General features: G+C 39.1%; 3 protein-coding genes and 3 long non-coding RNA genes across 11 annotated transcripts; 4 read left to right on the top strand and 2 right to left on the bottom strand.

Annotated features, from left to right (window-relative positions):
* The first annotated feature begins 20734 nt into the window (after window positions 1-20734).
* On the top strand, window positions 20735-23890 carry LOC307001396. 2 transcript variants are annotated; one of them, XR_013798219.1, is made up of 5 exons: window positions 20735-20826; window positions 21537-21638; window positions 22397-22518; window positions 22661-22776; window positions 23754-23890. It is a non-coding gene; the product is annotated as an uncharacterized lncRNA (long non-coding RNA). The 2 variants fall into 2 exon arrangements; XR_013798220.1 differs by lacking the exon at window positions 20735-20826 and having other exon boundaries at window positions 21512-21638.
* Window positions 23891-26906: 3016 nt separating this feature from the next.
* LOC307001397 lies at window positions 26907-28613 on the bottom strand. Its single transcript, XR_013798221.1, has 3 exons — window positions 28537-28613; window positions 27725-27826; window positions 26907-27040 (listed from the first exon to the last, which is right to left on the bottom strand). It is a non-coding gene; the product is annotated as an uncharacterized lncRNA (long non-coding RNA).
* Window positions 28614-41154: 12541 nt separating this feature from the next.
* LOC307002012 lies at window positions 41155-44905 on the top strand. Of its 3 annotated transcripts, none has more exons than XR_013798390.1 (5): window positions 41155-41169; window positions 42803-43009; window positions 43660-43781; window positions 43909-43987; window positions 44209-44905. It is a non-coding gene; the product is annotated as an uncharacterized lncRNA (long non-coding RNA). The 3 variants fall into 3 exon arrangements; XR_013798391.1 differs by having other exon boundaries at window positions 44198-44905; XR_013798392.1 differs by lacking the exon at window positions 41155-41169 and adding an exon at window positions 42192-42206 and having other exon boundaries at window positions 44198-44905.
* Window positions 44906-46520: 1615 nt separating this feature from the next.
* gtf2f2b (general transcription factor IIF, polypeptide 2b) lies at window positions 46521-63468 on the bottom strand. The gene is made up of 8 exons (XM_079617826.1): window positions 63287-63468; window positions 62242-62315; window positions 62135-62153; window positions 61819-61960; window positions 50541-50622; window positions 50361-50460; window positions 49587-49730; window positions 46521-47220 (listed from the first exon to the last, which is right to left on the bottom strand). Exons 1-8 carry the CDS (start codon window positions 63353-63355, stop codon window positions 47083-47085), a joined length of 768 nt encoding a protein of 255 aa, XP_079473952.1. The 5' UTR covers window positions 63356-63468; the 3' UTR covers window positions 46521-47082.
* kctd4 (potassium channel tetramerization domain containing 4) lies at window positions 54643-56232 on the top strand. Its single transcript, XM_079617825.1, has one exon. The coding sequence runs from the start codon at window positions 54770-54772 to the stop codon at window positions 55544-55546; it is 777 nt and encodes a 258-aa protein (XP_079473951.1). The 5' UTR covers window positions 54643-54769; the 3' UTR covers window positions 55547-56232.
* Window positions 63469-68185: 4717 nt separating the features above from the next.
* On the top strand, window positions 68186-111656 carry tsc22d1 (TSC22 domain family, member 1). Of its 3 annotated transcripts, none has more exons than XM_079617762.1 (3): window positions 68186-71434; window positions 109288-109339; window positions 110312-111656. In XM_079617762.1, exons 1-3 carry the CDS (start codon window positions 68922-68924, stop codon window positions 110573-110575), a joined length of 2829 nt encoding a protein of 942 aa, XP_079473888.1. In that variant the 5' UTR covers window positions 68186-68921; the 3' UTR covers window positions 110576-111656. The 3 variants fall into 3 exon arrangements, with proteins under 3 accessions (XP_079473888.1, XP_079473890.1, XP_079473889.1); XM_079617764.1 differs by lacking the exon at window positions 68186-71434 and adding an exon at window positions 104196-104759; XM_079617763.1 differs by lacking the exon at window positions 68186-71434 and adding an exon at window positions 108478-108808.
* Window positions 111657-111941: the final 285 nt, after the last annotated feature.

The following is a 111941-nucleotide window of genomic DNA, read 5'->3' as shown; positions in this document are numbered from 1 at the left end:
CACACACACATCACATGCACTGAACAATTCAAAAACGTTTAGCCTTTTATTTTCAAACTGGAGTCAGACAATGATGGAGAGACTCAAGAAGAAGTGACAACATGTAGAAAGCAACAGGACTTTTCTGAATGGTTAGTTGATGAATTTATGTAGCTATAATTATCTTCTAGTCATTTATTAGCATATTCTGTCATGATAATCTATAAATCGCGTTCCCGGGGGAGCGGTTTATGTAAATTTTAGGGTTGGTGATTGTAATGTATTGACTGACTATTGCAATAGTGAGGTTCCTTTAAGAGCCTGGGAAGGGCGTGGCTGTTCTGGGGAGATATGTGTTTTGGCCACAGTTTTGACGGGGTTTTGCCAAACGAGATGTATGTTCTATGTTGCCGTGTTCAGTAAAGGTTCACAAGGTTACGAACGTCTCCTCATGTTATTGAAGTATACTACACTGGCGACGAGCGGATTCGAACCGACTGTGTGCAGATAAGTCCATATGGTGCGACTGTTAAAGTGAGTAAAATAATCTGCCATCTGGAAGCGAACATGACTACACTCGGCCGTATCGAAGAGTTTGACGAATGTTCAAGTAACTCTTTTGAAGAATACACAGAAAGACTGGAATGTTTTTTTCATGCAAATGATATTGAGGATGATGCAAAAAAGCGCTCCGTGCTGCTCAGTGTGTGTGGTGCGAAAACGTATTCCACGTTACGTTCAGTGCTTGCCCCAACGCAACCATCTACTGTGTCTTATGCAAACATTGTCGCTGCCTTAAAACGCCATTACAGCCCAGCGCCATCAGAGATTGTTCAACGTTTTCATTCTCACAATTGTAAGCAGAAACCTAATCAAAGCATTTCAAACTACATTGCTGAGCTTCGACGTTTGTCTGTGCACTGTGCTTTTGGGGATCAGTTAGAAGCAATGCTGCGTGATAGAATCGTGTGCGGGGTTATGGATGAAGCGCTACAGCGACGCCTGCTGGCTGAACCTACACTAACATTTAAAGAGGCAGAAGAAAAGGCACTAGCTGCTGAAACAGCTTTGTTAAACGCTCGCCTACTTCGTCAGCATCAAAACGAATCACGGCTGGAGGACGATGTTCATTATGCAGCCCATGCGCATGCATCAGTACATAAGACAGCAGCTTCAAATGAAAATCCTAAACGTGACAAGCCATGCTTCAGATGTGGTGGTCAGCACACCCCACAAGCCTGTAGGTTTTCCACTGCTGTATGCCATTACTGTAAAAAAAGAGGACACATTGCTCGTGTGTGTTTAACAAAAACGAAACATGGTACTGACAAGGATGCAGCCAGCTCAGAAGAACGTTACACAAACATTATAACTCGCAAAGAAAATAATGATTACTCTGTTTACAGCACCACTACCAAATCAGAAAGAGGGGGGCAGAGGCCATATCTGGCCACTGTTATACTGAACAAACAAGCACACACAATGGAGGTGGATTCAGGAGCGGCCTGTTCCTTGATTAGTGAGCATACTTATCACTCATTGTGGCCCTCCCAACCCCCTGAAATACATGCAAACAATGGAATACTTAAGCAGTGGTCACAGGCAACCTTGGAAGTGAAAGGAAAAATATTTGTGGAGGTAAGGTACAAAGGAACACAAAACACACTGCCCTTGTTCGTCATCCAGGGCCAGGGCACTAGTCTGTTGGGACGGGACTGGTTTGATGCCCTGGGAATATCAGTGGAAGGAGTACATAGGGTACAGCTGCAGTCCATAGAGAAAATACTGACTGAATACTCAGAGGTTTTTCAGGACATTGGCGTTTGCCGGACCCCCCCCATCTCTATTGACATTGATTCCACAGTTACCCCACGTTTCTTTAAGGCCCGCCCAGTTCCTTTTGCTTTACGTCCCCAGCTGGACGAGGAGTTGGACAAATTGGTGGCTCAAGGAATTTTTGAACCTGTTCGCCATGCAAAGTGGGCCACACCTATAGTGGCTATAGCAAAAAAAGATGGGGGTCTGAGGATTTGCGGTGATTACCGCTGTACTGTGAATACAGCTGTTAAGCCTGACGTGTACCCTATACCTACAGCATCTGAACTGTTCTCGACGCTAGCTGGAGGAGTAGTTTTCACTAAACTTGATTTGAAACAAGCTTATCAGCAGCTTCCAGTGGATGACGACGCAGCCGACTTACTGACTATTAACACTCACCGTGGGCTTTTCCGGGCTCGACGGTTGCAATTTGGGGTGTCAACGGCCGTTTCAATATTTCAAAGATTTATGGACAATTTGCTCGCAGGAATTCCAGGAGTCCAACCATATCTGGATGACATCCTGATTTCGGGCAAAACCATGGAAGAACACAACGCACGGCTACAGGCCGTACTGAAGTGCTTCGCTGAAGCTGGGCTGCGACTAAAAAAAGAGAAAAGCATTTTTGCTGCTACTCAAGTGGAGTTTTTGGGGTTTAGAGTGGATAAAGATGGCATCAAGCCAACCCGTGAAAAAGTGGAAGCTATCCAAAAAGCTCCGCCCCCACAGAACAAAACAGAACTTCAGGCATTCTTGGGGCTGCTTAACTTTTACAGCTGCTTTCTTCCCAATAAGGCCACCGTCCTGGAACCTCTGCATCGCCTTCTAGACCAGTCTGCTACTTGGCAGTGGGGATCGAAGCACAAGATGGCATATGCTCAGGCAAAAGAATTGCTGCAAACGGATAAAGTGCTGGTGCACTATGATGAAAAGAAACCCCTGGCAGTGGTTTGCGATGCCTCACCCTATGGGCTTGGGGCTTTATTGTTCCACATGGAATGTGATGGCCAGGAGAGGCCCATTTGCTTTGCTTCCAGAACAATGACCACCACTGAGCGGAATTATGCCCAAATTGATAAGGAAGCATTGGCGGTTGTTTTTGCAGTCAGAAAGTTTCACCAGTATCTCGCAGGCCGCCATTTCGTGATTTTTACAGACCACAAACCCCTGCTGGGACTCCTGCACCATTCCAAGCCAATGCCTGCCATCCTTTCACCACGGATGCTACGTTGGAGTTTGATCATCGGAGCTTACGACTATGAGCTGTGCTACAGACCGGGCAAACAAATGGGCAATGCTGACGCCCTGAGTCGCTTACCCTTGCCGGCATCTGATGCTGTGACACCACCACCATTGGAAGTGTTGCTACTTGAAATGGTGCCAGAAGCACCCATGCATGCTGAGCGAATCGCTAACCTTACACTCAAGGACTCTGTCATAGCACGAGTACTGCGCTGGGTGCTGCATGGGTGGCCGGCTGATGTAATGGATAGCCAGTTCAAACCATTCCTTTTGCGCCGCCATGAACTCTCCGTACATAAGAACTGTTTGCTATGGGGAAGCCGTGTGGTTGTTCCTTGCTTGGCGAGGAGAGAAATACTGGCTATGTTGCATGACGCGCACCCGGGCATTGTACGCATGAAGGGACTCGCAAGGAGTTATGTGTGGTGGCCGGGCATGGACCGAGACATTGAGGAGACTGTCAAAGCATGTGAAACCTGTCAGATGTCACGTCATGCACCTCCTAAGGCGAAAGTGCACCCTTGGGAGTGGACGACAAAAAGATGGTCCCGGCTGCATATTGACTTTGCAGGCCCTTTTCAGGGCAAAATATTCCTCATAGTGGTTGATGCACATAGCAAGTGGCTGGAGGTGTCTCTGATGAGTTCCATGTCTTCATCAGCCGTCATCAACACACTGAGACTACTTTTTGCAACACATGGTTTGCCCGACGTCATAGTGTCAGACAATGGTGCTTCTTTCACCTCTACAGAATTCCAAGCGTTTGCCGAGCGCAACGGCATTCGACATGTCACTACAGCACCATATCACCCAAGCTCAAATGGTCAAGCTGAACGCATGGTGCAGACAACCAAGGAGGCCCTGTCTCGCATCACCAAGGGCGAGTGGCAAACCAGGCTCGCTCGCTTCTTGTTGTCACAGCACGTCACACCCAATTCATCAACTGGGAAAAGTCCTGCTGAGTTGCTCATGAATAGGCGACTCACCACTGCCCTGGATCGTCTGCATCCTGACCATGATGGTGATATGCTTCGCAGACAGGAGCTGAATGCTGAAAAATGCCCTGGCACAGTCAGAGAGTTTAGACCTAAGGACTTGGTGTACATGAGAAGCTACACCAGAGATTCTAAGTGGATGCCTGGGATCATTGTAGACGTTACAGGTCCCCTGTCATACAAGGTCAGAGCTGGTGATGGGCAAATGCACAGACGACATGTTGATCAGCTGCTAGACAGGACGGCACCCTTGTCCGACCAATCAAGGCCTGAGCCAGATGGCTACACTGTCCATCCGCCTGAGTCCCCAGGGGCTGAAACGCTTGAGTTACAGCCGCCTGCATTAGATGTGGGGAACCCTGATGTTGACCTGACTGGAGCTGGAGTTGAGGGCATGTCTGAGTCCCCTCATTCTCGGAGGTACCCTGAAAGAGAGCATCGCCCTCCAAGAAGATTTTCAGATTTTGTGGACTGGGGAAAAGGGGTGTAATGTATTGACTGACTATTGCAATAGTGAGGTTCCTTTAAGAGCCTGGGAAGGGCGTGGCTGTTCTGGGGAGATATGTGTTTTGGCCACAGTTTTGACGGGGTTTTGCCAAACGAGATGTATGTTCTATGTTGCCGTGTTCAGTAAAGGTTCACAAGGTTACGAACGTCTCCTCATGTTATTGAAGTATACTACAGTGATGATGTCACTAACCCGGGAAGAATATCGTGTAGTCCCTACCAGCCGATTGTTGTAGTCCTTAAAAAGCGATTTCTTTTAAAGGGCACCTATTATGACATTTAAAATGTTCCTAATGTTGTTGTGGGAGTCCCCAACAACAGTTTTACATGCATGCAATGACAAAAAACACTTTTGTTTTCGTATAATATGCATTTATTTTTACCTGATTTGCTCACCGACTCCCAAATGATTCGTTCAACGACTCGTTTTTCAAACCCCTCCTTTGCGCGACGCTAATCTGCGTTGATTGGTCAGATGATCCAGCAGTGTTTACAGAGATAATACTTATTTTTAACACGGAGTGCAATGATGCTTTTATCAATTAAATCGTGTTATAATAATGATTAGTCCACTGCTTTATAGTTTGTAGTAAAAAACGAAAAATAAGATAAAGAATTTAATGTTATGTTAGCGAGCATAGCCCAGAGTTCATATTGTAAAAGCACAATCAGTCTTTGTTTGCATTAGCCCGATGCATAAACATAACGTTTTTACAAAAAAAAATGCAGTTACGTTACTACGAGGTATTACTCTATTCTTTAGACAACTCCGAAAACAACGACAAACACTTCACATATCTCAATACAATTGCCATTGAAGACCTAGAAGCTAAACGGTGCTTACACAACAAACAAAATAATTATTAAGCATGCTACATAAAATATAAAAGCAAAAATTATTAATAACACTTACAGGTTGTGATACGGAGGAGGAAGCTGATGCAAATACACTTAAGTTAGAACTGAACCTTCCTTCAATATCAGCGGCTCGCGAATCCAAGTTTGATTGCATTTAAAAAGCAATCGTCTTCAAAATGACGCGAACAAAGCACAAGGCTCGGACTACACTTCTGTGGTATAGTGAATTGTAGCCACTTAGTCTTCAAATGCTCCTCCTTGGGCAGATGAAAAAAGTTTGCTTTTGAGCCGCACTTCAGAACACAGCGTCTCGTCGCCATGATGTTTTCCCTGCTGGCCTTGGAGCGCAATAAGTGGGCGTATCGTATTCAAATAACTTGACAAGTTGACGTCATCTAGTCAGAAAAAAAGCTTCGGTCTTCTAACGATTCATAAAAATGACTCAGAGTCGACTCTCACTTTTGAAAGACAATAACTTTATATACGGTGCACTTTCATATTTCAAACTTTGCAGGATGTTTTTGTTCACTTAGATCTATGTTACACACTACATGAAAGGTAAATTTCAAAATTCCATAATAGGTGCCCTTTAAAGAAAATATCTCCCTTTGCTTTGAACTTTGAGCGTTATAACTTTGCAGATGTTGTTTATGCTCAAACAGCAACATTAAACACTTTAGAAAAGTGAAATCATAATCAACCACCCCTTAAATAAAATCTGAGAGATTTCTGTAACTCCATTGACAGCAACTACCACTTTGGCGTTTCAAAAAAGTTCATAGAGAGATCAAACTAATCCATATGAATTGAGCGGCTGAGTCCAAATTTTCTGAAGAGACTCGATCGCTTTATATGATGAACAGATTAAATTTAGGCTTTTTTTCAAATATAAACATTCATCAATACACAGCAGTTGTGGTAAACAGAAGCTCAGGCATGTTCACTGGACATGCACGAGCCAATGAGGTTCATTCTCGTGTTACACAACATGTTTGAGCTTCTGCAAGAACCAATGAGGTTTGTTCTCGCCTGTCAAGCAGGTTCAGTTGAGATTCGGTTTATGTTCGCTGATCAATGTGTATGCGTGAATCAAAGCCTAAATTCAATCTGTTCATCATATAATTGAGTCTCTTAAGAAAATTGGGAGTAAACCACTCAATTCATAAAGATCAGTTTTATGATCTCTTTGTGAACTTTTTGAACTGTCAATGTGGTAGTTGCGTATCTGTCAATGAAGAGTACAGAAAGCTCTCATATTGCATAAAAAAAATGTATTTCGTGTTTTGTAAGATGAACGAAAGCCTTAGGGTTTGGAGTAATTGATGACAATTTCATTTTTGAGAATGGAATGGAATGATGTCAACCCTTAGTTCACCCAATTAAAGTTAATATATTTTAAATGTACTAAACTGCAACTTCATCATTACACATGTGTAATTTCAAATATATTTAAATACAAGTTTCAAAAGAAAATACATTCAAGGTTTTTTGTTGTTTCCCATAAATGCTTCTCAGAACAGAAATTAATTTATAAAATTACATATTAAGATGTACACAAGTATGTCAAAAACCACTCATAAGTTCAACTAATTACATTTAAAATAAATTAAACTATAAAACATTTTCATTTAATTGCAATTAAAGTGTCCGAAAACATTACTTGCAGTTTACAGTTAATATTCCTAGTATATGATTTCAGTAATAAAAACTATTTTAAAAGTATGCTTAAAATAAGTGTTCATTTTCACAAGGGTATGTAAACAATAGGAATTGGAGTTTTGTGATGCCCAAAAGTTTTAAATTAAAAGGATGAATGAAGGTGATGTTATCCTTCACAGCAAGAGCCTATTCTGCAGTTCTGTGTCTAACAGCCATTGTGCTGTACCCTGTTTCATCCATGTCCCTCAATGTTTTTGTCCATGTTGACCATTAAAACACAATTATGGGACTTGAATAATTGCTGTTTCCTTGCTCTAGTGGATGAATAAGCCTGTCCATATCAGACGGGTACACCATCCTTGTGCTTTGCTAATTGCTATACTTGATTATATAAGTTCTGAGATGGCCCTGTGATCACAAGCTGTAGGAGAGCTCCTCAAGTGCTCATAACAGACCCAAAAGCAGCAGATAAATGAGGGGTAAAGAGACCTGCCAGCTGCATTCAGCCGCTCTCCACAACATGGCCGCTCGCTCTTATGAACAGGGAGATTGGCAAACAGCCGGTGGCACTGCATGATATATGGGAGTGTTTACTGCATAACAAATACAGAAAGATCATGTGATTGATGTTCAAAATATGGAAAGACAACAGGGCAATACTAACTGTAAAGTGACAGGTGGTGTTTATGATCTATAAAGTCTATTTACCTTTGTATGTTGATCTTAACTCCCCCTTTTTAATTAAAGTTTTTTATTTAAAAAAAAATCAAGACCCAGGAATCATTTAAAGGGATAGTTCACCCAAAAAATGAAAATCAGCCCATGATTCACTCGCCCTGAAGCCAGCCTAGGTTCATGACTTTCTTCTTTCAGACGAATACAATCGGAGTTAGCTATATAGCTACAAAGTCAACTTGCGTACAGCCGTCTGCCGGAAGCTAGTTATTTTAGTCGATAAAGTTTTAAAGATGGATATTTTTCTTACACGGACGCATCGCTTCACTTATTAACCCACGCAGAGCTGTGTATACTAATCACGGATGGATGCGATTTGATGGACCAAAAAAATATACCCACTGACTCTCACTATAAAGCTTGGAGGAGAAAGGACATTTTGATTGTAGACACTCTGATTGTATTCGTCTGAAAGAGAAATGTCATATACACCATTTTTTGCTGAACTATCCCTTTAATTTTATCAGGACTTACCAAAAAAAAATTCTGCTACTACCTTACTTTTACTTACCTGCCAACATTTTCACTGGGCCACCATAAAAACGAATGAATTGGTCAAATAAATACAGCAAAATATAAATTAATAAAATAAATAATAGCAACATATATATATATTTATATTAATATGCTATTTATTCATTTATGTCTTTATTTATTTATGATAAGGATCTATATCCTCAGCAGTCCCTTTATCAAACAATAAACCAAAAAAAAAAGAAGAGAATACTGGAAAGCAGGAAAATCCCAACCAACTAAATGTGGACAAGAACAAAGAACAACTCAAGCTAATAATAATAATAGGCTAATAATGCATTTTATTTCATGGCGCCTTTCAGAACACCCAAGGTCACCTCACAAGAAATATACAGGTCACTACACAAATCAAAACACACAACAATCAAACAGCGTATACATATAACGTGCAGTTAAGTCTCAATAAAACATGTTATAAAAAAGCCTGTATAAAAAGATATGTCTTTAAGACGCGTTTTAAAAGTCAGCAAGCACTCGCTATGCGAATATCAAGAGAAAGAGAGTTCCATAGGTGGGGGGCAGCATAACTAAAAGATCTGGCACCCATGGTGGTAAGTCGAATCCGAGGTACCACAACTCAAGCTGAAGGTTATAAATACACAGAGTTACTAAAGAGCTAAACAAGGAACAGGTGAATCAAATCAATCAAACAATGAGTAACCACAGCAACAAACAAATGTGTTACAACAACATACTAAGACACTATGGAGACAGAATGGAAACACTGAGTTACAAACTAAGAGTCCAGGAAAATGAAACAGAAACCAAACATCGTTTACAATGAAACCTCGGTAGTGGCAACACAGCAATGTCACAGTTCTCTCAATTTATCTCCTCATTCCCAGACAGAAACATAATGTCGGCCCAGATCCGGCCCACATCTTGCACGCGTTGAATCCACATGTGGCCGACACTATGTTGCTGTCTGGGTTCTTATTAAGCCATTTTAACATATTTTGAGCTCTCTGTTTAGTTGGTCAATGTCTACTTTTCAATTATACTAATAATGTGTTTGTTATGGTTTAAAGACACATACAAACAATTTACATTTATTCTGAAATTAAACACTTTTGAATTTGAAAAGTATTTATTCATTCATTCATATACACATTCATATTTGTTTGATTATTTATTTGAAATCTGTGTTTCATAAGTGACCTACAACATAATAATCTATGAAAATAGGAAAGTCATCAGCACTTTCTCAAAAGGGTCGGTGCCAAGAGGTGAAGATGACTCCCAGCAGTGGACAAGGAAGCTGGGTTTCTTCATGGGCCGCTCCACAGGCTCTGCCCCTCCTTCAGGAAACCGGCCATTGGAGACACGGAGCCCCTGCCAATCCAAGACTGAGACCGCAGCCTTCACATTAGCATGGGATGCACTTCTATGCTAATTCCTGTCAGCTCTCCATGGCACCCCTTGGAGATCACAGATCACAGGCTCTTCCAAACCACTTTTAGAAAGTCTACTTTAATCAAAACAAACACAAAAATACATATACTCTTCAATATGGAGTAGTACAATACACATATTGTAACACTTTGTGTTTGTCAAATGGATGAACTTCAAGGACACCTGTGTGAACTTGAGGAGAACTGACTTCACACATCCAATAAAAATCATTAGAATCACTGATTAAAATGAATTAATTTATCTCTCGGGAAATGCTATTTGTTTACAGGTGACATATTTTTGGGGTCACTTTATGTAATTGCACATCCATAACATTTGTAGCTGTTAAACAGTAAAATATTTAAAGACCCTTTTCCTTTCATACTTGTAAGTTCTGCATAAGTGCCTCGGAAAGTCTATGAATACGTTCTTTTCATTACAGTTCAGAATCTGCCAATCAGCTCAAATAGTTCCTTTAAAGTCAGTGAAATCAAATGAATGGCCTGACTGTGAGTCCAACAAAAGCCCTGTGCATAAAAGCTGGATGTCCACGCCAATACACACCAGGAGTCAGAAAAAGGCCAGATAAAGCTCTTGAGTCCCACTTTATTATGATTCTTTTCGGGCATTAATTGATCAAACTGTATTGTATTTTCCTACAGTTAACATTTCCAGTTGTGTTAATTATCAATTTAACCATTAAAAAAAAAAAAAAAAAAAAAGCGAGTTCATTGAAAGGCTCGATCAAAACATTAAAGATTTTTTATAAAAACAAAATACAAAATGTTAACATGTTCAGGTATTCACCAATGTTACATTTAAATATTTATATAGAAATATATTTATATATACAAATCATTTACTTCTGTTTCAGGTGGTGACTTATCATGGTTGTGACAGAAAATATTTATTATAATAAATAAAAATAAAAAATGTAATTGTGTAATTTAATGGTGTCAAAGTATAGGGACTGTAATTTTTTATTTGTTTTGACATAGTAGTAAAATTTATTTAAAAGGTATATTATATTTTTGTTTTTAATGTATGCATTAATCTACATGAAGTTTTAAGGAATGGTCTGAAGACAGGTGGTTTTACAGGTTGTGAGTGATAATGTACCGTAATAACTTGAAGAAAATTAAAAAGAGAATAAAATGAAATGGTACATTTGTGTTAAGAACAGATCCTCTGATGCATTTCAAAGTATAAAATGTTGCTATTTTTAAAATTATTGGCAGATGAAGTGTGCACACGTGTGATGTTGCGGCTGCATGATTTCTTAGACAGTCTCTTACGCAGAAGTCCATAATAATTTGAGGAATATTTCGAGGAAATATACAGATTAAATATTCAAAGTGTCAAATCCGGAATTTTTTTTATCTTTTTTGTGCTTAATGCTAGATAAATACATAAAAAGCGTGATGTCAAATTCTCAAGTCTTAGTACAAGAGGGTCGGCCTGACTTCTCGCCCCTGGAGTGCTGAGCTGTCAAAACAGAGCTTTCTTCCTCGTCTCTCAGGCGCATTCCTGCGTAATTGAGCTGATGATTAGTCTAACAATCACCAACACAATGCCAGCTGCCAGGATGTGAAACGGCCTAAATACAGGCATCCCTGTTTCACTGGACCCGTTCGCCACTGCTCTGTTTGTTCAGGGAGGTAGAGGAGCATATGGCAATCATAAAGACCGCTTTGACCAAATATGATCTGATCTCTCACATTCACATGCCAAAAACTCTTTCAGTTTGACGGATTTTGAATAATTTACTTTCCTCGTGCAAGCCAGCGGAGATAAAATGCTTCCCTCTGGCTCTGTTTGGGTGTTAAGGGCAGGGTCCATTTTCTCCAGCCATTACATGTCAACACCCTCCTAAGTTGAATTAAATGGAGCGTGGTGCTTGAATTAAACTGCTTATGTCTTCAGATTGGCGCTCTTGCTTGTTTTTAGTGCCAGCTGACCGTTCAGTAGTTAATTGAGAATAAGCAGGCCGCAGAAACATTGCTGGGGGTAACTTATTACAAGTGAGGTATGTAATCAGATTACTTTTTTTCAGGTAACTAGTAAAGTACATTACTTTTAAATTTACAACAAAATATCTGAGTTTACTTTTTCAATTAAGTAACACAAGTTGCTTTGTTTTCCCATTTATTGACTGACAGCTCTCCTGTCCCCATGTTGAGAGAAAAAAAGATGATAATAATTTGTATTTCCTTCAGCCTGAGGCTTATTCATTTCACTTTTCACTTTTCATTTCTTTTTTTGCTTTTAAAACAAACAAACAAACAGCCCAGCCCAGATGAAAAATAGTAACTTAAAAGTAATGTAATGCATTACTTTCCATAAAAAGTACAGAAATTAGACTTTTCAGGGAGTAACGCAATATTGTAATGGATTACTTTTAAAAGTAACTTTTCCCAACACTGCGCAGAGCAAACTATATGATTGATACAGCTCTGGTTATTTATAACATTTGCCGTTTTACAAGAATTTGTAAAAGATATTCATCAAAATGTTGCGGTATTAAATTCATCACAGATTTCTAATTCTGAATTGATCAAAACATGTTTTGTACACACATGTGACCAGATACACTACTGGTCAAAAGTTTGGAATACATTTATTTATTTATTTTTAGTCCATCATGATAAAAAATACAGTAAAACAGTTAATCTGTGAAATAATACAATCTAAAATATCTGTTTTTCATTTGAAAATGTAATTTATACCTGTGATACAAAGCTGTATTTTGAGCATCATTACGCCAGTCTTCAGTGTCACATGATCTTACAGAAATGATGATTGCTACATTTATTGCTATTATCAATGTTGAAGGTTTTCACTGCTTAATATATTTGTGGAAACTGTTATTTTAAATTGTAATAATATTTATAATTTCAATCTCATTATCAGAATCATTATTAATATTAATGTAATTTTTAAGTAAAAAAAAATGCAGTCTTGGTTCTTTCAAGTGCACCATATATACTTCTGGACTCTCTTGTAGGTCACTTACAATAATACACATGTACAGAGGGGTCAGAAAGCGACCTGTTTAGGGTTGGGATCCTCCTATTCAAATGCATTAGGATTGTATACATGTGGCATGTGCAAGCAGAAAATGCATATTTGCACAGCACTGTTAAATTAGTGGTGTGAACGTGTGGTCTGCGGAAACGTTGGCAGCTGTCGTGGCAGTAAATCAAAGTGAAACACAGATGTAATACATGGGCTTAAGTCGACACTGATGAGTGTTTAAAATCAGCCTTATATCCCATCAGCATTTCTGTTCAGTCCACCTGCAGAGCACATGCCCACCCACAGTGTAATGAGAGTGCATACCTCGCACTTAATGACACTTTAGTTTCCTCCCTATTCACACTGCGCAATAAAAACATAATTATGCTATCAAATATTTAACACCAGATAGTAGCTGTACTATATTTAATATGCAAAAACTAAATGAACATGGTACATCTATACTGCATTTAAAATGTCAACAATAAAATCTGTGTTGGAATGCATGACTTATATACTAAAATATAAAGACGGGTCAAAGAGTCTTGGATGCATATCTAATAATAGTGGTTTGGATATTCATGAGATAAAAGCGCTTTAATTGCTACTTGATTTTAGCCAAAGTGATTTTGCAGAACTTGTATTACTGGGACAGTCCTCATGGAGCAACCTTAGTGTCTTACTCAAGGGTGCAATGGTCAAGAACTTTGAACCTACAGCCTGCCAGTTACCTGCCATAATTTATATGGTGCATTAGGATTCCAATAATAAATACATATTATAAAACAATTCTTGCAAAAGGCGGTTACACAGACTCTTAGATGTGGCATGAATGCAGTCCAGTAATTAACATATCTCAACATTAAACGACTAAACTAAACAAAAGAGTAGTAGTCATTGGTTCGGAAATCAGACCAGCTGATTGCACTGTACGTTTTTGATTAATTAAAAGAACTGACTTAATAAGAGTAATTTGCTTGGGAATCGGGCAACAATGGATGCACTGTCTGTTTCACACTGAAAATGGCTGACGTTTTCCCCTAAACAGTTCAGCACAAATCCCACCCGGTAGCCAATTCCATCGGTTTAAGTGTGTGGAGTACAGTCAGGGGTTAGTTGTTGTTGTATCAATGTGTAGGCACTGTGATTGCCATGACCAATGGAGTCTTTAGCGGGAAATATCACGCGCTGTAGATTCACAGAAATGCTGTCAGAGTAGTTTATGGTTTTTTGCTCGCATCTGCCGATTAATACATGTGCAAGGACAGTTAACGAAACCAAACGTCAATCATTTCCAATATTTTTTCTTGGATCCCAACCATGATGGTACGGTACATGATCACTCAGGCAGTAGGACATTTTAATGAAATAGCCCGCATTTATAACTTTTATACTTAGCTACATTGAATAATATTAGTCTACGTCGCTTTATGTCTCAAAATGACTGTTATCAGGTGGCTTACTTGCATGTTACTAGTCTTACTCTTCTATCCAGGTCGATTATTTAAAGTTGGCATGAAACGGAAGTTGCGATCATCTTCTCTATTGTGACATATATCCGATTGAACAATGATGGCTGAGAGCTCAATGCGCTGCAACTGAAAAAAAACACCAGCATATTAAGAAAACATCATCAGATTGACAACAATGTGCTGCAAATACTCACAATGCATCCAGAAAAGCACTGCAAATACTCACAATGCAACCAAATACAGAAACACACTGCAAATAGCACAGAAAGATAAATGTTTCAAGGGGACCCCAAGAAGTGACGAACCTAGCTGGGACCGCTTATTGTTCAATGTCTACTTGTCAGTGGTGTTGTCGATGACCTGTAAGGTCATTTATTTAGTTTATTTTAACATTCTGATCGTGTGTGCTTTGTGAGTATTTACACTGTGTTTCTGTATTTGGTTGCGTTGTAAGTCAGGGATAATGTAGAGCGAGGCGGTTGTTATAGCGAATATATAGCGAATATTCAGGCTGATTCAAGACCCCTCCGCTTCGCATCGGGCTCCCAATCAGCCTGTCGGGGTTGAATTCGCTATAACAACCGCCTCACTCTACATTATCCCGCTTATTTACATGGCTACCTACCAAATAAATCAAAAGGAATTAAAAATTAAAAAAGGAATTTATTGATTTAAAAACTATTTATATGGCTTCCGCTAAAGAAAATAGTCCGTTCCGTCTCTACGGTTAGAATCCTGCGTCCATGGCAACGCTCTGTTTTTCATGGCAACGGTCTGTTATCCTTAGCAGCCGTTTGTTATCAAGAAATAACAGACCGCATTTTACATTACCAAGCCATGTAATAAGTGTTTGCAGCACATGTGTTGTCAAACTGATGAAGATGTTTTCTTAATTTGCTTGTGTTTTTTTCTATTTTTCTGTTTTCTTCAGTTGCAGCACGTTGAGCTCTCTTGACCACCATATGAACCGGCTCCTCAAGAGCAAATGTAGGGTGGGGCTTGATTTTGTCCATCAGGAATTGATTGGATCGTTGGATGGTTGTGGTTTGCTATTGCTGTGATGTTGTCCCGACCTCGCGGCAGTAACCATCCTGACCCCAGTCTAAATAAGATCTCATTTAGGACTACAAATCTTATAATCTCTTGGACGTTCAAAGACAGATGAGAAGATTGATATTTATCATGTACAATGATTAGTTTTATCTCAAGTGTATTAAGACCAATAAGAGTACATTTGGAAAACACACTGGCTACATTTAGTGAAATAATTAACTCTCAGACCTGGCAGCTGTGACCCAAATTGAACACAAGAGGAACATAATGAAAAGAGGAGTATGAGGGAGTCTGAAGGAGGTATCAGGCTGCAGACAGGTTCCCCACCCCTCACATTCGGCATTCTCACCAGGACACAGAAAACACTGTTCTCATTCCCTTCCTTCGGGCCACTGCCTAACTTGCGTGTTGTGGTGGCAAATGCTATTGTCCAGAATGAACAACACTTTAAATGGTCCGAATCAATTCAGCGTAAACACAAGAAGCGACACATTTTATAGGTTCATATCATATTATTTCACCTTAAAGTACACTAATAATGTTAGTACAGTCTCTTAGTGCTACAAAAAGTTATACTTTCGTTTTTTTATAACCACACGGCCCAGATGTGGGCCGGATCTGGGCCGACACTACAGTATGTTGCTGTCTGGGAAAGTTGTATAACCCCTATCCGTCAATAACAGCTTGAACTATACATGGTGACATATTCACAAAACAACCTGTGCTGAAATGTGTTTATGTTGCTTAAACAGTAGAGCACGGTGCTATAGCAATGCCAAGGTCAAGGGTCCATGGTGCTATAGCAATGCCAAGGTCATGGGTCTGATTTTGAGGGAATGCACTGATAAAATCCAATGTAAGTTTTTCTGGATAAATGTCAAATGAGTAAATGTGCAGCTCAAACTGTTAAGACCAGCGGTTTAATTGCTTATTTTTAATGTCAGGATCCTTCCAACGAAGATTCAGAGCAGTAGATGCTGCACAGGGCCAGAAACGGCACACATTTCTACATACATTTTCATTCGTTTATGAATTATAGCGTCTATACTGCGCAACTGGCATTACTGAAATTTACATTTGTCATAAGTTCAAATCTATTCATCTGACGTCAGAAAGTTACAATTAGTTCAAATAAATGCTTGTTTTTACTGTAGAGATTTGACTTCTGAAAGTCACAGTATATTTTCATTGTATGTCAAGCTCTTTTACCTCAATAAATCAAGAAATATTTACACTCCTCGTGATCTATGATATCCCTTTAAACAAAAATAAACAAATAATGCATTTCAAATCATGCTTTGGAAATGCATAATCAGTCTTTCACCCAAAAACATTTATTTCTTGCTCATTCTAAGTCTATTTTAAATGCCTGCCCAGTCCCAAACATGTTATTCCAAATCACATCCATCTTATCCTTGTCACAAGTGTGAATGCTATGTTGGAAATCTGAGTAGGGCTCTCGAGTCCAATACAAAGTCTCCTCGTGCAAAACTCAGTTATAAACATTCCAGTTCCCTCCACGAAGAGCCAGTCTGCAAGGCTGTGGTGTCTAATTTGGATACAGACGCACAGCCAGAGTTATTCAAATATCTGAGCTCTGGCCTCCAGCCAGTTAGAGAATTTGGTCTGGGCATGGTCAGTGCTTATAAGCTTTAAGAGAGGGATTCCTCTTTCCTCCCCAGAGCTGAAGACCAAACATTTTCATTAGCGGCGCTAATCACTGAGACTCACGGTCATCTGACGAGAGGAAGACATTCATTAGGAGGCCTTCTCCCGCTCATAGAGGCACCTCTGTTTCCTTTGCTCATGTCTACACTTTCTGTGCTCTGCTGATGGATGAAGTGAGCAGGTGGAAGTCTGATTCTTCAACAGGTTTATCATCTCAATCTCTCTATCTTCACCCCACTGCTGGGTCAGGTCTAAAATCTCTGTTTTTAAATGTGTGTCATTTCTGTGCTACTAGTGGCAACAATGCAAATTGCAATCTGTTTGTTTGAGCAGCCGGACTGGGCTGAATGCAGGACTTCTACTAACATGGAGAAAGCTATCTGTTAACATTCCCCTTAATGCAGTTATTTACAGAATCTGAAATCGGCATCTTTGCTTCATACGTGCTCCAAGGGCTCAAGGTTTGTCTAGTAACAATAACCCTGTTAACCACAGACTTTCTTCAGTGGAACACATTTAAAGATTTTTAGGAGAACTACCCCTTTAGAGGGGTGTGAACTGAGAAATCAAATTTTCCTTGAGCTTTTGACATATAAGATGTCATCATACTATAAGAATATCCTGTAAGTTTCAGAACTGAAAACTTTGTTGTTAGTCCAATAAAAGCTTTTATTGACACCAGGCACAGCGAACGACAGGTTTTTCAAAGTGGGAATCTATGATGTCAAAGGGTATCAAACACCGCCTCCGCAGAAGAAGCTCGACGGCTACTTCAACAATCCCTGTTCAGACCCGCCCACCGATTCACGCATTACATGAAACTCATTATAATATGCAAAACTGATATCCAATCATAGCAGTGGGCGTTTACTTCCAACTCTTCAATGCGGCACGCCAATAAAAACCAAGCGTTTCAGGAGCTAGGCTCAAAACCAGGGTAGAAAATAGACTATTACTTATTCATTTGGATGTTTTTGAATGTAAAAACCAACTTAAGCGAATGTCATAAGTTGACCTCAGACAACATTATAAAAAAATTTAAAAAGCCAGTTCATGACCCCTTTATATATATCTTTAAAGACTACTGTGGTTGTTAATCATTAATGGTCTATGATTTTACTGAAGCCTTCTGCCTGCATTATTTTCACTTATTTATTTTTTTACTTAGTTTTTACAGTGAAAGAAAAACTACATTAACCATGATTCTGTAGAGTAATCTCCAGAAATGTGACAAGCACCAAAAGCTACATGCAAACTATTTAAATATTTGTAAATATATGCATATATTGCAATAAACATAACATTGTTTCTATATATGATCAACATCTTTAAATCAATAGTTTTATATTTCTCCATCAATATCGTTCGCAATGCCTAATGGGATTGTAGTTTTACAATATAGTTGTCTTATACACACATTTTCAAATCCTTTTTTGCTTCACATCAAAGTGTGTAATGTTGTGTTTTACCTTGTTGATGGTTAATTTAGTTCATTCAGACCCTTTAAAAAATCCCTATGGGAAAAACGACTGGGGGAAAATATTTCCAGAACCGAGGCGGCTGAAAAAGTGGACGGACACTGTTGCGTTCTGCAGGCATTGAGATAAATGCTCCTTTACACAACATGGCTAATACCATAGGGTTTGCTTTTCTCTGAATGACATGTCATCGATATGTGAGCTGTGCTGGGCAAAATTTGCTTCCTTTTTCAAATGACCAATTTTCCATGGGAGCGTGATTTACCATGGGAGAAGCACTGCATGACTTTTCTCTGCTCTGTTTTCCCTCTTAGCCAGAGGCACTTAACTGAGCCTGTGAGCCCTGGCTGTTAGGTAATGAAAGGCAGTGCTCAGCCAAAGGCTAGAATAACAGAGCGGAGCATATGCATAGCTAAAATATTTCTCCTCTTTAATAAGAGATTAGTAGGCACCCTCCACCTGTTTCTAGGGTTCAGGCGCTTGGCAACGGGCAGAGTGGGCTCAGCAAGAGTGCGGCCCCTACATCTGTTTGGCATGTTGCGCTTTTCAATCACAGTGCCGGGCCACGGGCTTCTCATGCTCACAATGAGATCACTGTGTTCTCCGAGGCCTAAACCGGCCCTCAACAACCACCGCAGCAAAGTAAACAAACTCAGGGGAATGTAAATTCACAACACCACCATGTATTTAAAATCTACTTACAAGCGGCAATTACATTGTTGGCTGAAAAGGAAAAACAACTGTCGTGCTGGTGAGATATAAATGATACTGTAGAGTAGACCGTGTCCAAAATTAACTGAGGGAGAATTTAGAACATTTGAATATCAAAAACATTTTTATTGTTTTATTTATGACAATGGGGTTATTTTTCCTTGTACAGCGCAGGTCACTCACAGCATCTTTTATACGGGGCTGTTGAATGCTTGAATCTGATTGGTTTACAAACGTTCTGAGGTGCGCAATTATTTTCAGGGAAACGCACGGCTAAAGTTTGGAATTGGCTTTGCGATGAGATGTGTAAGAAATTAGTCCTACACACAAGAGTGTTTTAATGACAAAAACTTGACAAATGTCTTACATACATAATCTGAACAATGTTTTGAGGTGTGGTAACCGTAGTATAAGCAGAATAATTTACTCTGGCCAATTTAATTATTGAAAAACCTCGGGTGTGCCCGTCATCAATTATTAAGGTATAATTGTAAAATTGTTAAATCCAACTGTAATTTTGTTACGTAGCATCTTAAAGGGTTAGTTCACCCAAAAATGAAAAAAATGGTCATCAATTACTCACCCTAATGTTGTTCCAAACGCGAAAGACTTTCGTTCATCTTCAGAACACAAATGAAGATATTTTTGATGAAATCTGAGAGCTTTCTGTCCCTTCATTGACAGCTATACAACTACTACTAACTACTACAAGTACTACTGCCACTTTTGGTGCTTCAGAAAGTTCATAAAGAGATAAAACTAACTAATCCAAATGAATTGGTTTATAGTCCAAATTTTCGGAAGAGACTCAATTGCTTTATATGATGAACAGAGTTTAAATTATCCTTTTATTCACATATAAACATTCATCAACACACATCAGTTGCATTAAACGACATGAGGGTGAGTAATTAATTGAACGCATTTACATTTTTGGGTGAACTAACCCTTTAATCAAAGCCGTTATTGGGTCACTGAGGTGGTCCACTCATTGGGGATGGAGGGCCCTCCAATAAAAATTTAGTTTAGAGGCCAATAATTTTAAGCAATGGCACTTGTCCAATGTAATGAGTATTTAACATTTATGGAGAAAAAAATGTTGATGTTGACGGCTGTTTCGTTATTAGACAGTTTGTATGTCTATGATTTGAATCATGTACACCACTTAATTCAACTCAATTAAAATGTATTTGTATAGCGCTTTTCACAATACATATTGTTTCAAAGCAGCTTTACAGAAAATGCATTTTCAGAAATGTACATACAAAAATACAGTTAGTTAATCATGTATAAATTTAGGGCATAACATATTGCAACCCAGTCTCACGGCAGTTCGTGATATGGTCACGTAATTTAATCTATTGATTCGTGGCACGGGCACGTTTATTTCGTTATTTTCGTAATTCCAGCACGTTTTTTAAAACTAATGTATTTCAATGGGAAGCATCTTTCGTGATCAAAGCACGATTCTATCTGCCTATCTGGCTGCAGTAGAGAAGCTGTTTAATCAACATTTATTCACGAGATCTTATCATGGTTTATGTATTTATTTTAATTATATTATTTCGTTCTTATTGCCAGGGAAGCTGGATTGCTTTGCTGTTTATTGATATTTAAAAAAAAAAATTTATTAGTAGGAAATCGCGCTGAAGAAGTCTCACTCCGAACACCTCGCGATATTTGGCATCAGTTCACGTGTGCCAGATGTTGGTAAGTAGTCGTAAATACGCTGTCCTAATAATGTTTGATATAATGTATTTTCTGTGTGTCGAAATTAATCAGATTAGCTCAAGTTCAGTCACTGCATTATATCTGTCATCTCAACGGAGGCTTTGCGTTTCATTGCTTTCTATGAAAATGGTTTCTATGGTGATTAAACACTGTCTGTCACGTGATGTGCTATACAGTAGGCCTAGAGTAGACCTTCAATCAGTTAATCATATTCATATCAGGTTTTTAAGTTGTACAATTAGTTCCAAAGTAGTATATGTAGTAGAAGCACAGTAAAAACAACACCATGCTTTTACCACAGTAACATTAGTTTTACTGTGATAAGTGTAGTAAAAAGACAGTAATCACACAACTTACCATGCTTTTACCACACTATTGGTAGTTTTAATGTGGTACTTATTGTAAATGCACAGTAACCACAACACTAACCATGCTTTTACCTCAGTAACCTTAGTTTTACTGTGATGGGTAGTAAAGGACAGCAATCACAAAACTTACCATGCTTTTAACTCAGTATTGGTAGTTTTAAAGTGATAATTGTTGTAAATTATGCATATTAACCACAACACCTACCATGCTTTTAATGCTTAATAATGTAACATCCAATATTTGTAAGGAAAATCAGTACTTTTTCCTTTAAATAATCCTAAATATTATACATAATGATATTTTATTTTCTCTGTTTTCAGCTGAAAAGACCAAAAGGGCCTTTCGAACTCAGTCAGCCCATTATTGTTTGAGGACAAGTAAACGGAGGAGACGGACCGCTGCAAAGACAAATATTCGCAATGGTACGTATGTGTTGGTTTTAACCCTAAATCAAACATTTTATCAAGCATTTGTTGTTTCTTAAACCTGTTCTTACAAAACCCATAGCCCAATCAGTATGAACAGTCTCAAAGTCTTAATAATTCACAAGATTTAACAAGTTGTCAAATTCGTACGATACTAGTACATATTTGTATACTCGTACATAATCCTGCAGCTTTTACTCCTAGTGCTCATTGGCTACTGCCTCAATTCCTGTACATATTTATCGCGATATTTGTAAATCAGTTGCGCCCCTTCTTGGATAGTAGTCTGATGTCCCACACACTGTCAGAAAGTTTATATTAATTGCATTGTGTATTCATTAAAATTATTACAAATTAGTCCCTGTCTGTTGTGTTCATGTTCCAATGTCCAATGATACATGATGTCTCTCCACACCTCATAACCTACCTCTGTTTGCAAGAGTGGAAAAGCTAATCTGACTTGTCACATGACATCAGATACGCGATTATTTTGTCGTAATCAGATCAGTTACACTGCTGATAACTGTCCCGTTTGCATATAAATCATGTTATTTTTAAACGAGTTCATATGATTATTGCTTGCTATTAAAGACATACTTTTATTCATAGAAATGCCCACATATCAGTGAACGTATAACATAAAAATGCTTTTAACATTTAATTATGCAACACTCTTTACAGAAATATATCCTACAGTTGTATAACTGACTGCTTGCATGTAATGTAATAAAATTACCTTCCTTTCTGTATTGCAGGATTACTTTGTCCTTTTTTTTAGATCTCTACAACATCAAACTCAACAGCTCTTTTAAGAGCCAACCCTCACAAGAGCTACTAGTGAGTCGCAGCGGATCTTGCCGTGATCAGCCCTTCCCAGGTAAAGTTTCTAGAACATTTCAATCAGTATTTACTCATCAAATGCTCTCTCCTGAATCGTAAGGTAAATTATAACTGTCTTAATTTATGTTTCAAGAACAATAGTAATTGCACGAGTAAGTAGATACTTTCTTGTTTTACAGCAGAGAAGGAAGACCAGTCCTTATATCAACACAAGCTAATCGAATAAGTCCTTTGTTTCGGGTGAGGAAGGAACATCTGGTGCCCAAAGAAGACAGAAAGGTGCGCAAATCCATTGGTATGTCTTGTATTGAAACAATGCTGTAATATGTAGTACATAATTTGATGTTGACAATTTTACATTGTACAGGTTACAGGAAGCTCTTGAAACAAGTGACAGAAGAGTATGTTGTCTTGAAAAAAATCAAGCATCACTTACAAAGGCAAAAGAGACCATGCCTTTCTTAAAGATATTTTAAAATAGGTTGCTGTTGATATGGGTAAAACATTTTTTGTTCAGTACTTAGCTTATATAATGTGCTGAAATATTATATATATATATATATGTATAAAATAAATCAATGGGTATATTATATAATGTACTGACTGCTGCTTTGTAAATTTAAATCAGGAACGGGCAACTCTGGCCCTTTTGCGTTCTCCTTTTTGAGGTTGAGAGTTTACCTCCAACCCTAATTGAGCACATATGAAAGTCTTCAGCTTTACTTATAGACAATAGGCAGGAGGGTTTGAGGTTGGAGCTAAATCTGCAGGACAGTGGATGCTAAGGGCCAGAGTAGCCCATCACTGCTTAATATATCGCAGAACGTAGGCCCCGTTTACACGAAGTGAAGACACTGATATTTCCCTGCGGTTTGGCCTCTCATTTACACGAAAACCGAGTTTTTATCACAGAAAACGATTATTTCTAAAAACTCCGGCCAAAGTGGAGATTTTGGAAAACTTTGTTTGCACGTTTGCATGTAAACTGAGAAAAACTGAGTTTTAGGCAGCGACGTCACAATATGAGATTTTCGGGATTCTGATTGGCTAACGTGTGCTTGAGCTTCTCGTTACACTGCCACCTACAGGTTTGGCATGCTCTGGACGGCATATACACGGGTTCGTGTGCACAATGTTATTTTTGAAAACGAAGAGGGGTGAAATGTCCGTTTATGAAAATAGCCATCCACGTGTAAACGTAGCCATAAGCTGACCTGACTGTCCATTAAACAACTTAATTTGTATTGTTTGTGTTTTTTGCTTTACTTTCAGACCAGGACTGGATAACGCCTGACAATGGGATGTTGAGACTTCTTCCTCTGGTTGAGAAAAAGCTACACCACATCAGTGATCACATCTTCTGTTCATATGTTGTACTACAGGGTACACCTGAACAAACTGTTTAGACGAGGAAGAAGAACATGAACATGATCGAGACATGTACAGGGAAGAGCAAGAAACCAGTTTAGTGATAATGAATCATTATTTTCCAACACAATATCAAATCTGTTTTCTGTATCATAGGTGACTGAATATGATTCTCTGGCACTCATTTTTTGGCTTCAGCAGCTGTGAATGGATTAATATGATGTTAATGTATTTTTGAAGACACATTTTTATTTATCTTGAATCTCATTGTCTTTATGCTACTTTATCAACTTTATGCTGTGTCCTCCAATAAAGTGTTGTGTAATAAAGTATGGTGAATATTGTTTATTGAAAGTGGTGTTTGGTACAGTAAATAAAAACAATATTTGAGAAATTTTAATTTATTTCTTTAGTTTAGTTCATAATTTAAAAACAACTACATATAATTAATTACCATGATTCTTTTTCTTAGGACATACACATTTAGATCTGGTTAATGATATTTGGGACAAAAGTTGCAACAAAACAATGCAACAAAAGTTGCACATACTTGCATGTATAAGCTGCAACTGCAATGTTTGCAGTGAAATAAAGGGAAGCTATGTGAATAACAAGAGGCTGCAGTGGCTATCTTGCTATAAACACTTCAAGCATAATTGAAGATTATCCATGTTGATCATTCTAGTACATCTACTAGCCTACTGCATTTAAAATGAAAGCATAGACGTTACTGATGTCAGGCATATAAGCAGCAACCAGAGGGGGTGAAAAGGAAATGTAGGCACTGTTTTGTTTTGTTTGTTTTACTGAATGGTGCATTATCCCTGTGTAATAGTGTGTGTAGATCTGTGTAGATTGTACTGCACTTCCACCCCCAAGGGCCCCCCAGAAGAGCAAAAAACTGCACATTTCAAATGGCTGTAACTCACAGTCCGGTTAGTGTATCAAAGAGAAAATCGGCAGGACAACTGCTTATGCTATGTTTACTAAATAATGTTGGGCCCAGTTTTCTGACATATACGGAAAGCTGGCATAAAGGTTATTTTTAAAGTGCTCACAGTAAATTATCAAATTTCAGCCTGTCCCTCATATACGTCATAAAGGTTTGCACAATGAACAAATTTAGATATCCAGTTGTCCATTAAAGATATTATGTATTTAACATTTATTGTTTCATTACTAAGCGTTTTAAACTACATTACCCACATATCTCTGTCATGCTATCAATGGAACAGGAAACATTGTCCTGTAGTTCATTGAAATGTGCAGCCATGCTTAGGGTTAGGGTGGGGATCTCAGTAAAGGAGCAATTTCTCACAAAACAGAGACACTTTATCATTAACTTTATGTATAACTAACGCAATAATAACACCAAAACATACTTTGTAACATGAAGCGCCGTTTTATATGGGTTAAACGATAGTCCAATCACAGCGAGTTCTGTGATAAAGTCACAGCCAATAACAATCCAGCTGTACAGATGCGTCACACTTACTTGCCCATTTATGGAAAATGATGACAGATCTCTTCTGGTTCCGGCTACAGGCATAGATACCTTAAATATTTCATATTTAAACCCAAACAATATTTGGGCTGTAATGTATTAATTCTAATTAAATTATAAAACTCACATTTAAAAACAAAAGACTCCTTTGTGTGGTTACCATCCAAAAACGAGATCACATGATCAATGACACAAATGTTTTTATTTGATTAGACTAATTCATAAATACATTTGAAAGATAAACTTTTTTCTAAGCAATGGCCTACAGCAGGGGTAGTTCTGCAGTATTTTAATTAAAGATAATTACATATACTAAAGTGCTTCTAACATTTACAGTGTATGTATAGTATATCAAAGGTATATCAATTATATTCAAATAAATGTAACAAAATCACAATGAATGCACACAATTTTGAAAGCATATTCCAATATTTAATGTCAAACTGTTTAAAGACAAATGTAGTGCCAAACCTACTGCACAACAGTATAAAAATAAGTTAATTATATTAAAAAACCAGGTATAAGATACAGGGGCAATCTATTATAGGGACATATACAGTAACGTTAAAACAAATCGCTATGATGAAGTTATATTTTTACAAACCAAGAGATGAGATTCAACTTTGTTATGTGAAAATATATTTGTTTCTTCGCTTTAAAGAACAAATAGGCAAAAACGTAAGCACAACGTTTTACATTATCACCTTTAATTCTATATCCTTGTGATCATTAATCACTTTTATTGTCACTAAATGAAAGGCAACTTAAAATAGTTAATGATTATAAACGTCAGTAAGAAAATGCTTCAATAAAATACATTCACGGGTATATTACATTTACATTAACCAGGTGTAACCATAGATGTAGTTATGGTGGACATTTACTATAGTGACCACTGTAATAAAAGGTTTAATGAAGCTAAATGTAAGACATTAAGTCCATCTAAATGTAAAGGTAACAAACTCAGAATAATGTCCATTATGTCAAGTGTCTCATTTCTGTAATATTCTTTCAGCACCAATAAGATTTCCATAAATATGGATTGTTTTCTAAAGGTTTTCCTGAACACTCTCACTATCTTCAATTGTTCGGACAAACACCTGCTATACACTTGCAGAAATATACATGTGTCTATTGCATCATGAAGTCACTGCATGACTAGAACTAATGGATGGCAATGAATATGTCCTTTAGCAAAACACCTGATGCGCACTGACGCTTCTTTGACGAAGGCATTAGGCAGACATCAAGCACAGTTTATGAAGCTGAAAAGAGAAAACAAAATGCTTTAACAATATGGAAAAAAGAGAAATCACTATTTTCAATATTGGTTCTGCATATATCAAAGAGATCCTGAGGAGGAGTGGGACTTCACATGAAGACTTTCAGAAACTGTGACAGAGCAAAGGGTGCACCTCGCTGGACACATCCGACGCATGCCCAAACAACACCACCCAAAGACAGTGATGAAGTGGACACCACCAGGAGGATGCAGGAGACCGGGAAGACCAAGGAAGACATGGAGACAGATGTTTCACGAAGACCTGAACAATGTCAGTGTCCCAGGGGAAGATGCGGAGAACTTGGCCACGGATCGAATACGTTGGAGGACACTTGTTGCCCAATGTGCCCAGCACAGGACTTGATGATGATGTTGGGAGTTTATCCATAACTGTGCGATATATTTCTGTAAAGAGTGTTGCATAATTAAATGTTAAAAGCATTTTTATGTTATACGTTCACTGATATGTGGGCATTTCTATGAATAAAAGTATGTCTTTAATAGCAAGCAATAATCATATGAACTCGTTTAAAAATAACATGATTTATATGCAAACAGATCAGTTACACTGCTGATAACTGTCCCGATTACGACAAAATAATCGCGTATCTGATGTCATGTGACAAGTCAGATTAGCTTTTCCACTCTTGCAAACAGAGGTAGGTTATGAGGTGTGGAGAGACATCATGTATCATTGGACATTGGAACATGAACACAACAGACAGGGACTAATTTGTAATAATTTTAATGAATACACAATGCAATTAATATAAACTTTCTGACAGTGTGTGGGACATCAGACTACTATCCAAGAAGGGGCGCAACTGATTTACAAATATCGCGATAAATATGTACAGGAATTGAGGCAGTAGCTAATGAGCACTAGGAGTAAAAGCTGCAGGATTATGTACGAGTATACAAATATGTACTAGTATCGTACGAATTTGACAACTTGTTAAATCTTGTGAATTATTAAGACTTTGAGACTGTTCATACTGATTGGGCTATGGGTTTTGTAAGAACAGGTTTAAGAAACAACAAATGCTTGATAAAATGTTTGATTTAGGGTTAAAACCAACACATACGTACCATTGCGAATATTTGTCTTTGCAGCGGTCCGTCTCCTCCGTTTACTTGTCCTCAAACAATAATGGGCTGACTGAGTTCGAAAGGCCCTTTTGGTCTTTTCAGCTGAAAACAGAGAAAATAAAATATCATTATGTATAATATATAGGATTATTTAAAGGAAAAAGTACTGATTTTCCTTACAAATATTGGATGTTACATTATTAAGCATTAAAAGCATGGTAGGTGTTGTGGTTAATATGCATAATTTACAACAATTATCACTTTAAAACTACCAATACTGAGTTAAAAGCATGGTAAGTTTTGTGATTGCTGTCCTTTACTACCCATCACAGTAAAACTAAGGTTACTGAGGTAAAAGCATGGTTAGTGTTGTGGTTACTGTGCATTTACAATAAGTACCACATTAAAACTACCAATAGTGTGGTAAAAGCATGGTAAGTTGTGTGATTACTGTCTTTTTACTACACTTATCACAGTAAAACTAATGTTACTGTGGTAAAAGCATGGTGTTGTTTTTACTGTGCTTCTACTACATATGCTACTTTGGAACTAATTGTACAACTTAAAAACCTGATATGAATATGATTAACTGATTGAAGGTCTACTCTAGGCCTACTGTATAGCACATCACGTGACAGACAGTGTTTAATCACCATAGAAACCATTTTCATAGAAAGCAATGAAACGCAAAGCCTCCTTTGAGATGACAGATATAATGCAGTGACTGAACTTGAGCTAATCTGATTAATTTCGACACACAGAAAATACATTATATCAAACATTATTAGGACAGCGTATTTACGACTACTTACCAACATCTGGCACACGTGAACTGATGCCAAATATCGCGAGGTGTTCGGAGTGAGACTTCTTCAGCGCGATTTCCTACTAATAAAATATTTTTTTTAAATATCAATAAACAGCAAAGCAATCCAGCTTCCCTGGCAATAAGAACGAAATAATATAATTAAAATAAATACATAAACCATGATAAGATCTCGTGAATAAATGTTGATTAAACAGCTTCTCTACTGCAGCCAGATAGGCAGATAGAATCGTGCTTTGATCACGAAAGATGCTTCCCATTGAAATACATTAGTTTTAAAAAACGTGCTGGAATTACGAAAATAACGAAATAAACGTGCCCGTGCCACGAATCAATAGATTAAATTACGTGACCATATCACGAACTGCCGTGAGACTGGGTTGCATATTGCCGGCGTTGGGTCGTCTCTTCACAGGCGTCGAGTCGTCTCTACACAGGCGTTGGGGCATCTGAAGTCTCCATGAGAGGCTGGATACATAACTGGAGCTGACGAACTCTATTTGAGTTATCTCGGGACAGGCAGATGGGAAATAATTAGCGTAGCTGCTGTTCATAATATGAATGCATTTGATCTGATTTAACTGTAGTATAAAAGGTATGAGATGCATTAAGTGAATGCTTGGCTAAAGAGATGCGTCTTTAATCTAGTTTTAAGATTAAACTAGATTAAATCAGTAATCTAGATTACTTACATCAGCAAGTGTCTGATTTTTGTTCTTACTTAAACCAGGTTAACTGGTTAAACCAAACTAACTGTCAACTGCAGGCAAGTCAATCCATTTTATCTACTCACCAAAGCAATTTTACTCACATTTGGACTGATAATTGATGGTCTAAATAGAAGACGTTGTCCACAACAGGAAAATGCCTTAAAATAAAAGCCATGTAAAACTTAAGATGGTACTTGCCATGGGAGTTTAGGACAGACAGGAGTACCAGACAGGCATCTGAGATCACTTAGAGGCCGTGGCTGAGCAGCACTGAGGTATGTAGCAGACAGAGGAATGCTGCATTGACTCTGACATTGCAGTCTCTCACATAAACCAAACAAACGCATGCAATGACTCAACGCAGGTAATAAGGAAGAGTTCGCCAGCCAGAGCTCCACTGTAATGTGCAGGCCAGTCATTCATCATTGGCCTGTAATATGTAGCCCAGTCATTCATCACTAGCTTCCTTAAGACCTCCGAGGGAAAGAGGCTGAGACCGTTGGCCAGGCCATACTGGATTAGAGGAGCTTTAAGGTACTAGCAGCATGACAAATACATTTAGTCCGGCATTGCATATTCATATAGCAATGACATGAACCATCATAAATTGCTTCACCTGTTGATGGATGGTTTTACTGGAATAAGTAGACACTGCTCACATTTTGTTGAATATAAAACAAAAGCATGATAAACCCTTACAATGGCCACTTTTTAAATGATATTGTGTCACATTTTTCATAAAAACACCATAAAAAGTAGAATACAATATTACTTGTGCTGGAAAAAGACAGTCATAGAGGATTGGAATAACATTAGGGTAAGCAAATGAAGTCAGATTTTTCATTTTTGGGTGAACTATTCCTTTAATAATGATGGAAAGATACAGTGTCTGTGTCAGTGTTGTGTTGGGTGGGGGGTGCTCTTTTCCTCCCCTTGTCATTGGCCTGCTGGTTTCTGACGGCCCCCTGTAGATCCGAATCAGCCTAAGTCTACAAACTGCCAATGCACTCCCACAGTGGTCCCACACTCCACCCTATCCCTACAAACACGGCCATTGTCAACTAACTGAGTTAGAACAGACGCTAAGGTTCATGCAGGAAGCGATCCGTCAAAATCTTGTCTTGTCCCCAATTAGGCTCATCAACTGGACCGGCCCTTAGCCATTCAACTTTGCAATTTAATAATGCACAGCATCCACTGCCTGTGCTGTTCATCCGTTCTGATATACTCCGGACCAAGACTCTGGCTGACGCTCCAGGATCCCCGCGACCCCATAGAGTGTTGCAGGGATGACTTATTTTTGTAGGCCAAACCCCGGAAACGAGTCAGCATTTTAGCACTGAAATCAATCGTTTTTTAAATGGGTTTTTGGCTAAATGCATGAAATAAGGTATGTGATTAACACAAGCTTAAGATAGTATTTTGTTTTATTCAATGACATTAAATACATCAGTAATATACCTCCTCATGATTTTTTTTTAAAGCCTTAACTTGTCTTTATAATGTGCTAACAAGTGGCTAAATGGGACTACAGAGGCTTTTAGGGACATAAAACAGACAACAAACAGGAAAACTCATCTACTCACTGGTCTGCTTTTTACAACCTCATTGTGTTTATGATTGTGCTCTTGCAAACTATTCTAACTCAAACTTTCAGGGAAAATGCAACCATGTTGTAGTTTGTTTACAGCCTACATTTAGCTTTTTACTTCTGCCGACAGTTGTGTTCATTTGTGAAGATAATCACAATGAACTAAACATGGATAACTTTTGTTGGTCACAGAGCTTATTTCCTGCAATAATCCAAAAACCAATGGAAAGATCCTATTTGTGGGCACCAGGGTAATGCTATCCTCCAAATTGGCCTACAGAAATCACTGCAGCACTCTAAGTGGTTTTGAAGAATGGATGGATCTTGTTAAGTAATCCTTCCTCTATTCCTGATTCAGGATTAAACGCCTACTTTTTTCAGAGTCTTCCAAAAGAGGAGTTGTGCGTTCCTGTTGCTTAAACAGTAGAGCATTACGCTTGTAATGCCAAGATAATGGGTTTGACTCCCAGGGTCAGGGAATGCTTTGACTAACACCTTCAATGTGATCCAAATCACTTTAGATAACAGTGTCAGCCAAATGCATAAGTGGAAATTAATACATTCCTGGGCTATGTTGTGCACTGAAAGCCATAAGAAGATCATAGAAACCATTGGCACCAGTGGTCTGTATGATCTACTTATATGATTTTGGGAAACGCAGCCCTGATGCGGTCACCCTTGTCCGCCACCTCGTTCATTCTGCACTGATATTTACTCACTTCATAACCCATGCTGCCACCTGCACCCATTAACACAGTCAGGAGAGCCAGGGGAGGGAAGACATGACAGGAAGGAGGCATCTCACATATGTCAAATGTCTTCGTGAAGCCAGGCCCCTTTAAACAAGTGTCAATCAGTTGCTCTAGGAGCCCAGAGGAAGTTGAGTTGAGGAGGTGGGTGTGTGTAGAGCTGGGCCGGGGCTCCTGTCGCTCACTCTAAGACAAGCCCGGCAGGGAATCTGATCCAGACCCTACCCCAACCCAGCAGGCTGGGCAAGCAAGGAACAAGCTCTCAGTGGGTAGGCCAAGCCCTAAACAAGCAAACCTGCCAGGACCCTCAGAGAGCAACCCTGTTGCTGTCGAGGACTGAAGCTGGATGGCAAGACAATGCCTGGGTGAATACAGGACAATGGAATTAGCTCCCAATTTGTATCACTTCCCCGAAGGATTGAGATGTCTTATCCTGTTAGGAGCTCCTCTCTGCTGAGCGACACATCCTTGCTTTGAAGCATGAGAGGGATAAGCAGGCTAAAGCCCTTGTTATCCCACTTTTTCCTCAAAGAGATTACAATCTTAGCTGCGGTGCGGCTTTTGGGTGGCGTGCGCGCGCCGACTGGTGCTTCCCACGCTTGACTGACACCGTGCCCCGGGAGGCGTCATCCCTTCAGGACACATCAGCTGTCATGGGACTCTGAGAGAGCGCAACTCTGTTCAGGTGCTGAGCGCTCTTTGCGACACCCGGGACCCGCCGCTTTCCGGCAGCGTCCGTCCCGTTTCTTGCACGACAGCTGGAGACAGGTGTCATAAAGAAGGGCCGAGAGAGATCGGCCCCACTCGAGGAGAGGGTGAATGGAGGGGAATGCACTCTCTTGTGCATCAGGGGGCAGCATGAGTGGAATGTGCTGGTGATAAAGACTCTTGGCGGGTTGGTTCTGTTCGGCTCATGCCACAATGGCGTCTTTGACAGCTGAGAGAACAGCGCTTTTGTGGGGCCCTTCCAGTGACACTACACATTGTTGTGAATGCTCCGCATAGCCGGCATTCTCCATCATGCCTTCCTCTGTGCTCAAGGCTTATCAAGAATTCCTTCTTCTTTCTCTCTCGCACTTCTTTTTGTGAGTCTGTACATTGTGTTGCCAGCTACTGTGGAGGCCGAAGGACCAGCACAGAATGCCAGCTCCTGCTGATGACCTCATTCACACATGGACAGTACAGTAAAAGACTGGCTAATGTGCTGCCATTACAGATCTCAGATACTCTGTCTTAACGAACTAAAGACAAGTTTAGCAAGTTAAATTTAATCTCAATCAGCTCTAAAAGAGGGTGTCCTCAAGTACTTGACAACAGAAGTGTTTCTTTTAACAGAAATTACTCTTGATGTCACTTAGCATGTGCACTGATGTTATTAAAACGGTCATTAATTGGTTCATTTGTTTAATTAAACAGTCTTGGACTCACTTTTCAAATAAAAATAAATAAATAGCTACTAAATGAATACATACACACATACATAAGTAAGTAAATAAATAAATAAATTCCCTGTGTGTGTGTGTGTGTGTGTGTGTGTGTGTGTGTGTGTGTGTGTGTGTGTGTGTGTGTGTGTGTGTGTGTGTGTGTGTGTGTGTGTGTGTGTGTGTGTGTGTGTGTATTCTGCTACAACTGTCAGCCATGGACAAAACACAAATTATTTTTTTCATCGTCATCATCATCACCACCACCATCATCATTATGTCTTATTTATATATTTAAACCATTGTGTTGTTAATAATAAAATAAAATAAACACAATCTATTAGTTTTATGTGTATTAATCTCTTAACCACCCACATATTTTAATAGCATATTCATATTTTAGGGGTAACAAAGCAAAAACAGCAATCTTTCAAATTTCCCTTTTGCACCCTTGGTTAATAATCATTGCTTGGAAACATCTCTGGAAGAAATGTTTATTTATTTCAGAGAAACTTAGCTCAGCTACAGATGTGTCCATTCTGCATCCATCTGTGACCCACAGCTGCTGAACGGGAAAAACAGGATGATTAATAAAATATGTTTATGCCAGTCTACCATGAAGCACAACACTGGGAAGTAGCGGAAAACACTTAAGTGTTCTTCTTTTATAACATTGCTGGATGTTTCTGATTAGAAGTAGATCCTCAGTGCAACCACAAGGGGCAAAGCTAATTGAGTTTCCATTTGATGTCTTTTGAGTGGATTTGATCACACACACACACACACACACACACGCACGCACGAACGCACACACACATTCGCGGGCGCGCGTTTTATGGAGACTATCCATAGACATAATGAACTATAGCCTACAAACTGTATATTATATTCCCTAACCCTAAACCATTGAAATAAATGGTGTCTAAAGTAATGCTCTGTAGGCTACATGTAGCCCAAGTAGGCTACTGTGTGTCCACGAGTGTGGTGTTGGAAAGAACATGTTACTAGTATAAATAATAGCACTTGCAACAATTTCATACTGGATAAGGAGCAGTTGAATGAATAAACAAGTGTAACATTGTTTTGTATTACAAGTTTTCTGAAATGCCATGTTGAAATTTGCAAATTATATACAAATATACTAATTTGCATACATTTCCAGATCAAAAATCTAAACAATGGCCATGCAGGTTCAAAATTCTTGTTTGTTACAGAGGGGATTTTGGATATTTCATTATATTACTCAATAAAAACAAAAAGAGAAAATACCATCAACACAACAGCCAGAAAAAAAAATTGCCATATTTTTTTAGAAATAAAATGGTGAATGATTCAAGAAAAAACTGTAAAAATCTTCTGAATGGATCAGAATAAAACTTTAAAGTTTGGTGTGTGTAAGTGCTACGGTGATTTGGCTCAGTGCATGAGAAAAAAAAACTCCTCTTGACAAAATAAGAGATGTATTGTAACGGAAATCTACAGACGCAAATAGATAATCCCCCGGTTGAAAAGGCTTAAGCTTGGTTCAGACTAAAATGCATGTTTGAGCTGTTTTAACAGTAAAGGAAAGTAACTTGCACGGACATATCTTAAAATATGTCACTGCCATTGTTTTGTCTCAAGATGTTTTTTTTTTTAAATGGCAGGTTTATAAAAGCTACTTAAATGTTGAACTAAGGCTTAATCCTGGCTTAATTTAAACCCTTTTTGTGAGACCGGGCCAAATTGTAATAAAATAAACACTTAAATGTTTTTGATGCTTCTTTTTCCTCTAGTCTGAAAGAAGACAAAAAGCTAAAAATTTAAAATTTGACCAGTGCCTGAAAAAACAGCTCTTTTGACTGCCTTGTAGTGTTTTGCCTTAAAAGCAATTAATAAACAGATTCAAACAAATGTATTAATCTAAGGTCACAATGGTCACAGCTCCTCTGATTCTTCTTTGACGAAAGCCTCTGAATACAGTCTGAATGCAAGTTGTTAGTGAACAGTTTGGCCTTGCTCTTGTGAGGAGTTACACTGTGCAAATTGAAGCTTTGCCAACAGAGCTGACATTATAGGATCTGAACCCTATCCAAAAGGGCATGGCAATGAGGCTGGAATTGGGGTCGGCTTCGTGTCCTTTCACCATGCGACAGAAAACAAGGGATTTTATGAAGAGAAAACATCATTCTTTGCCATGTTCCAGCACTCCTCTCTTTCTCATGTTGCATAGCTCAGTGTGAGCCAGACTCCAGCCTGTGTATGACACCCACATGTGTGCTTTCTCTCTCTCTCTCTCTCTCTCTGGTGTACGAGGATGCTGAAGTTTCTGATGTCATGTTCACAGCACTTCTGTTAATGCGCTTGGAACAAACGCACCATATTCGCTAAATTAGAAACTAATGAGATTCTGCACATTAGGGAATAAAATACATAAAATGGTGACAATATCAATGGATAATTGACATGATGCTCAGTACACGCATAAAGCGCTAACAAGTGTTTCCAAACACATGCAATCACGTTCAAGCCTGGCAAACATACACCTCCAGCTGCTGGAGTGTGACCCCTTTGCCAACTTGCTGATGGGCGCATTGTTTGATCTTTTCGATTGTGCAGCTGTAAACTGAATCTGCTCTTATTTAGTGTGTTTATGTCTCATTCAGACGTGTTCCCTGACATATAGCGCAGATGTGACAGATAAAGGACATCAAAGACTCTGCGCAATGCCAGTAATAATGCTGCACTGAAAGAGACACACAATGCAATGCTCTTCCTTTTAAACTTGGTTCTCCAAACCAGATCACTTCTGGGGGAATCTAATTAAAACTTTCATATTTTGTATACTTTCAAAAACATTATTAAACATGTTGTTAACCTTTGTTCTACTGACGTGATGTTATAATTGTTAACGGAAATTCACTAATAAAGCCGTAAGCTATAGAAGTAGTAGTGTAGTATTCATATCATTCTCAATGTTAGTGGCTCGGCTGGCACCGGCTATTTGATTTCTACCATCTTTGCTCATGTGCACTCAGTTTTTATGACAGCCAATCACTGAGCTGCAGTAAAATTACGACCATGCGGACTGGCTAATGGCACCGCAATTCATGAATTTGACATGACGTCACATCCTTATAGAAATGCCCACATGGATGGCAAAACAAGGCTTCCTCCGCTGCCCACCAGTTATTTTTACCAAGTATAGTCCTAATGTACTAAAACAGTGATATCAAATGACCAAACTCAGTATACACCTAATAGACCATACATATAATATACAGGCATTGCACCCAGAATATGAACACAATATGCACTAAATTATACGTTAACCTTTTTTTCCATAGAAAACCATTATATAGAAAATTATTAATGTGGCTTAATGCATAAGAGAGTGATATTGGAGGACTAAATTCAGTATACACCTTATAAATAAACAGGCAAGCAAATGAACCCAGAATATAAACTCAATGTGCAAAAAGCTTCCTCGTGCCATAAATAATAGTCCAACGGTGGAATGAGGGTGGGGGTTTTGGAGGTGGACGAGGAAGAGCTGAAGGATGACAAGACCCTGGGAAAGCCGGCAGAGGAAGAACCGACGGCAGATCTGATAGAGGGAGGAGCCAAGGTGGTGCCTTGGCGGATGGTCTGGGTGGAAACCTCGGGACCGACTGACTGAGGTGCAGCAGGACGAGGTGGACACCCAGGTGGAGCAGAAGGCCTAGGGTGACGCCACTGTGGAAGACCAGGTCAACACCGGAGGGAGTGAGGACCAAGGTGGAGCAAGAGGGAAGAAGGAGCACAGTGGAGCCGAAGGGGTGGAGGGCTGAGGCACTGCCGGAGGCACAGAAGTGCACGCTAGAACCAAGACGATGATTGATCAAGGCAGAGCTGGGGGATCGAGGGAGGGAGGACGGACCACGGTAGAGCCGAGTGTGCGCAGAGCCAAGGCAGAGCCATGGGCCTGGAGGCCCGAGGTGAAGCCAGGAGATCCATCTCACAGGGCCGAGCTGCTGGTGGAGAAGCCCAAGGCGGAGCTGGAGAGCTGGAGGGGATCAGCAGCAAGGCCAGAGGAGCCAGCAGAGAGGACGGGGACAGTGGAGGAAGAAGAAGTCTGGGCGAAACCAGGGAATCGAGGGTGGGGGAACCAGAGAATTCGAGGGTGGGGACAAAGGTAGGACCTGGGTCCGCAGACCACAAATCTAAGGTAGTAGCCTGCTCCTGGCTTGGGGATGGACTGGGCCGCAAGCACCGCCTCCTGGACGGACCTCGCGTAGGCTCTGGCCTCGGGCCGGTAATGGTGGCGGGATGGACACTGTGGCTGGCTGTAGCGCAGGGTCCGTGGCGGGCACGGGATCGGGCTCTGGTTCTGTGGTGGGCATGGACTTCATCTCAGCATCCGTGGAGGTGCGGGGCTGATGAGCTTTTCCTCCTCTGCCCTTGCAGGTACCACAATGATAGATGGTCAAAAGGTGCCTCGAGGACCTACTCTGGGCTGGCGTGGTAGGCTGGTTTGGTAGAACACACAGACGGAGCGGTGTGCCAAGGTAGTGGTGTGTGTGTAAGGCATGCCAGTTCTAAAAACACTCTTTATTTTAATCCAACCAGGATCAAATAGGAGATCACAGGATTAATAATAGTCAACATCACAAAAAGCAAAGATGATAACCAACAAACTAGGACTGCAAACTGAGGGCTAAAAATACACATAACAAACAAGGGAACTAAACTAGACACAGGAGACAGCAATACACAAGTATAGAAACAAACGAGGACATAATCAGTAACCAAGGAAACTGAAACTAAAAGTGGGGAAACAGAAACTAAAGGAAATGGAACAGAATGTAAAAATAAAAGCAAACCAATTGGAACATAACAATGACACCCCTGTTTTTATTGATTTAAATACTGCAGGTGCTTTATATCCATTCGTGGCTTGAAACAGAAGTCCTCTTGATGTTTTACCCTCCAGGACTCCACGGCAGTCATGTGACTGACAATGAATTACGCACACAGTCACAAGTCCTTCGTTATAAACTATCCTGGGCTGTGACGTCAAAGACAGTAGACAGGCAAAATAAGTATTTTTCATGATTTTAAGATCCCTCTGAAAAATTGGGCACTGGAAAACATCTAATATGATATAATTGCTTGGGAAATTTGCTCTACTTTTGAATGACTGATGTAGAAGGCTGCTTTTAGCAGGGGATAACTGGACCTTAAGCCATGTTTTACTATACCGTATAGGTAAGAGGTTTCTCAAGCACAATGTGAAGCGCAAACAATATGACAAAAGACACCATTTTTCAATAAATAGACACATTTAGTAACATTTAGTATAAACTATGCATTTCATAATGTTTGACAGGTAAAATCATGAAATATTCTCCAATTTGCCACAACCCGCCCTGAGAAAAAGTGATATGTGCTTAACTGTACTGTGTTATTTAGTATTGCATTTCAAGTGAATATATTTTAAATGTATTGAATCGCAACTGCATTACAAATTTGTAATTAGAAATGACAAATTATGTGTATTTCAATACATGCATGACTTCAAGTTTTTAACCGCATTTCAAAGGCAAAATAAGTAATTATGAAATATCAAGATTAAGTCCTAAGTCCTTAAGTATATTCTTTAAAAGTATATTATTTTCATAATAAGTAGCCTACTCTTTTAAAATAAGCTTTCATACTTTGTCACTCTGAAAACAAAGCGTCTGTTAGCATACCATTAGACATCCGCACGTTTATTTCTCCTTTACATAAGATACAGTGCTGGAATTTATTTCAATGATTGCAGTGCAGTTTTTTAATGCCCACCAAACACAGATTCACTGTGGTGAAGATAATGGGCTAATGTCCCACTCCTTTCTCATCCGCCGATAACTGAATGGCCCTTCCCAAAGATAAGATCGTGCACGTTCCATTAAACCTTAGGGCTGCCCTGGGAGATTCTGAAATACTTTCTGGACGACTTTGTTAAATTTATAACCCCCTGCAATGGGAATAAAATAATGAAAGGAATTAACTGTTATTGTCCTTCTGGGATTTGGCTTGTAAGGCAGAGTGTCTGTTTCTGCATGGGTGACTTTTTATTTGCTGTAAGACATGTTAGGCAGTTTACAGAGCAAGGGGAAATGGTCTTTAAAGACATGTTTTGAAGAAGGAGATAAAGGGAGGTGCTTTGTAGCTACAATGGATAGTTCACTTTAATGTAGTTACTATAGTATTCATTTCCTCCTCTGTGGAACACAAAAGGAGATATCTAGAAAAATGTCCAAGCTGCTGGTTTCCATAATAATGAATGGCGACCATGGCTGTCAAACAAGATCATAAGTGTCTTACATTTGTTTTCTTCCTCTCATAAAGCTTTGCAGAAGACTTGGAATAATGGTCTACTTTAATCGTACTTGTATGGTCCCCATTGAATTTCATTGGAAAAAAGCCAATATCTCTTTTTTGTTTAAAAATCATTCTGGTTATTGAAATAAATAAAACAAATTATATGAGACCTAGTGTTTATATAGTGTATATATACTGAATATATATATATATATATAACATATAATTTCTTATTTCTTGTTGTGTTTCATAAAATATTTTCATGTTTTGAGTAACATGAAGAGGAGTAAATGATGACAGAAGTTTCATTTATGAGTGAATTATCCGTTTCAGATTCCTGCAGTGGGAGAGGCTGAAGACTGTTTCTCCATTAGTGTGGACACTTTGCCAAAGGGCATCAGCGCACTGGTCCTGCAACATGAACATCAGCAGCAATGTCCTCCCTTCAGCAGAAAATAACAGCTGTCATCAAATGATGGACCTACGCGTTTCGATTCACAGTATTGCTCAACTGTGGTAAAAGCTATTCTTAGAAGTGTTTTTCCGTATTGCATGTGGTGGTGGTGGGAGGAGAAGGATGAAGATCGGCGGTACCTGTCTGGGTGTCCCTGAGAACCCTCTGCTATTCGGCCCGGCTGACTCCAAACACAGCGCTGGCCCTGAGCCGGCTGCACATTCCACAACTTCCAGACAGCTCCAGCTTTATTTTCAGGCAAAACGGCATCAGCGCTCTCACATGACATTCCCAAAAAAGGCACTGCGGCCCCAGACTACCCTGATTCTCTATATGACTTAACCATTGAGGAATTAAAACAACATGAGTTATGTCAAAACCAGTAGAGGAGAGTGGCCAAAGTCTCCAGTGTACTAATGATACGTTGATGACGCTAATAGATACAATGGGGTCCAAAAGTCTGGGGCCACTATTTTGCATATATATATATATATATACACACACACACACACACACGTTAATGCATTAACAAATAATACCTTGTCAAATAAAACACAAGCATGATTTCCATACTGAATCTGTTAAATATTCAATCTAAAAGTTGTTTTTTGTTCAACCAATGCCTAACAGTTGTTTTTTGTCCACTCAGTTCCCAACAGATTTATGAATCTTTATAAGTTCATTGTCCAACTATGCCAAAATGAACCTCACAAAATCCTATTATTCTAACATTTTCTGCGGGCACTTTATAATTCTGTGATTAAAATCACATTTTCTGACAGTCTCTCACAGCTTAAGGGTGAACTACACAGTAAAATATTCATATTCCAATTAAACACACTAAAATTACTGCCATAAATATAACTTGACAGCATGCACGAACAGCCAATAAATGGTCAAAGTAAATCTTTGAAACCTTTAATATTTAAAAACTTTCATTTCCCAAAATCTGCATGAGTGTGCCCATTGCTTTCCCCAAAGAGTCGAGATTTTAAGCCGTCTACAGATTACACATTTGAGTTTTAAGCAGGATATTGACTGGTTTGCATCATAGACGACTTTATGAAAGGTCTCACGCATTGACTTTTCCCTACGCCGCAGATAAAAACTGGAAAGAGGCTCATTTTGATAAATCACTCGGAGTCTCATCCCCAGTTTGAAGACTTTAATTGCACTGGGCATTTATGACCCAATGCATCTCTTTAAGCAGCTCATCTGCATATGCAGCATATCTCTAAGGACACACACTGATTGAAGGACAGCCATTTTCAGCCCAGAGTGTGTAAGCATTTTAATGTAATTGCGTCACTGGCTGTTGTATCAAGGGCCGGCAGATAATTGGACAGTCAGCTGAACATGGGAAGTTGTTGGTAATTTGAGAATTTGATTGCTTTTTCTTGTTATCTCTCAAGTGGATGTACAGTGAGGTGCCTTGAAACAACTGGCACTATTGTTAGCTGTTAGCATCACTGCTGCAGGACATTGCAAATCAGTGAAAAGAACCTATCGGTCCTGAAACATTATAATAGCCCACTTGAAATGATTACGCTAGTCTTCCTTTGAGAAGATCTCATTTAAATGGCCTTTCTATATATCTTAAGGAAATGTGTCTGTTTTAAATGCATTAGTTCCAGAAGTAAAATCTTTCAAAAGGTGTAAAATGTGGCTTTGCTCTGTCTCTGTAAGTTCATAACGCACTACTGCCCTCATCTGGATATTAGTGTATAGCTATACTGTACAAGTGCTTTATTATCTGTTACCAGGCAATCAACAACACAGTCACGTGGCAATACCTAGCATAAAAACAGAAAAGCGGGGGTTTTAATACAAAATAAGGTCCGTTTACTTTATCTATATCCCGAGGGGGAATGAAATCGGTTGCAAATGGCTTCATTTTGCTCAGACACTAATTAGACAAAAAGAGGCAGCATTAATCATCTGTCGGTGCTCAAAAAGCCCCCTAAGCACAGTTTTTCAGGATTAGATTAGATTGTGTTTACCCTAGTTCGTGAATTGTTTCAGTATTAGGGTTGATGATCAACATTAATTAGTTGGAGGCTGAGTGTCTTATCTTATCTTATCATTGAGTTATAGACCTTATTCACAGCAGCGTCACATTTTTTAGCGGGAATGAAAGCGAGGCTGTGAGCATCTCCATTGTTGTTGTAGGCTACTGATATTATTTAAAGTGTTTTTGGATTGTTCCGATGACGAAAATACCTTTCTAAGCAATTTCAGTAGACAATTTTTTTTAAATAAGTGATCTAGGTGCTTTATACAGCTTTTTTATACAGTCCATATACCTCACAGCCTCGCATTTATCATACCTGTCATGGCTGCTCTGAATAAGGTTTGTCCATATATGATTGCTTGTTGAATAGCACCCCCTGCTGACACTGAGAGCACAGTGAGTAGGCTAAACGTGTCTTTATATATAGCATCATGTGGCTACATTTATAAAAACTAAGATCGTGCGATTAAAACATAGCTGCATGTGTAGCCTATTACTATTGAGAATTGTTTGGTATTACTGCTTTGAGATTTACAAAGCGATTTGACCAACAGTGGCCATGGTTTTTGAAAATAGCTAGAAAAATTAAATGTCTAGTCTAAAAAATATAATGTAAAATTGTAGGGCTTTCCACTAAATGTGTCTAAAATAGATCAATATATATATGAAATAAATTATTAGTTTAGGAATTTTCTGATTATTCCTCATCCCAAAGCTTTCAAGCACTGCTGAAAATGTTTTAATACTTAGATCTTATTTTTAAAATAAATAAATAATTCTACAGCGACTTTAACTGATGGAAATATATCTATGCAGTTATTATTAATTATTTTAGTTTGAGTTTTTTTAATACATAAATTAAACATTTTGGAAAGTCACTGAACTAAAATAAGCTACTTTTTTTTTTAGATCAAATTTATCAGCGACAATGGCAAATCAAATTTCAAGTCTCAAATATTTTGGTATGAGTGTATAATGATAATCTCCTGTAGAGGGCGCGCATGTGCAGTCGATGGGCGGAGAGAGGCGAGTGATGATGCATTTCCTGCCGCTTTTAAACCCCGGTGTCTTGAGGTTTTTCTCCCTTTCCGAAGAAATACCAGAAGAAGCAGAGGTGGTTGAAGCAGTGGATCTTGAAGCCTTATATCAGTGACCGAAATCACTGTCCGCTACAATGACTCCCCAAGACGGCATAGCAGGTAATCTGAACTTTACCCACAATCTTAAATGCGCACGGATCTGGACTGAAGGTCATTTACACGACGGTTTTGGTTTTCCCTACTGTTCAGTTCAGGCTCTGGCCTACGAAACACGTGTTCACCATCATGAACTACTTGATGATGTGTATTGTTTGTAATAAATTATAATATTCTAAGTTACATACACATATAACTTTGTGCATTTTTACTTTTAAATGTATAAGCTGAAATATCTTATTTCAGAAAAATATTAGGATAGATGCAGTTCAGCTTAATCTGGAGTTAAATGAAAATATACATCGTTGCAAAATGTATAAACCATTTTCTATACCGTTAAAATGCAATCCTTTCCACTTTTATCTATTTTATTAACTTAGTAAATTATATTTATATATATATTTTAGTTTAGTCTTGTCACCTGAAAAAACAACTTCATAGAACAGGTTTGTTGAAGTTATGTTAGCATGAATTGCATACAGTATGTATTGTATTTTTAAATTATTTATTGATATGACAAAAAAAATAACTTCCCTGACGGTCAAGCATTTCTTTGTTAGTGATTATTCATTTGAGAGTAGATTGTGGGGAATTACTGATTGAATGTCTGGAGTTATGAAATGACTAATTTACTCCTCTCCTCTTCTCACTAGATGTGTTGCAGGACATGGACCGATATGGGCCGCTCTCTCACACTGGGGTCCGAGCATCAGTCGAGAGCAGAGGGAAGGTGCCCATTAAATGAAAATGCGTTTAACATGTAGGAGGCCGTCAGGTACTGCATTAGCATACGAGTGCTCACTAAGTCAAGAGCCCTTCTGCCTCATGAATATGCATTAACACTGATATTATATATCATGGTGAATGAGCTTAATATTGTTTTTTTTTCCCCCCCCTCTTAGGTTTTCATCATTAAAGCCAAGATGAAGTCAAGCTGAATGGCACACAAAGAAAATATTAAATGATGCAAAGGATTGTAAGGTAAAGCTAACTTGAATGCACTTTTATTGCAAATAGTTTAATAGCAATGGACTAAAATGCGATAAAGATGTGCAATGATGACTACAAAATTACTGAGGTCACGACCTGTGAAACTACATAATAGCATGTATTAGCTGAGCACATGTTTTCTCTGCAGGCTTGTGTGCCTGAAGGTCTGAGGACTTTATTTGACTCCTCCTCTTTTCCCAGTTTTTCCGCAGGCAGAACTATAAATCCAGATGGCATGCTGGGTCCACCCAAGCTGAGGAGAAATAACAGTGGAGGGCCGAAAGGCTGAGAGAAACAAATGTATGAAGGTGGTGATGGAATAAGAATCTCACACCTACAGCACCTACCACACTTGGCTCTCACACATCAGATGGGGAGAACGCACAGATGAACGCGTGTAAATGTAGTATACAAGACATTACCTAATGTTATGGTCTATAGATTTCCTCCTGTTTCATAAAAAACATCCAGTGAGGAATCCAAACAAAGCGTGCTGCGGTTGTTTGATGCTCATTGTAATGATAAAATGAGTGACTTTGTCTTCATCTTAAAAATTGTAGCTCATTATTGCATGTTTGAAAGAAAACTAGCTTCAATCAGTTTATACACTACTGTTAAATGCACAACTAAAACATCCAAAAACCACTAGAACAGTTGCATATTGTTGACTTTTGTGCTTGAATTGTCTTAAATGTTTCTTAAAATGTTTAAATGCAGAGAAATCAGCCTTTTTAACCTGTGTAACATCTGTCAATGACATGTCCGCCTTACCATTGATTTCCGGTTTTACTTCTGTAGAAACCATGGAAACACCAAAGACTCTTTAATGTGTGTTATATTAGGTGAACAACAGTTTGGATACCTTTATCCAGACTAAATGAAATGTTTATTTTCATGGTATATCCAAATCCCAAATAAAAAGTATACATGTAATAAACATATGTTGTGTTGCCTTCATGCTAATTTAAATGGAAAAAGATTTGAGGTAACACTGTTGACAACAATGGTGATTGCAGAAGGTCTAAAATGTGTTACGGTGATGGATTTTGGGGCAATGTGTTTATAAATAATAAAGATTAGGTAACTGTCTGAAGGTCTTTAGTTCCTAAATGTTTCAACTTGCCATGCAAACCCCACTTTTTCTGTCAGTTGTGAAGTGTGACCTGGATCCTGATGTATAAACCTTTTGGACGCATAAAAAGGCATAATTTCTCTACGCAATTTTCCATTTGTAGAGATTTATATAAAAAAAAAAAACTTCATGAATTATCGCATACTCTACTACACCTTGTGAATGCACTTTTAATGGAGTGAGTGAAGAAATTAAGTAAACGGTGATTTTAAACCATTCTCATTTTGATAGACATTTAGATGAAATATTCCACTCTCAATAGTTAAGCACTCAGATACAATAAACCATTATCCAAAAAGTCAGCAAAAAAATATGACTTTAGATGGAAATATTTGTAGTGGATGTGCTGCTTTTGAACATTTCCTGTGGTTGTAAAGTTTGACAGTGAAAAGTGCTCTATGCATGATCATTTCTCTTTAAACTAAATCACATGTTCTGAGAATATAGTTTTTTGTGAGAACAATGATCAATGATGCACACTTTCGTTCAGCAGTGGACCAGTCCATTGGCTGGTTTGAAAAGGTCAGATGACAATACTAAACCCTGTTTATCTTTTAGGCAAAATTGCATAAATTTGATGTAATTAAAAATTAAAAAACTGGTCTCATTTTAGATTAGGGTCCAATTCTCGCTATGAACTATGACTTTTGCCTCAAACTCCTAATTACTTCTCATTTAATAGTTAGTAAGGTAGTTAAGTTTAGGTATTGGATAGGATTAGGGGATGTAGAATATGGTCATGGGCATTAATATGTGCTTTATAAGTACTAATAATCAGCCAATATCCTAGTAATATGCATTCTAATAAGAAACTAGTAAATAGTGAGAATTGGACCCTAAACTAAAGTGTAAACAAAATATTATTTGGCCAGTGAAAAAGAATACTAAATCTCTGAAAAATATTTTATACAATTTAGCTTTTATAGATACTTTGATAGCCTATATTTATTCTAAAACAAGACAATGATACAAAATGATTTTTAGAAATGCGATGTAACCGCACAAATAGCATGTATAGTCCGTATCTCATATTTACCTAATGTTTGTACCATTAAACATGGTATCACTTGAAAATGATATGCAGATAAGGATATGCATACTACTAGTGTTGGGGAAGCTACTCAAACTAGCTTGACAAGCTACTCCTAAAGTAAAGTATAGTTAAGATTATAGTTAAGAGTCAAGCAACCCTTCTGAAAAAGTTACTGTCAAGCTACATTGAAACTACTTCTCTTTTTTTTTGCAATGATTATATTCCATGATTAATGATTATATTACATATAATTGAATAATTGTTAATGAAGAATGTTACAAGTAAAAGATTTGGGGTTTAAAACAACACCAAAGAGTACGGTAGCCTATTGTTTTATTTTGTAAACTATCCAAAGATAGCCTACACACAATAATCGGTGTAACCTCTATATGGTTGTTTCGGGGAGGAGACGGGGTGGAGTTGCATGTGTGCACAATCTTCCACTGACTGGGTTTTATAAAGGGAATTTTGCACATGGTTTATAAGTCTGAAAACTTTTGTGCACTTTTTAGGATGAAATCTATGTAAAGTTGAATACACGAGTCCCATGGGCTTGGGCTTGAGCAGTTTACTTGCATGTGATTATTCCTGCCCAGTAGAACACATCTGTTCAGTCCAAAAGGTCTCTGCGTTTTCATTAATACTATTAATATGCTCCCGTAACCATAACACACAAGTGCTCTTAACTCAGAAGAATGCAAGAGTCATATGCAAATTAAAGTATTCATTTCATAATGCTCTTAGAGAAACACTTTATGTAACCCAAGAAAAAAAGTATATCTTCATTTCTTTTCTACTGACATCCATTCCACCGGAGAGTTAACAAGGTCTATGAACAAGAGACCAAAAAAAAAATTCTGGCACAGAAAGAAACAACAGTTACATGAAACAAAACAGACCCCCAAGCTTATGCAAACTGAATTACTCCATTTTTTCCTCCTCCTCCTCCTCCTGTCCTTCCTTATAGTGGCGATACTCTGATTTCAGCTCCCAGGTGCTCTTGTGAGGCCCTCTGGGATTGTACACGCAGATCTCCCTGAGAATCTCCTTCAGGTAAATCTAGAGGAAGAGTAGATAGACAGGGTGAACACATGCTGCCAAAAAACAATCATACATGCAACCATGCTACAATTTTGAGCAATGCAATCTTGTGAGATCGTGGACGACGCTCAGGACAATTGCTGCATCGTCATGTAGGTTTAAGTCTTGCCAATTGAAATATTCAAGCGCAAGAGTACCTGCCTAATATCCCTGCAGCCGTCTGTGTCCTTAATGTTATTCAAACAACAACAGAATCACTCACTGCCCTTGACTGAATAACTTCTGTAACTTTATTAAGGATTGAACTATTTTTAATTTAAACAGTGAAGACTATGCAGTGATATTTTTCATTTGATTACTTCATAAAATTTCTGTAAATATTCTGTAAATCTTTTTATGTCATAACTACCTGTTTTTGCAAATAGTTTCGTGGCTGGTAAAAAAAATATTTATGGCTGGTAAATCTTCTTAAAGGGGTCCTATTACCCCTTTTTCTTGATTGTGTTTTTAGGGTGTACTAGAATTTTTTTCAAGCTTGATTGTTCAAAAAACGCATAATTTTTTTTACATTATTTCAGCTTCTCTCTCTCCAGTCTCACTTGAACACGCTGGTTTCGATGAAGCCCCTCCTTCCGAATACAAAATGTGCTGTGATTGGTTAGCTGGCCCAGTGTTGTGATTGGCAGCACTTCGGGTGTGCGTTCGGGAAATGTCCCGCCCCTCCATAACTGCAAGTTCTTCTCTAGTGTAAATATTAATGATGGCGTCAATCTCAAACCAATTCGAGCCCGATTCAGACCCTGACAATGTTAATGAACAAGAGGATCGTGCAGAACGCATTTCATGCACAGATTTTTGCAAGCACGGATTTCACAGGACATTTCAGAGTGGTGTGTTTTTTGTAATTTTGTCTTACAAAAGCAGAAGAACAAGCTGTTCTCCATAAAATGTGCAGCGCACAGATAAACATTGGGGTTATAATGTTCAGGAACAGTGTTTAAAATAAGTTTCGCTAAGTTCGTCAGCCTCAGGAAGGTCAAACAAATTAGTTTTTGGAAATGTGGAAAAAACAGTGTCTCTTTGATGTAGCGACAACATTGTCTTCTCTAATGCAGCCTCGTCCCCTTTTTTGCTTATTCTGTGGGCAGAGATTATTTAAATGAGTAACATTGCGACTTCATAAGATCCGGAAAAATAAGTGTTAGAAAAAAAGAAAAAAGAAATTCGATTCTGTTAAATAAAATCTCCCTTTACAGTCAACTTTACTGTAGTAAACGCTGCACAATGGCAAGTGTTTAATTTAACCATACATGTTTGAACCAGTTAAATGTACTCTATTTTTCATTTCAACAGAAAAATATACTGGGATAATCTGGCTTCTCTTGAGAATCCCCTGCTTCGCAGTATAGTTAATGATATGCTAAAGTTGACGTGATTTGTTACAACATATTTGTTACATTTGACTTTCCTGTCTCAAACAGTAGAGCGTTTGGCGCTTGCAACGCCAAAGTCATGGGTTCGATTCCCAGGGAAAGCAAGAACTGATAAGAATGTAAATGTGAAACTTGAAATGCAAAGTAAGTCACTTTAGATAAATGCGTCTGCCAAATGCATAAATGTAAATAAACGTAAATTCAACTTATGAATTTGCACATGGTTTGTCTTAAACAGGTGAAACACTAAAAACACCCCATAGACATATAAACAACCTTAAAAACTTGATTTTCACCATAGGGGGTCTTTAATCAAGTCTCTCAGATACTTTGTGAAAAGTAATAAATTCTTTATTTAGCCTCACTAGTGTAATCCACTAAATGGCAAAACCACTGTGGGAAGTATTTTTCTTACTCAGTTTAGTTTCTTTTTAGTTATGACTCATCTAACTTCAATCACATTTATATTTCTCCAATCCTTCAGGGAGACAGAGGCAGCAGTCAAGTGGCATTTATTCATAGGAGCTCACTTATCTATGATAATATAATCAAGACCACGTCCATGTTAAATATTTGTGATTTCTTGTTACTTGGTTTAATCTCTCTCGTGTATGCTTTCTGATAAGACAGAGAAACAAATGAGATTTACCATTGCTATAATGTTGTCAGAAAAAAACCCTTGTGAAAAAGAAGTGAGGTGAATTCTATTGAATGCACACTTATAGTGTGTACAGTACCTCAAAGTATATTTTTTAAAAAGCACACTTTCATTACTTTTTCTCAACACACTTAGGTACACTTAAAAAGTGCACTTTGCAATAATGTCAACTTAATATTGACAGCTAGCAGTTAAAAGGGGTACTGCAGTCCAGGTTAAAAATATTGGAGAGAGCCGTTTCTGTTCCTATAACAGTATTTGCACGTTTACTCATCTTGAGCTGCACAGCTCACCACCGGTTGCTTTGTGATGTCCACCAGGTCTCTGATGTTGTAGTATTGGTGCTTCTCAAAGGCAGAGAAGAGCATTTCCAGAACCTTCTGTTTGTCGGCTCTTGCACGCTTTCCTTCCTCTTTCTTTTTCTTCTCATATTCCAACTGAACAGAAGCATAAGCAAAACAGAGCATTCATTAATTCGCTACAGTTATGATATCTGTCACACACACACATATATATACACACACACACACACACACACACACACACACACACACACACACACACACACACACACACACACACACACACACACCTTTGTGAGGACATTCATTGACACAATGCAATCTCTAGCTCCTTACCCCAACCCTACTCATCACAACTAGGTGCCTAACCTGAACCCTTACCCCCTTAACTATAACCTTATCCCTAAAACAAAGTATTGACCCTCAAACAGGCCTTTAAAGGGCTCTCAGAAAGTGAGGACCAGCCAAAATGTCCTCACTTTACTCTATTTGTTCTCACTCCAATGGTCTAAAACTCAAACCGGTCCTCATGAAGATGGTTGTACACACGTTGGGTTTCCATGTTTTATGGGGACTTTCCATTGACATCATATTTTTTACACTTTAAAAACTGTATTCAATCTCCTAACCCAAACCTACCAATCACAGCAAACTTTCTGCCTTTTTATATTTTCAAAAAACATAATTTAGTATAATTTATGCCATCCCTGTAGGGATATTTTGTCCCCTTAACATAGGAAATACCTGATCCACACACTCACTTACATTATAGCTGTGGTTGGACACAGGTTTGTAATTAGTTGTGATGGCTTTCTCAAGCTTCTGAGAAAAACGAAGAGGTTTGGTGGATTCTTCAATCTGCAGCCTGTGAATAAAACACATCTCCAGATGATCAGATCAAATACATGTGACAGGATCATATTATTCTGAACAGCTTTGACTTACTTCTTTAATTTCATGTAGCTCTCACTGACTGCAGGTCTGCATTCAGCTCGCTGAACAACCATGCCTTCAAGAGCCAGCTTGTCTTAAAAACAACAACATTCGACTTGGTTCACCAAAAAAATTACTTGTTTTATGTTATGCATTACACACTCATACAAAGGATAAGCAAAACCAATTAAAAATGTCTGAATTTTGCGAGGACAACTAATGGCCTTTTCTTTGTACTAAAACATTAACATACTTCAACAGCAAGCACTCTCTAATAAAGCGTCGGCACAAAACCCCTCTTTTTAGGTGACAATTGAAATACTGTGATTCAACCAGGTGGTTTTTATGGCACTATTCTGAAGTGTTTGACTCTTGTATGAAAAACGATGGGGTCAACCAGCCATGAGTGATGATTTTAATCAGACCCAAATGAGCCTCCCTCCAGCAGAACATCGTTGCGTTGCACCGCTGCCATTTGTTGGCGCACGGTGAAGCCAGTCTAATGGTTCAGCTTGCTTCTATTGATTGTATTAAATGTACAGCGGTGCCTGTAATACCTTGCGGTTGTTGTCCCACAGGCCCTTTTAAAGGGCAGAAATATTTCACTCACAAAATCCATCAGAGCAGCACTAATGCGCACAATTATTGGCAATTATTGCCAGATGAGTGTTAGAGCACTTGTTGGAGTAACTCCATAAAAACGCCCACTTGTGTTTCACAACTTCAACAAAGCATCCATTTTCCTCGCAATTACCCGGAGGCTATGAAGAGGGGTCAGGGCAAACCGAGACCTCAAGGTTCGCATCTCCTCTGCGCGGTCTCTCCCCAAACATCACATGACTCGTGCATCTTACTTGGCCAGTAACGTTACATAAGCATTTCCATGGAGGAATCCATCTAAATCAGCCAGAGATGCATTAACGCTGGCTCTGAATGGAGTAGGACTGTGTTTGGGGGTGGCGTGAGTTGCTCAACCCGTTGGTGGGCAGCAGATCCGATGCCGAGATGATAGCGAGGTTACGGGGGTCGGTCTTCCACCTCCTCACAAGATCCCACCAGTTTGACTTCCTCAGAGACACCGAACAAGAGCAATAACATCCCGAGCCCTCAGCAGGACACAGCCTCTATACCTCCACTCGCTCACACACACACACACACTCACACACACACCCACCTGCAGGCAGATCTTCAATCTCTTCACGTCTCTTCATCAGCATACAGCAGCAGAGAAAGAAGCCTTTCAAATGCCTCAAGGTCTCTTAAACTCACTCACTCGGCGCCTGTTTGTTTTGAAATGTGTCTAGCACTGCGCGCCATCCAAATACTGCATTGTAGCATTTAATTTATGCGTTTCAATTAAGATTTTTCATAAGTGATCACTTACTGATGGACTATCAGCCTCGTTCTTTTCAACACTGAAATCTGTGAAGGGCCATAGCACTGAGAAGATTTGCCAAAGCATAATAACAGTTGTAATCATTTTAAAGGACTCTGAGGGAGTAGAGGGAGATATTTTGGGACAAGATATGACAGTAAAATAATAATAAGTCTCTTAATCATATGCCTCGGGAGATTTTAAAATCATGTTTCTCCCGCTCTCTCTCTACTGGCTCCATTTCCACATCGGTTTTGAAATACTGTGCACTTAATACTTTAGTGTCTGCAAGAACTGTGCAAATATAGCAAACATCAAGCAATTGTACTTTTTTTTTCACTTGGCTGTCAATTTCACAAACTGCATACAATGGCATGTAGCCTATGGCAGCCCCAAATGTATTTAGACACTTAAGTCACAATTAAAAATGCATGAATTTCATTGCATTCGTTTTAAAAGCTTCCCTTTCACAATTGGTCTCAAGGCGATTCTGATATCCGAAGGGCAGATCATTTGAAGTGAGTGCAGGGCATTACTGTCTCATATGTGGCCATTTGAAACAGCCATACGTCACTGCCACTTTATTTTGAATCGGAATGTTTCCATGACAACAACATAAAAGCAAAATTCATACTTAAAGGGATAGCTCACCCAAAAATGACATTTCTGTCATTAATTATTCACCCTCATGGCGTTCCAAACCAATAAGACTTTGTTCATCTTGGGAACGATGAAATCCGAGAGGTTTTTATAACCGAGAAGTTATATTTTGTGAAATATTTGCTTTCAAAAGTGTGCTTGAGCTATCTTTAAAAAAACAAACAAATGCCATTCACTATTTTGTTTTGTAATGTATGACTTAATTATTCAAATAGTTTCGGCTACTGTAGTTTCATGAATATGCATAACCAATTATGTATCTGGCCGACAAGCACAGTATTTGCTCCAATTTGCCGTCATTCATTGTTTCTGTGTTTGTCAAGACTTCATATTCTTCTGCATAGTTTAACTAGCATATTTCCTATCCAAGAGCTCTGATCTACATTTGCCAGTCTGCCCCTGCTGGACTGAAATCAATTTGTGCTTCTTCAAGTTGAACAAACAAGTGCACAAATTAAAACAAAAAGATAGATGAGTAAAAAAAAAAACAGGTCAGCCACCCACTATTTTCTCTGGCACAGTTAAATCCTGTTTGCAATTCAAATGCAGATGAATAAACCCAGTAATCAAATGATGATTAATCCATGACCGAGCCATCGTCTATAACAACTATAATCAGTCATATATGACCATAATGAACTGTCACTGCATCTATAATCAGATGGCTATGTGCATGGGCGGCACGATTTAAAAGAGTGATGAGGACATCACAACATGGTGAAGGCTTAGCTTCTGAATATTAATTAGGTGTTTTTAAAGAATCTGATATAATCTTATACAGTTTAAACAAATGTGACATTTGACATCAATAGGGCTAGTTAACAATAATGATTTGACACGACCCTTTTGATCGTGCCGTTCTACAAAACTCATCCAGGAATCACTGCCATAGCAGTGATTCATTAAGTGATTTAATAAACCAAAATACCAGCTGTCAATGGTCAAATTTGTCTATCAAATAATTTGTTTGGCAAAATGTAAATTAGGCTAGATTAAAAAAAAAGTCCTTCAGTAAAAAAAAACCGAGTGTGTGAAAACAACAATTGAAACCATCATGAATATGTAAAGCCAAATTGACCCCAGCACTTAGACAGTGAATTAGCCTCCACCCCGTCTCAGCTGCTAATGACGTACATAGCACAAAATGTGGCTCAGAAGGGTCCATCTCCCATCCTGGGGCAACAGTAGAAGTGCCGTCATTCAGGAATGATTGACAGGCTGTCATTGTTAGGGACATCACTGAGAAAGATGTTGCTGCTGTTTAAGGGCACGTCCTCTTTGCGACAGACAAAGGTTTGAGCTCTTTGTTACTGGCAGCCCACGTTTATAAGGAATTGTATTAGAAATATCGATTTCGGGTTCTCTTCTCTAGGTGCTTTATATGGTGACACAGCACGGTACATCTTTGTAGCATGTACAACACCCTTAAAGACGGCTTGGGGCCAATTACGAGCTCAGACCCCATGACTTCAAGTGAAGGCATAGGCTTCCTTATCAAAGGCTCACTTCTTGGCTTCGCCGATAACTGGGTCACGGACGAGCGCCTCAAAGCGAACCCAGCCTCTCGGAAAGAGCGAGAAGGCTTCAATGCATTCATCCCTTTTGATATGAGGACTAACAAATAATTTACATAACTACACCTACACTGTACTCGATATGGCTCGTTTGGCGATAAAGCTGCCAGTTGTCGGCACATCACACAGACGGCTTTTCAAAGCAACGACTTAACACGATAGACGTGAAAGCATTAACATCTCGCTCTTCTCACACTTTTGTTGGAGGGAGTTCATTATGTGGGATCCCTGTGATTTGGCCCTCTCGGTGAGTTCACGTGCCGCCACCCAACCGAGGACTCCTTTCATCAGAGGGCAGTGACGCTAATTGCAGAGCCAGAGAAGCGCTGAAGTGGAAAGGTGATTAAATGCAGCCTTTAGAGCGGAGAGCAGCGAGCAAAGCACTCGCTCTTTCCGAGCCCACACCGCTGACGCAGTAGAGCCCACCCTTAACACCCCTCCTCCCACTGCGAGTGTACACGCGCACACATATATGTGTTTGCGTGGCTGTGAAAGGCTCAGACACTGTTGGCAGCGCACACTGCTCCTGCGCTTCATGCCAGCGCTGCTCAGCTGCGCTCCTATTTGTCCGCCCGCCCGCTCACGCGCGCGCTCCCCACACACACTCCGCCAGGCTGGGTGTGAGGAACGGCATGGAATGGAATCTCAGAAGGATGGAGAGCGAACTGAGACAGATCAATCCCGACTTGCTGCAGCCCAGCAAGAGCTTTAAGAAACCTTCATCCGGAACCATCACCATCAACGTGGGGGGCTACCTGTACGCCGCACAGCGCCAGACTCTGGCCAAGCACCCCGGATCCCTGCTGGAGGAGATGGTCACCGGGAAGAAGCCCGTGCTGCACGTGGACTCCATGGGTAACACCTTCATCGACCGTGATGGGCCCATCTTCCGGCACGTGTTGAATTTCCTGCGCCTGGGCGAGCTGGTGCTGCCCGAGGACTTCAAGGAAGGCGAGCTGCTCCGCCGCGAGGCCGACTTCTACCGGTTGAGCGAGCTGGCCCAAGCCCTGCAGAACTGGGAGCACCAGCAGGCCACGCAGCGCGAGCCCGCCTTCCTGGAGGTGACGGACAGCCACGAGCGCTCGCAGGGTCTGAAGGTCTACAGCAGCGACAACAGCTTCATCGAGAAGGTGAAAAGCCGCCTAGTGCAGATCTCAAAAAGTCGCTTGGATGGCTTTCCGGAGGAGTTCGAGGTGTCGTCAAACGTCATCCAGTTCCGGCATTTCATCAAGTCGGAGCAGGGCTCTCGGCTTGTGCTGAAGCAGGACAGCACGTTTTTGTGTACACTGGAGTGTCTGAAGCTGGAGACGGTGATGCTGGCGCTCAAAGGAGGTTTCCGCCTGCTCACCAGCCTAGACAGCAGTCGCGGATCAGTGGTTCAGTGCGAGGCTCTGCATTTTGTCAAGTGACCTGAGCAGAACTGTCACCACTAACCACATGACCTGCCGAAAACCATCTTGCATTAACAAACACCAGCGTCCTCAACCGAAAACCTGTTCTGGAATACTCCGCTAGTCTGCTTCTACATGACACACTCAACGGACAGCCTTGAGAAACAAGAGAGATGATATGTAGTGTATTGTGGGGTTTTGTTTTATTTGTGTATGTAGTTGTCTTCTGTTTGCAGTTGTTTTTACAAGAAGAGCAACAGTTTGTGATAGTGATAATGATAATGGATATGAATTGCAGAGTGTTGTGGAATCAAAAGGCTGAGTGTGATGATCATTACATTTGTGAGCAAGTTTTGTGATTTCTGGTCATGTGAACACATGTAGTAAACAACAGGTTGTAATTTTGAGTCTGTGAATGTTTTGCACAATAAAGCCGCATTATAATTTATTCAAAGCACTGTTGAAAAGTGTATGAACGAGACTGTGGTTCATCTTCTAGGTGAAAATATACACTGCATATGGTTTTGTCTGTGAACTGTGGAATGTACGCTGACAAATTACTGTGGGCTGTATAAATAGAGCTTTATTTTTTCTTATTTGCAGTGAAGTATGCTTGTAAGAAAGATACTCTGCCCTAAATTGAAAGTTTGTTATAATATGCAGCAAAATGTGACCTAAAATTAAATTTCCTCCAGCATTGATCCAAATTCAAATGGGTGTGATCATTTTTAGAGCACATGGCATACATACACATAACATATATTCCAGTATGTGTGCACTGATTCATAAACAACATCTGATGTTCCCAGAAAACTAGGCAAACTCATTTAGCACAGTAAAAAAAAAAAACGTGTCAACTTAAGAAAATATGTTTTAAGTGTTCAAATGTTGCAGATACATTAGTCAGAGCCAAGAACATTACCGTGGGAAAATATCAAGTTCAAAATAGATCAATCACCCTGTGAATTTGCAATAAAAAACATTCAGAGCGCAGTCAATAGCGCTGAGTAATTCTGAAAAACAGCTCTGCTCGACACAGCTAAATTCAGTTACAGTCTAAGTCGGCCGTTTCAAAGAAAGGCAAAGGCAGACATATGGTTACACTCACTTTGGATTAGCCGACATCTCCACACACTAGTATCCATCTGTTTTCCATCAAATCTGTCATGCACTCTCATGCAATCTCCCACTAAAATGAGTCAGAAGCACATTTCTGACACGGGAGAAGAAAAAAAAAAAAAGAAACAACTTCAAATCTCCACAGTCTGTCATGTGGACATCAAAACAGGGTTCTTTTTAATTGCAGATATCAGTCATTCATATTTGATGAGCCACAGCAGGGCTTATTAGCCACCGTCACTGTCTGATGTGTTTCTAAACCGCTGCCAGCAGGGGACTGGAAACCTGCGGGAGGGTGCTGGTAAGCGGGAGCATTTATTTCAAATGGAAGGAATCCATTAACAGCTGAAATATTCATGGATTAGTCTCACATCCAATTGTTGCCAGGCAAATACGACTCCTACATAACAAAAAAGAAGCCAAAAGATTCTCATCGTGTGCTCCCAAGGAGGCATGACTAATCGCTCCCTCTCAATTTGAACAAAATTAATGGTCAGGCGAACATGTGACTTCAAGGACTCATATGCCCTTAAGAGACCAATTTCTCATCCACGCAGAGATAGAATGGAGCAAAAGCAAACAATACAATTCCTGCTAATGTAATTTCCAAAGTGTGAGCTTGAATAGAGGCACATCGCCATGTTAGAACAATGCGAAATGGGCAATAGTCAAGGCTATCTGTAAAAGAAAAGCACGATGGAACAAATCAAAGTAAGGAGTTGGAATAAGAAAAATGCAAGTTTCAACTGCTGAGAAAAACAAAGCCTGCATGTCTCCATATTCAACAAGTATATCTATTATCACTAATACTCAGATTAATAAACTGTGGGTTTTAAAATAAAACATCTGTAACCAAGAATGTGCGGGCTAAATTAACTAAACATTCTTACAGCACGTTAACTGTGCATATCTCGAAAAAAACAACCTTCTCAACCCCCAACATCCAGCCTTGATTACCAATCACGTGACTCTTGTCTTTTGTGCAGGCTGAAAAGCGACATCTCTATTTCAAGCCACAGATGGAAATCAGCGCTACTGTGCACAGAGAACAGCTTTCGCAACTTTCAAAAGAGTAGCGCACGTGTGTGCACGAGAGTCCAACTCTTTGAGTCTAACTTTAACCTGGCAACATGGAGGCTTTAAGTGCCCCTGTCGATCAGTTCAAGCTCCCTCTTCAACCTATCATTGTGAAGGACTTAATAAGTAAGAAAAAAAAAAAAGCTTAACAAAGTCTCAGCAGCTCCTCCACACACCGCTGCACCTGGTCCATTTATGCGCTGCTGCTTTCTGACAGATCAACTGCTTCAAAAAACAGCAAGCACTGAAAAGCTGTTACAGAAGTCTGTCTCAAAATGAGAGGTTATGTAATAATAAAAACATTTACTATTTAAACTCTGCAGAACACAAGGCTGTGTGGATCTTAAAGGGATAGTTGACCAAAAAAAGAAAATTTTGCCATCAGTTACTGACTCTCATGTCTTTCCAAACCCATAAGACTTTTGTTCATCTTTAAAACACAAATGAAGATATTGTTAATGAAATCTGAGAGACTTCATTAAAAAAATCTTAACTGTACAAACTTGACACGTGAGAATGAACCTTACTGGCTTGAGCTTGCATTTACCATTCTGAGTTCTCGATGTACCTTCACTGATAAAAGTTTTTAAATGTTACAAATCGGTCGTGTCTCTTCAGAAGACTTGGATAAAATCGCTCAATTCATGTGGATTTGTTTTACAATCTCTTTATGAATGTTTTGAACAGTTTTGTGTGAACAGACTTTTAATGGAGGGACAGACATCCCTCAGATTTCATTATAATTATCTTCATTTGGTTTCGAAGAGGAACAAAAGTCTTACATGTTTGCAACAACATGAGTGCGAGTATATGACAGAATCTTCATTTTTGTCTCTCTTTAAATCAGTGAGCTTAAAGCCAAGGACACATGTGTCTTAATCACATGCCTCACAGCTAGGGTTACTACTATTAAAACACATAGATGTGCAGTTCAAATCAATCTCTAAACATGCACACCCTCGTTGTGGAGGTTTTGTTTTGGCCTTTATGACAGAAAATACAAAACCGTGATCTTTCTGCTACCGGATTTCATGACCTCCATCTCTCAAATAGCCCTCTTGGTCCTCTTAAACACCAAAAAAGAAACTAATACCAAAGAAAACTGTTTATGCATGCAATAGCCAATAGAGAGCTGTTCATACCCTGAACCATTTCAATTCATAACTTACTGAGAAAAAGACACTGTTACCCTTCCACCCCCAGAAAAAGCTTTTAACTGTACAAGTAGAGCCTCTATTCATTGCCAACTTCTGTGGCCAACCTGTTGCTAAGCAACCACTTAATCAATACCTGGGGCTTGTGAGCGCCAAGCAGACAACAGGGAAAAAAATATATAAGTGAACAAAAGCGCACAACACAATGATTGCAATTCTGCACTTAGCCTTGTGTAATTTTCAGTAAGACTGCAATTATTAAGCTGTGCATATGAGCTGCAGTTATGCAGCGATCTTCAGTGAGGTCACTTATTAAAGATCTATATCTGTCATCTTGCAATGGGAAGTAAGAGGATGGTCCTTCAAGTCCGCAAGTTTGTACAGTGTACAATGATTCCAGCTTTAGGAGTTTGTCTGTCCATAATGAACGATACAATGCTGCACGGCATGATACAGTCGCAGCAAAATACAATTAAAACAGTAAAATATCTTGTTACAATTAAAAATAATCGTTTTCTATTTGAATATATTTGTCAAGCTGCATTTTCAGCATCATTACTCCAGTCTTTAGTGTCACATGGCCATTCAGAAATCATTCTACCGGTAATATGCTGATTTGATGCTCAAGAAACATTTCTTATTATAATAAAAAAAATTGAATTCTTTGATCAAAAGAACGTTCAAAAGAACAGCATTAATTTAAAATAGAAATCGTTTGTAACATTATAAATGTCTTTACTGTCACTTTTGATCAATTTAATGTATCTTTGTTGCATAAAAATATTAATTCCTTTCAAAAACGTTTGAATGCTAATGTGCCTTTTTTGCTTTGTTGCATCCAGTCAAGTTAGACACAGCGAAGGCTCCTAAAACTCCTACAGTTCTACATAAATTAGCTGTTGCCAACTGATTTTTGTGTGTGGCCGATGCTGATTTCAATATCCAGAGAACAACGAGCTAGTATAAATTTATTCTAGCAATAATATGTACAAAAACAAACTGCTACATAGATTAAGCAAGCAATGTGTTAAATAAAAACGTATTTTGCACATTAAAAAACATTTTTAAATAATCCTTTAACTGTTTTTGAATTATCTGCGCACACACATAAGATTTGGCACAGGTATTACGCCGGATGCCCTTCCTAACTGAGAGTGCTGGGACACATAATCATTATTAGGCTGCATAGATTGGGAACACTTCCTATAACACACGATGTACTCGTTGCATCATAAGAAGAATGGCATCTACGCTAATGTTAGTCTTTCTGCTTATTATGAGGTTTACTGTAATAAGACGGTTCCGGGCCGTATCATGATCAGATGGAGGACCTGCGCCTGGACACGACCACAACGCATCCCTGAAGTGCCAGCAGAGATTGCGTCAACTAGACTCTCCCCTGTGAAGGCCTCATCGACACGACAGCCATCGGCGCTGATCCTCAACAATATGGAAACAATATGGAAATTAATAAATATTCTGATTGTTCTAATCCAATCTGACTTCTGACTTCTGAACTATAATGCTGCCTGAATCATAATCATACACTGTTTGTTGGCCAGAGGAGAACTGCCCCCCCGACTGAGCCTGGTTTCTCCCAAGGTTTTTTTCTTTATTCTGTCACTGATGGATTTTTGGTTCCTTGCCACTGTCGCCTTTTTTCACCGTTGTTGCCATTGGCTTTTGGCTTGCTTAGCTTTGGGGACATTAAATTGAACATTTAACCTAAATTTTAAACAATATTATTGATCTGCCTGCATTGACACCATTATATGAGAACTGAACTGAGCTGGACGATGACATCACTGTTTTCTCCAGAGCGGCTATATATATAAATGAACTAAATTAAGAACTTTTTTACAACAAACATAAAACATCACTGAACTTACTTAAGCTGGACTGTCACGCTATTTTCTTCTGGAAACAAACTTTGTTGCATTATATTCCTGTTATCTCTGTAAAGCTGCTTTAAAAACAATCTGTATTGTAAAAAGCACTGTATAAATAAATGTGACTTGACTTGTTTCACACGCACACAGATCCCTACAAAACCCACAAACTCCCCACAGAAAGGACTCCTGGCTCCGGTGGGCTTCTTGCTGTGAGGCGACAGTGCTACCCACTGAGCCACTGTGCCACCCTCACTAGAAGGATGATTCATTCTGTTCATCAGCCAAGCGGGCATGCAGTTATTGGTTTATACCGATAATCTCAACATATCCAAATATCATCCAATTATATGGACTGGCTGATGTAACGGCTTACTGGAAATAAACACTGACTTGCATGCTTCAGACTTATGGATGGTAACACTTCAGACTTTTGTGCCCTCCAGAAGCTTGCGTTCTGCAAGTGAACGGCGCCTTGTGGTGGCATCCCAGAGAGGCACAAAATCACTTCCACTGACCTTTAACTCGACTGTTCCCTGCTGGTGGAAGCACTTCATAACTCAACCCGGGCTGCTGAGTTTTCAAGAAACGGCTAAAGAAGCATCTTTTTCGCTAAAGGGTTAGTTCACCCAAAAATGAAAATGGTGTCCTACTCACCCTTATGTCAGTCCAAACCCATAAAACTTTCATTCATTTTTGAAAACACAGATGAAGAGATTTTAAAGAAATCTGAGAGATTTCTCTCCCTCCATCATTGACAGTTACGCAACTACCACTTTGATGCTTCAAAAAGTTCATAAAGAGGACAGGACACTGCTAGATTAACTGGAACTTGTCACTGCACTTACATATTGTTGCCCTCTTGTTGGTTCGATTGCTTCTATTGTTCTCCTCTTTTGCAAGTCGCTTGTGTCTGCTAAATTATTAAATGTAAGTAATGAAGAATTGGCTACAACTCTCACTTAACTGTTTATGTCGATCTTGGACAGAAAGGTGACAGTTTCCTAAACCAATTAGTCTTCACAGTATCAGAGGCTACCGTTATACTGACCTGAGCTCTCTGTAAAGACAGCGAGGCTCTGACCCCCCACCGTCTGCATGGTGAAGGGATGTTCTCTAGGGCTGCGCACGGACGAAACCTTCTCCCCAGAGCACTCCACAACTGTCAGGTCCTCACTCAGATTGAAAGACACCTGAGGAAACAATCAATCAATGTCTGCAACAGCACCATCATCAAATGATCTCTCTCTCCAGCCCAGGGTCTGATCACAGTAATTATGCAAATAAACAGTGATATCTGAATAAATCATGAGGAGCAAACACTACCCCTCCACATGCATGCCTTTAAAAACATTAATACAACTTACCACAGTCTTTCCTTGAGCTCTAAAAGACAGGAAAAAAAAGTATGAGTGGAAAGATTTCAGACAATAATTTCCATTTTGAATGGGGTTTAAAAATAATACTTCCATACTTCCCAATTTTAAGTTTGCCTACTTCTCCTCGCCCAGATGCTTTTGCCCATTGCTGAGAAAGATATTTGGGAACCTGAAGAAAAGTGATTAAGACAACTAAATTTGTCAGAGTATAACAAAAATATTGCCTAAGTTTATTAATTCAACTATACATTTTTTAAAGCAAATTATAGTGTAAACCTTCTACAGTGATGATGCATGTAGTGTGAGATTGCCATGGCATTGCTGTGCTGTTGCTAAGGTGGTTCTTAGCTCATTGCTATGGTTTTCAGGGTTGTTTTTAGCTGGTTACTTACTAGTCCAACCAGAAAAGAAAAAACAGTCTCATTGATTCTGGTCTTTGTATACAGCTTGGATCCATCTCTCAATGTTAATCAAACATCTGATCACTAGCACACCTCTCCCTTTAAAACGCCTCCCAATTTGAAGTTTTACAACCATTTTAACAATAAGACAAGAGCTACAAGGGTATAATCCCTGATGACTGTGTATAAATATAAAAGATTTACAAAACATAATTTTGAAAATTGGCAAACCGTTGCTATTGTTTTTTTTTTAAATGTTAACCTTGGTTTTCTGTTTTGGAGAATTAAAAATGTTTCTCTGTTTGTTTCCTTTTTTAATTTAAAATACTTTAAAACAAATGAGAGTAAACTGAGGATTGTATACAAAAATAATGGCAAACTATTAAATCTGATTAAAATAATTTAAACTGATATCCATGTTTCTCTCAATCCTGTTGTTTACATATCTCACCTATTGACAACTAACTTCATTTTTGGGGCAGGTTTAAAAACACAGCACTCTTTCATTTACATACTTTAGGGATTCGTTGAAGACTTAGCCTTCCTAGGTTTAATTTGTAGCATAAAAATTGGAGAAATCATATCAAAGTTTGAGACCAATGACGGCGCCTTCTCATTCATGTCGACCGTATAAAGTGTTAGTTACGTCAAGAGCCATGGTTCAATATTGCAGAGTTTGTTCAAATGTTCAGCAGCAGTCAACCTTCAGAAAGCAACTTCTGACTGATAAATCACCAACCTTCACCAGCCAGACTCCCGTATTTTGTTTGGCTCTGGTTAAGTCGACGTCTTTTCCTTTGTCTGACATGACTGAAGGGCTTTGTGTTATGAACAAAAAGCTATTACTGAAAATAAGTAAATGTGTCGTTGGTTTATGACAGGCAAATCTTTGTGTTGTACATATCCAACACGAACACTCTAGTTCATAAACCTGCTGGCCACCTCAGAGACTTATATATCTATTTACCCCCATCTAGTGGTCATATGAAGAAATTATATTTACTTTACATTGCATCAATCTAAAGATAATCCTTTTACAGTCTGTGAGATAATCACAAAACCGGAAGTTTTTGAGCGGGTTAGTGTAGATTAGACTGCCAAGTTCCTTAAGCAGTGAAATTACTTGACCTACAAACTATGTAGCATGCAGAATATATGTATGTTTAACCACTTATCACTAGGCTACTTATATTTTTATATGAATACCACAAATCCTAAAAACCCCATATGGATTTTTTTTTTTACTATTTTTTTGTTTTGTTTGAGATTTCAAAGAAAACTATTTGTCTTTATGATAAACACAAAAATCAATGTTCACATTCTGATATTTTATCCACGCTGTCATTTGCCTATACATCTTAGTTCAGTAGAAATGGATACTTTCCTTAGTAAGTAGGTTGCAATGTGGTTTCAAGTGAACAGAAAATCTCATGAAAATGAAAAATCTCATGAAAATGGGAAATCTCACGAAGTCGCCACTAGATGAAGCAGTTTGACCCTCTTTTGTTTCAATAGTCCTCAAGTCCAGGGCCTGTTTCTAAAGGCATGAGATCAACTGAATTCTGCATTTATTCGTCCATTCAAATATCAAGTGAAGATATTAATTATAATTAGAAAGTGTTCATATTTGTATCATCTGATAGGCCTATCACTTAAATCTATCCAAAAAAAGCTAGTTAGATAAATAGAATTAAACTAAAGCTAATCTTAAAACCTCAAATAGGCTGATTTACTACACTCTAAAAAATGCTGGGTTGTTTTAACCCAATTTTGGGTCAAATATGGACAAACCCAAACGTTGGATCAAAAATGCAATTAAAAAATGTAACCCAATGGCTGGGTTTGTCCATATTTGACCCAAAATTGGGTTAAAACAACCCAGCATTTTTTAGAGTGTACTAATTAATGATGTCAAATGTCTAAAAAAATTATTTTTCATTTTAATTCAATAAATCTGGTTTGAGGACGTATAGTTTACCTTTGACACAGGTGGTTTACACATCCTTCATAGGCCAAAATGCTTACCTTTCACCACATGTTCATATTTCATGTGAATTCAAACCTTTTCTGAACAAGTAGCTTTGCGAAGATTATTCACATATTACTGAGTGCTGAAATGTAGGGAGCGCCGTCCTTGCTTTCACTGTCAAGGACATCAACTCACGAGGCAGAGGAGACTGGAATGAAGTACATTCACATTCATTTATCCATAACCATCCATAAAAGTTTGCAGACTCAGTATTTTAAGATCATTACAAGCAAGGCTATGATTGAAACAATGTGACTAAATAATACAACAATGATGATGTTACCCAGCAGGCCTCACAGAGTACAGGAGAGGAATTTATCAGGTTTTCAACGGATCATGTCATTTAATGCCCCTAATCCTTCACTCGCCTTGCCTATTCACGTGCCCTATAAATAAACCGGATCAAGTTAGTAAACTTGCAAAACCTGCTTGTTGCATATTCATCATCATAACCTTCCATGCAATCAACAAAGTTAGATGATCATATTCATCATTGACCTTTCTTGCCCAGTTTGCTTATACTTCCTTCAATATTTCACAGCTCCCTGAGCCTCTAAGGATTGAATAGCAAACTGTTGAGGATTTATGTCAGATGTGTTGTGTGTATAGGATGCATTGTCTTTAAAGTTCCTAAAGAAATGTATGAACTACTTTAAAACAGTTGCATTTCCTCATTGAGGCATAAAGGGGGTCCGGGTCAAACACTTATGATTAATTTGCAAAGGGAAGAGGAATGCGCTTAACATACAGCATTGTCAAATACTGTACAGTCAGCTATAAGCATTTCCTCTTAACCACATAACGCAGCAGTATTATAAACTTACACTTCAGACATGGGGGGTTTCATTTAGAAAAAGACTAATCAAGTCAAGTCAAATAAACATGAAAATAACAGTGTTGCAAAATGCATCAGTAATGAAATTACTAGCAGCTCACAATATGATAGTATCATTATTCAGCTCAAGTCAGTTCAATATTGTTTCAATTCAGCTCAATGAAAATGTTGCAAAGTTCAGTTCTGGATCGGATTCAATTCAGCTAAAGCAGCTCCACAGAAGACAATGTGTCATTGTTCAGCTCAATTTAGTTCAATGTTGATTAATAACAGTTCAATAAGTCAATCTTGCCAAGTTCATCAATTATGAAACTCAATTTAGCAATAAAGCAGCTCTACAGAAGACAAGTGTTTCAAGTGTGCTCATTTTAGTTTAGTGTCGATTCAATTCAGCTAACAGTGTCAATGTTGCAAAGTTCAATTATGAAACAACTTCTTCTCATCTGATAATGTAGTCGAATCGATATTATTACTGAATATTGAGTGTTTTAAACTCCGAGTGAGCAAACCAAAGCCGACGACAATGAACCAAAACTCCATCAGGAGTGTTCAGAGTACGGAGAAAAACCTTGGGAGAAACCCCAGCATGTTTACCTTATAATTTTCTCAGTTTAAAAAGTACATATCATACATGATTTACTTCTTCTTTTTTCAAAGAACCATCCTTCCACCCTTCATTAAACTTGTATGTAAACACCTTCCTGTCACCATTATGTTCAGTTTTCTTTTTTGTTCATGGACTGTTAGTTTGTAATTCTTTAGTTCCTGGTTTCCTTTGTCTTACAACCCAGCCCGATTCTTACTTTGTTTGGATTATTGTAATTAAACTTAATGTTGGAACTTACTCATCATCTCCGTGCCTTCTTCTGCAACACACCGTGACACTGATTCACATGTGAAATGAGCAACAGTGCTTTGGTCTGCTGTCAGCTAGCTATAGTTTATAACTTCCCTATCCTTCAATAACAAACTTTCTGCAAGGCCTAAATTACATTGCGTCAGATATATAAAAAAAACAATCCCATGCAGTTAAAATGTGCCACACAAACTGTTGAGATCGGACTGAAACGATCGACCACGCTGTTAAAGTAAACCTCGGCCACCATTGGCATACTCCGGAGGGATAAGCTTTCATTTCGGAGTTAAATTACACAATTCTCATAGAGGACCTCTATTGTTTTTCCTATATCACCAAAGATACCTGTTTTAATAAGTGTTTACAAAATGAAAGCAGACTCCAGTGTATAAATTGACCATTATTGTTCGGGAGCACAATAGCTCTCTGTGTTTTTTGTTGTGGAGTGCCAGTGTGATTTAAAGCTGCTGACAGCACCAGACGCTTACATTGCAATCAGCTCTCGCTGGCTCTCTCCCTCTGAAATTTGTATGGATGGGCACAGCCTGTCTGCTTGATCTGGACATCAGGGCACACGCCCATTTTGGGACTGTAAGACCCCGCTTCCTCATACTTAATGTGTTACACTGAGATCACTCACTTGGGTCACTCCATTTGACATTCAAGCGCACGGGTTTGGCAAGGGCAGCTGGATGTGTCAGCCCTTTCTAATGGGACACTCATAAATCGCCAATTTGATGTAATAAACAACAAGATGATATGCAAGACATTTGGTACCTTGTCATAATGTGTCATCCCTACATTTTATGATAGTCCATACTAGAAAAATCACCAGCAAAGCTGTCAACATACTGCATATAATATCAGCTTTTACACAAAGCTGATATTATAATAAGGCTTTTTTGCCACATTATATACACATTATGTTATAATAAATGGCACTTTAGGAATGAAGAAATCAACTATAACATCAAATGTCAACTAAATATCAAACCTAATATTAAATATAATCTTTGAATATGCTTTCAGCATAATATTTCTCTTAGTCATACCATTACCCTTTTCAGACAAACAGATTTTTTTTTTTATGGTAACAAATTTCAACAGTTATCTGAAACCCACTATTTCACCCGGTAGCCGTGATGGCAAATCATCAGCGTTAATACATATCTGGTGTTACTTGATGAAAATGATTCTTCTTCCACACAACAAAGATGCTATTCTCACTGTCACAGCTGAAAGCTAAATATAGCTGGATCAGCGCACATGAGATACATTCCTTGTTGTTATTTTATAACCTAGATGTCGTTGTCTGAAACAAAACACATATTTTGAAATTAAATTATACATTTTTAAAGTAAAACACATGAATAGTAGACACATAATGTATTCTGTGTAGGTCTGCTGGACCTAGAACTTTACTTCTCATCCCTAAACAGAGGTGAGCAACAAACAGCGTGTGTAAAATAACTGTGTCAGTGCAGATGTGTTTGGTTGTTCTTTTCTGTCTGTGGAAATATCTGGCTACTCTTTCAGACTAGCTGTTTTGCAAAAACAGAACAAATCATTGATGTCACACACAGGGTCTGTTTACATCTTGTTGATGTCCTGCCCTGTACAGGGCAAAAACACACAACAGCACCTAACCTAAAGCTACTGGTGTTTACTACATCTTTCTCAGGTTCAAACTGTTTATTTTCTTTTTAATGAGTTTTGAATCAATAAAATCCCAAAATATATTTTGTTAGCTAAACCAATATGTCAGCCTTACAGGACCCATACATCCGTGCCCTGTCTTTCTCTCCCCTTCTTCAATGTCAAATAATAATAACCACAGCGGACAAAAGATGTTATTCTGAGTGTTTGCTGCCACAGTTACCGAAGGCTATAATAAGAAACATCCCTCACCAACACAGTTGGCTGTACTCGGCTTCATTCGAGGGTTTTCGGAGCTCTTCGCCGAATCGCCGGCCGTCTCTAGGACACCCCCCTCCCCCCGTCCTCCGCCCAACATTGCCCAGACTCTCTCGGCTTTATGTCTGGCCGCTGTGAACGTGAACTGCCATGCGCGGTCGCCATGTTATCGCGCTCTCCTCCCCCTTTCGGGGACTCGTCACAGGCTGATAGCACTAGCACAGGCTAACGTTACATTACAAGGAGGCAGCTGGTGAATAGGACCAGAGTGGGAGAGAGACATAGCGCTAACAAACACAGGACTAAAACAAAAGAAAGCACGGGATGGAATAAAGCAGGGCAGCGCTGAGTTGCTCGGTTTCTCTCTGTCAACTGACGCCGGCTGAAGGACTTTGTTTCGTGTGATTTCGTGCTCTGGTGACGGCTGATACAACAATTGAAAATGCGCCTGGCAGTTTGAACTGTGATGGGGAGAGACGCTGTCGTTGTAAGGTTGGATATCGATCACCTCGGGCCGTGTGTGTCGTCTCCTTCACGTTTAAACTTCAACGTTATTCTGTGCTGAATGGTTTTGCGAGGATATACGTTTTGAAAACAACAACAGCTGAAGCGGATCCGTGTCGGCTAGCTCGCTAGCGACTGTTAACTTAGCATTGGCATTAGCCTGCTCCTCATGGTGGACATTTAAATACACCTCCAAGTGGAATTACCGTGGCAGTTACTGGAAAAGTGTTGGTTTTATGCGGAAATTACTCGAGCGGCTTCAAGTTGCTTCCCAAAAAGAGCTTGTTCTCTTGAGCTGTATTTATAACTTTGTCAGAGACTATCCTTCAGAAATGAATCACCACGACCGATCAGGAGACTCCGGCAGCGCCCGAAAAATGGTTTACCCCATGAGTTTACCCAGACGAGACAGCAGTAACAGCACGGTAGGTGGTTCCTCCTCATTGACAACTTCGGGAAGCACCAGCCTTAATAGCAACAACTTAATGTTAGGGGATGAGTATTCACCACCGGTGCTGATTCAGTCTCAAACACCGGCCGCATCCTCGCTTGGGCCCCAGAACCCTCCTCAGAGCCTCAGTATCCCCTTGCAGACCACTATGTTTCCCCAAACTGCAGTGGCACAGATGAAGAAGAAGAGTGGCTTTCAGATCACCAGCGTTACCCCCGCTCAGACATCTGTCAGCACCAATAACAGCATTACAGAAGACACAGAGAGTTGTGACGACTTGGATGAGTCCCACACCGAGGACTTATCATCCTCAGAGATCATGGATGTGTCCCTTTCGCATAACAACAATGCAGGAGGACCGGAAAGGAGCTCCTCGGAGGAGACACTAAATAACTTCCATGAGGCGGAGACCCCGGGGGCCGTGTCGCCCAACCAGCCACCCATCCTCACCCAAGCACACCTGCATGGCACCATGGTTAACGGGACAGTTCACCATCATCACCATAATCCTGCTTCCTCTAAAAAAGCTCATCCTGCTGGTGGGACACAGATTGGGAATCATTTGGGAGGTGCAGTCACATCTTCAGTGACTTCAAGCTCTGGAGCTTTAGCTAGCACAGGCCAGAAAATGCCTTCAAATGTGGTAGGATTGATTGCGAATGCCTCTGTTGGCACAACCAGTGTCATCGGCCAGCCTTTGGCTACTGTCGCCTCAGGAACTGGAATGATCTCTGTGACTTCAGGTGCCACAATTAGTACTGGTAATCCTTTAACAAATAATGTTTGTATGTTAAATTCCACCAGTGTGCCTGCTGTGGGTGGCAAGAGTACCAATAGTAGCAGTGTAAACTACTCCCCTGCTTTGAATAGTATTAGTAACCAAACCGTAAACTTGACACACATTCCCAGTGGAATAATCGGCACGGGTGTCACCGCTGCTCCCACAGTTTCCGGTGGTGTTGCTCCGACAGGCACAGGGCAGGTGGGGCCAGCTGTCGTGGGCCAGCATGCAGTGCCTGCTCCCTCTGCCCCAGTGGTGAACGCTCATCCTCCCCAGGCCCAAGTGCCTCCTCCTGCCTCCACCAGCTCACGTTTCAGAGTGGTCAAATTGGACTCTACCTCTGAGCCTTTTAAGAAGGGTAGGTGGACGTGCACCGAGTTTTACGACAAGGAGGTCCCGGGTGCGGCGTCCTCTGAAAATGCCCCCAGCACCAGAACGGTCGAAAGCATTCGCCAGTTTGTGCCTGAGAGTGTTGTGTGTCCGGACAGAGAGTCTGTAAGTGGGAGTTCTGTCAGCAGCTCGGCCAGCCATTACACTGAAAGTCTGGGTAGCGGAGAGACTGGCGGCTCCTCGGCTGCGAAACAGACCTTCCAACAGCCCGCTGCTCAAAAGCATGACTACCCCTCTTCCAGCGTGTCCATGTCTCAGATGCAACCCCAAGACTTAGTCCATGCTCATCTTAAGACTAATGCGGTAGCTCCGATGCCGGCGAGCATTCAGCAGCCGCCGCCGGGAACTATCGGAGGACTGCAGAACACAATCGGGCATTCGTCTACAGCCGTGCCCAATCATATGCCCAAACTGACATATGCCCAGGCAGCACAATCCTCTCCTGTGGTGACCCAGCAGCAGATGGGCTACTCGCCCGCACCGGCCCAGGTAGCACCAGCACATGTTAACCCCTTAATCCAGGGAGGCAGCCTACCACCTGACTTCCCTCAATCCAAGCAGATCATGAACACTGTGCCACCTGGGTCAACACAAACACTGCCCCACCTGCCCGCCTCCATCCCGATCGTGGCTTCTCAACCCTCTGCTGCTCAACCTCTCCAGCAAGGCCTCCTGCAGCCACAACAGACACCCACCGCGCATATGGTCCAGATCGTGTCCCAGCTGGTGCAGTCGGGCACCGGTCTCGTACAGCAGACCCAGGGGCAGCAGCTCGCCCCTCAACCCTCCATGGAGCAGCAGTCACAAGCTCGTGGCACACAGTTTGTCCCGGCCGTGACCTCATCAGGCATTCCTCCTAAACTTCAGAGTGATCCGCAGTCCGGTCTGATCCAGAATGGCTCAAAAGAGACCGGGCCGCTGCCTGCATTTATGCCCAGAACGCTGGAGGATGCCCAGCTCCTTCTGTTACAGCACCAGTCTCTGCTCATGCAACCCAAGCCAGCCGGTGGTGAATGTGCCTCCCAGACGGGCACCTCCCGTGGTCCAGAGGGAAGCAGTGGAGTCAGTGCCTTAACTGCCTCCGCCAGCCTGCTGAAGAGCTTACCTGTGGATGGAGAGGATGATGGGTAAGTTTAATTTTTTCTTTTTTTTTTTCTTTTCTTCATTACATTGCATTTCACTCCGTTTCCAATTCATTTGCCTTTGTAATTACAGTTGGAATAGCTTTATTAAAAGTTACACATGCAGGCAGTGGGTGATGATCAGCGGTATGGCTTAATGCTGTGCTATAATCATAAAGGGTGGTGGTGTGCATTAAATATCACAGCAGACAGATTTGAAGCAGGGTTTAGGCTTCCATATAGCATAGCATAGCTAGAAGTGTTTTTTCATATAACAAAACTGTAGACTATTATTGTGGTATCACAGACAGAAAGGTAAAAGCTTTGTACTACAAAGTATGTCAGCCTGCCTTAAAAGACCCCATGAAATCACTTCAGATGGCTGTATTTTTGTACTGTTGAAATTCACTTTTGAAACGGGGGCCAATAGTCTTTTGTTTACATCCCAGCCATAGTTAGATGTAGGTGTTTTAGTGGGAGGTTCTTTCTCATTCTAGATAGAATTTGTTTGGCCAAAATTTTAGCTTGAGTCATTATTTTTGTCTATTTTGTAAGAGAACGATTGGATATTTTAAATGTGTATATCAGCTAAAAGTGACATTTAAGTGTTACACTAGTATATAGGTGACATCTAAGCTAACATTGTATGGAATTAAAGCTGTAAATATGCTTTTTAGGAGTCAAATACAGACGAAAAAATTAGCTTGCTTTTTATTTAAATTAAATTATTTTGCTTTTTTTCCCTTTACTTCAAACTGTAACATTTAAACCCAGAATAGATCACTGATGCGTGTCTGTTTAAAGGTAGGTTGTCTTTTTTGTATACAGATAGTGTACTCTTTTAGTAGATCTCAGCCTTTTTAAAATCCAGAAACTAGCTTCAGTCTAGTCCATTTTTTTTTTTTGCTTTTACTGCAAGGCCAGAAATGTAACCTACATAGAAAGCAAGTTCTGCTTGTCATACTTAATAAGCCATGCTGCAATGCATACACACTTTTAAACATACTGCTAAAACGGTGTGACATATGTTTGCATTCGTCTTAAGCCGTTCAGAAGAAACAGACATGCATGTTTATACAGTGCTATGTTTATGAGTTGTTCATAAATAAAGTTTCCTGTGCTTGACAGAGCTTGTCTGACAGATGTCCTAGTGCACTGTAATCTAACACTTCTTTTTGAAACAGACAGTTTTGTCACAGTGCACACACACAAGTGTGACACCACTTCTTTCTCTCAGGTGTTAGTCACAATCTTGCTTAAAGCTTTTATTGTCTGGCTTTTACTCTATAACAATGTCAGATCACAGACCAGATCTGTTCAGAACTATATTCAGACATAATGTAAATAAAATCGTGTGGTCACAAAACATCAGACCCTCGATGGGAATGAGATCTCATTTGTATAGCACTTAATGGCCTTATACATTTTTGGTCAACACTTCTTGTCAAGCCACAACTAGATAGTCTTCAGAATTGGTGGCATAGTTTAAGACTTTTAGCGAGATTCAGTATATTTTGGTATTTGCTTTAAATGGTGGGTTCCCAGGTAGATTCATAATGTTTCATGCAAAAAGTAAAATGTGCAACTTTTCAAACATAGTTTAAATATTCACTGAATTTATGAACTCTTAACATTTAAATCTGATGCTTTTAAATGTCCGACTAAACACTCTAATGCTTGTAAGTAGTATTATAAAACTAATGGCCATATTAAAATCATCATATGGTAACACTTTATTGTGACATTTTTAACTTTGCAACTGCATGTCAACTTATTCTACTAACCTCAACACCAAACCATAACTTAAGTCTATTATAAGTTTACTACAGTCCCTACTAACTCTGAGAGTTAGTTGACATGTAGTTGCAAAGTTACTTAGTAGAATGTCTAAAGTGAACCATCGAAATAAAATCATATTCACAATGTTACTTTGTGTATCACCAGCAAAATCATTGCAAATATGTCCTGAATATTCAATATAGTGTTCAGGCCTGCAATAGCCATGACCAAGTTTGCTGTTAAATGTAACTTGGCATGTTGACTGACAGCTTGACACTTTTAATATCCTTTGAGTTGAATCATGTGATTCATGTGATTGAATTTGAGTACTACACATCTGTTGGATTCAAGTCCTTCCTCCAAGACTTGCTGTGTTGTCTCATAGATGTGCTTTTTAACCAGGGTCATATTTTCGGTGTGATTGTGTTTGGTTGTAGGACTGCCTACAAGAGAGCCAACCATTCAAAACAAAATACAGGAAAAGCTTTTTCCTCTGAGTGAGCAAACAATTGAATTTCAACCCATTTCTTTGTTGTGAAAGACGATCAGCTGGTGCTGTTTTGGTGTAAAGCATGAGGCCACTTATACAGGATGAGATCATTCAGTTTTCTCCCTTTTTGCTCTTGCTCAATAACCGATTAAGTCCGCACAAATAATTTCAATCTTTTTATTATACTGATCTTAGGTCACAGTGTAGACTGGCAGCCTCGTTTAGAAAGATTATCTCATATTTGCTTTTTTTCAATGTAATCTGGTCTTGGCAGTGATAAAAGCCACACATGTGAGTCTCAATGAATCACTCATTGTGTAGAGATCAAGTAGATTATCTCTCCAATTAATGACCATGTGGAATGGGATAGGAGAGGAAATGCTTTCACTCGGCCAGATCGAGCCAGAGCAGATAACGTGGCAGAACTTAAAGGGCCAGTTCAGTTTGTGTATGCTTTCTCTCTTGGTCCCTTCGTGATATTCATTTTCACTGCTCTCCCTAACAGGGATAGTTCATCTAGAAGTGAAAATTGTCATTTATTGTCAATTGCCCAGATGTTGGGCACGGGCAGTCTGAACTGCACTTTTCCCCAGAACGTTGATGGTACAGTCAAGCTCCAAAAATGACTAAAAGGCACCATAAAAATGGGAATTGGGTGTTGTGAAGCCATACAATAATTAGAAAGAGAATGAAACTTAAGTCTCTGTATTTCAACGAAATACTCATGATACTCATTTGAGAACATATGATGTTTGCCCTCAATGACGCCACACCTTTAGATGAGTTGCACATTATGAATGAAACTATGCCTAGGGGAACATTATCAGTGAACCAAGTAGGGCCCTATGAAATCCTTTTATTTTATTTTATATATATATATATATATATATATATATATATATATATATATATATATATATAAATATATATATAAATATATACATTTGTTTATTTTTGATATCGATTCTTAAATCCCAAGAATATATATTTTGGTCTATTCTGTTTTCAGTTGATGAATGAAAAAAGCTTTGTAGTGCGCCTCCAATCCAAAATATCGTAATAAGTTTTGTTACTTGTTTAGATATGGATCAAAGTCTAAGGTTTTGAGTTCTTTGAATACCGTTTTGGCACTCTTTAAAGGTGCTCTAAGCGATCTTGGTTGGCGTAACCTTGTTGATGTTTGAATTATTATCAAACAAAATGGAGGCTAGCTAGACCCTCCCTCCTCCTCATCCACGCAATAACCCCCCAAACCCCACCCCACATCATTCTTGTCGGTTATTGGCTGGAACAGTTTGTTTCGTGCTGAGCGTCGCTCTGTTTATTGCTCAGTTTGTTTTTGCTGCTGTTTGTGGAGCTTGGGCTCTCTGCAGAGACCGCGTTTTTTTACAGTGTGTTCAGGGGACAGGCAGCTAGCGGATAGTAAGGAGATGTTTGTGGTATGTGAAAAAAAAATAATGTTTTGGCCTAAAAAACGCGTGAGATCGCTTAGAGCACCTTTTAATGTGGCGTGAAATATCACTCGTTGTAAAAAGTGAAGTGGCAGCGCGGAGCACACATGAACCAATCTCTTTACTACTAGTTACAGCACGAAATAAACATGAATTAACATCAGAAGCAAGGTATGTTGAACGATATAGACTGACTTACTGAAATATATCGTCTCGTAATCGCTCAGTGTTTCAACTGCCGAAAGACAACAATAGTACCGCTTGTAAACAATGCCACGTAATATTTACCCCAGAAAAGCCATTTAATGTCCATAAACTCGTTAGTCAGTTATGTTTCTATAGTCAGCTTTTCTAGCTATCTCATTTAAAAAGTAGTTTTTATTATTATATTTATAACATCCTTATGTCACTTAAAATTGAGTAAACGAATCATTTAATTGTAAGTTTTAATATTATAGCCTAGTAATGTGCCAATTGGTGTTTCCCTGTATAGTTTACAATGTGATGGATTTTTATGGTTTAATTACATTTTAATAATCAAATTATGTCTAATTAATTTAATTAAACTTTAAAAGAATGTATAACTTTGTATTTTACTGTTTTGCAATAATATGGTCCTATAAAATGTTTTATGTCTTAATCTTTTAAAATATAATAAAATTAACAAGTTTTACTGTTGAAATTAAAACATGGGGGAAAAGTGTGATATTTCTTAAATAATGTTTTAATACTAACTATTATAATGTATTTATTATAGTTATTAGTATACAATAGTAATATATTTCTGGCACAGTTTCTTCAAATTAGCCAAACTTTTATTTTTACGGGTTGTCGTGAAGAACTTTGAGTTCCTGTGTGTGTGATAAGACGATAGTTTTTATCCAACACATGTGGAGTGTCATAGGACCCTAATAAAGGCTTAAATTTCTGCCATGTTTATAATGTTCCTCTATTACTTTATTTATATTGAAGCTTGATATAAATCAAAGATTTGTTTTGTTTTTGAATGAAACAAAACTGCTCAGACATTCTGACTAGCATCACTTTTTTGTGTGAATAAATGATAACATTTTCATTCATTATCTGCGATTGACTGCAAACTTTCTCTTTAATGTGGTTTTGTTAGACATCAAGGGTCGCTCTGCAGCTGTAATGCAAGACAAGATCCTGTTCTTTGAAAAAAAAAAAAACACAATTTGGACCAGAGGAGGCTCTTGTATGCTTTTTTTTTTTTTTTTTTTTTTTTAAGGATGATGTCATTTGGATTAGAACCTGTCCTTCCAAACCTGAGAGCAGAGAGCACAGCAAAGTACTTTAGGGACTGAAAGCTAATAGGGGCAGAGACCTCATGAGCTCAGCTGAACTGGTTTCTCACATTCACAACAGACATTTGCGCTTGTCTCAACTCTTTTCAGGTTTGAAATCTGCTAGCTTTCATATTCTTTCCCAGGCGTGACAACATATCCTTGAATGCTTTGGTGCTTCCTACATCTCCTGATTGCCATTGTTTTCTCTCTTACATCTCTAATTGTTAGTTTTCTGAATACACAGTAGTTCTGAAAACTACAAAGTTGCATCAAAACTGTTGCGTTGAGTGTTTCTTTGGCCGTGTTCGGCTCTGTTCGGTTGTCCAGAGAGAATCTCATCTGGACGGCTGCTAAGCAACACATTCACATGTAAACAGTTCATTATTTTGAAGCCTCTACAAAAAGCGTAAAGGGAAGTGCCGAGGCGCAGCAACACGTTTTATTGCTTGTAAAGCATATTTGCCGAGTGGATATTTTCATCTGGCCCATTTAGCCAGCCCAATTTAAGTGCTCTCTGAACAGCAGAATGGAGACCAAGCAAAACAACCTCCTGGCTGTTGCATTGTCATGTTTTAGCAGACTCCTTTGATCTGCTGGGTAAAATAATTGTTTTCCTTCATTTTATTTTCATTGCTTTTAATAATGTTTGTTCAGCAGTGAGAGGAATTAGCAGTTTGCTTTCAGTGATCGCCGGGGATTGGTATTGTTTTTATTATTCTCTTCAGTAGATCTGTTTTTAAATGGATGAGGTATTTGCATAACCAAGCCTCAGCCTTTTGTGTCTGTGTGTTTCATTGTCCATGTTTATTTGTTTGTTCTATTATCATCTTTAAATGATTTTGAAATTGACTAAATTAGTGTAAAACAAAAGATCTTATGCTTTTATTGCACAGAAATATTTTTTTATTTATCTTCCGAACTCCAGTGCTCTCATTATCTGACATGTAATGATAAAGATGCATACTTTTACTTAAAGGTCAGGCTTCCTGATTAATATGCCTACAGAGAAATCCAGATCGCTGCTCTGAAACGAAACCCCAGCCCAAGTCGTTATTCATGCCTGAGCTACAGCCTGTAGAAAGTTTGATCCCTTCCTATTTTGGCTTTCTAAGAGCAGTCGGCACGTGAGTCAGCAGAGTTGGAAAGCCGCCTCTCTCTGTGGTTTCAGACTGGTCAGGAAATCTCGTGTGCAACCTTGAGCATGTGCTCATGCCGCACTCTTGCTCTGTTAAACATGTACAATGAGATATCCTCTTGTATCGCCAGGCTGGACGGAGTGAAATGAGGTCACTGTGGAAAACATGGCGGCCGCTGAACAACACATTTCCTCGGCTCTCTTTTGAACTGGACGGCTTCTAATTTAAATGGGGTTTATTCTTCTCTGATAAATGTGAAAGTGTGACATTTATTTAATTGCCTTTTAGTGCTTAACATAAACTTTTACTGACTGTATTAATGGCCTGTCGGTTGAATGATTGATCATCTTTGACAGTGGGAATGTTTTCCCACCAATCACCTTGCTGGCTCCCCGAGGCATTGCTCCATCTGTGCAGAGTGTCTTATCTCCACTTCCTCCCCATCCCTGCCACAAACACCATGTGTGCCACGGATTATCTGCCAGTCAAGTTCTCACCTCTGCACAATTCTAAACTCCTAATACCAGATAAAAAGCAAGCAGCTTGGACTTGTGCAAAATAATCTCTGCTTCAGTCCTCAGACACCTGAGTCTAGATCATTCATCATTTGGTGCCGAATGTGAACATTGTTGATATAAGTTCTGGCATGAAACTCTAGATGGCGCAGGCTTATCTAGGTCCTTTAACTCAGTGGTTCTCAACTCCAGTCCTCGGGACCCGCTGCTCTGCACATTTTGTATGTCTCTCATATCTGACACACTCCGTTCAGTTCATGGAGTCTCTCATAACGAGCTGATGATGTGATTCAGGTGTGTTTAATAAGGGAGACATACAAATTGTGCAGAGCAGTGGGTCCCGAGGACTGGAGTTGCTTTAACTCACCTGTTCATAATCGCATCGTTATCTATAAAGCGCAGCTGATTGGTCCCTTCCGTACCAATGAGCTCGCTGCTCGACCTTCAAACACTTGGGTAGCATTTGCCTTAGAAAACCTCAGAAACCCTCCACCTTCCCCAGCTCCACCTGTATATATCTTCTACTGGTAACTCATGTACACTATATTGTACAGCAGCAGCATGCCTTACTTGCTCACAGCTGTGTGTGTGTGTGTGTGTGTATTGGCGGTAGCAAGTCCTCTTCAGCATCAATAAAAGCAGCAGATCTATTCCGCCAAGACCAAACATACAACATTGTCATACCCGTTACCATGCCAAACACTCAAAGAGTTGTCATGGCAGAAATCTTATTACGGATTAGTTAAAAATATCAATGAACTGATGTAAGGACAAAAGCGTGGAGCTCAAGTGAACTGATCATCACTCCAGGACTACATCTTTTGTAGTTGCTTTTATTTGATGCCGTTCCATCCGATGGCAAAGTACTCGATAGTCACGATGTGGTTTACCGTCGTTCTCCCAACACTTTGTCCAAAGTAATTCCTCTCTCTTATGCGAGGAGGCCGAATGAGTGCCGGGCTCTGTATTTAGCATACAGCGTGCCGCTGTGAGCCATTAGCACTGAGTCATTGTTTCAGCCACACTGCCAGTGTCGCCTGGCCGCCGGCCATCTCGCGCTTTCTGTGCAAACCCCCGCGCGCTTGCCCATCCCTGTCCTTTACGCTGGTCTGCCCGCTCGTCTGAGCTGCCACCGAGCTGCTATAGCAACCGGCAGCCCTAAACCCCCTAGCATAAGGCTTCCAGAGACAATTGTGTCTTCATCACTCTCGCACTGGCTCTCGAGAAGCTGCGCTCATTCTGCAGGGGCTTCGAGTTCCCATTTTAAAACCATGCCACGCTGCTTTGTGCTGGCAATCTGAATCAAAGGACTTAAGAATATATTGTTTGCTTGGTTGTTTTTGGACTAGCTGCAGAATACATGCTAATTTATGCCTAGCCTTAGATCGGAGTCTGGCAGAAAAGCAGTTGCTGTGCTCTGTCATGGTGGTTTTCAAGGAAGCATGGATACAAAAAAAAACAGATCTCTATTCTCTACAGAGGCTTCTGGGTTGCTTTCTCATCCGGGGTCATGTCAGTTCAAGAGCTGAATCATTATCAACATTTTGCCTTGTACAATACCAGTATAAATAATATATTTATTACTTGAATAACACCGAAATGGCATTGGGGAATGTCAGTAGATTTAATTCAGTGTCAATAATTTGCAATCTAATTTATTTATACTTTATCTCCCTGTTTTAGTAAAACAAAACTGATATGTAGCAAATTTCAATGTTCCCTATGGAATACATTTTTTGCAGAAGCCATTTTTGTTAGTCCTTTTACATTTATTCATTTAGCAGACGCTTTTATCCAAAGGGACTTACAAATGAGAACAATAGAAGCAGTTAGGCCTAAACTAACAGTAGGACAACAAAATGCAATTGCTATGTATGACCCTTCTCAGTTTAATCTAACGCAGAACACGTAAAGTGAAAAAAAAAGTAGAAGAATGCATTTCATACTTGTAGAGGTTTTATTTAAATTCCACAATACAAAAAGTGCAATTTATTAGTCAACAAACTGTCATGGAAAACGGTGAATCTTGGGCTGAGAATCGATTTAACAATTCAGTGTCAGTAAATCAGTATCAATAATTTGCGATTAATCTAATTGTATTTAGATTTTTATTATACATTTTTTATTATATTTAAATTTGTGTATTTCCTTTTTAGGAGAAAACAAAATGTGTTCAGTCTGCCATTTCATTTGGATGACAATGTAAGAAAATCGTCGGTGATTTCTTAGAATGCAGCAGTTTTGCAGGAAATGTAGTATTTGTTGCTGTTGTCTTCTCAATTTTTTTTAAATTTCATACATGTTGAGGTTTTATATTTAAATTCCACCATGCAAAGAGTGCAGATATTGCTTTTACCATCTGGATTTTATTATAGATCAATAACAATGCCAAATTTGGTAAATGTATAATTGGTCATGTCACATGACCTGAACTGCAGAACTCTAATTATCTACAAATTGTCTGAGTCAGGTACCAAAATTATGATAAAATTGTTATTGCACCATGGAGCTTTAAGTACTGATTTACCACACCTCACTAGTATCTCTCTCTCTGTCTCTGTCTCTCTCTGTCAGTCTTATGCATGGTGAAAATATTCCAGGAGTCAGCAGTGTTGATAATTGTCCCTAGTATATCAGTGCTTGTTGTCTCGGGCAGTTCTAGCGATGCGGGGTGAATCAGTGGGTAGTGCCACTGTTTGAAACGGTAACCATGAGCTTGTGTTCTCAGACGACCTCCTGTCCCACGGCTCCTGTGGCCATCTGTATTTGTAGCACTGGTGTCAAACAGGGACTTTCCAGGAATGGCCCCTTTAACAAATCAGGCCCTGTTTTTGAGTGTCTGGCTAGTGGGAAGCTATTTTTTGCCCTGTCATGTAGCCTGGCCTTTTTTGGAAGGGTTATAATCCTATTCTAAGTGAAAGATAAATAGTGATGGTACAAAAACAGAACTGAGTAGACCCTCTTCCAGATGACTGAAAGTGTGTGTGTCCATTGTTCTCCTTGTGCAAACAGTGTGGTTGTGGCAGAGATGTGCTAAGCGTCCTTAGAGCAGTCCTGATGGATTCTGGCTAGGGAAATGTAACAGTTTCATTTAAAAAATATATTTTCCATGATATTATCCAGTATCGCTGTAATACATAAATAATATCAGATATTATTATTTTTACTCTCATCTGACACCGATCGGGATTTGTTGCACAAGAATAAACACAAAAATCAAATAAATGAAATCTTACCGAACTACTAAAATAGTTATTTTTAAATAGGATCTTTTCACGCAAACATCCATGACGGCTTTTAACTTATCCATGCTGGCAAATAATTATGGCCACCCAAAGGGAATTATAAAATAATACGGCCATGTCGCATAGTAAAGCGATCACCAACAGAATTATACACACATATCGGTTACCAATCGTGTCTTGAGTTAATGTAAACAGGCGGGACAAATAAAATAGGATATAGTCAAAAGATCAGATCTGTGCATTAAGGCTTGCAGTGTAAACGCAGCCATACTGACACCGCAACCTTCTCATTCCTCTCTTACGGTCCTCTGATGGCCACAGATGAGATGACTGGGGTTTCTGCCTTGGCTTGAGTGAGTGCGCAGTGCCAGAAGCTCCCTGACTGCGCTGGGTTTGGCCCGTGTTAATTAGAGCCATGTCCCCTTAGGCAACCCTCCCACATGCATCAAGAATCCTGCCTTTTCACTTACTCAAACCTGAACCACTGTACACAGAGCCTTTATTAGACCAGACACAAACATTACAACCTTCTGAAAGAGACTTGTATAGCATTCATTTGCTCAGTCTTGCACCGTGTCTACCCCAGATTTGCGGCGGTCTACACTGGATACACCAGTGACTGGAAGCAGTCCATCACCTCAGAGCACCAACAAACAATGGATCAGTCAGTTAGACTTCAGCAATACTAAAATTGAAACTAATTTATTTTTAATTTTTAGGTGGTTGCTAGGGTGTTCTGACTGGTTACTTACTGGCCTGAATCAAAAGAGCCCACAATTCTAGGATATTCTCTTTTCTAAGAAATGGCTCGAGTTTCTTCTTTGTAAATGTCATAATCTTTTTTATGAAATTGATTTATTTTATGCATTTTTTTTTCTTTTGATTTATTTTATATTTATAAATATACATTTTTAAAATTTATTTTTATTTCTATTTTTATATATATTTATATTTCAAAAATGTTTTTTTTTTCATTGCTGCCAGGTGAAAATGATGTAATTCCCCACCTTAACCCCATGCTTTACGGTATCTATCTATTCATCTCCTTAGCTGCCACCATCCATTGGTCTACAAGTAGACATTTGCATGAGTTAATTTTGAATGCTGCAATGATTTCTCATCTGTGTTATACGGCTGTTTTGTAGTCTGCGGTACCACACAGGTGGAGCGGATACAGTGATTACTCTTCTTCATATTGGAATCTGCCGTCATGGGCTTTTTTGTGTTGTTGACTATTGGCTTCCGAAGCACTTAATGGCTGTGGTTATCATCTAATCTGCGGTGAAGCTGATGCTTTGAATTACTGGTTAGATTGCAGAGAGTATTTTAAGCCCTCGGTGCTGAAATCTGCTCGTTCTGACTGCTGTGAGTGGATGAGTACAGCCGTGTCAGGTAGGCTGTGTAAATCGCAGTGAATGGGAGCACGTTGACAGTGAGAATGGCGTCCTTTCAAGATGTGCTCTGCAGTGTCAAACGTTTTTTTCACTCTTTCTGTGCAGATCTTGTTAAAGATGGGCTGCATCTCACAATGGTGTTAAACCGAATGAGGTCTAATCCAAGAAGAGTAGATCTCATCTTAGCATTGTGATCCAGCACTGCTTTTGATTTCAAACCAAGCCTAGATCAAGGCTAGTCTAATATGGTTTGTTATGAATGTCCGACTTCTTTCCTTTGTTTTGTTAAATGTGCACATACATTGGTTTTCTAGCCTCCAGTTGAGTTTGTTTACAGGCTGTACAGTACACTCTCAAGTGTGTCCAGCTTTCTCAGAGGAGCATGAGCGCACAGATCCAGTGACAGCCATGCAGTATTGATGGAGAACTTTCCTTTGGGCCCACACACAGGGCTTTCATTCACCCAGCCGTGGGGCCGTGTAATGTGAGAGAGTGCGTGTGTGTGTGAATAAGAGAGAGAGTTGGACGCGTACACACATGATGTGGTCTGCTCTCACATTACACTCACTTGTTTCCTCACTTTGTTTGTCTGTCACAAGCAGCACATAATCACAATGCACAGAACTGTCCATAATTAGACCAGTACTTCCCTTTACCATTAAATGAGCTAATTTAATGTGCTTTTACATAAGACCATCAGTTGCTTCCTCATCAGTCATTCAGATGAAGCAGGCTTGTGATTTGAGCCCACAGACTTGCACGTCAGCATGTAGGTGCGGGTGGATGTTTTAATGACTGCGTAAGATGGCTTTTGGCCCTACTGACTGATCGACCTCTGGCTGTTGTGATGAATCACCATGTCCTCATCCGTCATGATCTGTAAGGTGTCATTTATTGAATGCTTTTCTGCATTTGGCAGTTATATACAGGTTTTAGTTTTCATCTACGTTTTGGTTTCTATTTTTGGGAGTTATTGAAGCGTATGCATCATACTGTTAGAGAGGGGTGCTCAAATGCCCTGTGAAGTATAAAAACATTTTAAAGTGGAGTATGCAATTTCTGAGATGCTAGTGGCACCTCGTGGAATTACAAAAATACAGCATATTTTACAAACGGCCCTTTCGCGTGTTGCTCCTCCCCCAACTCAAACATCACAAACACAACTCTCGCGGTGTCTCACTCTCAACAGGTAAACGTTGACTACTTTCAATAAAATTATTAAGAATACTTTTAGCGGTTGCCTTGTGTCATGAGTAAGCAATTGAGTAGGTTAATCTGTCTAGAGCGAACTAGGGATGGGCATTTTTCTAAAATATTGTATTTAAATGTTTAACCTGAGACTGTGGCAGTTATCGTACCACACGTGTATTTATACTCGAGTCGGCATATGGTTTTCGTGTTTGTATAGTTTTGTTTGTTCATGTTGAGAAAAACAATAATATCCACATGCTCGGTAAAAAAGGCGCTCAGCTGACAGCCTCAGAGACACAAAGATAACGGTGTGCTATGCTGTTGTTTCTAACAGAACTTTGTGTTTTCTATTCTTAAACCCGTCTCCCTCTACGAAACTTGATGGAGCCATATGCTCAAGATCATTTTGCTATCTGGTAAGTTTTCTCACCTCGGATGCGCTCGCCTGCAGTCGTGAATGCAGTGATGGACAGCTGTTATTCCTCATTCGACTGGTGTTTGCATTTCCTGTGGTTTATTTTTCTCATTGTGGTTGTAATATTATAACTCCGTTTCAATAATTAATTTGATCAAAATTAATTCCATTTTACAAGAACATTTAGGCTAGTAACATTAGACTACATTACGTAATCAAATACAACAGCTCTACAGCGCCAGTGCGACACCCAGTTCATTTAATTTGTTAATTTGAGTTGCAGTGCTTGGGATTTATCATGGATTTGCTGCACTTACGGCCAGCAAAGCAACATAGTAACATTCGAACAGTATTTTTATTTTTCAAATAATAATTACAGAATACAGATCAAATAGGGCTGTGCGATATAGCTAAAAAAAAATTATTATCACGATATAATGTTTCATATCGTTCGGTATCGATAATTATTGACATTTTTACCTTAAAAAAAAAAAAAAAAAGTAGAAAAGTTTGAATTTAAACCACTGTTTTTATTTATTTATCCACATTATTAAGGCAAACATATTATATTAGTTGGAGTCAAAAATAAAATGTACGTAAAGATATCATCTTTATATTAAGATAAAGTAAACTCATGAACTTAAAATGTTACAAAATGTGTGCAAAAAGTGTAAAAGTGTAAAGGTAGAGCAATCAAGGCGAACTTTGAGGTAGATTGATCTGGAAAGAGTGATGGATCTGAGTAGACCGCTCTCAATATTTTGGTGCAAATCATTGTCTTAAGTGAGTCATTGAATCATTCAGTTCAAAATGGCTGATTCATTCAGGGACAAAGCAAATGACTTGGTGCATCCGAAATCGCATACGGAGTAGTTAATACATTTTAATGTACTTTACGACCGTTAAAAAAGTATGTTCGATACACAGTCAACATTTGAAGTGGATCAAAGCCTTTCAGCAAAGTTTTACATGAAGTTTGAACAATAGGCTACCCGTTCTTGTCTTAGGACAACTTTGATGAACCTTTTTGATACATTTCAAAATGTTGACTACTGTAGTTTGAATTAAATGTGGATGTACTACATCCGCCATGTTACCGTCACATCACCTACCAGCGCCAGTTGCGCTTCACTTCTATTGACGGTTCCTCTCTCGTGCCTCATGGGATAGTAAAGTGTCCATCGAATGTGCACGTCAGAGTCTCATTGGAAGTAATGGGTCTTCAGGTACTTTTCATCTACTGTTTTTCACATACTATGTATTTGGACACTACTCTGTTGGCGTACTGTTTTCGCATACGATTTTGGACGCAGCAAATGTCTTTGAGTGAGTTGAGTCATTCATTAGAGCGATTCATTCAAAAACATGGTTTCATTCAGTAAGGACATTACTGTTGTTCAGAGAAGCACAATGGCTGCATTGTGGATTTGTTTGGATTTTAATTGAAGGCAAAAACATGAAAATTTAATGTTAGTTGTTAAACAAGTTAATATCACCTAGAATTGTTTATTGAACTGTTGTATCATATAAACTGTTGTAATCAAAAATCAATATCACATTTACTCATGCTGTTGTGCCATTACATTACCAAAATAGGATATAGCTTCAAGCAAAGACTGTAATGTTGTGAAGGTGGAACCTAAATTAATTTTTTTTTTTTTTTTTTGCAAACAGCTATTCATACTGAATATGTTGAAAAAATCTGATACGTTGTATTGATATTGGACAATCAGGAGTTTAAATATGCATGGAGTTTTTTTTTTCTGCCCAAAATGCTTGCCCAGTGTGTGCATAACGCTTTAAATAGAAAATGTCTGAGTTAAATGAGTGTCCCGTCCTGCCTCCTGTGCCCTCAGCCTCAGCAGAGAGAGAGCCTGCGGTTGTTGAGACAGTCGCACACACACTAACACAGACTGTGGCTTCTGGACAGACAGTATTGCATAAGAGTGTTAATGAGGACTAGATGGGACAGTCGGGCTCTTTCAGGCCACAGCGATGGCCAGGTCAAGCCCCTCATACTATGAATAGATATGTGTATGCTTTCACATTATGGTCTGTGCCTGGGTTTGAGTTTGAACAATTAAATCTCTGTTTTAGTTTTGATGATTATTTGCTGCTGCTTCTTTTTTTAATGTGCTTTTAATCCTTTTTGAATCCTTTTTAAATATTTGTATAATATATTATAAAAGCTCCAGCAAAATACATTTTAAAAATGCATTTAAAAAGTATAGTTCACCAAAAAATAAACATTGTCGTCATTTATTCATCCTCATGTTTTTACAAACATGTATGACCTTCGTTAATCTGTTGAGCACACATGAATCCTGAATCTTGTTTTTGCCAAGACCGTAATAGTCAATGAGGTCTAGCAGTTTCCAGCTTTACTCATGAGTGTGAATAAATGACAATTTTCAATCTTGGGTGAGCCATCTCTTTAAATGTGGTTGAACTATGCCGATGTGCTCACTAGCTACTTGGCAGGCAACATAGTTTTCTTATGACAGAGACTGACTCATATCTTTCATTGTTGAGGTCATGAAACAAGTTTTTATCAAAGCATTGTTGTCAGACTATGATGGCATCAAGGTCTCGTTCACGTGAACATCTATTAGAAAGGAAACGCTCGGATTAAAAGCATTCCTATGTGTGACTGGATGTCTTCTGCTTTTGGGATCGGTTCTGCACCTGAACACAAATGAAGGAGCTTTATTTGTTTTAGGGCCGGTTGTTTCACATTACCTGAAATGAACCCTTAGAGCGCGGCCACTCCCTCCCTCAGTTTATGTATTGGAGTTGAGAGGCTTTATTGGAAATGGTGGACACAATGATTTTGGCGCTTTTGATAAATGAGTTTTGGCAGGAGAGGTCAGTGTTGTCACAATCTGTGGATGTGGCAGGAATGAGTTGAATATGTTAGTAGCTCTCTTCACTGTTTGCTTATATTGCCATCTAATGGCCATTTGGGGGAAATCTAAGCAGCTCTTTATTACATGGAAAAGCAAGCTTTTGTTTGAGATCCAAAAATAATTGGTGAAACCCCTGCAGTGCCTCCACAAACTGGGCTAGATCGTACAAACTCGAGCCCCTAGGACGCAGCATGATAATTGGATCATTTGGATTTGGTGTATTTTTCCCTCACCCTCTTTCTTTCAAGTGCACATTGACATCAACTTCAAATCTCTTCAAGTCATTAGTTGTCCAATGTGCTTCCAGCTGTAGTGCGTACTAAACCATTCATACTGCAACCATACTTATGAATCATTAGTGCCAAGATGTTAAAGTATGTGTGATTTTTCTCATTATTTAGAGCTGGATATGGATGATTGCTGCAGTGTTTGTCATATTCACCCAATAAAAGCCTCATGTTCTCAGACAGGCGTGTAGTTTGATCTCAATCACATGTAGGGTGTTATAGTGCCATCTAGTGATTTCTAAAACAACTTGAAGATAACCATAAATAAAATGAAAAATAAAGCACTAAGAAAATGCTCTTGTTAATGATAAAATACAAAATGCTTCATACAGAGCTAGTCTGTCAAAATAAAAATGTTTTAGGACTGTTTCCAATTTTGCAAAGTCACTGTGAATATACAGTAATGTGTTACTGTTAAATCATCACTTGGTGATGAGATGATCTTCATGTTTTACAAAACATCTAATAAATTGTTTTACTTGCAGTGTGTGTGTTAGAGGCTAAGTGTAAGTTTAGCATATATTTTCACTCGCTGAACACTGAGCGTTTGAGAGCTCAATCGATGCGTTGACGTACTGTAAACTAGTGTGAAGGCGCACGACTCGCCGCCGCTTTGAGAGCGCTGTGTTTCTCACACACAGCGAGAGTCTTACCACGCAGAATCGACGCGCTACATGTAAATTATATTTGTTGTATTTTCCTGTTAAAATTATGGAGTTCATTTGTAATTATTCAGCTTATAAGAACAAGTAGGATATATGCTGGTAATTCTTTGGGCAGAACTAAAAAGCAAACGGAAATCTCATTGGCTGGCGCTCATTTATTACCAATACCATCCCTGTTTTGATTTCAGCAAATCAGTTTGAGCAAACGCAGGCAACGTGATTAATATTCATGAACCCAGCATCTCATCAATCCTTAATAAATCAATCCCAAGTGTGTTGTATATTGTTATTAGTAGTAGTATTAATAGTAATGTTATATTTTAATAATAATCACTATTATCTTATTACTATTTACTAATTAGCCTATCTATTTTTTTAAACACTATCAATGAAATTAAAAACACAACAATATCTTAATCACCACCACCAGTCCTAAATTAAAATGACAACTATGCAAGTATGCATTCAAGTTTTAGTTAAAATTACTAAAGTTTTACCATTAAAGCCAAGGTACAATATGTAAGATTTTTGTAATAAAATATCCAAAAATCACTTGCACAGTGTGATCTATTTTCTGCAGTTGTGTATTTACAATATCCAAAAATTCCCAAAGATTGTTTAATTTCAGAAATAATTTTTTTTTTTTTTTAAATTACATTTTAAAGGGCACCTATTATGGAATTTTGAAATGTACCTTTCATGTAGTGTGTAACATAGATCTAAGTGAACAAAAACATCCTGCAAAGTTTGAAATATGAAAGTGCACCGTATATAAAGTTATTGTCTTTCAAAAGTAAGAGTCGACTCTGAGTCATTTTTATGAATCGTTAGAAGACCGAAGCTTTTTCTCTGACTAGATGACGTCAACTTGTGAAGTTATTTGAATACGATACGCCCACTTATTGCGCTCCAAGGCAAACTTGAAAACATCATGGCGACGAGACGCTGTGTTCTGAAGTGCGACTCAAAGCAAACTTTTTTCATCTGCCTAAGGAGGAACATTTGAAGACTAAGTGGCTACAATTCATATATACAACTATACCACAGAAATATAGTCCGAGCCTTGTGCTTTGGTCGCGCCATTTTTAAGACGATTGCTTTACCAACTTAAATGCACTCAAACCTGGATTCGCCAGCCGGCTGATATTGAAGGAAGATTCAGTTCCAAGTGTATTTGCATCAGCTTCCTCCTCCGTATCACAACCTGTAAGTGTTATTAATAATTGTTGCTTTTATGTTTTATGTAGCATGCTTAATAATTATTTTGTTGTGTAAGCACCGTTTAGCTTCTAGGTCTTTAATGACAATTGTATTGAGATATGTGAAGTGTTTGTCGTTGTTTTCGGAGTTGTCTTAAATAGAGTAATACCTCGTAGTAACGTAACTGCCTTTTTTTTTTTTTTTAAACGTTATGTTTATGCATCGGGCTAACGCAAACAAAGACTGATTGTGCTTTTACAATATGAACTCTGGGATATGCTCGCTAACATAAATTAAATTCTTTATCTTATTTTTAGTTTTTTACTACAAACTACAAAGCAGTGGACTATAATCATTATTATAACACAATTTAATTGATAAAAGCATCATTGTACTCCGTGTTAAACAATAAGTATTATCTCTGTAAACACTGCTGGGTCGTTTGACCAATCAACGCAGATTAGCGTCGCGCAAAGGAGGGGTTTGGAAAAACGAGTCGTTGAACGAATCATTTGGGAGTCGGTGAGCAAATCAGGTAAAAATAAATGCATATTATACGACAACAAAAGTGTTTTTTGTCATTGCATGCATGTAAAACTGTTGTTGGGGACTCCCAAAACAACATTAGGAACATTTTAAATGCCATAATAGGTGCCCTTTAAATAATCCCTGGTTTCCGCTTGTACTGCCATAGTAACCATGGCGACAGACGTGGACAACTGCGTTACGTCTAGCGGCACGCTCACGCTGTTTCGTTCAAACATTATGGACCATGTCAAGCAGACTTTGGGACAAAAGGAGAACTAAAACGAGGATCAATATCAGCGTGGCGTTTTCGAGATGCCAAGAGCTCCACGTCCGTGACCTTACAGAGCTTCACGAGTCATGACTTGACAGGGACTCCACTCTTGCATGTACTTTATTAGACAGGTGAGCAAATGTACATAAAACAAATCATGTTATGTTGCTCAACATGATGAAATGTTAGAATATGATCTGTATGTTATTCTAATGTTGATCTAGCTTACTGCTAGTCTTATATAGCCAACAAACTAACATAGAATACCATATAACTTTCAACACACTCAAATGCAGTTTAGTGTGATAGTGTAGAGCAAGTGAAACAGCGCTGCGTTACCTCAAGTTTAATTCGTCTAATAAACTGACCTGTGTGAGTAGTAATTCTGCACTTGTGGATAGTTCGGTAGATTAATGTCCTCATTCCTTTTTATCCGCGGGACTCGCATGTGGCGCTGATATCTGTCTCTCATTAGCAATCGCGTCCTGCTTCATACTACAGTCATGATAAAAACATCAATGTATTCATTCATCCATTAACATTATTAGATCCATCGGCATGACGACAAGTTCCATAATTACGCTTATGCGTCATCAACTTACGCCTTTGTTATTGTAAGCGGTTAGCGGTGAACAAAATTACATATTGTAGCTTGATAGAGTTTTTGATTATCATAATATAATGCTTGATTGACTGATTGGCTGTCACTGACGATTACTTTGGTAATCAAGTAATTGGTCGATTATTTAGTCGATTAATCTGATATTTTTTGCTAATTAAAACCGACTTAAGCAAACGATAGCCTTTAAAATTACTTCAAATGCATGTATGAATAATAACAATGAGGCAATAATTGTTTCAAATAAAGTATAAAAATCAAGTAATCATACTATAGTTTTATAGAAAAACACATATTAATGCATAATATTATATAGGCTACATCATTTTGACATTTCAAATTAAATGTTTATATATTAAAGCAAATGCCTGCAGAGGGCACCAACAGCCTGGTGTTGTCCCACTTTTTAATATTGGCCAAACAATATTCTTCTTTAAAACAGAAATGCTACAGCCACTGTAATTTCTTGAATAAGAAAATATAGACATCAAAACATGCAAGAGTCAAAGCAAGGGTTTAGACTTATTTTGAAATCGTGATGAACAGTTTGCATATTTAGAAACATAATGATGTATTCTCCTGTGTTGGTGATGGTTTATAAATAATTCACCTTACAAATCCAATGAAATGGCTGACATTGCATTCCCAGATGAATGTTATAAGCAACCCGAACTCTCAGCATATGCAGAGATGGAGTTTGAGACGCGCTCTACGCATGCAAATGATAACAGTTCATGTGGAGGCAGTGGAGCAGCGTCTGTAAACGAAGCAGCTCTGAGACGAATGTAACCTAAATGCATGAAAATAATTAAATAAATATCTATAAAAAATATATAGTGTATCTTTTAATTCCCTTACCTTTTTGTTTGTCAACCAGTAGGTCAGATTGCTTAGAAAAATTTAAATGCAGCACAAGTGACACATTGAAGTTTCATTATTAAGATCTGGTCAAATCACTAATGATATGATTCTTGCCTCACTTTCTAGATGCAATAAATAATTTAGGAAATTAGTAGTTTTAAAATGATCAACACTGTAAAATTATGCAAATGATGACTTGGTGACATGATTCTAAATAATATCATATGGTATTGTGATATATCATAGCACTTTCCTTTTGTTGTTGCCACCAATGAACACAAGAGGGCAAATGTGACCGTCCAAACTGGCGTAGCGACTAACACGCTGTACTCAAGCCTTTATCCCGTTGTGTGAGGTCATACGTTTTAAATGATTTTGAAGCATCTGATTAATTTAACCAGTGCATCAGTGCCTGTGTTGATAACCTATTTTCCTCCATATGAGATTGTTGTCCATATCAGAGATATGCTCATGCTGAAAACTCTCATTTATGGAGAAATATTCAGTTTTCTTTGACTTGCTTTCAGATTAATTGTTTGGAAAAAGCTCAGCTCATGTCAGATTGATGCTGTGTATTGGAAACACAATGTTTTATTGTCTTGGCGTCATGCTATGCTGAGCCTGTGAGTTGGAGGAGTGCTGTGTACGGTTAGTTAGATGACAGGTTCATTAATTTCCTGAAAAGTAAATAAGTTGTTCAGTTCCTTCTAAGAACATGTGTTGCTGTAGAAATAACACACACGTAGACCTACATTTGTTTTGAACTGTGTTATTTTTCTAAATGTTTTGTATGAAATCGCTAATCACCAGAGACGGCGTTCTGCTCGTGTCACCGGTTACGTCAGGAGCCGTGCCATTTGGAAAGTCCATTGAAATGAAACATCCCTCACATTATCACAGAATGACGTCTGCCTGGCCCGGCGCAGCTGTAAGGTCATTTTAACAGTGCCGCTTTAGATCTTGTGCGTCCAACTTGCGCTCATGCAGAGAGATACTGTAGAAGGTTTTGAGATTTGAATTACAAAAAAAGGAAAGGTTACTTCTGCATGGTCAACTTTTATGACCAGAACAACGTCAGCTGCTTCACGCCGCCCTCTTGTACGGACCTATTTTGCAATCTAGATCTGTTTTACTAGTGTATACCTGCCTGGCTCCATTCCTCGAAATCATATGAAATTCCAATTTTGTCTTCAGGGAAAACATCTTCTGCGTAGAGACGGCTCATTACACTAGAGTTCCTAGAACTGCTGTGCAAACTTCATGGTGGTTGTTTTTTTTTTCTTCACAAGCCCTTCTCTCTGTGCTTCGTTTTTTTGTTTTGAGAGGGGAGTGAGTTCATTGAGTTTAACACAAATTATATTACATTCATATCATGTTAAATACTGAAGCGAAATAGATTTCCAGCCCCTAAGCATATATTAAAGAAAACTATGCATCAAATAGCATGTTTAATTGTTTCCTTATTGAGTTTATTGTATCGTAATGTTTGTTACAATAATTTACTTTTACTTGTAAGCACTTTCTATTAAGTAGAGTGAGTCAGTCCAGCCTTTTGTATCATTGAATATGTTTGATTTGTGCCTCAGTATATAAACTAGCAGCTGTCCAATACTGCATTCATATAAGGGTTAGTGTGACTGAAACGTTACATCACGGAGTCATTTTATAAAACTGCAACGGCATATGTCATTTGTATAAATATTGTTGCTTGTAATTTAACATTTTGTTTTGTAAATCGTAACAAAAAAATAGCCACAATTCAATACAAATTGCGATACTGAGCTCATGATATCGCAAAATTAAGCCAAAATATATATTTTTTAGTATTAAAATATTATTTTATTATTCCCCCATTGCATTATTATACATTATATTCAACATTTATATATTAGGTTAATAGTAGGTAGGTTATAGTAGTTTTTTTTTTTTTTTATTTATTTTTTTTTTTTAACCCAGCCCTTCTTTACATGTGAAAAGGTTCTTCATATTTTTTTTTTATCATCCTTATTATTTTAATATGTCTTATGGTATCTACTCATCCACCAGGATAATATTATTCATTATATCCAAATAAATATGGCATCAATGCAAAAACATCTACTTCGCATTATATAACACTGGAATTAAAAACAAAACCATAGAAAAACAATATAACTAAACCGTTCCCACTGTGAAATCTGACTGGATGAGCCACTTTGTAAAATGATATTTGCACATAAATGTGACCGCATTATCATATTAATGCAGCAAGTGAATGCAGCAACATTACTTGGCAACAACTAAAGCACTGCAATAATGTTGCTTTATTCTTCCTTGGCTTTTTTTAAGGACAAATTGCGTTCTATATTTTAATCCACGTTTTTCATCGCCCACACACAATGTGAATTACATAAAGCGGTCCAGCCCAATAAAAGGCACACAAATATGTCCTTCTGTAAACAATGTAGCAAAATCTCTAAAAGTTGATACATTTCTACTGCCACTATTATACCATCATGCTGCCCGGCCCTGTATTGTCTTTGTTCCTTTGTTGTTTTTAGCTTCAGTGTTGCTGCCATCATCTAAGCACTGCTTTTTGTATGACCTTTGTTGGGCCTTTGAGACCTTGTAGTCATGAAGTGAAGCTGCTAGAGCTGGGTGCAAATGACAAAGACAAATAGAAAACCGAGGGATTCGAATAGGGAAAACCCAGCTGCCTTTTTGTAACTGTACTATAGGGACCGTGAGCTCCTCGGAGTCAAGAGGACCGGTTATAACCGGCTGGGCTCTGCCACTCCCCCCTCCATATCGCTGTCTGTTTCTCTCTCCAGCTAGCATGTCTTTCTCTGAGAGCGGTCAACCCGTTTATTGGTATCCTTGAGACTTCTGGTACCTTTTGCATTTATAACTTCACATCCAATGGTATATTGGAAGGAAAATGGTTGATTATCTTAATTTAGGCACACAATTCACCAGCTTTTTATACACCCGGGACAGCGCCCAAAGATTAAGTCTATTACAGTCAAGATGTGGGCGTCATGGATTTGCGTCTGACGTAGACTAGTAGTAATCTGGTATATTGGGTTCTGTGAGTGAATGTTTAATGAGATGAAGGGGTGATCAGGGTGTGTGGCAGGAAGAGAAGAGCGAACGGGGTAAATATAGCCAGGCTTGAACACTAAACCATGTAGTGTGAGGTTAAGTCGTCGCCACAAACAATGACCTTAAGACGTTCCTCTGAAACGGCATTATGGTTCATCGTGTTCAGGTCGAAGGTCGCCTTCATCAGCAAACACAGTTTTCTTGGCTCCATTAGCGTGAGAGGTAAATTCAATTCCCAGTAGTAATGTTAAGCATTACCCAAGCTTTGCTTGTCATTACAGGAGCACAGAGGGATGTAACGGGCATCTTTCATAGACCAGACATGCTCTCTCCATCATAAATATCAAGAATGATAGACAATCTGCCAGTTCAGCAAACTCTCGTGATTCCTGAAAAACATGTTAGTCTTAAATCTGTTTGTCTTGGGCTCAAGGCTACATTGCTGAAAAACTTTTCAGGTTTCAGTGTCTGTTATCTTCAGTGACTGTAACCCTGCTGATGAACTTACTGATGACATTTTGAACATTACTGCCAGCTGTCATTTATGTAAGTGTGACACAAACAGTCATTTGTTTGAATCATCATGGTATAAACCCTGCAAAAGTTTGGGGTCGGTAAAATATTTAAAGAAACTGTCACCCCACGTTTTGAGCATAGATGTGAAAATGCACTATCCAGACTTAAATATTCATGAATGCTTTTGAATAAAGACCTAATGTTGGTTGGTCTTTTTAAAGATACCCAGCAGATTATTGCAGAGGTGAAAGCACTTCGAAAATGTGTAAAAAAAAAAAAAAAAAAGTTATAGATGTTTAAGTTTACTGTAAAGAAAATGTATTGTACTTTTTAAAACATTTATATTTTACAAAATATGTCTTAGACATATAGCTTTGATTTCATAGCAATTTTAGAGTAACCAAGTTCTGTTCCAAATTTGAAGTTGATATCACAATGTAGTTTCTTATGTTGTTTACATAATACTGAAAATAATAGGGTTGCTCCAGCCGTTCGGAAGTTTTTATTTAATTTAATTTTTTCTTACATTGGAACGTAAAGTCCACACTAGAGGCTAGTTTCTAACTAACTGTACTTTATTCCGTTACACCACTTGTTCTTAAGGCAGAATGTATCCAGTAGTTTGTAAGCTCGCTGTAAAGTAATCCGTAGTCAAATATGACGTTTGCCCAATATGATCCAATAGCAGCTTTCAAATACGTGAGCAGAAGTTGTTGGAATATCGTGAGTTTCAGTTAATCCTTCATAAATACTTTTGCCTCGCATGACTAATAATTATACAAATACGTTTTATAATAAATACGATACGTTTTATATGTAAATAACATTCACAAACTGTATTTGAAACAATTTATTAGAATAAATAACTTTAAGAAATTATATTTATTGATTATCATTATGATTTTATTTGACATGCACGGACCGATGGAAAGATGCACACAGCGGCACACTGTTTAGGACGGGTCCATGTTGAAGAGCCGCTAACAAAGTAATTTATTCACATTGTTTTCTCTCTTAAAATCTTAAAAGCGAGTGTAAATGCCAGCATTATCATATATAGCTAAAGAATTTAAGTCTGTCAGGTAAAACAAGCTTTTTTCCATGGTAACGCAATATCCGTTTTCAAAATGTTTTTCACAGGATGAATTTTGAGTGTTTAAGTATTTAAATGATGCCTAATTTGTGATGATTTCTACAATATTTTTAAAAAGGCAATAAAAAAGCACCAAGCAATCCCGCTTACGATTGTTGTCAAAACAGTGTTAAGACTTTCCATGTTTGATATACTTTGACCAGTAACCAAATCGGCAGTGACCAGAGTACGGGCTTGCAAGTTCATAGTGTTTGAGATGCTGCTTGAACGGGACATTTCGAGACTCGCACCTGTAAGTAAATGTGGTTGTCAAGCCCAAAAACGACCAGTGTGTACGTAGCCTTGGTCCGTACTTCATTTAAGAACACCATAATGTTTGGACACAGCAATGTTATGCAAATTTAAAGTCACCTTTAGTACTTTGTTGCATATATTTTGCATGCAATGGCTGCTTGAAGTTTGTGGCTCAGATATCACCTAGTGCGAGTCAGAGCATCTTCTCTGGTGATTCTCTGTCAGGTTTGTGCGGCAGCCATTATAGCTCCTGCTTGTTTCTGAGGCAAGTGCCCTTAAAGTCCACCCAAAAAAGGAAAAATTTTTATCTTTTACTGTATTATTGTTGACATCAAACATGCACGTCCAGTCAAACTCTATAATATAACATTGCATATTCAGCATTAGCTTAAAATTAGAATGGAATTTAAGTGCAAATGTGGTAAAAAAAACAAAACCGTATTTATTGCAAATATTTGTGATCAGGGCTGCTAAATTTTCATGATGGACACACAACCCCCAGTACTCGTTTTTGAGACCTGTCAATGATCGAAATGATAAATTAACAAAAATGCCCATCCCTAGTTTAAACACAGCAATATTATGCAAATTAAAGTCACGTTTAGTACTTTGTTGCATATCCTTTGCATGCAATGGCTGCTTGAAGTCTGCGGCTCAGATATCGTCATATGCGAGTGAGAGTATCTTCTCCTGCTTGTTTTAGAGGCAAGCGTCCTAGCTTAAAGTTCACCCCAAAATGAAAATTCTTTAATCTTTTACAGTATATTTTATTGTTGACATCAAACCATGCACGTCCAGGCAAACTCTACAATATTGCCATTGCATATTCTCTTAAAATTAGAACGGAATTTAAGTGCAAATGTAGTAAACAAACCAAAACAAAAACATAATATATTTGTGATCAGGGCTGCTAACTGATATCTAGGTCAGTGTCTGAATGCAGCGGCCACTTCTGTCTTTGATGGTGTATTTCCTCTACACTGAGAGCACTGCTCTCTGGCACAAACCGCACACGTCTGTTGTGCTGCCAGCCCTGCGGAAGGCGGCGGCGTGTCCGTTTGCCCCGCGCCCGTGTCCCCTTCCCTTTAAACAAAGGGGAGGACTGGCAGAGCGAGCAGAGCCGTGTTCCCGCACAGTGATTTGTGCAAACGGGGGTCCCCTCGCTGAATGAAGCAGCGGTTATGTAACGCATAAAGAGGACAGGCTAGGCTTGAGGCTCTCAGGTTCTCTTCCGCCTGAATGGAGAAAAGGGGAATGGGAGAGGGATGCATGCCGTCCGATTGGGAGGGAGGAGAGATTCCTGTTGTCTCCACAGAGCCTCCAGTCCTACACATGCACTGCATTCCACTGCAGATTTTTCATAACTAAATTACATACAGGATATTTGTCTATGTGTGGTTTTGATTCAACATGGCTGCTTCGTTGTTTTGATTTGTTGTTTTTTGCATTTTAGCCACATTTTAATTGATGTATTTGTTTTTGAATGTTCAATAACAGTATTTGTTATTCAAAATATAATTTAGGCGGAGAACAGGAGAGGGGAATGAATGACACGAGGTGGACTTAAACTGGCATCACCTGCATGCGCACTAGGGGCTGAGCATTGTGCAATACTGTTGCTTTACGTCATCTTGACCGGTTTCTCTTTATATTTGGAACTTAATCCGTTACCTTTTAATGTGTGAAATTCTTGATTATTTAACAAGCATTACCAGATTTTTTTATTTTTTATTAAAAGTTTTATAAAGTGCCTTTATAAAAGTTTTATCGAGCTTGGGGCTCAAGGTTGCTGTACAGAAGGCCAATAATATAGACATAACAATATGCTCAAAAACATACAAATACACAGAAGGATGGATATACTGTGAGAATAGATTTGAATTGAGACTTGAAGGAACAAATAGTGATAATGTCCATAGTTTTGGTGCTATGACACTAAATGATCCGCCACCCATGGATGAGAGACAAAAGCGAGGAGGAACAATGAGGAGTTAAGAGTTTGATGAACAAAGTTTGTGGACAGGTGTGTAGCGATGCAATAGAACTAAGGCGGTCTCTAACGGCTATTTGAGTAATTGGTTGATTATTTTGACGATAAATCAAGTAATTAAATTTGTTTGTGGAAATAAAACTAGACCTAAGCAAACAATAGCCTTTAAAATGGCTTGCATGTATAACAAGGGCAAGGCGATAATATTTTGGTGAAATAAAGTATCAAAAGCAAGTAACCATATGGTTTTATAGAACAACAATTATGTATTATAACAAATGCCTGCAAGCCTGGTGGTTGTAACACTTTATAGCATGATCAAATCCTTGTTTAATATTGGCCAAACAACACTTAGCCTAAGTCAAATGTCCACTTAATCTCTAATATTTGCTGTAGTATGGTTTTTATACATTGTGCAGCCTTAGAAAAATAATGCTCTAATAATGCGGTTCATGGATTCTCGTCTGTGGAACGCGCCACTTCTGGCATTTTCCCGGTTACTCGACACCGGTTCATTTCAAGCTGATTTTATTTTTATTTTTTTAAATAGAGTACTCTAGTTTAATCGAGAAATGTATTCTATTGCACACACGCGTGCGCACACTCACTCTGACTCACTCACTAGTGCACAGACACACTCTCTCACTCACTAGCTCACTCTTGTCGTGGAGGACCGGAAAAAAAATCAAACATGCTAGTCTTTTTGTCGTGAGGCATTGACACACAATACGAGATGAAACGATCGAATTTTGCGTCCTGACGCCCGTTGTCGTTTATGAATCCCACCGACACCCTACGTCAAACGAATCGTGCCAAAATCGGGCTAAAATCGTGTAATCTGAACCAGGCATTAGTGTGATAAACAATAAGTAAAAAATAATGAATGTCTATGGCTGTAGTCAGTAATGCTCCCTTACTCTGCATTCAGTGAGTCACGTGTCTGTTTTTGCCAAGCGTATAGAGCAGCTCCAGCGCTGATGCAGGTGTGTGTGCTCACACAGGCCAGCACACGACTGCAGAGATGCTTCTGAGGTTTTTAAGCGTTGTGGAGGGAGGGCCTGGAATGCTTCCCACCTCACTGCCCGGACGACTCTGCGCCTCTCATCGCGGGCTCTTTTCCATAAGCAAACTGGATTCTGCCGGTTGGCACTGAGCGTATATATTCTTCTCAGAATTAGGGCAGAGCGGAGAGAGAGGAACACTCGTCACAGGCTGACATGACAGATGGAGAGAGGGAGCAGGCGGGGGAGTCCGCTCAGTGAATCTGGAAAAACAGGCAGTGCAGTTTAGTAAGAAAAAGAGCCAACAGAGCCATGGTAAATTATTGAGGCAATGCACAGTGTGGGCCCCAGTGTTGTGCGCATTTCCCTAAAGCATTTCCCTAGGTGTCTAACATGTAAATATTTGGGATTAGTGGTCGAAACTATGGGATTTTAATGGCTGATGCACCTACCAATATCTAAAGCAGATTGGCCCATACTAATGCCTGTGTATTCATGGCATTAAATATACTTTTAAGGTATGCTCACACTTGGCATGTTTGGTTTGATTAAAACGAACCCTGGTGCGTTTGCTCTGTTTGTGTGGTCCATTTAAATAAGTGTGAACGCTGCCATCCGAACCCTGGTGCGCACAAAAAAGCAGACCGAGACCGCTGAAAAGATGGGTCCTGGTCCGCTTCCAAACAAACTGGTGCTCTTTGCATGTCTTTGGTCCGCGTTGTTCACACATTTCATTCAAAGTTCAAACTAACCAAAAACGGGACATGATGCCCCTAAAAAGGACTGGTTTGGACCAAACGAACCGAACTACACCCTTAAACTCAATATAAAAATATTTTCACCACATTAAACAGAAAATGTTGATATTATTTTGAACTTTCTATTCATCAAACAATCCGGTAAAAAAAATCAGTTTTCACAAAAATATTTAGCAGCACTGTTTTCGACATTTAATATACTGGTGAAAAATGTATTCTATAGCCTATTATCAGAGTGATTTCTGATGGATCATGTGAAAACTAGAGTTATGGCTGCTGAAAATTCAGCTTGGCCAAAAAAATGAATAAATAGCAAAATATAATATCAGCAGATTTGATAGAATTATTAAAAACAAATTGCTTGGTGTTGGCTGTTTGGCATGTAGTTGCACATGAAACTGGAATGATTCATGTTTTAAAATAAATATGAGCTGAGGGCAGGCCTGTTATCTCTTTTGCTACTTCAGGGTAATTACTGTTCAGTCTGTGAACATGAACCCTTTTTCACCTGAGAACTGTGTACTTTTAGTCCCGAGCTGTTCACACACACTACCTACCCTATAGAGTTACAGTAGGAATGTTTTGTTCCCCAAGTGCAGTCCGGAGGAGATGCTTCTATATCACAGTGGGATGGATGGAGATCCTCCTCTGATTATCCCAGTGCTCATACTGACATTAAAATTAGATCAAGCATCAGCCTCAATGCGTTCTCTGCATGCCGAGAAATGTCTCATTTGGAAAAATCATTCACATAAGCCTTAACACTCCATTAAAAGATGGAGGGCTGCTGGGTTTTGATCACTGGTTTTGTTCGATAAAAAGTAGGTGTACAACTTTTTTTCATAATTCGTTTGTTGTATTTAGATTTGTTGTAAAGCACTTACTTTGTCTCAAAGCACTTATTCAATTCTAATTTATATTTCAATATTGAATACTAACTAGGGCTGAACCTTTTTAGTGTGAACATGTACTAGTTTTACAGGATTCTGCCATATTAATCACATCCTTTTGACAACGTAAAAAGTGCCATGTGGAGAACAGGCCAGCTTTAGCACACTTTTCATTTATGGTCTCAGTCAAGATGTAGCAATTATTTCGGACTGTGTCTGCAAACATACCGAAAAGCCCACAAATCGCATTAGGAGCTCGAGTGGAAGTAATACTCGTGCTTGACTGGCCGTGTGCTTCAAGAACATAGTGTACTATGTAAACAACCCCCCCTCTCAGATCCCCTTCAATTCGCCTATATCCCAGCTATTGTCTCGCTCGATCAGCCCCGACCAACTGGAGCTTAACCGCACCATCAATGGCTGTTTGTCTCCGGCAGTTTGAAGTGTTCACTTGAGAAAAGTGCATTTATAAAGCGGTGAAAGCTACAATATATTGCGTGCAATGGGGCTATAAGGTGCACACAATGCAAAATAACACGGGTGTGTAAGTTCCCAGAGTCTTGCGTCTCTACAGTGCCTCGTCTGTCACTTTATATAAAGGCTACAGTGCTTCCAGACAAAGGGAGAGGGCGGACCGGTGCAGATTTGGTGCGTATAACAGCGGCAAGGCAAGAAGGCTTCTACTATTCTAGCCGCGGGCCTTCATGCTTTTTGTAGTGGAAACTACTTCAATGACTCGTCCCAGGTCTTTTCCGTGGCTGTTTTGCTTTTGGGCTAATCCTGTTAATTCCAGGTTTCACTCCACATTACTTATACCTGTTTCTTCTGTCTGCACACTACTAGACTGTTACATAACCACAAATGTGTGAGGAAGTCGGTGATCATTCACACTTCCCTAAACACTGGAGGAACATGCTACTCTACGGAAAATAAAACCACTTTCCTCACGAGCCTGTGGGACTCTGTGCAAGATACAGCCAGCAGAAGCAAATGATTTTCCCTTTTTAAAAGGCACTTTGTACATGCCTATAATCTAAAAACTCTTCATTAAGAGTAAATTGTGAAGTTTTTTAATGCACAGTGCACATCTGTCTCCTCTTGGGGAAAAAGTCATCGTATTAAGTCATTCTGGACAGTAAATGTGCACCGTGCATTGAAGCTGTTCTCACATGCTTCTTTTCTTGCTCATGGAGTGAAACTTGCTGAGGTTGTCCAGTCTATTCTGTGTGCGCTGCACTGTCAGAGCTGGAGAATACAGGATGAAGCTCTGTTGTGCAACCTGCTGCTGTCAGCCCAATTGGCAAAATGGCACTTTCTCTCTCACGCAGCGCGGCCTTCGTTTGTTCATGTCGAAACCCCACAGTGTGATCTCACCAATCTTCCAGTTCACCATATATCATGTTCACGAGATGTTCCTCTCAACCAGTTCGCGGTTCAAGTCATTTGAAGTGTTCTTGCATTGTTTAAAAAAAAAAAAATATATATATATATATCATTTCTATTAATTTCCAACTTGTATAGTAGTATGCAGGGTAGACTTCTAATATGTGTTATGTTGGTGGACCGTTTCACATTTTGTACTATTGTGAATCGGTCTTCAACCTGACCCTAGTTTATGGTTTTTGCCCGTGGAGAATGGCATCTGCACTCCGGCTCTCAGAGAAGTTACAGACACCGAGGGTGGCCGGTTGCCTAGGGACAGTCCTGTCTGTCTAAATACACTGTTTGAAACGCGTTACCTTTCTATAAATTCTGTGGCGCTGAAGGCTCGCGAGTATCAGGGAGCTGCCGACTGCTGGGCTTCTGTAAGCATCGGTCCTCATCTGCACAGCTGTTTAAACAGTGTCCATGTCAGCTCCTCTCTCTGCGAAGCTCTCCAGGCTCCTATTCAAATCATGGAAGACTATTTTACATGTAAATATTGAGGCTGCCCAGTTCTCAGGCTTGGACTGCCATAATTATGAAGCGATAAATGGTCACTCGTGTCACTTGCAGTGCAAGCTTAATTGCATATACATCTTTCACACATACAGTCGTTTATTTAGATTGGCTGTTCATAGTTATTATTAATAATAATAAAATGTTAAACATTTCATTTTTACATTTTAATTGTTGAAGCACCATCATGTCCACTAGAGATGGTAACTGGAAAATTATGCAAAAATGTGAAACTGTGAAGCCCGTATGGAATCATGTGCATTATAAGGCATTATCATAATGCATTATCATAATGCAAGCTGCGCTGTGGACTTAAAATGAACTACGGTATTTAAAACACGCCTATGTTGAGGTCATATAGAGTGCTCTCATAGTGCACTACTGCATCAGGAACTGAGACAAGTGTGCCTTTCCTAGTCTTTTTATATACCATTCAAATTCCTTTTGCTCTTTGGCACATAAGTGCTGTATATGAAATTAATACATTACATGATTTGAAATGTTAAAATGTACAATGATTGTTAATATCTCAGATTGTGATCCGCTTATGTAATGATAGATAAGTGATTTAAAACTATAATACCGGACAGAAGATCACTTCCTTCTGAGTTAAGATTCTGAAGTATTATGAAGGCTTGATTGTAATCCACTGAGCTTCAGTCAGTCAAGTTGAAGTTCTGCAGCCGTCTGTAGCTCACAGAAAGACCCGCAAGTACAGCAGCTTCACAATGCCATTCAAAGCTGTCACTGGGTGTTATTTGAACAGGTAAAACCCCTCCCAATGTTGGGTTCCATGTTGTTTTTACTGCCAGCCGCCTAAGCTAAGAGACGTGTGTGCATGTTTCACCAGCCGCACACGCTGTAAGCCTGCATCGGGCTACGAGACTGATGGGAAGTGACAAGATAAGTCCCGGCTCAAGTGCAGGGGCCCGTCTCCTCTCTCCACAGGGGAGAAATGCACGCTTCTGTGCCGGGGAAATAAAGGGGAGAAGAAAAATATTGGGACAGGATAGGTTTGGAGAGCCGTTGAGGGTTGTGAGGAAGGCAGCCTCCCCGAGAGCACGGGTGCGTGCGAGAAGCCATCATTGGGAATATTTTAATCTCTGTTGCTGGTTTATGTAACGGTCACGTGACAATGTCAGTGACGTGACATCACAGCTTGCCCTACTCTTGTTTTCACTCAATCGTTCACGAATCTTTCTATATGCACAAAGGCAGTATAGGAAGACAAGCGGAGACCGGACCACAGAGCTATATCCAGGTCTTGTGGTGGTGGTGGTTCAGCTTTTACGACTGCTGGAGAAGATAAAGGGAGGGAAACAGTGGCCATGCCTCTTTGTGGATGTGCACGTGTGTGTGTTTTTGAGTCGTGTGAGGAATAGAGGAGCAAGTTCTGCGTTTTGAAGGGCCGCTGATCGACATCAATGAGAGAAACGGTCCTCCCAGATCACGGCCGAGACGAAATGGCCATGAAGCTTTTGTTCTGGGAATTAGAGCAGCATTTGAAAAGGTAAAGTGTGTTTTACACTACCATATGTATTAAATGTGAGACAAGGCAGTTTACACAGCATTTTCTATTCACATGCTTTCCAATTCCTCCTTGGAAGATATTTTAAACCAAGATGCAAATGCATTTGACATTATGAATGAAAAGTGTGGAGATGGATTTGTTGGAGAGTCTCAGGAGGTCTTTGTTCCTCTGAGCATCACATGTGTGTCAGATTAATCTGGTCATTTTAATGAGGAAATCATGTTCAATCTGGTGATTTATGTGCAAAGAATATAAATCGAGAGAGTCAAAGTATATTGGTTTTAGTGCAAAATAATATTTGGTGCATTGAAATGCTTTTAAATGGCAATGCATGCCAAACGTCTCCAATATTTAGTTATTTCCTGCCAGGTGTCATTTGATCTGTTGAAATTAATTTACATTTACACACATGGCTATTATCCAAAGAAACTTGCATTGCATTCAACATTGTTTTTTGTTAATGCATTCCCTGGGTTTTGAACCCATGATGTTTCTAGAGCAATGATCTTCCGTTCGAGCTGCAATCAAACTTTAAGTGGAAAGGGTAGATGGATGATTTGTTCTGTTGACATCTTTATCAATGACAATATGTTCATTATGTTGAGTACACACTGTCCAGAGAACCTTCTACTGGTCCAATCAGGTGTTCATATAAATTGTGTATTCGCTTCAGGTACTTAGCTGGAGTAATAGTGTGTGTGTGTGTGCCATGACCTGTTTTTTAATTGTGACGTTTCAATGGTGAGATGGCGAGCTGTGATCGCCACACAAAGATGTCAATAATTAAGTAGGTGTCGTGTAGTTGAGCGCTGAATGGTGGTAGTGTCAGGTCATGGACAGCAGAGGTATATTTGGACTTCATAATTGCTTAAATCCACTTCCAGTCAAAGAGCCTGGAACAGCTAACAGCGTCCTGAGCAGCTTAGTTCGGGGCTTCATTTGGTGTGCACTTAATTAGGATAAGTGATCTATTTTTACTGGATGCAAGCGTACACTTGGTTTAAACATTACAGCAGTGCTAAATCCCACTGATGTTTACAAAGGTTTTTCATTAGTGGGCAGGACTTGTGCAACGTTTCAGAGGAACTGAGGATATCTGTTGTCATTTGGCGGGAAATGATCCTGCGAGCGCAATGAAGCATTCCTGTGAGCTTACCGGTTGGCTGTCACACCACCTTTATTATAGTTAATTATGTGGACGATAGAATACACCTTTACAGCAGACATGAACCAACCGAACCACAATCATGACTCAGGGTGACGGCGTGTTGAAACGGCAAAGCTGATGTAACTGTGGATTGTGAAATATCCACATCTTATATGCAAACTAAGGAATATTATTATTACACACCTTTGTTGTCAGATATTTTTGTATCATGACTGTTAACTATATATATATAGTTGACTGTTGTCCCCTACGATTTCCTACATATCTAGTTTCATCTCTCTTGTATCAGTCTTTGCTTAGCCTACATGTCCATTTGTTTATATTTTTAATCTGAATATATATATATATATATATCAAAAAAATTTAAAGTTTAAACTTTATGGTTATTGTTGGAGACTTTCACATTTTTCCACCTAGTCTCCATTATGCCTGTAAATACAACTTAGTCATGATATAACGGAAGTAGCGACAGATATGTTCTGCTATATTGTGGCACACATCCAAGAGAAATGGATTATCGGAAAACACAAAAATGTAGGGTGGGACTTGGATCTGTCCATCAGTTCTGCCTCCATTCCACGGCACTGGAAAAATGACATTTTGATTAAGAATTGCAGGTCAAAACATGCATGAATTGTTCACAATAAGATTAATAATGTGCATTTAGAAAATAGATTTTTAATTTCATGCTTTGAAAGCTGTATAATGTAGCTAAAGTGGTACACAGTTGGAACATCATGCTTGTTGGCGTTTAAAAAGGTAAAAAAAAAAAAAAGTACTTTTGAGATGTACCATAGTTTCATCACCATAGTGTGAGATGTATAACTGTCCTGTTGAATTGGTGCGTTTGGGTTTAGTTTGCTCATCTGTCTCTTCTGCTACGGAGTTGGCATCACACGTGCAGGCGCAGATAATATGAAGCACGCTGATGTGTAGTTAAACACGTTAATTAAAGCTCACATGAGATTAGTTAGCTGCGCGTCTAAAGCGTAGGAGACCGAGTTTTATCTAAACATGCTGTAGATGCTTTCTGCATTAAGACCTCAGCTTTCAGCCGTACCATACCAGATAGATGAACACAGGAAAAACAGGTACAAATAGTTTGTATATTTAGAAATGTTTTGCAACATGTGGTGCAGTATCTGTTAAATTGATAGTTCTCAAAGTTCAGTCGTTAATTTCTGACATGTCACAGTTTTAAGACACATTCAGGGCTTTTCAGTGAGGTGTCACCATGACAATAACTTTCACTTTTGTCTTTAAATATGACTGACATTAATTTAGTGATCAAATTTAGCACTCTTATGGAAATATCATATTTTGTAATTAACACTGAAATCTGACTACTGTAATTTTCAAGATGTTTGTCATAAATCCAACATCTCAGGGGAATGTTATGGGTTTTCTAATCAAAATTTGACTTGGAACAGGGCAAATAATTTATACATGTCCACTGTAGGGGTGGACACACCAGGACTTGAAGCATGTTTATTAGACATTTTGGGACATAAGTGAATAGGAAAATAAATTATATATCAATATTCCTATGAAATATTAGATGTAATAAAAAAGAAGTGTAGTAATTGGCAACATTTTTATAATATGTTGACATAAGAACATTAATATGTTACAAATCAGAAAGTGTATAGATGCATTGTATTGAAGGGGACTTCCCCATTTACCCACAAAAGTAAAATAGTATATTAATTAATTCCGTTATATCTTTCATAACATAGTTGAGAATAATTTTTTTTTAAACAGTTTGTATAAATTGAAAAAGTCCTGGTGACCACTACAATGGATATAGTATAACATGTGAATGAAATATCTTTAAAAAAAAAAAAACAACAACAAAAAAAAACATTTGTTTCTAATGCTCTAAAATATGTAATTACATGGCGGGGGCAAATACTAAATTCCAAAACTTTTTTTCTGGTTCTCAGGAAGATATGACGTTTTATCGATACAATGTTTCACTTTTCTTCTTGGGAGTCCCTGGGACGGGTGAAGGTCCTGATGGGGCTCCAGTGGTCTTTGTAAAGGTGGAAACCCCTGCTTTAGGGATTCACTCCACTGCAGTTCCGCTGGTTGCCGATAAGTGGCGGCATGTAAACGCGCTGCTCAAAGCATAGGCAATTGCCCTTCAAATATTGTTTTGCCCGTGTATTCAATTAAACTAAACAAACTGGAAAATATTAGAAATCAGTATATATATATAAAAAAAAATCACCCCCAAAATGACCGTGCAAATGTCATAACATGGATAAACGTTATTTCTGCCTGCGTTCTGTGGTCACATAGATGCTGAGTAATATAAATGTGCTGGTAAGAGCTGTTGGTGCCTTGAGACTTCTGATGGAAATAACATCAACTCGCTCCAACCGGATTGTTTGAATAAATTATCCAGAGCGAGTCGGAAGAGCGTCAAATAGGGACGTCGCTGCATAGATTAGTCAAATCCCCCCGCTCTCCGCCAATGGCGTGCTCCGCTGTGCTGGTGTAAAATATATTATGCAAATGAGCCAGGCTGCAGATATTCACCAGCGCAGAGATGAGCTGACCTTGGAGTTTCTTTGTGCTGCGGCACTGGATGTACGGTCTCTTGATAAAGCGAGTTTTTCTGCTGGGGAGTCACGGCATAATATCCCTGAAAACGCACACAAAGGATGTAATGCTCGAAAGGCGGTAGGAAGGACACGCGCTCGCTTCCCTGCCCGGTTTCATATGGACGCAATAGCATGAATTCTCCATGCTATTCCGTGGCGATGGATCTTGGTGTTTGTCAGCTTAGAAATTTCTCCATATCTTTTCTCTCGTCGTTGTTGGGGACTGAGACTTCGTCCGTCAAGCTCGACAATAGGTAAAATGTCAGACTTGATATTATGCTCGTAATAAAGGCTGAAGCTTGTCATGTTTTGTGCAAAATTAGAGTGGCGAAATTTAAAATATACGCGGTGCTGTTTTGTCTCATTTAACTTGACTTGTATCACGGCTGAGCGTTGTGTTGGCTGGTTTTGCTTTGGTCGGTAAAACCCTAAGCTGTAACGTTAAGCAGCTTGCCTGCTGTCTCGGTTCTCTCGCACTCAGTGCCTGAGAGATGGTGCTGAAGGCAGCTTTGAGTTTATAAGTGTATCTTTCTGAATATGCGACTGAATACAGCAGCGCTTGACGTGTTCTAGAGGTTTCTACAGAAAACATTGTAGTATGTGTAATATTACATGGTCTTGAAGCGATGATTTTCGACATTTTATGCGTTTAGGGTGATGTTGTTTTACTGTTGCCATAGTTTCTCGTGTAATTAAGCAGTGGAGTAACGTTTCTCTTTCTTTTTCCCCACAGCTCATCGGGTGCCAGTGTTGTGGCCATAGACAACAAAATTGAACAAGCGATGGTAAGTCATCTTGCTTTTCTCATCATGAATAGTGCATATTTAAACTGCTATTTTGTTTACATGCTTTATTCAGTCTATCGAGTGCATCATTGCCTGGGGAATGAATTATGTAATCATTATCAAATGATTGTTGTTCTGTCATTGTGACAGCGTCGATTTAGTGACGTTTTATTGTTTTGAACATGGTAAGCTTTCGCTCTAGACTAGTCCAGGTTTACTTTGTAGTGAAAAGCTGATAAGAAAACGAGTGAAGTGTTTGTTTGCTGACTTGCCTGGGGTTTTGCCTGCGTGCTCACGCGATCTGTGCGCCTTGTTACTGTTGCTAGGCAAACCCCAAAGCTTTTACACCTAGTTAAAAATATCTCTGCTTCTGATTGGCCTGACGCGGTGTGGGACGGCCATTTTGTCGGTTTGGTGACGCCGAGCAGCGGCATAAAGGGAGGGAGGAAGTGGGTAGTGGGAACTGTGGGTATCGAGTAGAAGCAGGTTAAAGGGATAGTTCACCCGAAAAAGAAAATTCTGTCATTTACTCACCCTCATGTTGTTACACACATGTATGAGTTTCTTTCTTCGGTTGAACATGAAAGAAGATATTTTGAAGAATGATGGTAAACCAGACAGTTGACGGTAGCCATTGACTTCCATAGTAGGGAAAAAAAAAAAACTATAGAAGTCAATGGCTACCATCAACTGTCATCAATCTTCAAAATATCTTCTTTTGTATTCAACCGAATAAAGAAAACTCAAACTGGTTTGGTGCAACATAAGGGCAAGTAAATTATTTTCAAGGCTTTAATCCAAACCTACCTAACCGTGAACAATGCACCTCAGAGGAGATTTGTGTTTCCACACAACAATATGATACATGTAAAAATATGAAGATGCTTTTGAACACGTGAATGAACACAAATGTTTTGGTTTGAATAAACAAAAAGAAAGATATGTAAATAACGCTTTGCTGTCCACTTTCAGGATCTTGTGAAGAGTCACTTGATGTATGCTGTCCGTGAGGAGGTGGAGGTGTTGAAAGAACAGATTAAAGAACTGATTGAGAGAAATTCTCAACTGGAGCAAGAAAACAACCTGCTGAAGAACCTGGCCAGCCCGGAGCAGCTCGCCCAGTTCCAGGCGCAAGTTCAGACCGGCTCGCCCCCGTCCTCCTCCACGCAAGCAGCGCAGCAGCCGCCCGCCCCGTCGGCCCAACTGGCAGCACAAAACTCGGGACCTTCGGCGTAGCACAGGATGAAAAGTCCTGTTGAAGGCGACAGAGTGGCTCGAACCGTAAAGGAAACGGACTGAAGCTTATGAACAAACATGCATCACTCACATGTTAAGACTGATGAAATTTGCACACCTTTCAAAACTTGACAAATGTCGTACTGAGGTGATTTATACACCGGTGACAATCCAGTTGGCTGAGGTTGGGACGTTGCCAAAATCCACAGAATGTGATTGTCAGGTGGAAGAAAATAATCGGAGAGGACACGATATAAAGAATCACTGTGCCTGTGTCTAAAGTCATGTTGGTTTTCAGTCATGTCTCCCTTACCTTTGTAGTGTAAATGCTGACGGCGGTCTTCTTAGACTGCGAGCTTCTAGCAAAGCAAGCACTTTTCTGGTGACGAATGTGATGAAACTTTGAAGATCTGCCAATCTGTGCCCCAGCTGGCATGGGGAAGGCAGACGCATCGATGACGCTCATAGTTGCATTGGGGTAATCATGATGCGCTTTTGAATGAAGAAAACGAGGAGGCATGATGCTTAAAATCTGCATTCGTTCTCCGCGCTGTGAGAATGACGAATGAGACGCAAGCTGAATTTCGAGGTGGACAGGCTGTATATTATTGTATGATTAGTGTAAGTATTTTGTAAAATAGCGATATCATGTGAAGCGGTTAAAGAGACACTATATAGGTTGTACATATTTAAAGGGTAGCGAGGTAGTTGGAGGAGACATCCTTTTTTTTTTTTTTATGCTATCAAGCAGGATCAAGTCTTACGATATTTATCTGACAAATGGAAAAAAACGACTCATCTAACACCCGCTGTACACTACTTTGTTCACTTGAGATGATTTTGAAGTATTACAACCATGTGATTTCTGTTTTCAGTTTGGACAGTGAAGTATTCTGGGTCAATCTATTAACTCACAGTTACTCTTGACTATCATATAGCTGACATGGATTTGCATTGTGTACAACTTGTATGCTTATGTTCTGTGCATGTTCTCAAACCAGGAGATAAGTTGTAAAATACTGTAATTGCACTTGCCAGTTGCACTTCACAACTCTCAATAAAGTCATGTTTGTGAGAAAAATCATTGAGACGCTTTAGCTTGTGTGGCATGCCAGGTGCATTCATTCAACCGCACTTCTGAATAAACTAGAAACGCTTGCCAGGGTTTATCATAGTGCGGGGACGCGGTGAGTTCTTCTGTTTTTCAGTTCAGATGTTAGTTGGCCGAGCAGCGGCAGTCAAGTTCAAATCATTGTTTCCTGAAGACGTTATGAAACGGAAGTATAGACCGATAGAGTGTAACAGATTATTGTAAAATAAAGTGTCAATCTAATGTCGTTTTCACTGGAAGATTGAGTTATATTTC

The sequence above is a fragment of the Phoxinus phoxinus genome, assembly GCF_949152265.1.
Source record: "Phoxinus phoxinus genome assembly, chromosome: 7".
NCBI classification, from domain to species: Eukaryota; Metazoa; Chordata; class Actinopteri; order Cypriniformes; family Leuciscidae; genus Phoxinus; species Phoxinus phoxinus.
The sequence above is the reverse complement of the archived record's forward strand: the minus strand, read 5'-3'. Positions and strand labels throughout refer to the sequence as shown.

Excerpts from the sequence above, each read along its gene's own strand:
- kctd4 (XM_079617825.1), top strand. The coding sequence starts at position 54,770 with ATGGAATGGAATCTCAGAAGGATGGAGAGCGAACTGAGACAGATCAAT.
- gtf2f2b (XM_079617826.1), bottom strand. The coding sequence starts at position 63,355 with ATGTCAGACAAAGGAAAAGACGTCGACTTAACCAGAGCCAAACAAAAT. Across the intron at positions 50,623-61,818 it reads TGTCTTTACAGAGAGCTCAG|ACAAGCTGGCTCTTGAAGGC; the intron begins GTCAGTATAACG and ends GTTGTTTTTAAG. Across the intron at positions 49,731-50,360 it reads TGTCCAACCACAGCTATAAT|TTGGAATATGAGAAGAAAAA; the intron begins GTAAGTGAGTGT and ends GCTTCTGTTCAG.
- tsc22d1 (XM_079617762.1), top strand. The coding sequence starts at position 68,922 with ATGCGGAAATTACTCGAGCGGCTTCAAGTTGCTTCCCAAAAAGAGCTT. Across the intron at positions 71,435-109,287 it reads GTGGATGGAGAGGATGATGG|CTCATCGGGTGCCAGTGTTG; the intron begins GTAAGTTTAATT and ends TTTTCCCCACAG. Across the intron at positions 109,340-110,311 it reads ACAAAATTGAACAAGCGATG|GATCTTGTGAAGAGTCACTT; the intron begins GTAAGTCATCTT and ends GTCCACTTTCAG.